Genomic DNA, 144,179 nt, shown 5'->3' on the forward strand with positions numbered 1-144,179 from the left:
CAGGGTCCTAGGATTGAGCCCCGCATCGGGCTCTCTGCTCAGCAGGGAGCCTGCTTCCTCCTCTCTCTCTGCCTGCCTCTCTGCCTACTTGTGATCTCTGTCTGTCAAATAAATAAATAAAATCTTTAAAAAAAAAAAAGAAGGGCAGAATTGAACCTAGGTCTGTCTGACTTCAGGGCTCATGTTCTTACAGAATCAGTTTAAGATTTACAAGGAAGATTCTCTCTTCTCATAAGGAAGTCGCCCAAAGAAACTAAAGATAAATCCAGAAGATCTATATTTAGATCACAGACAAGTTCAAGAACCTCCATCAGTCTCTCTGGATGTGTCTACTAAAGCCAATGCTGGCAAAACTCACCCAAAGCTTCTTCCGGTCTCTGTTTTCAATCATCAGAACTCTCTTTCAGGTTATTCTGTTTGATTCTTCATGCTATCACTTTGGTTGTTGACATCCCACCTGGCTGTAAGGGTTACTACCAGAAAGCAGAATGGAGCTAGGAGCCGTCATATTTTTGCTGGTCATCACTGAGTGCCACCTCCTCCAGCTAATTTTAGGAACCTTCCTATCCCAGTGAATTACATCTTCCTTGGAACCCCCAGTCTGTATGTTCCTTAGACTTGACATTCTGCCATGGGGCCACTGGATTGCAAGCTTTTTGAGGTCAAGGATGATGTCTTAGACCTTCCTGTCCTTCCTGTCAGTGTAGTACTGAGCATGTCTTGTGAAGACAATGAACATTAAAAAAATTGTTTTTAGGATGTATTTATTTATTTATCTGAGAGAGACAGAGAGAGAGAGAGAGAGAGAGAGAGAAAGAGCAGGAGTGTAAGCAGGGAGAGGGAGATAATCTTAAACAGATTCCTTGATGAACACGGAGACCAACTCAGGGCTCGATCCCATGACCCAGAGATTATGACCTGAGTCGAAATCAGGAGTAGGATGCTTACGTGACTGTACCACCCAGGATCCCCAAGGCAAAGAACATTTGTTAAGAAGGATTACATGGAAAAGAATTTTATTCTAGAAGCTTAGTATGTGACCTGTTTTCTGAGAGCCCACTATATACTCAAGCCAAATGAACATACTGAATGAATGCAAAAGCTCTCTGTGCTTATTTCAGCAGAAAAGGGGTTGGTTTGAGCTGAGAGGTAACACGTAGGCACAGCATTTTTGGAGGAGAGCCTTGTGTTTACTGAGAGGAAAGCCTCTCTGTGTCATTTGGGAAGGTCTTCTTTCCATGCTTCATCCCAGGACGCACTGGCCCTTCCTGCTAGAATGATAGAAGCACTACTCCTCACTCAGTCCGTTCCAACTTTCCAATCCCGGTCTTGATACCCGTGCACCCACTAGGAAGCTCCAAGGAAACAGGGCCTTGTGGAGAAGAGTTATGTGCTCTGTGGACAGTAGGTTTGGGTTTGCAGCTACCATTCTTTTTTTTTTTTTTTTTTTAAAGATTTTATTTATTTATCAGAGAGGGGGGGGGAGAGAGCGAGCACAGGCAGACAGAATGGCAGGCAGAGGCAGAGGGAGAAGCAGGCTCCCTGCTGAGCAAGGAGCCCGATGTGGGACTCGATCCCAGGACGCTGGGATCATGACCTGAGCCGAAGGCAGCTGCTTAACCAACTGAGCCACCCAGGTATCCCTGCAGCTGCCATTCTGTCAGAAAAAAATGGGGTGCCCTCAGACATTTACTTGCCTCTGGACCTTGGTTTCCTCATTTATAGAACAAAAGTAATACTAGCATTTACTTCAGAGAGTTGTCTTGGGAAAACCACCTCATTCACTTCTATGGCAGCAGTCATACTTATGATGCTCAGGTAACATGAGTGCTCCCCAAATGGATTGCTGTTTGGTAAGAGGAAGTGCTCGGCAGCTCAGGAGTTGGGATTTTGATTTTCTCCTCAGGTGTTTGGTGAAGACATTTGAGAGGGAAGAGATACAGGAGAAAATGCGAGAAGTCCTATTTCCTCTCCTAGCTCTCCCCTCTTCCCTGCCCCCACTTCTGCCCCTACCTTGTGAGCAGTGACATAGTATCTTCTATTTGTTTCATCGGCAAAGACTTTGCCATATTGAAGAGAGCCATTTTGGGGATCCATCTGTGGCAATCTGTGCCAGTTCTGAGTGGATGGACAACATGTTCATGAGCCTTCCAAGCTGCCGTGGGGGGGGGGGGGCTCGGGGTTCTGTCACAATTCGGGGAGCAGATCTCCACCGACGTTTGGGGTGGGCTGGGAGTCTGAGCTGGGGATGCCTTTTCTCCCCAGTTGGACTCTAGGCATAGAATAATCATGCAAATAGTTTGGAAGATTTGCTATGTCCCAAACATCGTTCCAAGAACTTTTTAGATATTATCTCTTTTAACACTCACCACCATGCCCATTGTAGAGATAAGAAAATGAATTAAACAGTTGGCAGTGCCAAGAATTAAGCCCAAGCCATCTGATTCCATAAGCCAAGCCAAGCCAAATCCAAGTGCCTTGGTGTTTTTTAGCTACTGACAGACTGACAGTTTGTTCCAAGATCTCTGGAAAAAAAAAAAAAGAAAAAAATTTAGCCTTCAATTTTTTTTTTTTTTTTTTTTTCCTTGACTCAGGTGCTGTAGTTCAAATCCCTGGCTTTGTTTTCTTAGGGGAAAAATCCCAGCTGAGAAAAGATCATACTTGGGAGTCATTTAAAAATGAATTTGATAGCCGTAACGGCGCTTTAGAAACAAAGCCCTTTCTCACTCTGTGCTTCTAGAGACTTTACCTCTGAGTGTGGGATGGTGGAGGAGGTGGAGAGCTGGAGGTGGGAAATTGGATGAGCTATGAAAATAAGTGGATTTTCTCTGATGTCTAATCCACTAATTATGCAGAGTAAAATTGGATCACGTTTGTAATTTAGTCTTTACTGTTTGCATTAAGAAATGCTGTTGGCAGAGTTGTGAGCCGGAGAAGGGAGAAGGACACTGCAAATCATTACTTAATGTGAGCAGAGTGTACGGTGGTTTTATTTGGGGGGTGGGCAAGGTGTTGCATTTGGGCTGCTCAATTTAGCTAATGTAGCTGCGGCGCTAATGACTACAGTGACAGCAGAGAACATTAAGGAAAGTAGTGTGGTCAGGGATTTGAATATAAGTCATTATGACCGCCCTGTGTTTGCACACAGCATGAGGAGTGAAAGGCAGTGCGTGAGTTCTTTTTCATTGCGTTTAAGGGAACTTTAACACTCAAATTGACTCTAATGGTAGAAATTTCAGGAAAGGTGATAAACTGTCAGCTGGAAAACAGGGCTAGCCAGCACTGGGACCTTCCTTTATGCCTTCCTATCCATCCTTCTTTCTCTTCTTCCTTCCTTCCATAATGAAATAACATTTTTTTTTTTTTCTTTAAGTTTGCTTGGAGCACCAGGCTACCACCTCTTCCTCCATGTGTGACAGTGCTCCACTTTATCAGGGAGTCACTTTTATGTTCCCCAACATCTTGAAGCCACTTGGGAACATTTTGCCCTCCAGTCCCGGGGGCAGGGCAAATCCCAGCAAATGCTAACCCTCTGAGGGAGACACAAGAGGGTGAATTTCTTCTGACTTGGAAAGAGAAAGACCAAAAAAAAAAAAAAAAAAAAAAAAAAAAGAAGAGAGAAAGACTGGGAATGGAATAAACACAATGCTGGGGGGAATGTGTGTGGGAGAAGTAAAGTTGTCCGAAAAGCTTTCATGGTGTAGGGCTGGGATTGTCTCTGTTCACCACTTTTGCTCACATTTTGTCTCTCCTTGTCTCTCTTCCTCTTTCTAGAATTTCTCACTAGCTTTATAAAATTGTCTTTCAGAAAAAGACTTTGCTTAAAGCCTGTGGTTCAGTAGTTCAGGGTGGGGCCCAGAGGACACTCTTCTCCATTTGGGACAGTGTATTTCTGTCTGTCATCTACCCACTAAGCAGGGAGCCAAACAGACCTCTAACCTGACCCAGCCATGAGAGACTGTGAAGTCATGAAGTTCTTTTATCCAGCCCAAGCCCTGAGCTCACCTCCACCTTTTCAACTGGGCAATTTTCTTTCAGTCCCAGATGGAGTTGAAGCCACGCATCATTTCAACAACTTAAAGAGTACAGTTTGCTGTATACTCACAGACTCGCCCAACCATCACCAGAATCTATTTAGAACATTCTCATCTTTTCCCCCAAATCCCATGCTCCTGGCAGTCGGTCCTCATTTCCCCCCTCCCTCAGTCCTGGCTACCACTAATATATTTTCTATTTTATTCAATTAATTAGCATATAGTATATTATTAGTTTCATAGGTAGAGTTTAGTGATTCATCAGTTTTATTTAACACCCAGTGCTCATTATATTCCATGGCCCCCTTAATGCCCAGATTTAAGAAAATATAATGGAAAGGAGATATAAATAGTGAAATATCTGTTAATTTAGTTTATTTGAATCTGGCAATTTATTTGAAATGTGAAAATGGCTAATATTCTGTTTTGGAAGGAGAGACTTTGGTATATCTCCAAGAATACCAGGACAGGTGGGGCATACTTTATGAATGATGATACCTAATAATATATCTGAAGAATTTTTTTGGGGGGGGGTTAATTTATACATCCATTAGTCACTGAGAATTCTGTTTCTTCTGTCTTGTTGTTGGTGTAGAGAAATGCAACTGATTTCTGTGCATTGATTTTATATCCTGACACTTTACTGAATTCCTGTATAAGTTCTAGCAGTTTTGGAGTGGAGTCTTTTGGGTTTTCCACATATAGTATCATATCATCTGCGAAGAGTGATAATTTGACTTCTTCTTTGCCGATTTGGATGCCTTTAATTTCCTTTTGTTGTCTGATTGCTGAGGCTAGGACCTCTAGTACTATGTTGAATAGCAGTGGTGATAATGGACATCCCTGCCATGTTCCTGACCTTAGCGGAAAAGCTTTCAGTTTTTCTCCATTGAGAATGATATTTGCGGTGGGTTTTTCATAGATGGCTTTGATGATATTGAGGTATGTGTCCTCTATCCCTACACTTTGAAGAGTTTTGATCAGGAAGGGATGCTGTACTTTGTCAAATGCTTTTTCAGCATCTATTGAGAGTATCCTATGGTTCTTGTTCTTTCTTTTATTGATGTGTTGTATCACATTGACTGATTTGCGGATGTTGAACCAACCTTGCAGCCCTGGAATAAATCCCACTTGGTAGTCACTGAGAATTCTGAAAAGTCAATGCCCACATTTGTTTTGGCTTCCCCCGACACCCCATGTCTAAGGCCAAGGGCAATTTCCCAGCATGGCTGTGATAGTTTCTGGCTGAGAACTGGGCTGTGGATTTGTTTCTCCACCGCAACCTAAGGCTGGCTCCACTGAGGAGAAAACAGAAGACCATCTGGAGGTGAGTGCTGGCAACATCTCACCCTGACCATATTTGCAACTTCGTGTAAATGCCATGTTCTAGGTAGTACTAGCATTTCTAGAGAGTCAAGGGAAAATGGCTGTCAGGGGCTAGTAGTGGATGCCGAGACTGCCGACAGCTCTTCGTGACCTGGAGAACCAGGAGTTGGGGTCTTGCCATCACAGTTGAAAGAAAGCACATCAGGACTTTGGGACTGTAAGGGCCTACTTAGCCAGAGGGAGCCATTTTGTTGTTTATGCAGTAAACTTAGATTGACCCTGCCCCTCCCAAAGGAACTTACTTAAAAGCAAGTCTGGGAAACTAGTCCCAGGTAGCAAAGCCCAGATACAAGAGTGGGTCAGGCCAGGTGTTGCAACCTCATTGGCAACCTGTGTGTGGTCAGGCTCAACCATATGGCCTTTGCTCAAAAAAGTTAGTCTGTGAGGCTGGGAGAGGTTGCCTCTTTGTAAGAGATGGCTCCGACCAGTTGGTTTGATTCTTGATGCCTGGCATGAAATAAAGCTTTGTTTGACCTTTGCTTTGTATCAGTCTTGCTCCTTTGATCAGGGACCCATTATTGGGGGACCTATCAGGGACACTTCCCACAGCTAGATTCTAAAGCCTATCAAGTCTGAGCACTGGACAAGTGCAGAACGATGTGGGAGAAACACTCCCTTCCCTCAGGGTGATGCCAGAGTGGGAATGGAGAGTTCATTAGGAATTATTAGGATTCTCTCAGGTTGATGGGAAAATCATCACATGTGTGCATGTATGAATATACAGGCATGCACACTCATACACACACACACACACACACACGCTAGCACCTTTATGCAATGTTCCCTTTCCTTTTCTGAACCTCATTCCCTTTATTCTTCCAAGCCTTCCAGGCTCCCTGCTGGACCCTGGCCTGTAGTGGATATAGTTGATGCCCACCCACCTTTGTTTGGGGGTGTGCAATCCCTGCTTGGAGTAGGGGCTGACAACCACCCACTGCCAGTGGGATCCTCCTCAGTCAGATGGTGGTTCTGCACTATCCCTTCCCCTGTTCCTTCTTGTCTTATGGTGGAACTGATCCTGAATAAGACCAAAATTCATATCTCCTGAGATCACCTCCTTGCTTAGCTGGTTTTCCTGGCCTATCCTGCTTCCCTTGCTCTCTTCTGAGAGCACAATTTCAGAAACCACTTGAATAAGAATCCTGGACTCAGATCCTACTTCCAAGGAAGCCAAGATAGTGCCTGTGTGCAAGCCATCTTTTTGTTTTCCCTTCAATTATGAGCTGGCCCTCCTTCAAACTCGCAATTGCTAGTAGGTAGAGATGGGTCATATTAATAATTAATCATAAATAAATCCCTCTAGTATATTTGTAGGCTAATGTGTTACTCTTTCCTGATAACATAATACCTCTACAAGTTTATTTTTAAGGCTTGCCTAAGTAGCAATCCCAGGGGGAAAACGGCATTGAAATTTTATGAGTATGGTTAATGGTGCCTGCAGGAAGGAGAAGGAGGGGTACTCTTGGTTAGGTGGGCCTTTTAGCATCCATTCTGGAAAGACTTTCTGAATCACTCTCACCATCTCCAATGGACTGTTTTCGTGTCTCCACAATTCATACGTTGAAATCCTAGCCTCCAATGGGGTGGTATTTGGAGGTGGAGCTTTAGGGAGATGATTAGGTCACAAGTGTGGAGCCTTTCTGAAAGGGATTAGTAACCTTATAAAAGGGGCTACAGAGAGTTTTGTCTGTTCTTCACCAGAGGAGGATACGAGGAGAACCTGGAGGAGGGTCTCCACCAAGACTTACCCGTGATAACACTCTGATCTTGGACTTGCAGACTTCTGAACTGTGAGAAATAAATTTCTGTTGTTTATAAGCCACCCAGTCTATGTGGTACTTTGTTACAGCAGCCAAACTGACTGGGACACTTTGCCCACTCACCAGTGAATTAAACTCTCCCTCCTTGGTCTGATGAGTACCTATTCATTGCACTTACATATTGCATTGCAATTATTTGTTTTTTTGGTTTTCTCCCCCACTAGATTGGGAATGCCTAGAGACCAGAGGCCTTGTTCTATTCATCTCTGTCTTTCCAGAGCATCCCAGGGTGCCTGGGACCCAGCTGGAACTCCAAGGGTCATGTGTATGATAAAAGGAATTAGTAACATTGTTTCTTCCACTTTCATTTATATTGGGATCTGGACACAAATGACATTTATGGTGAGATCAAATGTTTAGAATAGTGATCAACTTTTTCCCTCCCTGGTAGTTTCCAAATTTTGAGGCTGGAAAATGATATCCTAGATGGAGGAAAGAGAATAAGGAAGCAGGTGATGAGAAATGGGAAGACAGTGGGTCTCTAAAATAGATTTGGGAAGTGATGGTCAGGGCAGAACCCAAGATAGAGTCTCCAAGAGGAGAGAAGACCTGTGTTGCCTCTCTCGCATGGATTCTCTATAAGAAGGTAAGACCCAGGGGCGCCTGGGTGGCTTGGTTGTTAAGTGTCTGCCTTTGGCTCGGGTCATGATTCTAGGGTCCTGGGATCAAGCCCCGCATCGGGCTCCCTGCTCAGCAGAAGGCCTGCTTCTCCCTCTGCCTGCTGCTCCCCCTACTTGTGTGTGTGCTCTCTCTCTCTTTCTCACTATCAAACAAATAAATAAAATATTAAAAAAAAAAAGAAGGTAAGACCCAGAGAAGAGGCAGATGTGTTGTATTTGAGCAGAAGGGTCTTACATGGAAATTCAGGGTTTCCTGGGAACCAACCCAGCCAGCAGGCAACAGTTTCCCATATACCTGAGAGCCCAGTAGGTGGGATAAGATTGACCCTATAGACTGAGGGCTAACCAGATGGAATTACCCCCTCTAAGAGGTTACTCTTAGCTCATGGAAATTGTTTTGTTACTCCATTTTAGGAATAGCAAGTTTAGGAATAAAGTTGGACTATGGAAAAAATTTTAAAGGTTTCATTTAGTGCACTGCTCAACTTTGGACTAAGACTTTTATTTACTTTAGGTTACAGAGTAAGAGGGAAAACTTGGGGCAAATGAGTGAACATTGTTGAGTCGACAATGGACATGGGGATCAGAGAGATGGAGGCTAAAGGGAGCCTGGGGTCTGGGATCTGAGGCCTGGCTCACAGGCTCTCAAGGACCAATGAAATCAGAGGTAGGCCCCTGGGATAGATACTGGCTGTCAAGAGGATACAAAGAAAGGAAATTGAGAGTCTTGTCTCTTGGCCCCCCACGCCCCCGGTTTCAAACACACCATCCATGAGCATCTTATAATCCTAACAGGGGAGGCCCGCACAATTAAAAAGGCCAATGAGGAGAACTCTGACAAACATGTATCCCCAGGCTCTGTCATGGGAGGGGTGTTGAGACTGCTCTGCTGTGAAAACTGAAAACCAGGCCCCAGTACTCACTCCCCTCGAGTCAGGAAGGCAGCCTGGGAAACTTCGCTTGACAAATCTTATCATTGTTTTCTTCCCCTGAATACTTGCGGGCAGATTCAAGACTGCTTGGAGAAATGGAGATTAACACAGAGAGATAAATATCCATCTGCCAACATGAATGCGAGTGGATAAACACTTGTGTAGACATAAACATACAGACACTCTCATTTACTGAATACTTACTATTTTAGAAGTTCTAGATATGATTTCACACGTTATCTCATTTTTTTCTCCCTTCAATGGTAAAAGGGAGGTGATATTATTCTGTTTTTACTCAAGAGATAATTGAGGCAGAGAGGTTAAACAAGTTGCCCAGGCAGTAGGAAGGAAGAGGTCTCCTGACCCTTCTCCAGGTAATTATGATGGATGGATGCTTTTGGATGACTCCTGGCCATAGCTCCTCAACCCTCATTATTTAGCTCATGTAAATTCCTTTATTAATGTTAGTGGCAAGAGCTCTATGGGGATAATCCTAATTGTATGAAACAGAGCCGCTCCAGAGAAAAGTTGTGTATACACACACACATGCACACACACACACACATACAGGCATGCATGCATATGTTTCACACGTGGAAATAGAAGCTCAGAGAAGAGAATGACTTGCCCAAAGGTCCATGAACCAAGTTGAAAAAGAGCCTCATGTGCTTCTGCCTGAGAGATGGAGCTGACAGTCTCCAGCTCATTTCTGCACAGGGGAGGCTGCCCAGTGGGAGGGCTGGGAGCTGCCCGCTTGCAAACTCTTCCTTAAACCAGCACTCCATTTCAGAATTTGACTGCAGTGTGACTTCTCAGAACATCAGATATCTCTGCCTTACCATGAATGCATGGATATATTTTCTTAAGCTAAATTGAAATGGATTTTGGATTATCTTCCATTATTCAGAAAGATCTTCTCTGCATTGGTTGCTTTGAAGTTTCCTGGCCTCCCAGAATCCTGAGTCTCTTTTGGGAGTTGTGTTTGAGAATGTTCTAAAAGCCTTATTTCCATCTCTGGCAAGGTCGGTCCACAGGGCCCCTGTCCGGCAAGTGCTGATCTCTTTCTCCAGGTACAGACGCAACCCACTCACCACCCTCGGAAGCTCAACCTGGCCTTTGTTTCTCTCAAAAGAGTAAAACATGGAGGTATTAATATAAATTTTTGTTACATAAAAATTTCAAAATTAAAGAAATAGTAGAAATAGAAATATAACACTGATGTACCTTCTCCCCAGATTTATTTATCCTTTAAGAAATAAAACATTATAAATATAATTAAAGTTTCTTCTGTAGCCCTCCCAGATCCAGTCTGCTCCCAGAGGTGAGTGCGACAGCAATGTTTATAACTATTCTACGTGTACTTCACATTCTTATTATATATTCATATGCACATAAAATGTTATAAACTTAAAAGACATAACTTCATACTGAATGTGAATTAAATTTTATACTTAATATAAATACAATCTATACATACTACCCACAATTGTATAAAATTATACACTGCATAAACTTCAAGCTTAAATATATTAATCCAGTGAAAAATGCGATTATATGTTTATAGAAACATAAACATATTTTAGATGGAATGTAAATGCTGTATATACATTACATTTTGTACTGTATGTATTGTATGGAAATTAAAACATACACAATTGGCATTAAACTCTTCACATGGTGTAATTCCATTTTTCATTTAATACTGTATTTTCTATCTATTTTGATGCATATCACTTCCCTTTCTTCCTCTGAACTGCTATGGAATCTTCCACTATAGGAATATGCCATGATGAATTGATGACTGCCCCGTGATTTGCAACGTACCGTTGTTGGAAGTGTCAGACGATTACAAACCCCCTGCCACATACATTCTTGTGGATGTCTCCTCCTGCAGCCGTGTGAGTGATTCGAGGACCCGTTACTGTGTGTGGGATTGCTGGGTGGAAGGCTGTGGATGCTTTAACCATAGTAGGAATCGTCAAATTGTTTTCCAAAGAGGCTGTGTTTTTTCTGCCGTGCACCCACGCCCTGCCCCATCAGGATATGAGGTTCCCATCTCCTTGCGTTCTTGCAGGCACCAGGGCTTGTGAGTCTTGAACTCTCTTGCTCATTGGATGGGTGTGAACGGTTTATCATTGGTGTTTGATTTCCCTTTTCCCAACTACTCATAAAGCGGGCAGTCTTTGCATATGCTTATTGACCCACTGGATCTCCTCTTCCAAAAACACATTTTCTTTGGCTTTGTCTGTTTTTCCCTTGGGTTATTAATTTCTAGTAATTTTTTTAAATTTCAAATTTAAGTTTTTAATCCTTTGTTGGTTTTCAGCACTACTGAGGCTTCTTCTGGTCTGTAACTTATCTCTGAATTTTGTTTCTGATGCTTATTGTTATGGACAAGTGTTATATTGTCAAATATATCGATATAGTCGAATTTATTGGCTGGTATTTTCCTGATGTGTATTTTGTGTGTCCTGTTTAAGAAATCTATCACCCGACATTGCTTTATTAGCAAAGGGACATCTGTGAGTATACATGGGAGAGGGGAGGCAGCTTTTCTTTCGCTTTTTCATATTTACAATGACAATCCAATGATTAGGCAAGTTCAGGTCTGCTGTAATGGTTCCAGATGATTTCCCACTACAGGCTGTGTTGTGGTGCTTAAAGGTGTGAGTTCTGGGGCGTGACTGCCTGGGTTTCGATCATTTACTTTGGGCCCAATACTGAAACTCACTTTGGGGATGAGACTGTAATCTCTACCTTGTAGTGTCGCTATGGAGATTTACTTAGTTTATATACACAGAGCATTTAGAACATGTTCTGGTATATGGTAAGAGTCAATTGTTATTATCTACTATTTCTGTTGTTGTTAGCTTTATGTTCTCATTATACTACTCAGTTCACCTCTGGACTGGATTTCTAGGGGCTGTCATTCTCCATATGCTTCCCTGTGTCTAGACTGAATTCAGCCACCTTGATCTGCTTGGTCATATGCCATCTTGGAAGACTTATCCACTGGAAGTTCAAAGTCCGAGAATCTTAATGGTCTAATCATTACATCTCCTGCCCCACTTTGCTGGTACCTGATGTTTCATCTCAAAGAGTGCTCAGAAAAAGTAGAGAATTAAAGGCTGCGAGGGGTCAAGTCAAGTCCTGTCTAAGTTCAGACAGTCATCTTCTTTTTAAACTTCCAAGGTGAGAAATGCTTTTACAGAGGTAACTTGAAAGGACTTCATAATGTTTATCTATTGCGGTTGTTTGCTCAGTGTCCCTTTCCCTTCCTCTGGCTTAGTTTCCTCTCATTCTTATGCTACTCAAGCAAGCTGCCAATCAAGGAAATCATCAGCTGTCTCCCACACACAGGGGTTGCCATGTTAGTCACAGTTTGATTATTCCTCTGGCAGTACTCATTTTTCTTAGGGGTAGACATGTGACTCATTCTTGGCCAATCAGAGACCATCCCTGGTTTTTTTTTTTTTTTGGACACAAGTAACTGGCAAATTGGCAGGATGAGTCTGTGAGACGCTGACTAATTTAATGTGTTATGAACCCTATATTTGCGTGGCTAGTACCAGATTTTTCATTTCATATATCCAGTCTCATGGAGAAGCCCACCGGAGGGGAGAAAGCTGGTGTTAGAGAGAAGTGAAGAAAAGAGACAGACATAGTCCTGGGGGTATCTGAGTCCTCTTCAGTTTCCTTAGACATTGAATCGAGAGTAGAACTGGAGGGGGATTAGATGTCGGGGTTGTGCTTTCCAAACCCGGTTGTTTCTCAAAATCAAAGCTCTTGTTTTGATTTCGAGAGCTTTTGTAGTACTTTTTAAGAACCTCCTGGGTTATAGGTTGTCAGCTTTATGAGTTGCAGGTTCCCACCACGTGCAACGGAAGGAGTTCTATTATAGATATATAAATAAGAGGTATAATGGAAAGAAAGACTGACTTTTTTTTAGACTTTCTTAAAAAAATTTTATTTGTCAGAGTGAGAGAGAGCACACAAGCAGGGAGATGGGGGTGGTGCAGAGAGAGAAGCAGGCTCCCTGCTGAGAAGGGAGCTGGATGTGGAACTCAATCCCAGGACCCTGGGATCATGACCTGAGCTGAAGCAGACACTTAACCAACTGAACCACCCAGACATCCCTAGATTTTTGTTGTTGTTGTTGGATTAATGGCTTTTGAATCAAACCTGGGTACACATCCTGCTTTTGCCCCTTATGGGTTATGTGGCTTTTACTTATAGTTCAATTTCCTTATCTATAAACAACGAAAAATCTTTTGTAGGTTATGGGAACTTAGTGAGGTAATAAATGTAAATTGTCTGGCATAGGACTTTGCACACAGTAGGCACTTGCATTTTAGCTTTTGCCATTGTTTTTACAACCACTTACTACTACTAATAGTATTATTACTAATTACTAAGTATTTGACTCTTCAAGTTTTGCATGCCAAGGATCTCTATAAGCCTCCCAAACTTTTCCCTGGATTGCTGTGTCTGAAAAGAAACATAGCTAAAATATATAAAAGTGATATTGCTTACTTTGCCCATGTAGAGGTTATAATGAAGTGGCAAGGAAGAGTCTCAGTTGGATTCCTGATAGGAAACAGAGAGCACAGGCCCGAGGTTTAATTAAAGATAGCTCCATGACAAGACTTTATGGGTGAGTGGGCAAAATTAAGGGGAGTGACAGAAAATGGTGACAGACTGAAGGACAAGTGATAGTGGGAGGCTATTCCTGCCATCACCCCAGACCTGAAAAGGGAGGTGCAGGTGACAGTTACAGAGTTACATGAGCACTGTAGCCTAGGGGAGAGGTCACCCATAGCACCAAAGGCTTTAGAGGAACAGCCATTGTCAAGACTGTGGCCAAGTGGAAAGGCAGGAAATACCTACTCAAACCTTCCTTTTTTTCTTCCTATTCTCCCATCTTTTTCTGGGGCCCTCTGTTGGCTAGATCTAATCAGAAGCTGTAGGGCAAGGAACCTGGGTGTTGCAGTCTGGAGGGCCGGCCTGCTAGGCAGAGATCAGGTGTAGTGTGGCAGGGAATGTTTGCTGGAGGGGAATCCACAGAAGGACTAGCACAGAGACTCATGGAAGTCACATGGTGAGGTAAGACAGAACAAAGGTGTGTGTATATGTGTGTGTGTGTGTGTGTGTGTATGTGTTTATGGTTATGGGTGTATACACAACCATATCACATTAACATCATCTCAGCTAACATGTTCTCATATGTCCACCTCTTGATTTTTAATACTCAAACTCATATAACCTACATATTTCTAAGTATGATGATTTTGGCCAATGTTTATATAAGAAAATTTTATAATCGTATCCCCTAAAACTCAATACAATACAATTTTTAGACAAACTTATGCATTAAGTCTCAAGTTGTAGTGTATTCCAGACCAGGTGGTAGAATCCCAGGGGGATGTCTTGCTGAGCAGACCAGATATCAATAGAAGGGTGAGGGGTAACCGCACACACATCCAGTGACTTCCAGTTGGCTCCACGACAATCGCCGAGTCATCAAGGATGTCATGAGCATTTAACCACAAAATCTCATAGTTTTTAATATATCTTAGTAAATTGATGGGAGGCTTGGATTGATATCCTCTGAATATTTTAAAGCCAGATGTTTCATTTTCAGGGGTTCTGACGGGAGATGGGAGCTGCCTGGTATACTCCTAATATAATCAGACTTAACCAGTTTAGACCAATGTGAGAAGGCAAGCCTGAGTCGCTGATTCTGTTTGGAAAGATGGATTTTTATTATTTGAAAGCTCATATGGAATTGAACTTCAGGTTGACAACCTAGTGCCTGGAGGAGATCCCTGCGGGGTCCACAGTAGTAAGTACAGAAGAACTGTTTATGGGGAGCATATGCAGAGCCAGAAGTAGTGAACTGAGCAGTGTTTTCTTGAGGGAGTTAGCCACTCCCTCTTCCCTGTCCCTGCACAGCCAGACACTTGTTTAGCAAATTCTTTCTTCCGGATGCCATAATGCTGCATATTCTGTAACCTGCAGCTCTGCACTTGCCCTTTCACACTTTTCAGTTTTTTAGTTATCAGCCTCCCCTGTTAGAATCTGAGTCCTTGGGGTCAGGGATGATGTCTACCTTGCTTACTGCTTTCTCTCTTGCATCAGAGAACCTGGGGCCTGAGCACATGATAAAAGGAACATAACAAATAGCATGGAGGACATGGGGAGTTAGAGAGGAGAAGGGAGTTGGGGGAAATTGGAAGGGGAGGTGAATCATGAGAGACTATGGACTCTGAAAAACAATCTGAGGGGTTTGAAGTGGCCGGAGGGTGGGAGGTTGGGGTACCAGGTGGTGGGTATTATAGAGGGCATGGATTGCATGGAGCACTGGGTGTGGTGAAAAAATTATGAGTACTGTTATGCTGAATATAAATAAATTTAACTAAAAAAAAGTAGCTGAATGAAACAAGATGGGTTGGGTGGGGGGAGACAAACCATAAGAGACTCTTAATCTCACAATACAAACTGAGGGTTGCCGGGGTAGGAGGGTAGGGAGAGGGTGGTGGGGTTATGGACACTGAGGAGAGTATAGGCTATGGTGAGTGCTGTGAAGTGTGTGAGCCTGACGATTCACAGACCTGTACCCCTGGGGCAAATAATACATTATATGTTAATAAAAATAATTAATAAAACACATATGACACTGTATGTTAACTCTACTGAAACTTAAAATAAAAGTACATAAAAAAAAAAGTAGTTGAATAGCACAGTGCTTTACTTTCAGAAAGCCACCAAGCCACGTTCCATTTAACTATGCTTGTTGAAACCTAGTCTGTACTTCCCTGGGTCATCTGGTTTTTGTTGTTGTTGTTTGTTTGTTTGTTTATAAAATCCATCAAAGTACGGGCTAGGGAGAAACGGGTGGGAGAAGAGAGTAACTGAATAGGAACCTGGTAATATCAGGAGTGAGAAGGGCATTTAGGGGTACAGTTAGCCCAGGCAAGCTCTGGGCACTCAACTTCTTTCCAGATGTTTTGACTCTACATGAACCACTGGCTCTCTCTGAGCATTTGTTTTCATTTAGACAGTGGGAGAATGTCAGCATCAGGGCCTACGAGAGGAACAAAATGAATTTAGTTACATGTGCTTGTGCTTTTGAAAAAAAAAAATAGTTTCTACAGGAATATTTGTCATGAATTTAATTTTTTAATTTTTATTTTTTGAAGATTTTATTTATTTATTTATTTATTTATTTATTTAAGAGAGACGGAGAGAGCATGAGCAGAGAGAGGGAGAAACAGACTCCCTGCTGAGCACAGAGCCGGACTTGGGGCTCAATCCTAGGACCCTGAGATCATGACCTGAGCCAAAGGCAGACGCTTAAGGGACAGGGCTACCTAGGCGACCCGTTGTCATGACTTCCATACTACCATACATTTACTTCATCTATTCCAGGGTTCGCATCCTTGGCACTATTGACATTTCGCATCATACAGTTACTCGTGGGGGGCTGTCTTGTGCACTGGGGAATATGGAGCCCAGCCCCAGCTTTACCCACTAGATGACAATCACATTTTCCCACCTCAGTTGTCAAAAGCCAAGATGACTCCATTGTCAAATGTCCTCTGGGGGGCAAATTGCCCCCTCTTCAAACCAAAGTTCTGTTCTATCTTTAATCCATATGGTATTTGTGCAATTGTCCTCACTGAAAAGACAGGGAGGGAGAAATCTCACATTTGGGAAGCATCTGTTCTATTCCTGGCACTGTGTTGATGCTGCCTTACCGGTCCACTTTGAGGCTACCCGCTACGGTACCAGAACGGATGCTAGAGGCAGGCAGAGCTAGATACAAACCCCGACAGCCCCCAGGCCCGGCCTTGGGTGAGTTACTTAATCACTGCGAATTTGTGTTTTTTCCCCTGTTTCCCCTGTAAACAGGAGCGGAACTTTCAGGGTGGCTGCAAGGAATAACAGAGGTGATTTATGGCACACATTATCAGTGATTATTGTGCAGAATTTGCCTGTGGGTGGGGATGTGCCCTTTCTTTTCCTTCCAGCACACCTGTTCCAATCTTGTCATCTACGACTTCCATGATGTCACGTCCAATCTTTCCTTCCTGTCTTCCTTGTGAAGAGACAGTAGACCAGAAGGAAAGGACCATGCCTTTAAGGGCAAAGGAGAAAATGAGGAATGCAAAAAATCTGGCACTTCTAAGTAGCTGGGTTTTCCTTCTCCTTGACAGGGCTGCTGACAGGCCCTTTAGCAATACAGACGCTAATTACTTGCCAGGAGTAAAAGAAAATGTGTCATTTGGTTGTTCTGGCTTTTCCCAGTGCAATAAATCACCACCATGGGATCCCAGCTTCATTTGATTTAATAAAGATTTTAAAGAAAAAAGAAGTTTCTTTGCTTTTATTAAGAACTACTGGTCATTGGTGTCTGTTTCATTTGGGCTCTTAACTGGATGTGACCTCTCCACGTGGCGCCACTTTTGGCCCTTCAGACTTCAGCTGTCTGCATTCATATGTCTGTGACACCGTCCGTCTTGTCTGTTGGGCTCATAGCCCCTTGCCGTCATCCTCCTGGGCCCCCAGGTCCTCCACTCAGTTCACCAGCTTCTGATATCCCCAAGGTTGTTCTCCTTGCTTTGACAATTCATTGGGCCTTTTGGCCCTGTTTGGTCTGTAACCTTCACATTGTCCCCTGAAATAACCTTGCAACAGTCTGCTGGGCCTCACCCAACTGTGGGTGGCAGGTGCTTCTGCCTCCATATCTCATTGTCCCTTCCTCGTGTCAGGTCTACACTGCCTGCGTCATTGGACATTCCCACCACGGAAGGGGCGTCAGAGTTTGAGTGTAGCAGCGAAACGATGGGGGTAAAATCAAAATTAAAAACATCAGAGGTAGATCTTTGCTTCTTTTGAGAGTCCAAGAGCTCTTGGTTAAGAGCATCTGTGCAACGGACCTAATTTCTCCTCTCTCCCTGGTTGATACTTATTTGTCTTGTCTATGGAAGGCCTGGCTCCTTTTTCTTTTTTTTCTTTTTGTCTTACTTTTAATCACTGCTTCACAGTGATTGGAAGTCACATAGCTGACATGAGACCCCTGACAACCCAAGACCAAAGGGAGGTGACTTCTCATCACAGCGATGTTTCAGGAACTAGGGACGAGGTTGGAAGGACGAGGTTGAGGGATTGGTTTGACAGGCCCATGAGATGTAACCAAACAGGCCCATGAGAGAGAGGGTGGTGTGCCAAGGGGTGAATGGGCAGACTCGGGAGCATAATCACCTTCCTGAGAATAGCAGAATGCCAGAACCCGGAAATGCCTTTGAGACTGGCCTCCTCTTCTTCTTCCTTCAAGACCAGTGAGGTCCAGAGAAATTGAATGACTTGCCCAAAGGCCTCCAGTGACTGATTTAAGTCAGGGAGGCTGGAAGCCAAAGGTCAACTCTGTTTTTTTTCAAGCTCACATAGATCTGAAGCTGAGGTGTTATTCCCTGTAAGGCAATGTTTTCTTTGTTTTGAAACAGATGTGAGTCTCTGTCCACCTGGGTCTCCTCTCCACCTGTGTAATGGAGTTTCTATATAACTGTGTTGACTTTTTTTTTTTTTTAAATTTTAAAGATTTTATTCATTTATTTGACAGAAAGAGAGCAAGAGAACACAAGCATGGGGAGTGGCAGAGGGAGAGGGAGAAGCAGGTTCCCTGTGCAGGGAACCTGACACAGGGGTCTGTTCCAGGACCTTGAGATCATGACCTGAGTGGAAGAAGTCAGACTCTTAACCTACTCAGCCACCCAGGGGCCCCAATGGTGTTGCCTTTTGATTCTAGCCCTCTGTCTGGTTGAAAATGGGTGGGCAGATGAATTTCTCCTTCATCCTGGGAGACAGCACTTTCTGGCCTATGGCTGAGCTAACCGCAAGTGTGAACTTGGACAGGACTATCTTCCTGTGACTCCCTCCGACCTTACCCTGACACCCAGCACCTCGCAGTTCTCCCCAGTTCCCCCATCTTCTCACTCCTGGTCTTCTATGGATGGTGCCTTCATACTCAGAAGTCCCCTGCCTGCTCCAGCTAATGAGCCAGCTTTGAAATTATTTCAAAAATTAATTCATTCTAGGGATGTTGATGACTGGTAATTGTTTTATTATTTTTTTTTTTCTCTCAAAATTTTTGCCTTTTAGCAGGGGAATTTCTGGGACTACAAAGCTTTGACAGAGTAGCTCTCAACTCTGGTCGCATGCTAGAATTAGCTGGAGAGTTTTAACAAACTCCCGAAGCCTGGGGTCCTCATCCTCACATATTCTAATTAAATTGGTCCTGAAGGGGCTCTGGGAAATAATAATTTTTTAAAAGCTCTCTAGGTGGTTCTAAAGTACAGCTACGGTTGAAAACCTTTGCCTAAGTATGAAGGATGACATCTCCAAAGGTTTCTAGCTTCCTCTGGCTGCCAAGGGAATTTTCTGTAGTAAATGTCCCAGTTCCTTCCCAAGGCAGATGCTCTTTCCACTGTATCTCTGTGTGGGGTCCCAGGAAGTCTCTGAGGAAGTGGGGTGACCAGGACTTAACCAAGGTGCCAAGAAAACTGCCTGGAATGGAACCTTTTCGGTCAATACAGCCTAGTTTTGTCTTAGTTGGGATGTTCAGTTTGATCTAAATATACAGTGGGAAAAAAAAAGACAGTCTCTTCAATAAATGGTGCTGGGAAAACTGGACAGCTATATGTAGAAGAATGAAACTCGACCATTCTCTTATACCATACACAAAGATAAACTCAAAATGGATAAAAGACTTCAACGTGAGACAGGAATCCATCAGAATCCTAGAGAAGAACATAAGCAGTAATCTCTTCGATATCAGCCACAGCCAGAGATGGAATCAGAGGTTGGAAGCCAACAGTTCCTGAGACAGTTCTGGCCCACATGTGGAATTTTTTCACTTACATGTTTTTCAATTTTAAAAACTGAACTAAAAACCAAGCGACTATGTAAAATCCAGGCTTCTGCCTTTCTTCCCCTGCCCCTGGTTTTGAGAAATAGTCAGCATACATCACTATTTAAGTTTAAGTGTATGGAATGATGGTTTAATTTACATACATTGTGAAAGGACTACCACAATGGGCTTAGTTAACCTATCATCTCACATAGATGCAATACAAAGAAGAGAAAAACAATTTCTCCTTGTGATGAGAACTCTTAGGATCTATTTTCTTAACAACCTCCCTGTACATCCTGTACAGCTGTGTTGGTTATGGTCACCATATTGAACATACATCCCTAGGACTTATTTATCTTATTATTAGACGTTTGTACCTTTTGACCACTTTGTTCCAATACCCCTTCCTTCCACCCACGTCTCTGATGACAAATCTGATCTCTTTCCCTATGAGTTTGGTGGGATTTATTTCCTGTCATTTGACTCTTTTTCTTAGATTGCATGTAGAGGTGAGATTGCATAGTACTTGTTCTTCTCTGCCTGTCTTATTTCACGTAACATACATAATGCCTTCCAGGTCCATACGTGTTGCTGCAAGTGTAGGATGTCCTTTTTAAAAAATGGGTGAGTAATATTGCATTACATGCATACACACACACAATGGAATATCTATTTCACAACTTTTTTATCCATTCATCCATCAATGGACACTTAGGTCCCATGTCATGGTTACTGTGAATAATCTTGCTATAAACATAGAGGTGCAGAGATCTTTTTGATTTCTTTTTGTTTTCATTTCCTTTGGATATATTCCAAGAAGTGAAGAGCAGTGGAGTTTCTAGATAGTACGGTAGTTCTATTTTTAATATTCTGAGAAATCTCCATATAGTTTCCCATAGAGGCTGCACCAGTTTACAATCTCACCACCAAGGCACAAGTGTTCCCTTTCCACCATACCCATGCCAGCATTTATTATCTCTTGTCTTTTTGATGATAGCCTTTCTAATAAGTGTGAGGTGCATTCCCTAGTGATGTTGAGCATCTTTCCATATACCTGTTGGCCTTTTGTGTATCTTCTTTGGAAAAATGTCCATTCAAGTCCTTCACCTAGTTTTTAACTAGATGATGATGATGATGATGGTTTTGTTTTTTGTTTTTTTACTGTTGAGTTGTATGAATTCTTTAGATATTTTGAATATTTATTCCTTATCAGATATATGGTTTGCAAATTTTTTTCCCTTTCTGTTTACACTTCATGCAGAAGCCTTTATTTACTTTTTTATTATTTTTAAAAACATTTTATTCATTTTGTAAATTTCAGTGTTTCAGAATTCATTGTTTATGCACCACACCCTATGGAGGGCATGTATTGCATGGAGCACTGGGTATGGTGCAAAAGCCTTTTAGTTTGATGTAGTTCCACTTGTTTATTTTTGTTTTTGTTGCTTCTGCTTTTGGCATTATATCCCTTGTCAAACATGATTTGACCATATACTCGAGGGTTTATTTTGGGGGTTTCAATTGTTTTCCATTGTTCTATGTGTCTCTTTTCACGTCAGTACCACGTGGTTTTAATTACTATAGCTTTATAATTTAGCTTGAAATCAGGAAGTGTGATGCTGCCTGCTTTGTTCTTCATCAGGATTGCTTTGGCTATTTGGGGTCTTCAAAAATCTTAAGATTTTTTTTCTATTTCTGTATAAAATATCATTAGAATTTTAATATAGATTACATTGAATCTATAGACGGCATGGGTAGTATGAGTATTTTTAATAATATTCTGATCCATGACGTGGAATATTACCCATTTTTCGGTACCTCCTTCACTTTCTTTATTCATTGTCTCACTTTTTTTGGGATACGGATGTTTCATTTTCTTGGTTAAATTTATTCCTTAGTATTTTATTATTTTTAATGCTATTGTGAACAGGATTATTTTGTTTATTTCTTTTTAAGATAGTTTATTTTAGTATATAGAAATGCAACTGATTTTTCATGTTAATTTTTTACCCTGAAACTTTTTAGGAGTCATTTATTAGATCTAACAAGTTGTTTTTTGTTTTTGTTTTTCTTTTTTTGTGTGTGATTTCTTTAGGATTTTCTATGTATATGATCATGTCATTAGCAAACAGAAACTATTTTACTTCTTTTCCAATTTGGATGCCTTTTATTTCTTTTTCTTTTTTCCTTTTCTTCTTTCTTTCTTTCTTTTTTCTCTTATTTTCTGTAAACTCCTTTAATGTTATCTCCACTGATATCACCTTATATGCTTTCCCCCCCGCATGCCCCAATATTCAAAAAAGCTTTCATATTAGATCACGTTTTCCTGATTGAAAGTTGCTGTTGATCCTGTACCCCAAGTTTCCTAGAATTCTGGGATATTTTCCTTGTCCAAAGTGGTTTTTTTAAAAAAATTTATTTTGGTTTTTCAGTGTTCCAGAGTTATTTTTTATACATCACACCCAGTGCTCCATGCAATATGTGCCCTCCTTAGTACCCACCACTGGGCTCACACAATCTCCTATCCCCCTCCCTTCCAAAATCCTCAGTTTGTTTCTCAGAGTCCACAGTCTCTCATGGTTTGTCTCCCACTCTGATTTTCCCCAATTCACTTTTCCTTTCCTTCTTCTAATGTCCTCCATGTTATTCCTTATGTTCCACAAGTAAGTGAAATCATATGATAATTGACTTTCTCTGCTTGACTTATTTCACTCAGCATAATCTCCTCCCATCCTGTCCATGTTGACACAAAAGTTGGGTATTCATCCTTTCTGATGGAGGCGTAATATTCCATTGTATATATGGACCACATCTTCTTTATCCATTCGTTTGTTGAAGGTCATCTTGGCTCTTTCCACAGTCTGGCAATTGTGGCAATTGTTACTATAACAATGGAGGTACATATGGCCTTTCTTTTCACTATATCTGTATCTTTGGGGTAAATACCCCATAGTGCAATTGCAGGGTCATAGGGTAGCTCTATTGTTAATTTCTTAAGGAATCTCCACAGTCTTTTCCAAGCTGGCTGCACCAACTTGCATTCCCACCACAGTGTAAGAGGGTTCCCCTCTCTCCACATCCTCTCCAGCACTTGTTGTTTACTGTCTTATTGATTTTGGCCATTCTAACTGGTGGTATCTCAATGTGGTTTTGATTTGAATTTCCCTGATGGCTAATGATGATGAACATTTTTCATGTGTCTCTTAACATTTGCATGTCTTCTTTGGAAAAGTGTCAGTTCATGTCTTCTGCCCATTTTTTGATGTGATTATCTGTTATTTTGGGTGTTTGGTTTGAGGAGTTCTTTATAGATCTTGGATATTAGCCCTTTGTCTGTAGTGTCATTTGTGCTTTGCTTTCTCCTCCTCTGGAATTCTGCTGCTCTCCTTGGTATTGAACCTGCACTCCTTGGTAGGTGAACTTGGTCTTGGCTGGGTTTCTTGTTGATGTTCTGGGGAAGGGGCTTATTGTAGTGATTCTCAAGTGTCTTTGCCCCAAGCGGAATTGCACAGCCCTTTCCAAGGGCCCGGTTGAGTAATCCACTCGGGTTTGCTTTCGGGAGCTTTTGTTCCCTGAGCACTTTCTGTAAAGTTCCGGAGGACGGGAATGAAGATGGCGGCCTCCCAATCTCCAGCTCAGAGGAGCCGAGAGCTTGGGGCCCCACTACTCAGTGTGCCCTCAGAGAGTAGCACCCAATCACTCCCTTCTCCCTGGCCTCTGGCCATGCTCCAAGCTCACCCAGCCTGCAACCGTTTCAAGGTAACCCTGAGCTGAGAGCTCACTCCTCAGCTCTGTCTCTGTATCTGGCTTCCCTGTTCTTTTTTTTTTTTTTTTTAAAGATTTTATTTATTTATTTGACAGACAGAGATCATAAGCAGGCAGAGAGGCAGGCAGAGAGAGAGGAAGGGAAGCAGGCTCCCTGCTGAGCAGAAGGCCCGATGCGGGGCTCGATCCCAGGACCCCGGGACCATGACCTGAGCTGAAGGCAGAGGCCTTAACCCAGTGAGCCACCCAGGCGCCCCTGGCTTCCCTGTTCTAATACCTGCAAGCTCTGTGACACTCAGACACTCCCAATCCTTCTGTGACCCTGCGGGACCTGGGACCATGCTGACCCCACATGGGCTTCACCCTGGTTTAGCCTCTGGAGCGATGTACCCCAGCAGAACAGACTTTTAAAAGTCCTGATTTTGTGCTCCGTTGCTCTGCCGCTTGCCTGGAGCCGACTCCTCCCCCCGCAGTCTGTCTTCCTGTTGCTTTGGATTCACTTCTCCGCCAGTCCTACCTTTCAGAAAGTGGTTGTTTTTCTGTTTCTAGAATTGCTGTTCTTCTTCTCTTTGATCTCCCATTGGATTTGTAGGTGTTTGCAATCTTTAGATAAGCTATCTAGCTGATCTCCTGCTACCTGATGTAGTCTCAGCCTACTACTTCTCTGCCATCTTGACTCCTCCCAAAAAGTAGTTTCTAATATAGTCCATCTATGGCAAGAGTGGCAAGAATTTACTATGGGGAAAAGACAATCTCTTTAACAAACGATGTCGGGAAAACTGAACAGCTACGTGAAAAAGAATGAAACTGGATCACTGTCTTACACCACACAGAAAATAAACTCAAAATGGATTAAAGACCTAAATGTGAGACATGAAACCATAAAACTCCTGTAAGAAAACCTTCAATATATTTTAAAATTTATCTTTTGTTCCATTGATTGTTCAAGAGTGTGTTGTTAATTTTCACATATTTATGAATTTTCCAGTTTTCATCCTGTTATTGATTGATTTCTAGTTTTATGCTTTTTTAGCCAGAAAAGATACTTGGAATAATTTCAATATTTTAAAATTTGCTGAGACTTGTTTTGTCACCTAACATGTGATCTATCCTGGAAAATGTTCCATGCGTGCTTGAGAAGAATGTGCATTCTGTTGCTGTTGATGGAATGTTCTGCATATGTCACTTAGGTCCATTTGGTCTAAAGTATAGTTCAAGTTCAGTATTTCCTTATTGATTTTCTGTCTGGATGATCTATCCATTGTTGAAAGTGGGACATTAAGTTTCCCTACTTGTGTTGTATTGATGTCTATTTCTCACTTCAGATCTGTTTGTATTTGCTTTTTATATTTAGCTCCTCTGATGTTGGGTGCATATATATTGAACATTGTTATAACCTCTTGATGAATTGACCCCTTTATCATTATATAATGACCTTCTTTTTCTCTTGTTACAGTTTTGCACTTAAAGTATTTTTTTGTCTGATAGAACTATAGCTATTCCTGTTCTTTTTTGGGTTTCACTTGTGCAGAATATATTTTCCCATCCTTTCCCTCTGAGCCTGTGTGTGTCCTTGAAGCTGAACCAAATCTTGCAGGCGGCATATATCACATTTAAAGAAGTCTATTCAGCCACTTTATGTCTTTTGATTGGAACACTTAATCTACTTACATTTCAAGTAATAATTTCTACATGAAGACTTGCTGTCTTGTTAATTGTTGTCTGGCTATTTTGTAGTTCTTTTGTTTCCTTCTTCCTCTTTTGCTTTCTCCCTTTGTGAATTGAGGGGTCTCCAGAGTGGTATACTTTGATTTATCTTTCATGTATAAACTTCTTCATCTTTCATGTATATACTATAAGTTTTTGTTTTGTGGTTACTCTGAGGCTTACTTGAAACACTTTATAGGCATTACAGTCCATTTTAAGCTAATAACTTTGATCCCATACAAAAAAGCTGCCCTTTACTTCCCCTCACCCACGTTTTATATTTTTGTAGTCACACTTTGCATTTTTTTTATATTGTGTATCCATTAACAAATTGTTGTAGCTATAGCTCTTCTTAATACTATTGTCTTTTATCATTATACTAGAATTAAATGATTAACATAACTTCATATGACGGTATTAGAGTCTTCTGAATGTGATGACACACAGATAGACTTTGTTTAATTACTCTTAGCTTTATTGTGCTTCACAGATACTGTATTTTTTGGCAATTGGAAGATTTGTGGTAAACTTGCTTCAGGCAAATTTATCAGTGCCATTTTTCCATAGCATTTGCTCACTCCGTGTCTTTGTGTCACATTTTGGTAATTCTCACAATATTTAAAATTTTTCATTATTCTTATATCTCTTATGATGATTGTGATCAGTGAGTACAACTTGCTGAAAGCTGAGATGATGGTTAGCATTTTTAGCAGTATTTTTAGATTAAGATATATATATATATATATATATATATCTTAATATATATCTTATATATATATAGTATTTTTAGACATGAAGCTATTGCACTTAATGGACCACAGTATAGTGGGGGCATAGCTTATATGCACTGGGAAACCAAATCATTCATTTGACTTGTTTTATTGCAGTAGTCTGGAACTAAGCCTGCACTAACTCTAAGTTTTGCCTATGCTTGCCTTTACTAATGTGTTATTTACTCCTGTGTGCTTAGGTTACTAGTTAGTGTCCATTCATTTCAGCTTAAAGAACACCCTTCAGCATTTCTCGTGAGGCAGGTCTAGTATTCATAAAGTCCATGTGTGGTTTGGGGAATTCTCTATCCTGTCTTCATTTCTGAAGGACAACTTTGCTGGGTAAAACACTTTTGGTTGACAGTTTCTTTCTTTCAGTATTTTTTTTTTTTTAAGGAGTTTTTATTTTTAAGTCATCTCTACACTCAATGTGGGGTTCAAACTCACAGCTGTGAGATCAAGAGTCACATGCTCCACCAAATGAGTCAGCCAGGTGCTCCATGTTTTAGCACTTGGAATGTATCCTGCCACTCCCTCCTGGCTGGCAAGGTCTGTGCTGAGAAATCTGATAATAGTCTTATGGAATTCCCTTATATGAAAAAGAAAACTTTTTTCTCATGTTGCTTTTAAAATTTTCTGTTTGACTCTGATTTTAAACAATGTTATTCTAATGTGTCTTTCAGAATATTGTTTTGGATTGAGATTCTGGGGATGATTTATTAGCTTCGATGATCTTAGATGTCCCAATCTCTCCCCACATTTGGGAAGTTCTCAGCCATTATTGCTTTAAATATGTTTTCTATCCCTTCTTCCTTCTCTTCTCATTCAGAGACTCCAGTGATGTGCTTATTGTTTCTTTTAGTCATGGCCCCTAAGACCTGTAGGCTTTCTTCATTGCTTCTCATTCTTTTTTCTTTTTGCTCCTCTGACTGCATAATTTGAAAAGATGTGTCTTTGAGCTCATGGATTCTTTCTTCTGCTTAGTCCAGTTTGCACTGAAGCTCTCTATTTAATTCTTCCATTCAATTAGTGTATTCTTCAGATGCAAAATTTCTGTTTGATTCTTTTTTAGGTTTCCTATCTCCTCATTGAACTTATTTTGTTCTTGTATTGTTTTCCTGCTCTTGTTACATTGTTTATCTGTGTTCTCCAGCAGCTCTCTGAGCATCCTTTTTATAATGATTTTGAATTCTCTGTTGGGCAATTCCTGTACTTCCCTATCTTTGGGCCAGTTACTGTATTCTTTTGATGGGTTTACGTTTCCCTAACTTTTTGTAATCTTTGTAGGCTTTTGTAGCTGTCTATACATTTGAAGAAGGAGTCACCTCTTCTCGACTTTATGGGTTGACTTCAGGAAGGGCTGACTTTCAGCTGTGGGTAGGGGCGTGGCAGAGCATGCCGTGACCCTAAGTCTAGTGGTTCAAGGTGTCCATTACAGATGTGTGTGGCAACACCAGATCTGGAGGAGATTGGCTGCTCATTTACTCCAGCTACTGGGGTCTCTAGCATCAACAAACCACATGGTTCTTGGCGAGCTCTGCCGAGGGTTCTCACAGGCAAAAAATGTTGAGTTTCTCAATAGCACCTCCAGGTCCACTGAGGATGGCTACTGGGGTACTTCCCAGGCTATGGTAGGGAAAAAGTGGGGGAGAAAACAGAGGGATTCACATAGTTGGCATTTGTGATCTGAATACCTGGGGAGCAAAAGCCAGTGAAATCTACTGGGGATCTGTTGCAGTTCTTCTGCTGTTGGTCTCCTCAGGTTTGAAAGCTGGTGGGCCAGTATACTAAGCAGGTTCCTGGGAACTGTGATTTCTCTTGTCATGTGGCTCCTACTGGGAGCTGCTGCTTTTCTTCCTTATTCCTAGCTGCTTCTATGCATCTCAGCTTGGTCAGTCTCTGGGTGGGGGAAACCTAGCTTCCCAGGGATATCATTATCAGCCTCACAACTATTTTTGTGGAACTGGTCTGGAGCAGCCCCGTGTTCCACGGAGAAGTTAAAGCTATCATGCTGGTATAGAGCCATTGTGTCTCCATTTTGAACAAAGAGAAATTTTTGTTCCCTGACTATAGACTACATTTCCAGAAGCATCACAACCAGCTGAATTACCTCCTTTAATTAAACACCTCCTAGGTATCAAGTACTACAAAGACATTTAAATGTGTGGTTTTATTTAATCCATGCAACAATTTATTTAACCCACATATTTTATAGATAAAAGTCTCCAAGAGGTTGAGAAAATCATAAAAAGCCATATAGTTTACTAGACAATATGCTGCCACACTGATATCCTAGTAGTGATCAGTCAATACCTTAACATTATTATTCAATAAGACCAAATATTTTAAATTTATTACTATTTAAAAATTTCTGAAAGTAGCATGTTTATGGTTGGGCTTTTTGTCAACTCAACAAAATCAAAGAAGACAAGAAAAGAACTTTACCTCCCAGAGACACTGTATCATTTTGGTGTACTTTTCTATACCATTTTGTTATCTTAGGGGGGGTGTGTGTGTGATTGTGTGTGTGTAACATATAAAGCGTACTTGCTTCAAATGTATTTGATAATCAAAAAATTCTTGAATGTTGGCAGTGCTGTGTTAAACTTCTTAAAAAGACACTTTAGGGTGCCTAGGTGGCTCAGTGGGTTTAGCCCCTGCCTTCGGCTCAGGTCATGATCTCAGGGTCCTGGGATTGAGTCCCCCATCGGGCTCTCTGCTTGGAAGGGAGCCTGATTCCTCTTCTCTCTCTCTCTCTCTCTCTGCCTGCCTCTCTGCATACTTGTGATCTCTTTCTGTCAAATAAATAAATAAAATCTTTTTAAAAAAAGGACACTTTAGTGAACTGGAGATTAATTCCCCAGCTATTTATTGAATATTTACTGTGTGTTAAACATTGAAGTTTCAGGGATGAAAAAACCGTTGGGGAACACATAAAGTGCAATGCGTGTATGCATGTATGCATGTGTGTGTGTGTGTGTGTGTGTGTGTGTGTGAAATAGACTAGTAAATGCAAAATTATAATGTAGTGTGACAAATGCTTTGGTAGTGATAAGTCTCCAGGAAGGGAGCTTATAGAAGAAACTACAGTTCTCATCAAGGGAGAGTGTGCTGGTGATGCCTTCACTATTTGGAATAGGAGGCTTATGAATAAAGTATTGTAAAAAGAGTTGAAGATACCTCGATGAACAGGTAAGGTGTGTATGTGTGTTGGGGGGGAAGGACAGCATGTGCAAAGTCTCTGATGTTGAAGGCTGTTTATGAATTCAGTTCTCTCACCTCCATCTCGTCCAGGAGGAATAGTGCACTGCATACATTTTCTTTTACACTGGTAGAAACCACAAGTTATGGACCCATCAGCATAAGGGCTTTTTCTTCTGCCTGTCCCACTGAGTCACTTAGAATTCTAGGCTCACAGTTCTGGGATAGACTTACAGGGAAATGCTGTATCCTGTGGGAAATATATTTTTTACCCATGGCAGAAAATCTGTTTAATCATTTGCACATAATAGACCATATGCTGGCACAGGGGCTGAGAGGTGACGCGATAAAGGCAGAGAAAATCACTTGCCACGGGTACGGGTGATTAATGTATCAGGCAGGGCTTCGCCCCAGGAAAGAACATAGATTCAAGTGTGCTCAGGTAGGGTGAAATCCTCCCCTTGCGAGTGCCTTGGCGGTTATTACAGAGGTTGTGTAGGGCAGGCACACATCTTGCTTAATGAAACATTTAAAAGGGCAAAGTCCCTGCTCTCGTTTCTTCTAAAATAGAATACGGAAAGAACCAGTTATCTTTATCTGACCAGATCACTTAAAAAAATCATGAAGCCATAAAAAAATCTCTTTGGTACGTGGAAATTTCCTGTATTCACAGACAGTAATACCCTTTCCCACTCTAGCTGCCGTGCTGCACTTGGAAAGCCTGCTCTGAGAAATGCATGTGAAGAAGAGTAATTAATGATCGCCTCAGCGAACCCTGCACTGCAATGTACTGGGGGCTTTTGCACACGTGTCTTTGATTTTCATCTCAGTCATCCCAAGGGGCAGTTATACAGCCGAGCTGGCTTGGAAAGGCTAAGCACTCATCTGAGGACACAGCCAGTTAATGGCGATCTGAGGACACAGCCAGTTAATGGCAGAGCAGGGATTCAAACCCAAGTCTTTGCCTGCCAAGCTGTGTGGATTTGGTGTGTGATTGTTGGCACAGTGGATGTTCTGGAAAGGGAGAGAGGAGTATGTACTGGAGTGTTCCACCTGTGTATCAGATGTATAGAAGAATTTAGCAATGGAGGCAGAGGGAGAGGGAGATCTACCTCTTTGCCAAGCATGGACGTCTTATCCTTTGCTCCTGTATCATTCTGACTATCATCCAAAACATGGGAATCTTAAAATTAACCTTCTCTGATCCCATAGTCTTTCTCCACCTCATGCCCCCTTTATTGCCTTCCTTAATGGCTAAAACCAAGAGTTGTCTGTGCCCACATTCTCTGCTCTTATTGTTTCTTTTTCTTTCCCTTCCTCCCCCCCCCTTCTTTCTTTCTCTTTTTCAGGATTTATTTATTTATTTTTATTTTAGAGAGAGAGAGGGAGAGCAAGCACAAGCAGGGAAAGGAGCAGAAAAAGAGGACGAGAGAGAGAAACCATTCCCATCCTGAGCACAGAGCCTGATGCGGGGGTCAATTCTAGGACCCCAAGATCAGGACCTGAGCCAAAATTAAGAGTGGGCCACTCAAGCAACTGAGCCACCCAGGCGACACTATTTTTATTTTCTCTTGAGTCTTCTCTAGTGAGAATTTTACTATCACCTCTCAGCAAGCTCATTCTTGCCAAGCTCACCGATAGCCTTTGTGTCACCAAAGCTAATGGTGAGATCTTTGTCCTCTGCTTACTCAGACCACTAGCAGGATTTGACCCATTTTCCCTTGTGAAAACACGTTTTCCCCTACTAAGTCTGTAGGGCCCCACTCTTTCTCTATTCTTCTACCCTTTGTCAATGTACTTCACTGGCCTATCCTCATATCAGTTAGGGGTTATGTTTGGCTGCTAAAAAGAGAGTTCATAAACACAGTGGCTTAAATGACGTAAGTGTTTCTCTGTCATGTAACATAAATCCCCCAGGAAGACAATCCAGGGCTGGTGAGTGGCTTCATGTATTCGCAACATCCTAGCCTCTTTCTGTCAGCTCTACCTTCCCGGACACAACTTCTATTCCCTGTACTTCCCGATAGATTTAAAATGGCTCTTGCAGCTCAGTTCATCTCTGCTTCTAGATAGGGAGGAAGGGAAAGGGGAAGCACAAAATGGTTTCCAATAGTTTCCAGCTGAGTCAACTTTGCCAAGGTGACTTTCATTCATAAGTCATACCTCCTACCTTTCTATGAGGGGATCTGGGACATGTATTCTGTTTTTGTTTTTGTTTTAATCTTGAAGCGTTGCTGCTTCCCCATAGTTTCAAGTTTCTTTTTATTTAAATTCAGTTTGGTTAACTGAATTTCTTTTATTTAAATTCAGTTTGGTTAACATATAGTGTATTATTAGTTTCAGGGATAGAATTTAGTGATTCTTCAGTTGCATTATAATGCCCAGTGCTCATTACATCACGTGCCCTCCTTAATGCCCATCACCAAGTTACCCCATCCCCCCACCTCTCCTCTCTCCCCTCCCTCCGACAACCCTCAGTTTGCTTCTTAGAGTTTGGTGTCTCTTATGGTTTGTCTACCTTTCTGTTTTCATCTTACTTTATTTTTCCTTCCCTTCCCTTATATTCATTTGTTTTGTTTCTTAAACTCCACATATGAGTGAGATCATATGGTATTTGATTTTTTTTTCTTCCTCTGACTCACTTACTTTGCTTAGCTTAATACTCTCTAGTTTCATCCATATTGTTGCAAAGCACAAGATTTCATTCTTTTTGATGGCCAAGTAATATCCATTGTATATACATACTACATCTTCTTTTTCCATCCACCTGTCGATGAACATCTGGGCTCTTTCTATATTTTGGCTATTGTGGACGTTGCTGCTATAAACATTGGGGAGAAAGGTTCTTTTATTAGGAAGAAGGATAAAGTGATATGGGAAGGTGACTACAAGTCTGCCACATTCATCATTACTATGACCACTGAAACTGAGTCTTCAAATTGCTTCTCTTCTCTATCTTATCAGCTCCCTGCCTGTTCTCATCCACTAGAGGTGCTTTCCTGACTCATTAAACCATCTGTCCAGTCCTAATCTTTTCTCTGAACTCCAAATTGAGTATTTGGTTATCTACTTCTTGTCTCCACTTGGAGGTCTGCTAATTGTCTCAAATATAACATATCTAAAACTGAACATGTGGTCTCACCTTTAAGCTGTTTTCCCTCACCAACTTCCCCATCTCAGGAAATGACAACTATGCCCACTGGAATATACAGTTAGCTTTAATTTGGAAATACGTCCTGGAAACAATCACTGTTCACCACCCCCAACTCCTATCTCTGCTGTTTTATTTGTTGTTACTCCCCACCTGATTGTTGTAATAATCTGTTTCCACCCTTGTCCACCTAGTTTAATCTCCACTCAATAGTCAGAGTGATCCTTCTAGAAAATAAGGAGTGCATGTTTCCTCTCTGTTCACCTCCCCATCCCCAGTCGATGTCTTCTACTGGGAATCTAAGCCCTTTCCCTGAGCCTTCACTGTCTTTTACTATCTGGCTACATTCTCACTACACTTCCCTTTCCCTTTCTTCACTCAGCTCCAAGTGCCAGACTGGCCATCTTCCTCTTCCTTGAACATACTGGACCAGTTTCAGGTTTAGGGTCTTAGAACCATGTCTTTCTTTTCCCAATGCATTGTTATTTCAAATATCTTCATGCAGTTATTGCCTCAATGTCATCTTTTAAAGACAACCATCTCTGACCACCTTATATGAAACTGCACCTTTCTCTCTCCATAGGTTCTTATTTTTCTTCTCTGCATAATTTTCTTCATAGGATTTACTGGCACCTGACACACTCTTTATGTATTCATTTATTAACTCTCCCTCCCTTCTTCCAATAGTGTAAGCTTCCTGAGAACAGAGATTATGTCTATTTTGCTTCCTGCTCTGTCTCTAGCTCCTACAACAGTACATGGCCCAGGGCAGATACTCAGTCAATATTTATTCAACTAATAATCGAATAACTGTTTTGCCAATGGCATTGTGGAATGGGGGCAGGGTTCATCTCCTCTACAGAGAAGGGGACTGTCCATCTGTTCTACCTTCAACGGAATGCTTCCCCATTCTTGGAGCTGTCGCTGATAGTGCAACAGGGTACCAGAGCCAGTCAGTTTCAACAGAGCTGTTGAGTTGAGATATTGCTCTCTATTTACTTTGACTGATGGTTTGGTTCAAGTTATGCTTTGCGGGAAACTTATTCCCTCCCAGAGTTTCTTCTACTAACAGAGGGAAGACAATCATTTCTTCTTGGCATGATTTCCAGCTCAATCTTCTCTGTCTTCAAGAGCTCAATTGCAACCACACAACCGTTCCAAATCTCCTCGTGGTTAAATCAAACGCTGCACTTATAATTTAACCATCCTTCCCCTACTGCCTCTTGTTCTTCTTAATTTCTTAGTGCCATTATGGAAGATTGATTTGCTTTGCTTTCCAGTTAGATCCTTAAGTCCATGGCTTTAGAGTTCCAGTTAGGAGACATTTTATTTCCTCATGGGCTGTGTGTTCATGTGTGTCTTAAATTCACATACATGGAATAGCTAGAACAGGGATTTTTGTAGTTAGATATAAAATACTTGCAGTAAAAAATCAGATGTAGTTCAACATGTATGATTTACATTTTCATCCTGGTTCTGGATCTAATGGGTTAACTGACTATAATCTAAAAAAACTTGCTTTCAATGAGCCTTATAAAAATGACCCATAAGAAACCTTCCAGTAATTAGATCACTTAATACTTTTAAAAAGCACCACTTATAGGCAACATAAAATTGATCATTCTTACTTTGTAGAAAATTGTACAGTGTTAGTAGAGTAAACCTTTTTTTTTTTTTTAAGGATTTATTTATTTGAGAGAGAGAGAATGTGTGTGTGTGTGTGTGTGTGTGTGTGTGTGTGTGCAGGGGGTGGGGTGAAGGGAGGGAGAGGATAAACAGACTTCCCCCTGAGTGCAGAGCCTGACAAGAGGCTCGGTCTCAAGATCCTGAGACCTTAACCTGAGCCGAAAACAAGAGGCAGACACTTAAGCGAGTGTACCACACAAGTGCCCCACAGAAACAACTTTTGAGTAACTGGAAGTAACCATAGAAGTTTATTTCTTTTTACCACTTTCAAGAGAAAAATCAAATGACTTCTCCAGTCCAACAAAAATAATTCTTGCTTATTTATTCGTTTACCTCATTACCAAACACAGCCATTTCCTGTTCATGACAAAACTTCCACCAAAAATGTGCAATTTTTGGATCTGAAGTTGGAAGTGACTGGAAGTATTTAGGTTTAGATTCGGATGTGATGAAGAACCAAACACGAGCTTAAACAAGCAGAGATTTATTCACCTCTCACATCTTGTTCCCAAGAGAAGCAGCATGGACAGCTTTGGCATTCTGTCCTCTTGGAGACCGAGGTCCCTCCTCTTTTATTGCCACACCAATGCTAGGAGATTGTGCTGGTCTGGGTAGCCTAGCACTTTTTGCCTTCATCTCTGCCTTCTAGTTCTCGAGAAGAAGTGAAGGGATCAAGAACGTGACTGGAAGTTGTGTCCATCACTTCTGCTCCATCCCATTGGTAATTATGTAGTTTTGGGTCTTTGTCACATGGCCGCAGCTAGCTGCAAGGGACCAGGGGAAATACCACATTTATGCCACGTACCTAGCTAAAAATAGGAGTTCTAACACAATGAAAAAAAGTGAGGGGCAATGAATAGTTTCCGCTACAGATAGCAACACTCTAATTTTATAGATTCATGAACAAAGGCCACTAGAGCTAAAATATGTGGTCCCAGGCCTGATAGCCCCAGTGATGTTGGAACTAGGTGTACAGCCCAGGTCACAGCAGTATGACAGAAAGGGCATGAGTTTCGAGTTGGGCAGACCTGAGTCAGAAGCTCAGTTTTGTCAATTACTGGCTGTGTGATTTTGGAGAACATTTATTAACCTTTCTGAACTATGGTTTTCTTATTTGTAAATATTTCTCTCAAAGATTTCCTGGAATGGTAAATGAGTTAAAGTATGAAGGAGCTTTTCAAGGGACCCAGCAAGCACATAATAAATACCCAGTAAATGGTAGGTTCTCCCTTACCCTGACCTTCCATATATAATTTCATAGTACATGGTGTGGTTATATTTAAACATAGACAGGTATCACTCTACAGAAGAAAATCTTGCTCATCCCAGACCTTCTATACTTCCTTTATTTCTGTACAGTCTGAGTTAATATTTACTTACAATTTCAAGGTACTTTAAGAGATGGGCATAAGCTGAAGAAAGAGATTTTTAGGGAATGTCCCGATTATCTAAATAATCGAAAATTGAAGCTAACTAGAACCTCTCATGTCCTGAGCATTCCAGTTAACTAACTGAATATTTATCATTATTTCAATAACATCATACTCCACTCATAGGCTTGGTACTAACGGTTTTTGTCACTTTCACTTTTAATTTGTTTTCTGTGTTTACATCCCCAAATTCCAATTTTAACATCTAAGTTTTATCTCTCTTTTAATGATTCTGAGGTTTGAGTGAATTGAAGTCCAAAGTTTGGAAACCATTAGGTTGGTTATTTAAAAAACATCTGAGAAAGCAGAAAAACGTTCAGATCTAGTTCAAATTTTTTTTCTTGGGTTACTTTAAGAAGTTCTTCCTAAACTTCTTTTTTTTTAAGTGAAAATATCTAAAAGAACACACATAGATTCACTTGAGAGAAATCCCTCTAGTCTGGGGAGAAATCATTCAAATCCAAACCATATGTGATATGTAAAGTAGCATTTTGAATATTCATATTGTGATGTGGAAATCAGATTCTCGGAACGGTAAGTCTCACAGAATGAATTGAAATGAAGACGACAGTATGAATGTCACTTCCCTAATGCACAACACTGCAGTTCTCTCCAGCATCTTTTTTTCCTAGATCGGATCACTGGAGAACAATCATGCTTACAGACACGGCAAACATGCCCTCATTCTAACTGTAAAGGCACTTTGGAAGGAAAACAAATTTTTGCTCAGTATCTTGCTGAATGGATTCTAATTCTGGTAACATGACATGATTACTCTGGCCCATTCCTCTTGCTTAGCTGGCTTTTGCAACATCAGCGTTTCATGTCGTTCCCACAAATTTTTGAGTCCGGGTTGGAATTGCCTCGAAATGGACAGGATGTTTGTTTGTTTGCAAACAAACGAATTCACACTTCCTTTTTAAGCTCCCGCTGTGAGACCAAATACTTTTTTCTCTACTTTCAGTTCATCCTGTTAGAATCCCTGTCAACAGATTTATCTCAGAATGATCCAAATTACCTTCACTGTCTTTTATTGGAGGACAGAAAAAGTTGGACAGCTTTACAGGAAGTACTTTTCCTCACTTTCAGAATGTATTTCAATCCCTGTTTTGGCACACCTGCTCAGTCCATGTTGGCAATATTCATCTCCATTTGTGCTGTTAATGGATTTTCAATTGCAAATTAGCTACAGAACATCAGAATACTTTTTACAGCTGTATGAATTGATTCACACACCCGTGGTATTCAATCAGCCTTTGGCTTGTATCAACAAGTTGTCTAATGTAAGGACTCTTTTCCCCTCTGGAAGCAGTTAGCTAATAGGGAGCCCCAACAGACTCGTGTTTAATTGTGATTCCAGAATGTTCTCTGTATAGATACAGCTAGAGCATTCTTTCATCACCTTTAAGGGTTATACTTGAGTGAGAGAATTAGAAGCTGGAGAACGTAGGGATTTTAAGAGGTTGGTCTTAAGAGGAAAGCTTCATAAATATTTTAGGGTTCATAAAATGAAAGAATGGATCCAGCAGATAAAATTAAGAGAATGTCAATGATCTTGTTATTATTATGTGGTTAAAGACTAAATGTCAGTTCCAAAGAGAAACTAAGAGCGTGTTCCTTTTCTTTGAACTAGTGCTACTAAAAATGTGTCAGTGGACTATTGTGTGAACTCTTTGTTCACATGAGAAGAGAAATTCTCCATTGAGGTGGAGAAAAAAAGAAGATAGGGAGCCCCTAGTCCGGGGTAGGGCAAGGGTTATAGATCTCACAGATCCAGACCGCGGATGGCAAATCCTGATGGTAGAGGGGGATCGGTCAGCATTGTTTCGGCTTCCATGAACCCCTGAGTTGCTTTGGGTCTGTCAGCTCCATTTGGTTAGAAAAGAACATAAGAGACACTGAACTCTAGGAAATAAAATGAGAGTTGCTAGAGGGGAGGAGGTGGGGGAATGAGGTAACTGGGTCATGGGCATTAGAGAGGGCACGTGATGTAATGAGCACTGGGTCTTGTATGCAACTGATGAATCACTAAATTATACCCCTGAAACTAATAATTCACTATATGTTAATTAAATTAAATTTAAATAGAGAAAAAATACAAAAAAAGAGAGAAAAGAACAGCAGGTCTGGCTTCAGATTCTAGCAGGTGTGACCACCACTGCGTGGGTCAAAGCATCCATCCTGTCATTTCAAGCTGCCCTGAAAAGCACCATGGAGAAAACTTCCGGAAGCATCCTGGTGGGGGAGTGGTGGGTAGCTTTACTTTCGTGGCAACCCAAATGTGGCCATGGATCTCACCAAGAACAGCAGGCCAGCATTGATGTTAGCTCATTCATCTTTTCCAGTGTGTATTGCTAAAAACCAATGGCTCTTCTTACAATTAAAACATATTTGCAGGGGCGCCTGGGTGGCTCAGTGGGTTAAAGCCTCTGCCTTCGGCTCAGGTCATGATCCCAGGGTCCTGGAATCGAGCCCCGCATTGGGGGGGGGTCTCTGCTCAGAGGGGAGCCTGCTTCCTCCTCTCTCTCTGCCTGCCTCTCTGCCTACTTATGATCTCTGTCTGTCAAATAAATAAATAAATAGAATCTTTAAAAAAAATATTTGCAGCTAAATTCTAACTGCAATACAATAGTACATTTACCTTCTGAGGCTTAAAGTTAGTACTCACAGGCTTCAATTAAGTTAGGATTGAGTCTAATCATGACAGAAGGTTGTGTATGAGTGATATTAGTTGGTAATGTGCAGTTAGTTCCATTTACTTCTCCTTTCTCTCTAAAAACTTTCCAGGAGCCTCCTTTTTGGAAATTTCTTCAAGAAGCTACTTAATTTTTATTCCAGGGTTAATGTGTATATCCATAAATTTAGTAATTTTTTTTCCTTATGTACCGTCTTTTCTACAAATTCCATACTCTGAGATCCTACTTTTTCCCCAGAGATAATTCAGTAACTTGAATGTTTGCAATAGAAAATGTCTTATAACTGTTATTTAAACACCTTTGCCGACCGTGGGTGAATAGGTGTTTCTCAAAAATTTATCCTAATGTTTTTACTGTACTTATGAGAACTGTGACTGATACTGATAAGCAGCTCTTTCCAACACATTATCTCCCCCATTCTCCCTTGGAACTTCTCAATATGGAGCCTGCACGTGGAAATACTCATTTACCTTGGGGCTTCTTTGCAGCTGTGGATGGCCATGGGGCCCAGTTATGGCCACAGACTTGCCTAGAATTCTGCCTTGGGCACTTCTGGGCAATCATTTGCTTTTCTGAAGGAATGGGTTGGCTAGTACAACCCTTTGCTCTTCTTCTGCTGTGAGAAAGGACATGATGGCAGGGTTTACAGGGGTCACTTGACATCCATGTGCAGAGAGAACAAGAAACCCCAATGTGTTAACATCATTGTGGCACAATTGCTGTTACTTGTTTGTGATTGGCCTCCTAAAATCTTATCCTCAGAATAGAAGGTTTCCGTAGAGCTTTTCTCCAAATGCATACCAGAATGCATTTGAATATGGTAGATCATGTGGACCTGGTCCTATTAGATCCTAATGTGTCTTTTATTCCAGTCAATCTAAAAAGTACCATAGTGAAACTCAGTGGTTCTAGAATCTTCGGATTCTTCCAAGGCTATTATATAAAAATTTCTGTATTAGTCCTGCTATTCATTTTACTTTGCTCAGGGTTCTCTTCTAGGGTCCTCACTCCCCATTTCTCGTTTTTCCCATTTGAAAATCCGAGATTTGAGTTGAATTCAGTCAGAATTCTCATCATTGTAGAAATGTTACACAGAAGTCATTTATACTAGAATTTTATGTAAAAGGCATTTGTGTATGGCAAAGATGGTTATCCTTTTTAGAAGTTCTTAGTCCCCTATTAAGGAATAAGTTATGAGAGAAGGCATTTGAAGTAAAGCATAACACTGTTCTTGAGGTGACTCAAAGCAACAGAGTGGAAAATACGACAGAAGGTGACAAAGCCATGGCCCGTGAATTTGGTCGTTTCAGTCAACGCCTTCGAGCTGGTTCAGTGGCGTCTACTCTAGCAGTCTGCAGCAAATAGGCTTCTCTTCCCCCACCCCGCTCCAAGGTGCTCTGAGTGTTTTCCCACTCTAGAATGTGCCGCACCATACTGTGATTCATTTGCTCACATGTAGTCTTTCCTACCTGGCTGTGAGGCCCATATGGGACAGAAGCACCATCTTGGTACCCTTAGAGCCAGTAGCAAGTCTGGAATCTCAAAAAAGATTTACTGATGTGGAAAGAAAGAAGGAAGACGTAAGAACAGTAAAAATGAAGAAATGTTCATCTGGAGTAAGCCTGGTTCCAGCAAGTTAGGACATAGGTCATAGAAGTACATCTGTCTGCAAGAAACAAGTACCTTCTTTTCTTTGACTACCCTCCTTTTTTGGCTACAAATGAAGATATGTAATATGTAATAAAAAGACTTAAAGCTTGTTACATATCTTGCCACACTGGACAGCTTTTTATCCCCTATTCTCTCTCTCTCTCTCCCTCCACTTTCTTTCATTCTTCCGCTGCTTCTCCTTTCTGAGAACCTTGAGCTCTTACCCCATTCTCTGGCCACGGGGTTGCCCAGGCTGGAGTATCTTTTTTTTTTTTTTTTTTTAATTTATTTATTTGACAGAGAGAGAGATCACAAGTAGGCAGAGAGGCAGGCAGAGAGAGAGGAAGCAAAGCAGGCTCCCCGCCCAGCAGAAAGCCTGACGTGGGACTCGATCCCAGCACCCTGAGATCATGACCTGAGCCGAAGGCAGCAGCTTAACCCACTGAGCCACCCAGGCACCCCCAGGCTGGAGTACCTTAAAGGCGGCCTTGCAGGATCCATAATGTGTCTCATCTCTCTCCTTACTCAAATTTGCCAGATCTATCTCCTATCTCTTAGTTCTTCACTCTTTTCTGGATTTAATCCCTCACACCACTGCGATCTGGGGTGTTATGGTTATTAATCTGCAAGTCTCTCTCTCTGTTGCACTTGAAAAAATATCCTGAATGTCTTAAAGCAAAGGATGGTGTCGTGGAAGGATAGTGCGCCATGTATATCCCCCTTCTGCGCTGAGGAGCTCATTCCTCCCTGGGGAATTCCTCTGCTCTGGCCACTCATCCCCTCTGGGGGCTGCATTCCTCTCCAAAAGCCACAGAAGCTACCCTGCCCAAGTTTGTGCCTTAGGCACATTCAATGAGATGACCCAGAAATACAAAGACCAGTCTGCCTTGCCACGTGGAGGGGCAAGTGTGAAGGGCTCTCCTCCTGGTCAAGCTTGAGCTCCATCTGGGCTCGGCTGACATTTGCATTACCAAGGCAGGGCAATTCAACTGCTCTCTGCTCTCCTGACTTCCCTCTTTCATTTCTACAGGGGGTTTGTTGCTGAGCACACCCTTCCATTAAGACAGCCGCATGCAAATCTTTCACCTGAGCCAGGTGATAGCTGACAAGGTCCTAGGAAGCAGTCTCTTAAGTGCTACTTTGGAACTAGACCACTCATTGGCTGGCTAGCAAGGAGGAGCCCAGGGCACGCAATAGTTAAAAGGATTAAAACTGGGATGAGATGTCATGAGCTAGGAATGCACTAGCTGCTGCCCTAGCTCCGCTGTTTGGAAGGTACCGGAGAAGCAGTGAATGCAAGGAAGAGAGAATCAGGTGGATGTTGGTTAAGTGCTGTCAGTGCACTGAGGGACAACAAAAGGCTGAAGGTGACTCATCACCAATTTGGGGCCACATAGGACAGCAAGAAGGCCTCACTGGTAGCTTAAGAGACACTGAGTCTCTGGTAGCTGGAGAACAGACAAAGTGGAGGTGCAGGCCTGGCCTGGGACTTCAGAGAAGGTGAAATTCAAAAGTTGGCAAGTCTTTAATGCCAAAGTCAGGACCCTGGTTTGGCTAGAGTGAGACTTTGAGACTTGAGACAGTGGTATCTGGGTTAGTGCATTCGAGAAACTTGAAACTGTCCTTCCCCCAGCACCCTCCGACTTGCAGAGGTGACACACTTCTTCCTTTGAAAGGCAAGCGGGGAATGTGGGTGGCTCAGTTGGTTAAGTGTGATTTGGGCTCAGGTCATGATCTCAGGGCCATGAGATTGAGCCCCACATTGGCTTTTTGTGCTTCTCATGGGGAGTCTGCTTGAGATTCTCTCTCTTCCTCTGTCCTCCACCCTGCTCATGTGCCTGGTCTTTTTTCTCTAAAAAACCCAAAAAAACAGGGGCGCCCGGGTGGCTCAGTGGGTTAAAGCCTCTGCCTTTGGCTCAGGTTATGATCTTAGGGTCCTGGGATCAAGCCCCACATCGGGCTCTCTGCTCAGCAGGGAGCCTGCTTCCCCCTCTCTCTCTGCCTTTCTCACTACCTACTTGTGATCTCTGTCAAAGAATAAATAAAATCTTAAAAAAAAAACCCAAAAAACAAAAAACAAAGAAAAGTGCTCTTTTGCTCTAAGACAATGCAGTGACTGCCAGACACCATGTGAGACCCTCATGATAAAACTCCATCCCTTACTTGGCTACCAGACCCATAGCTATTGTCAAATTACTACATAACTTGGCCAATGAGATGCTTGGTCTGCTGAGGGGGAAAAAAAGGCACTGCAGGTCCTGGCTATTTACATACCTGGGGAGCCCGGATAGCATGCATGGAATTGGATCCTGAGGGTGTTCAATCAGGGGGTGATAAAACATGAAGTTGGATAAGGGAGAATTGATCAAAATGAGAGCATTCGCCTGTGATCCAGGATTTATGTCTCCCATGATACAGAAGAGGACCCTGGGAGACTGTGCTAACAAGCCGCCGTGATGACTCTTGGATGCTTGGACTAGGCAATGGGAAGCAGAAACGTTGGAGCTGCGGTGGCAGACAATAAAAGAAAGGATCACAAGGTGCGGAGAAAAGGGACATGTTAGCATGGATATGTTATGAAAAGAAGGAAGGCTGCGTGCGTGTATTAAGAGGGACTGCAGGGACACTCCATTTAGCAAAGCAATTAGGACCACCCTGTTGAGAGGAGACCAGCAGCACCAAGATCAGTCCAGGGCAGATGGTAGGGGCTGCTGTTATAGAACCAGCCTCCCTGACTGCAATGGGGTTGATTGGATCCTAAATAATAGAGGCTGGGTGGAGACAATCAGAAGCAAAGTGAGCAAAATTGTAATGAGTGGCAAGGTCAGCAGGGCACAGCCCAAAGAGAGTTCTAGAGATGGTTAATGAACATGGTGTTCCTAGAGGCAAGAGGTACAAGTTGAAAATGAACTTAATGCTACCCTTCAGCCCCATTTGAGGCATTCCCTGAAAAACAGAGCAATGGGGAAACTTTTTAGGAACAAAGATTTGGGTGCTGCACCAGATCAACTGCCTTGTTTAGAAATAGAATTGACCTAGGTAAGAGCATACATAAACTCTTAGGTGAATATCTTGGTTTCTTGGTCAGGGATCTGGAATGAGAAAGATGGCAAGGTGAGGAGGGTGAAGGCATGTGGATGGACCTATGGGAGTGGGCACAAAGTGTGATCTTAAAAGCCTTATTAAAGTCATCAGTGAGTATCCACCATGGAAAAGCCACCAAAGAGCCAAAGAAAGAGGTAGTCTTGGCTAGTTCATGTCAGCCAGCCTCTGTCATTAGCCACTCTAATGCCGGCACAATGGACTCACTAGTGCGTGGCATGATGGGAGGGAAAGGTTGTGTGTAAGGCCAGCATCCCATAATCTTTCTTGTACCAAAGCTGATTGAACTATGCTGCTGCCAAGTGTTCAGCCTTCCTGCAACAGAGATGGGTCCTGAGCGCCTGCTGTAACAACATTTCTTAAGGACAGTGACCAGCCACTTGGTGCTGACTGATTATGTTGGAACCCCTTCACCCTAGAAGGACAGTGATTTTTCTTGGCAGAGGTGGGGGGGGGCTGTCATCGTATATTCTGGATATGGTTTTTCTTTCTCTGTACCCTGTGCTTCAGCCAAAACTAGAACTCAAGGAATTAGAATGTGTTATCCATTGACAGGGGATCTACATAAGATTACCCAAGGTAATCTTGGTACATCTCCTTACAGCAAAGGAGATGAAGCAGTAGGCACACAGTCCTGGGATCCTCCAGGCATGTCACATAGCACACTATCCAGAAGTTGCCAGTTTGGTAGAAGGATGAAATGGACTTTGAAGGGAGCAGCTGAGCATTAGAGAATATACTCTAAAACAAAACAAAACAAAACAAAACGAAAAAAAAAATACCCCACTCTTGAAAAGATTGCATGGGCTGAGAAATAAGGGTAGAGGTAGAAGGGTGACCCTGTTGGGGAGTTTGTGTTTCTTGTCTTTTTCCTTTAGGTCATAAGTCTATTGTCCATGGTTGCAGAGAGATAATGCCTATAGCAGGGGAAATGCTGTTAAGAGTCCATTAAGCTTTAGTCTAAGGTTGCTACTTATCTACTTAGGACTCTTCATGCCAAGAGGTCAGCAGGTAAATAAAGAATCATGACCAGGCAGGGATCATTGACCCTGATGGTCAGGAGGAGGCAGGGCTGCTGTTCCACAGTGCGGACAGGGGAGAGAGTTTGTCACACAGGTGATCCACTGGGGCATCTCTTGGCAATCTCTTGCCCAACTTGACATAAATGTATGTACACAGAACTTGAGAAAGGTATAGTGACTAGGGGCTCAGATCTCTCAGGGATGAGGGTCTATCAGTCCGCTATATAAGCCACCCAGACCAGTAGGGTGCTAACCAATGATGACAGAAATCTAGAATGAGTAATAGAAAACTGAGACAATGAATTTCACGTGTGGCATGGAGAGCAGGTATAACAGTAGGACATATGGCTCATCCCACAAGCCTCCTTCCCAAAGTATCCCCAGGAAACAGAACCTGCTTGAATCCTGGAGGAACTATTCTCAACTAGGGTGAACTTGTAAGAAGAAGCAAGTAGGTCCACATGTAATGACGGAATGAAAGCTACACTACCCAGTCCCTCTCTCATGATGGACATGCTCACTACTCAGATGCTGAGAATCTCAGCTGTTGATAGCTTTAAACCGTGTCCTTTTGGCCCTGTATTTACCCTTTTGGAGTTGCCTTAACCAAATTCATGCCCCTTGAAGGGCGCTGTTTGATTTTCATACTGGTTGAGGCTGGGGTATAAATGTTTAGCCTTCTTACCTCAACCGGGAACAACTTGGAAGGGCTATGCTATATAGCTCTAGAGCTCCCTGGAGAATCTGCTGAGGTCTTTCTTGAAACTGTATCATGGTTAACTCTTCCCTCTGGTCAACTAATCCCTCATTGCCTTACAGGTGCTGTTCCCAAACATACTCCCCCTAGTCCTCCAACATACAAACTATCACCTCAGAATCTGTTTCTAAAGACCTGAGCTAAGACAGAGTGGTTAGGGATATTCTGAGAACAAGTAGAAGTTTCTTTAAAATCTTACCACGTATGTGGGGGGTGGTTCCTTTTTGCCTCACATGTGGTTGAAAATCTTACTTTAATGAAAGATTTTCCTTAACAAAAAAATGAAGTTCAAGGGGAAGAAGATACCTCAGTAGATATGACTGATTTAATTCCTCAGCAAATGGGCAGAGTCTTGATGAATTGTATGTTTACTTTGTGGCATCTAATAAAGTTGAGAAGTTCTAAGAACTAATGTTTATTTTAACAAAACCAATGGTGCATGCTTGAGTCTACTAATATTAATTCTAATTCATAGACTATATAAAAACTGGTGAAAAATAGTAGTAAAATGAATAGAACTTGACTCTGGAATTAGAGAAGTCAGGATTTAAATTTCAGCTGTCCATTTACAAGATGTGTGTTGTACGAAAGATCTTTTCTGAGCCTTGGCTTTGTTAGTCTTTAAAAAGAAAATAGTACTTACTTCTGTGTGTTTGTGTTTGTAAGAATTAAAGAAGATCATCCTTAGGTCTGTAGACTTCAGGCATGATACAAAGATTCATCCTTTTGTTCAGCAAACATCCAGCATAGACCTTCATTAAGCAACAAATATTTATTATGTGCCAGGTCTTGTTTTAGGCCCTTGGAGTAGAGAGATGGGTCATCACAATCCCTGTTTTGAAGAAATAGATACTTCAGGTCAAGAGACATATGTATAAAGAAGAGGGAGCTGTATTAAAGATGGTCATAGTCCACTTGAGATGCTATAACAAGAGTACTAGAGCCTGGGTGGTTTACAAACAACAACAATAGAAATTTGCTTCCCACAGTTTTAGAGGTTAGGAAGCCCAAAGTCAAGGTGCTGGCAGATTTGGTGTCTGGTGAGAGTCTACTTCCTGTTCAGAGACAACTGTTTTCTTACTGTCCTTACATGCGAAGGGGGAGGGAAGCTCTCTGGGGTCTCTCTCTCTTTCTCTCTCCCTCTTTTTTTTTTTTTTTTTTAAAGAGATAGGGAGAGAGGGAGAGATAGAGTTGGGGGCAGAGGGATAAGGAGAGAGAGAATCCAAAGCAGATTCCATGCCCAGTGCAGAACCCAACGCAGGGCTGGATCTCACGACCCCGAGATCACTACTCAAGCTGAAATCAAGAGTCTGGCACTTAACCCATTTAGCCATCCAGTCACCCCTCTGGGGTCTGTCTTATAAAGACATGAATTCCATTCATGAGGACTCCACACTCATGACCTAATCATCTCCCAAGGGCTTCACCTCCAAATACCATCACAGTGGAGCTTAGGTTTCAACAAGTGAATTTTGGAGGAACCCAAACATTCAGTCTGTAACAGTTTGTTCAGCTTGATGGATGGTAAGGCAAAGGATCTTCCAAATATTTTTTTGAAGTAGGCAGTCTGGATTAAGGATATGGTATTTGGATGGGTTTCCAGGGAGCCAATTTGTAAAGGTATTACAACATCTCTGGGTGAGATGGAAAATATTGTATTTTCCAGTCCTCCTTCTAGGAAGAGTGGGTTACACATGCTTCGGACCAGAGCTGAATTGCTGGAGATCATGGTGAGAGTGAGCCCCGCTGCCCCCACTCCCCATATTGGGGCTTCTGCTTGGTGGTGGTCTCTAGCCACTCATCCAACCACACCTCAGAAGAACATTTAAAAAACACTGTTTTGAAGGAGTAGCTATTTATAAGCCTACCGTGGGTGCCTGCATGTCACAAACCAGGCCACTCGGTCATCAGTTCCAGAAAATAAACTGAGGTTTAAAGTCAAGGGCTCAGCTGGTGTGCAGGAGGTAGAACCATGCCAGGGCCTCAAGTCCTCTCAGATCCCAGCTCAGTCCCTCCACAGATAAGCATGTGACTCTGAAACACTGGCACCAAAAGAGGAGGCGTATGACAGTGGCGTAAGCTCTTAGCATTGGTTTTACTTAAACAGTCTTCGTACTGGTCATTTTGTTGTCAGTTGTCCCAGTCAGTGAGATGGATATAGGTGTTGGGCTGCAGCTGTTGGTCTGCTCATTTAACCTCCGGAAGCAGATTTTATTCAAGTGTTCCTGTTGCTGAAAATGAATTACAAAGCTTTCCTTTTTCTGTAGGAAATCAGAGTGCCCAGATGAGATTACATGGCTTCCTATGATATCTAAATAAGATTAGTTTGCTGAAGATCACATTAAAATCCCATTAAGGAGACGGTTCCGCTCCAGCCCCCCTTCTCCTCAGGCAAGATCTGAGCAAGTTGACGAAAATTGTTCAGGGATGACACACAGACATTGAGCACCCTGTGGGAGACAGGGGAGTGGGGGCAGAAACAGGCCCCCAACTCTGTTCACTGAAAGAATAGGATCTGTGTACATGGCCCATTACTTACAGATGACAGTTCTGGCTCTAAGGAGGGAAGACTTCAGGGAGGAAATATAATAAGATAAAAGGATCAGGGGACGGAGGCATTGAGGTCATCCCCAGAGACAGTCCAGGAAATCATTAATTCATTTTGTTTCTGTGACAAGGATAATAATATTAATGCTTAAGTATGTATAGCCTTCCTTCCAGCCCGCTTCTGAGGGGGAGGGATCCCTTGCTCTCAGGAGGCTACTAAGCCTGCATTTTTTGTTGTGTTCACCTAAGTGTCAGTTAAGTTTGATTGGTGCTGAGCAAAGTTAAGGAGATTTTCAGGATTTTGGTAACTCCTGCGAGGTCCAGATGGGGCCAGCCGGTGGAGGCTGGAGTTTTGAGAGAGCAAAGGAGAGAACTGGGAGAGGAAAAGAAGGGGAACAGAGAGAAGATATTGTGATCGTGGGGCCTCTCAGGGAGTCAGGCAAATGAGATCTGCAATGCAATTACCCTCTTCATCTCTTCAAGGGGCTTCTTTGAAGATCCGCAGTGCTTTCCAGTGATTTTTTTTTTGAGTGCGGAACCGAGATTTATTGAATGGTCATCTGGTGACCGTGAAATGGCCAAATTTCATTTGTTCACTAATTTAACCACCAGCTTTGCTTCAGTGGTAGGTGTTTATTAGCGATGCAAAGAAGATGGATATGGACCCTGCTGCTTTAGGGGTTCATAGACAAGTTCTGGGATAGGTAAACAAATAGATACAATTTGGTTCACTAGGCGCCTCCATGGAAGCAAGCGCAGGGAGCAGAGGGAATATTGGAAAGCGGTACCTTTACGGGACATGCGAAGACGGCTTCACAGAGTTGTCCTGGGTCATGACAAACCCTGAGGCATCAATCTGCCTAAGGTTTTACTAGAGCTTAACTTTGGGGGTTTCCAACTGGCTTCAAAAGCACTTCATGCTGTTCTGATTCCTTCTCGCATCCTGTGGGGGCCTGATGCTCAAACTTTCTATGATCTTCTCTAATGGGGGGAGATGGTGACTTTTATCAAAAAGTAAAAGTAATAAAGAACAATCTTGAACATTTACAGTCCCTAATGACCTTTGTTCTGAAGGTCTTCATGAGCGGGGCACTGATAGAGCCACTTCTTAGGTCTTATGAGACGCACATTTCGCTTCTCAGCATACTGCTTTATTAACAGCACGTAGATTTGTTTTGTTGTTGCTAAGTGGGAAATGGATCCCGATTCAGACATTGGGAATCCTTTGCCTTTTTACTTCTTTTTATTTTGAAATGTCTATAATCAGCATGTTAGGGATTTCATTGAAACACTTCAGGCCGCTTCTTTTTTATAGCTGCATGAAGATAATTTAGTGAAACATAACAATAGACAGGATGGGTTAATCAATAAATGACCTCTTTAAAAATATATACAATTCTTGGGGTTACTGGTTGGCTCATTTGGTTAAGCATTTGCCTTTGGCTTGGATCATGATCCCAGGCTCCTGGGATTGAGCCCCACATCGGGCTCCCTGCTCAAGTGTGGAGTCTGCTTCTCCCTCTCTCTCTCTATGTGCTCTCTCTCTCTTTCTCAAAATAAACGAATAAATAAATCTTTAAAAAATATATGATTCTTACTGAAAGAAAACAGACTTCACAAAAATAAAAAATATATTACTAAAAATGGCAATTTGCTAATGGCATTTTTTTTTTTTATTTTTGATGGGGGCAGTGCTATAAGTTGGAGTGGGGATGAATTTTCTTCTTTCTTTTTTCTTTTTTTGAAAGTTTCCAAATTTACTAAAAATAAACATCTTACTACTTTGGTACTCAGAAAAAAAAATTAAGTCTTACTTAATATGGATTGCGTACAGAGGTCAACCGGAGAAGTTGATGTATGTGCTCTTAGAACAATTCTAGCTCGTCACCCCCAATTCTGTTATTGTTAATTTTTTTGTAGATTACTTTTGAAAGATGAAATTGGCCCTAGATCTTTGACATTTGTGTTCAATTAAATAACAGTGACCCCAGTTTTGGAAGCAGACTGACACCATGCTTTCTCTAACAGCAGTCGCGATAGTGTATTTGATGGACAGGATGACAATGAAGATCATGACTTCAAAAGGCTGTGGATCCTTGCAGAGTTACATGAGGTCAGCTCTGAGCTCTTACAGGTAAGGAAATAAAAATTTAGAGCTTTATTCAAAGACACTCATTTTCTCCAAGGTCATCCACCACAGATGGAAATGAACCAGAACCCAAGTCTTCAGATTTCTAGTTAATTTCTCTCTCCACTACCCCATGCTATCATTGTTATATTACTGTTAATGTTTCTTTGCCTGCCAGGAACTACATTGATTAGTTTTCAGTGTGTTTGTTCCAGCCTTTTTAGACTTTAATGTTTTTGCATGCTCATGCATGAACTTAGGTGGTTAATCCTGGGAAACGAATTCCATTTTTTTTCCCCCACCTGGGGTGGCACCTGATAGTAGCACTTTAGTTTTTCTTTTTTAGCTTTGATTTTTATCACTTTCAATGTAGACTGGATTTTGAATTTTTTTAAAGGTCTTATTAGGATACATGTTTCACTGCTCTGCATACTTCTTTATTAGTAACATGTAGTTTTTTTTTTTTTTTTTGCTGTTGTTGTTACTAAGATGGAAATTCAATTCAGTAGAAACTACTGTTTGAAATTGTATTTTCAGCTAATTGTACAGTCATACAGACACTGTGTATGGGCATAACGCTGGTCCTGTTTGCACTGTGGGGTTGGGTATGTCACGGGTATGATGTGGGAAGTGAATGCCATTTACTTAGTCACAAAAGAGCTCTGAACAGAAAGGATAAACATAATCAGATTTATTCAGAGAACTTAAGATTCCCGGATTTTGTTTTTGGACCACCTGAGAAGAGGGCTAATATAAAATTAATCAGTTTTCTATGTTGTGATTCAGTTGAATAGGTCCTTATGATTTGAGTAACAAAGTGTAAGCAGTTGAGCGTGCAATCTTCACCTTGCTTATCCTCATTAAAATGATTCTAGTTTTGGAGAGGCTGTACGTCAGGCATCTTCTATTTTCCCTAACACCTTGCAATTGTCACTAGATTGATGAATTGGTTTCATCCTCAATTTTCTTTATTGTGTTTATCTTAAGGTGGATTAGCTTTGGTCAGACAGTCTATCCTTCCTACATTCAAGTGGACAAACAGTGAATCATCTCCTGCTATTTGTTTTATTTATGAAAATGAGTTTGACCCAAATGTAAATGCATGATGTGCCTTTGACTTTCTGGAATATTTTAAAGTTAATTTCAGAAAAAAAAAAATCCAAACTTCAGCTAGATTAAATAAGGGCAAATTGATAATCAGTACATGACTTAAACAGTGAAAGTACAATAGGAATGCTTTCTTTGGAATTGAAAAAAGAGCTTAGTTGGGTTCTCTACCAGTGAGATGACAAACACATTTCTTAATTCATCTATAGGTGTCACTGTTGAGATATATTATTGAAATAAGTTCTGCACAGATTTGAATCTGAGAAAGGGCTTCCGGGATACATTTTATATAGTGCTTTTGACTAACTTTTGTAAGATATATATATTTCTGATATGAGCATAGTACTTGAGTCTGATTTCCTGGCACAATTAAAGCAACTAATTGAACAAATGGAATGTTCTATTCTTTTGGAGCAAAGAAATCACTTTGGGCAAGGGCAAATAGGTACAGAGTGGAATAGAGTATAGAAATTATTCCTTAAATTTTGCCTCAATGTTCCTCGGTTAATAGTTTGCAAAAATTAATGTTTTCACACTTCCTTTATTCTTCTTCTCACTGTCAACACACACCAGTAGGAAGCTGTGCTCAAGTCAGACCTTCTGCGTGCGAGGTTCACTTCCAGATGGTATGTTTTCTTCATTGGGAATCAAAACAGTGTTTAGCTGATATCCCTGATTTTCTGAAGGAGTTCCCAGTTCCCAGAACTGGGATAAATTTCAACGTTTCAGGATTCTAGCTTCCAACTTTATAGTACTTCTCCTCTTACTGTTTTGGTTCATCAAGTGATTTGAGAATCTGGGGAGAACTCCTGGTAGGACTAGACCTCAGGGAATTGTTAAGGGGTGAACTAGCGTTGTGCATACATGTGTGATTCTTAAGTTCTCAATTTTTCAAGCTTCCTCTCCCAACCAATACTTGACTTAATTAAATCATTGAGTGTTCTTGCTCTCCTTTTCTGTATGTTTCATTCTTCTAGAGGTTAGTGATATAAAGGAGCACCAGGAACAATCCTTGCCTTTCAGAATCTTAGCGTTCAATAGCAAGGAGAGACAAGTGGAGTGAATAGTAAGGAAGCTGAGGGTAAATTAGTTCATGTGGAATCTAAAGAGGAGAACTGCCAGATTTGCTTGGGAGTCTGGAAATATTTCAAAGACAATTTTGTTGAGTCAAGCTGAATAGAGTTTATTGTGGGTACAGGATGGCGGGGAGTGATAGGACTGTTTGAGGCAGATGGAGCTTTGCTTATGGGGGCCACAGACACGAAACACCAGATACATTGGGAGACAGTGAGTAATTTGGGTGTGGATGAGAGTGAGGTGGCGTAGACAGTGCTTTCTTGGTATCCCTTCTATGAGACACTCTGTGTTTCACTGAAAGAGCTGACCTCAGAGGTTAGTACCATAGATATGCATTTTTTTTTTAAGATTTTATTTATTTATTTGAGAGAGGGAACATGATCCAGGGAGGGACAGAGGGAGAGGGAGAAGCAGACTCCCCACTGACTGGGGCTCCCAACACAGGACTCCATCCCAGGACCCTGAAACATGACCTGAGCCAAAGGCAGACACTTAACCAATTGAGTCACCCAGGTGTCTGTCAGAGATATTCTTTTGACTCTCTTTTTCCCCCAACAGACATTCAACTTGCTTGCATTCAACTCCTTCAAAGAGAATAAGGCAGGTTTCTGAATGAACAGTTTCTATGTCAGAGTTGACACTTGTCATTAAGTTATTTTAGATAGTCATTGTCTTGACTACTTATTGGTCTTGGCAGATGGGGAGGTCAAATGGAAGGACTGTGTTGCTGGATGTTTTGTGACTGATGTGGTTTAACTAAATGATTTCTGTTACAGATGGGTATCAGAAGTCTTGCTTTGTATTAAACTTTAGCCAGCCTTTTGTGGCTTGTAGAAAAGTGTTTATTACTTATATAGACCTTACTTTGTGCCAGGCACTGTTCTTAATGCTTTAAGCATAGTACCTAACTACCCTGTGATGTACGTAATAGTATCATCCTAATTTTATACACACAGAAATGAAGCACAGAGGATTAGAGGACTTGTTCAAGGTCATCCAAGTAATGATGAAAAGAGTTGGGATTTGAACTTGGGTAGTTTGGTTATGGGGACCCATTATCTCATAACAGGATATTGCGTATTAGCAGAGTTGTACTGTATAGAAAGATAAGCTACTTTTAGTAATGTTTATTTTATGGGAAATAGGGATAAGTCTAAATCTTTCATTTGGATGAGTTTCTGGGAAAGCAGCTGAGAGAGATTCCTGTCCAGAGAAAGTAGAGATGGACAACTGATAGCACCTGTGATCAATTCAGCAAGGCTCCCTGGATGAATGATTTCTTTATTCCTGGGGGATGACTGAAACAACAAACTCTGGAAAAAAAAAAAAAAAAGAACTTTCTGTGATCTTCTTAGAAATTATTTTCTAAGTAGCTGCTAGGAAGAGTCCCAACTGGATGCATCCGACTCAGGAGGTTTTAAGAAATGTACATGGCAAACTATGAATATTACTATTTTATTTCATGTTTATAGAGCAAGAACGGTGTCCTTGGGGCTGTACAGATTCAAAAAGACATCATTCCTGCCTTCAGGGTTTACAATTCAAACAGTCAGATTTGAAATATTTTACCAGATCCAAATGTTTGAATGTTGCACATCACTTGCCCCTCTCTGCTTCCCTCCGCTTAAAATTAACGCGTACTCCCTGGGAAGTCGACACTCCGATACAGCCACACTGATTTTACTCAGTGCTTTAGTCAGGGGAAAAGTCGAATGTGCTTAAAATATTCTTTTTTTTTTTTTTTGCTTTAGAGCAGTTCTACATTAGAAATGATATTCACCAACTTTTATGTATGTGGCAATCAGCAATTCCATTAGCTTTCCCTATGAAGCTGAAATGTCAGATCAAGAAGTGAAAAGATGAGAAAGAAGTGCTAGGAAAATCCATTTACCAATAAATACTCCACTCGCAGTACTGGCTATATGTGTGAGCACAGTAGGTGATTTAAACATCTCTGGCAATTTTCTGAGAGCCTGTCATAGATGTTTCGGTGTGGAGGAAGGAGCTGAAGATTGGTGAATGTCTGAATGCGGGTCAAGACACAAGCTCATCTCCCTGCACATTTTATGTCACTTAATCCTCTCAGCTAATATGGAAGGCAGGCACTCTTTTACATTTATAGTCAAGGAATCTTAGGCTTGGAGAGATTACATGACTGGCTCAAGGTCACACAGCCAGGAGAGATGGGACTGTGACTAGAAATCTTGTGGCTCCAAGGTCCTATGTTGTCTAATGTGGACGGTGCATGCCATTCAGAGTCAAATACTATACTCCTCTTACAACATTCCATTGGTTACTCTTTTTTTTTTTTTTTAAGATTTTATTTATTTATTTGTCAGAGATCACAAGTAGACAGAGAGGCAGGCAGAGAGAGAGAAGAAAGCAGGCTCCCCCCTGAGCAGAGAGCCCGATGCAGGGCTCGACCCCAAGACCCTGGGATCATGACCTGAGCCAAAGGCAGAGGCTTTAATCCACTGAGCCACCCAGGCGCCCCCACTGGTTACTCTTACTACTTGTCCTGTTATATCTACCTTCTTTTTTAGAGGCAAGATGTCAAGATTATTCTTCCAGCTTTCCCTTACTTATGAATATTACCCATGGCAACTGCAACATTATCATTGAGATTTTCACTTAAATCTGATGTGATTTGATTCTCTATTTCTGTCCTTTTTCAAGAGCAATTGAGAAGATGGCAACACAAGTTGTTCCCAATTTCAGTCCCCCTCATAAGGAGACTGACTGACTAGCAACCATACATAGATAAGACACCAGGGTGAAAACTCTAGAAGCTGAGCTGGAGCCAAAGCACCCACCTGGAATCACAGAGACTGAGAAAGACTGCATTAGAAGAGTAAGAGGAGAGATTTCACACTGACCGCATTGCTCCTTCCCCAGGCCATCACTACCACAGAGAGGGCCGCCATGGGCCTATGGTTTCTCCAGTGGGAAAAAGAGAGCCCAAGGTGGAATCCAGGTGCCTCAATGTTATGGATGCTTCCTAGAAGGCCCCCCACCACCGGTCGTGCCTCTTGGGGATCATTGAGGGAACATGCATGGCTTGACACCTGGGGATCAGATGGGGACAGAAAAGGGAGGCAGAGATTACAGCAAACAGTGCTCAGATCTAGGCAGACTGCATTCCTGCTTGTAGTGGCATCTGAAGAGAGATCCTAGCTGGCTGCTCTGCCAAGCGGGCAGCTCTATCTATCCAGGGAGCTTGGTCATCAGTTCTGCCAGATTTGAGTCCCTGGACAATGGAGACAGGCTGTGGAGTCTGTTTGACAGCACTTCCTGGGAAAGGAAGCAAATTTACAGTCCTGCATAACAACTGAGCATAGCCACCAGTCCTGTCTGACTAGGAAACTGGGCCATGGAGCCTGGACAGCCAGGGAGCCCAACTGACAGACCCATTCATGCAGGAAGTCGAACTTGCAACCCTGCTCAACTGTTGCATGAAGCATGTGGTCCCACACAACAAGGGAACACGAGCATTGACCCTGGGAAGCTCTGGAGCCCAGCCTATGGCCCTGCTTGATTGCTGAACACAGTCTGTAACCTCACCCAGGCAGTGAGACCACCCAGTGAACATGCCCAATTGCAGAGCAGAGCTGTGGCTTCACCTGGCCAGGGATCCTGGAGAGAGTGACCCTGCTCAACCACAGAGCATAGTCTTCAGACACATCTAACCTTAGGAGATAGCTTGAGGTCCTGCCCAATCAGAGACACTGGGTCTAACCTTGCCCAACAGTGGAGTTCAGCCAGTGGTCTATTTGATTGCAAAGTCCATCTTATGATTATACCCTTCCATATGACGCTATGTGCAGGCCTACTGAATACAGAATCCACCCAGAGACACCGTCTGGTGAGGAAGCAAAGCCTGAGACTCTACCCAATAAGGAGTGCTTGCGTGACACAGCCCAAAGTTCTGCCCAATGGTGGTGTTGAACCATAGGCATGGCTCTGCCAACAAACATAACCTGTGACCTACCCTGACCAGAGGTGTTTGCAGAGCCCAGATAGTGGCCCCACCTGACTGCAGAGGCCAACCAGCAGGCTCACCCGACATGGAACCCAGCCAGCAGCATATGTAAATGTAACAATAATCTTAAGTGTGAGGCGTGTGTGTGTGTGTGTGTGAGGTATAAAAGTATAAAGTTGTTATATGCTATCATGTTAAGTTCTTACCATTTTAAAATAAAACATTATAACTATAAGGTATGTCATGTAAGGCTTATGGTGACCACAAAGAAAAAAACCTATAGATGTTACATAAAACATGGTCAATGAGATCAAAGTGTACCTCCACAAATAGTCATCAAATCACAAAGGAAGGTAACAAGAAGTAAGGAACAAAGGATCTACAAAACAGTCAGAAAATGGTCGGAAGAAATCAAAAGAGATATAAAAAAATAACTTGATAGGGTGCCTGGGTGGCTCAGTCAGTGAAGTGCCTGCCTTCTGCTCAGGTCATTGTCCCAGCATCCGGGGACTGAGCCCTGCATCAGGCTCCCTGCCTCAGTGGGGAGTCTGCTTCTCCCTCCGCCCCTCCTGTCCTCCTGCACTCTCTTTCCCTCAAATAAATAAATAAAATCTTAAAAAAAAATACCTTGAGACAATTGGAAATGGAAGCACAACATACCAAATTTATGAAATATAGCAAAAGCAGTTCTAAGAAGGAAGTCTATAACTATAAACACATACACCAAGAAAAAAGAAAGGTCTCAAAAAAACAACACAACATTACAGTTTGAGGAGCTAGGAAAAGAAGAATAAACTAAACCCAAAGGTAAGAGGAAGAAGGAAATAATAAAGATTAGAACAGGAATAAATAAAATAGAGAATATAAAAACAATAGAAAAGATTAACAAAACTAAAAGTTGTTTTTTGAAAAGATAAAATCAACAAAGCTTTAGCTAGACTAATAAAAAAAAAGACAACTCAAGTAAATTAAATTCTAAGTAAAAGAGGAGGCATTAAAACCAATGTCACAGAAATTCAAATAGAGTACTATGAACAATTTTGCACCAATAAATTCGACAACCTATTAGTAATAGACAAATTCCTAGAAACATACAACCTGTTAGGACTGAATCATTGGAGCACCTGGATGGCTCAGTTGGTTAAGTGACTGACTCTTGGTTTCAGCTCAGGTTATGATTTCAGGGTTGTGAGATTGAGCCCTAGGTTGGGCTCAGTGCTTACTTAGTGTGGAGTATGCTTGGGACTCTCTCCCTTTCCTTCTGCTCCTTTCCCCTGCTCTCTCTTTAAAAAAAAAAAAAAAAAAATCCTAAAAGAAAAAGACTGAATCATGAAGAAATAGAAGACCTGAATAGATTGATAAAGAATAAAAAGATTGAATTAATAATAAAAAACCTTCTGACAAAGAAAACCCCAGAACCAAATAGTTTCACTGATGAATTCTAACAAACAGTTAAAGAAGGATGAACGTCAATTTCTTTTTTTTTCTCATCTTTCATTATTGAAGTATAGTTGACATATATTATTTTCAGATGTACAATGTAATGATTTGACAATTCTATACATTATCAATGCTCATCACAGAAAGTGGTGGTTACCTTCTGTTACGATCCAATGTTATTACAATATATTTTTTATTATTACAAATCTTAGTTTATTTAGGTAATCTAAATGCAAATGTAATTTTATTTTTTTATTTATTTTGATGTATTTCTCTTTTTAAAAAATTTTTTAAATTTTTAAAATTTATTTTCAGCATAACAGTATTCATTGTTTTTGTACCACACCCAGTGCTCCATGCAATCCGTGCCCTCTATAATACCCACCACCTGGTTTCCCCAACCTCCCACCCCCCCACCAGTTAAAATCCCTCAGATTGTTTTTCAGAGTCCATAGTCTCTCATGGTTCACCTCCCCTTCCAATTTCCCCCAACTCCCTTCTCCTAATTCCCCATGTCCACCATGCTATTTGTTATACTCCACAAATAAGTGAAACCATATGATAATTGACTCTCTCTGCTTGACTTATTTCACTCAGCATAATCTTTTCCAGTCCCATCCATGTTGCTACAAAAGTTGGGTATTCATCCTTTCTGATGGAGGCATAATACTCCATAGTGTATATGGACCACATCTTCCTTATCCATTCGTCCGTTGAAGGGCATCTTGGTTCTTTCCACAGTTTGGCGACCGTGGCCATTGCTGCTATACAGATGGCCCTTCTTTTCACTACATCTGTATCGTTGGGGTAAATACCCAGTAGTGCAATTGTAGGGTCCTACAGTGGAAAAAAGACCGTCTCTTCAATAAATGGTGCTGGGAAAACTGGGCAGCTATATGTAGAAGAATGAAATTCGACTATTCTCTTATACCGTACACAAAGATAAACTCAAAATGGATAAAAGACCTCAACGTGAGACAGGAATCTATCAGAATCCTATAGGAGAACATAGGCAGTAATCTCTTCGATATCAGCCACGGCAACTTCTTTCAAGATATGTCTCCAAAGGCAAAAGAAACAAAAGCCAAAATAAACTTCTGGGACTTTATCAAAACCAAAAGCTTCTGCACAGCAAAGGAAACAGTCAAGAAAACAAAGAGGCAACTCACAGAATGGGAGAAGATACTTGCAAATGACAGTACAGACAAAAGGTAGATATCCAGGATCTATAAAGAACGCCTCAAACTCAACACACACAAAACAGATGATCATATCAAAAAATAGGCAGAAGATATGAACAGACACTTCTCCAATGAAGACATACAAATGGCTATCAGACATATGAAAAAATGTTCATCGTCACTAGCCATCAGGCAGATTCAAATTAAAACCACATTGAGATATCACCTTACACCAATTAGAATGACCAAAATTAGCAAGATAGGAAACAACATGTGTTGGAGGGGATGTGGAGAAAGGGGAACGCTCTTCCACTGTTGGTGGGAATGCAAGTTGGTGCAGCCTCTTTGGACAACAGTGTGGAGATTCCTCAAGAAATTAAAAATAGAACTTCCCTATGACCCTGCAGTTGAACATCAATTTCATTCAAATTTCTTCAAAGGAAGAAGTAAGTATGCCTCTGTTTGCTGGTGATAGTATCTCTTACATATAGAAAATCCCCCCAAACTCCACCAAATTCTGCTAGAACTAATAAGCAAATTTGCTAAAGTTGCAGGCTAAAGAATCAATATATAAAAAATATTCTTAATAGCCAAAGAAATCCTGACAAAATAGAAGAAATGTGGAGGCGTCACACTTCTTGATGTCTCACTATATTATAAAATATTCTAATCAAAACATACAGTACTGCATAAAAAGAGACAAAAAGATCAATGGAAGAGAATGGAGAACACAGAAACCCAGTGCATATATTGTTAACTAATATTCATCAAGGAAACCAAGAATATTCAATGGAGAAAAGATAGTGTTTTCAGTAAATGGTGTTGGAAAAGCTAGATATTTATATGCAAAAGAATAAAACTGGATTATCTTACAATGTCCATAAACATGAACTCAAATGGATTAAAGATGTAAATATAAGACTTGAAACAATTAAACTCCTAGAAGAACGCATAAAGAAATAGCTCCTTGACAAGAGTCTTGGCAGTGATTGTTTTGGATATGTTACCAAAAGCACAAGGAACAAATGCAAAAATAAATAAGTGGAATTATAACAAACTAAAAAACTTCTACCTAGCAAAAGAAGAGATCAACACAATGAAAAAGCAACCTCCAGAAGGGGAGAAAATATTGCAAATCACATATCTTACAAGAGGTATATATCCAAAACACAGAAGGAACTCATATAAATCTGTACGGAAAAATAATAATCTGAGTAAATGGGCAAAGGGCAGGAATAGACTATTTTTTCCCCAAATAAGTCATTCAAATGGCTAATAGATACATGAGAAGATGCTCAGCATTGCTAAATATCAGAAAAAGGCAAATCAAATCCACAATGAGACAATACCTCATGCCTGATAGAAAGGCTATTTATCAAAAAAAATCACTATCGGTGTAATTGTAAATTGGTTGTTAGTATGGAAAACACTATGGAAGTTCTTCAAAAAATTAAAAATAAAACTACCATATGATCCAGCAATTTCACCTCTGAGTCTATAACCAAAAGGAATGAATTCATCATGTCTAAGAGCTATCTGACTGCATATTTATTGCAGCATTTTTTTCAATAGCCAAGACATGGAGATGATGTGTTTATCAACAGACGAAAGAATAAAGAAAATGTGATGTATGTAATGAAAAATTATTCACTCCTACAAAAAGAAATTCTGCCACTTACAACAACATGGATGGACCTTGAGGGAGTTAAGTTAATTGAAGTTAATTAGAGAAGAGAAATACTGTATGATCTCACTTATATGTAGAATCTAAAAAAACTGAACTCATAGAAAGTGTAAATTGATGGTTGCCAGGAGTGTGTAGGGAGAGTGGGGCAAAGTTGGTTGAAGAGAGCAAACTTCTAGTTATAAGATGAATAAGTTCTGGAGACGTAATGAAGCACATAATGGCTACAGTTAACAATACTGTATTGTACACTTGGAAATTGCAAAGAGGGTAGATCTTAAGTATTTTCATCTCACATACAAAAATGATAACCATGTGAGATGATGGACATGTTTATTAACCTTATTATGGTAATCATTTTGCAACATATCAAATCATCACATTGTACACCTTGAACTTACATAATGTTATTTGTCAGTTATATCTCAATAAAGCCGGAGTAAGAAAAAAAAAATCACACGAGAGCCTCTCTTTTGCCCTGGACATCGCCCCATGCTCTGTGCAAGGGATGAAGTTGACGTTCTTCCAAATCCCTGAGAAATGAAGGGCTGCCTGCATCAGGGAAGGCTGACAGAGTTCATGGCTTGATAATCAATTACAACAGTAGCAGAGACTGGTGGGTCACCTTCTGAGGTTAAGAATGGCTCAGGACTTGTTAGCAGGACAGAGATCAGAAGGTGACCAGCTGACTTCCCCATCTGGCTGGTCTCTTCTGTGATGAGCAGGAGTCCCTTGGGTGCCTTGTGAAGCTTGCATGTCACAGACCTCTTACCCTTGGTCTTTGCGATATTCTGGTTTAATTATCTTGGGGTTAAATTGATTGTTTTCTGATGATAAAATAGCAGTTAACCCTTATTGCTAAGGCCGAGCACCAATCCTCGGACCTAAGTAATTTGAAATGATATACTCATGCATTCACAAGACATTGTTCAAATTTCAGGCTACAAACAAATGTGAAAAGAACCCACCCTTAGGTAAGTTGATTTCACAGCTGGAACTTCAGAATCAGTCTTGAGAAAGAATTGGCTTAGCTTCAGAAATTCTAACTTGTAGTACAAATGCTTCACTGATTTATTCGATAGATTTCAACAAATATCCATCGTGGGCAGGGCACTGTGCTGGTCACTGCAGTCTGAAGTCAGGGCTCATTTGACCCCATTGTAAAGAAATGCTATGTGGATCCAGTGGATTCTGTGTTTTTATTTTTTAATTTTTTAAATTTATATACTTCTTCCTTTGGCATGGTCAGTGGGGGTGGGGGTGAGGGTTAAAATCTCTGTAGGTAGACATTCAGGGCACAATTCCAAACTTCTCATTATGTTAGTACTTGGCAGATGACCAAAGATTTCAAGGGAAATTCAGATCACTAAGGGGAAAAACACACACACACACACAGCAGCAATCCACAAAACCCCCAAACAACAACCACCATGAAACTGTAAGGGAGAACTTAGTGGAGGTACAGAAACAGGAGCAAATATCTTCTAGTGAGCTGATCCTCAGTAGCATAACTTCATGGGGATTTGGGAGTGATTTTGCCAATAACTAGTTCTGCCATTAACAAGAGATTTCATTAGGAAATCTCTTCATGTCTGGGGACTTTGATTTCCTTATCAGAAGAGACTCCTGGTAAGTAAGTCCCCTGACCCACATTTGCTGCCCGTTGTGCTGGTCTCCTGTCTTCTGCTGCCTCGAGTGCAGGTGAAACTGGCCTCTGTCCCCGGTCTCCAGCTCCATCCATTCACCCCTACCCAAGGGCATTGCTTCAGCGCTAATCCCCTCTAACACTTTTTTTTCTCCTTCTCCTGGATCATAGCCATGGGCCTGCAACCTGCTATCCTATCTCCCATCTTAAATAACTCCCATATCTTTCCTCTCTTCTGGCTCTCACCCTTTTCACCTTACAGCACCACTTCTCAAAGTATGCTTAACACTTCTTCAGCCCCTCCTTTCTCATAAGTTACAACAGGCTTTCACCTCTGATGCAGCAAGGAACTTCTCTCTCTACTCAAGGGCACAACGCTCAAACTTTCCCAAGTACTTTGATTTTCTTTCCTCACCTTATTTAACCAATTTCTCAGCACTGTGTGAAATAGTCCTATCTTAAAGCATATTTTTCTCATGGCTTGTAGGTCACCCCCTTCCCTAGATCCCTGGCCATCCCATTGCCTCTCTTCTTCCTCTGCTGTAGAGGACGTGGATCCTCTTTCTGAACTTTAAAGAAGGTGGCTTAGTCCACGATCTTTGTCTCTTTCTGTTCCCTAGGTGAGTACTCTGTTCCATGAATTGAAGACTCACCCTGAAGGGTCCTCCAAACCTTGAGGTCCTGACTGACTATCCCTTTCTCATTCATCCACAGCTGAATGCATCAGCAAGTCTTGATGGCTCCTACTCTTTGACATGTATAGAAACTGACTTCTTATTCCCATTACTTTGACCATCGAGTGCACCTCATGTTCATACCTCATCTGGACTGCTTGCAAAGTCTTCCATCTGATCTCTGTGTTTCCACTTTTCATTCTCTCATTGTCTTTTCTCTCCATGGCTGCCTGAGAGATCTTTCAAAAGGTGAATTTGATCACGTCACTCTCTTGTCTAGAACCTTCTAGTGACTTCCTAGCACACTTAGAAGGAAATCCTATGCCTTACTATGTTCTATAACGCTCTGTATTATCTGCCTTCTGGCTACATCCCTCATTTGATCTCCTTTACTTGAACCTGACAGGGTTGCAAGAAACTGCACTGAATGTCTTTCGCACAGAGGGTTTTCTCCCCTTGGAACACATATCCCACATCATGGATGCAACTCACTTTCTAACTTCATTTAAGTCTGTGCTCTAATGTCACCTAATCAGGCCTTCTGTGGTCCTCTATCTGCTAATCATGCTTTATTTGTCTTCCCACATGAATCACTCACATGTCCTATATTTGTTTATTGTTTCCCCCAGTAAGATGTAAGCTCCATGGAATCAGGAACTTTGTCTCCCTTAATTCAACCCTGTATCTTCATTACTTAGAACTTTTCCTGGCATATAAGCCATGCTCAATAAATCTTGACTGACTGAATGAATGATATAATTAATCAATGAAGGGATTAACGAGCAATTGACTTCAAGAGACTTGGTTGCTGGAGAACGAAGTAATATATTTGTTGTACCCTTTTGGATCGTAATTTCTGGGACTGGGTAAGTAGGCTGATACAGAGAATCTCAGAAGCAGCTTTTCATATTAGCACTGATTCATTGATAATAGTTACAATAGTTAACAATTCTCTGTTGCTTACTGCTGGCTGGATGTTCCAAACATTTAAATATATTACTCTTCACAGCAAAGTGATAAAAATAGTTTTATTATTATTCTATTTTCCATTTAATAGATGAAGAAACTGGGGCATAGGGAGGTAAGTGACTGTTCAAGCTTGCATAGCTTCTAGGGTAGATATTTGAATTCATGTGCCCTGATTTCAGAGGTCACTCTCTTAACCACTGTACTGTGTGGCATTCTGGGACTAATAGAAAGTGGCCACACAATGAAGAATCTTCATTAAGGTCAGATACTACTGACATGAAGAACCAAGTGGTGGCTTCAAACCTGTGCTTTCTAGCCCACAGTGGAATCTTCATTGGATTTTTTTTTTTTTTTTTTTTTACAGAACTATCAGGATCATCTTGGCTGAATCAAAGGTAGGGTTGGGCTTCCCTTTGTACCCCCTGGTGGGCCCTGGAACGTCTTTTTGGTTAATTGGACTCTGGAGAATCATGGTGGCAGGGGGTGGAAAGAGCATGGATTTGGAGTCACATAGACCTAATCGTGAACTTGCCATTCCTTGGCTCTGTGACCTTGGCAGGAATCTTCCTTCTGAATCTCAGTGTCCTCTTCTGTAAAATGGACTTAATAATATTGACTTTGCCCAGCAGTTGTGAGGTTTAGAACTCATGGATGAAATGTATATGCCTGGGGCATGGTAGGTACTCAAACAATCACAGATCTATTATTACTTACAATAATAATCCTTGAAAAAAACTGTCATTATGACCAAAAGTTATTTCCTTTTGCTTCAAGCCTGTTCCTCTGGTAGGGCCTCACTGCTTTGAAGGTTTCCCCTGGTGGTCTGGAATCTACCACTCTTCCAGATCCAGTGGGCTTTTCCTGGATGGGGATCTGTTACTGACCTTGTCCCCTTTTCATGAGAAGCTCCACCTAAGTGTCCTCTGAACTTTGTAACTATTACCCAACCATCCTGTAGTTCTCCCTAATGGAGTCTTATATCATAATTCTTTGTACTAATGTCGTATCTTTTCTGTTCCTTTTAAAAAATTTAAATTAAACTTGCCAACATAGAGTACATCATTAGTTTTGATATAATGTTCAGTGATTCATGAGTTGTGAATAACACCCCATGCTCATCACATCATGTGCCCTCTTTAATGCCCATCACCTGTTTACCCCAACCTCCCTTTCCCTTTCCACAGCCCTGTTTGTTTCCCTAGGTCAAGAGTATCTCATGGTTTGTCTCCCTCTTTGATTTCTTCCCATTCAGTTTTCCCTCTCTTTTCCTATTGTCCTCTGCACTATTACTTATATTCCACAAATGAGTGAAACAATGTGATAATTATCTTTCTCTGACTGACTTATTTCACTTAGTATAATACCCTCCAGTTCTATTCATGTAGATATAAATGATAGGTATTTATCCTTTTTGATTGCTTAGTAATATTCCATTGTATATATGAACCATATTTTTTAAATCCGTTCATCTGTTGAAAGACATCTCAGTTTCTTCCACAGTTTGGCTATTGTGGACACTGCTGCTGTGAACATTGGGGTGCATGTGCCTCTTCTTTTCACTACATCTGTGTCTTTGCTGTAAATATCCAGCCGTGCAATTGCTCGGTCAATAGGGTAGCTCTATTCTTAACATCTTGAGGAATATCCATACTGTTTTCCAGAGTGGCTGTACCAGCCTGCATTCCCACCAACAGTGTAAGAGAAAAAGACTTTATTTTTATTTATTTATTTGAGAGAGCAAGAGAGAGCACAAGTGAGGGAAGGAGCAGAAAGAGAGGGACAAGTAGACTCCATGCTGAGCCTGGAGCCCCATGGGGGCTAATTCTTGGGGATCTTGAGATCATGACCTGAGCTGAAAACAAGAGTCAGACACTAACTGACTGAGCCACCCAGGCACCCCTTGTCTTTTCAACTAAAATACATATTTAGCACTCGACATAGAGAAGGCAGTTACTGAATACTGTTAGGTAATGAAGATACAACCATGAACAGTGGGCTTATCCCAGAACTTGCTTCCATTTATTGACATGCAATAAATAAATGCACATGGTAGATCAGATCCCATTATTTCAAATTTTCACAATGAGGATTGTACATTTTATCTTCTTTATAAGATGGAAAAACTGAGGTTAAGGTATCAAGTAGTCTTGGAGTGCCTGGGTAGCTCAGTGGGTTAAAGCCTCTGCCTTCAGCTCAGGTCATGATCCCAGAGTCCTGGGATTGAGCCTTACATTGTGCTCTCTGCTCTGTTGGGAGCCTGCTTCCTCTTCTCTCCCTGCGTGCCTCTCTGCCTACTTGTGATTTCTGTCTGTCAAATAAATAAATTAAATCTTAAAAAAAAAAAGAAACCAAATTTTCTTCTAAAATTATCCATGTGGTAAGTGGTGAGAGGTTGAGTGATTGTCCAACTCTTAAGTCAGTTGCACGGCCCTCCATCTCATCAGGATTAAAAGCACCCATGGGATTTGGGAAGCCTTACCCTGTAGGTCATGGTCATATGCCCCACAGTATTGTGTCCTCAGGGCCCAGTGCTCTATGAGCAGTGCTTGTGGTCAGAGGGATGTGTACCATGTGTACCATGGGGGAAGGATTTAATGGAAATACAGATGTGCACGGGAGGTGTGCAGGCCTGAAGAAAACCATCTGAGAACATAGTCTGATTTGGGCTGGAGGCAAGTCTCTCCCAAGTGGTAGAGGCCAGGAAGGAAAAGGCCAACACACTTTGATTCTTTCATATCTCTGCAAGCTGGGAATATTGTCATTAAGGACAGTAAGAAGTGCACGGGCGGGGTGGTGGGGAGAGGCTCTGAGTGGTCTGCAGGAAGGTGACAGGGACACACAGCAGTGTTCAGCACATTAAGGTCTGACAAAGTAGACTCTAGCAGACTTTCCCTCTTTACTCCCACTGCTTTGAAAGAGAACCCTCCACTGCAAGTCTTATCTGAAATACAGCGTGGGGAGCTCTCTTGTTTAGATTGGTGTTTCTCAGAGTGTGGGTCCCTAACCAGCAGCAAAGGAATCCGCTGGCAATTGGTCAGGAATGCAGCTTCTTGGGTCCCACCCCAGGCTTGCTGAATCAGAACCTGGGGGTGGGACTCAGCTGTCTGGGCCTTCACAAGCTGTCTGGGTGATTCTCATGCTCAAATTTGAGAACCCTAAGAATCTGCCAGTCTCCTGAGATTGTAATTCTCTCCTTCCTGTGCTCTAAGTTATTATCTGTTCTCCTATATCTTTCCCCACATGTTAAAATTGTCTCTATTCCTCAAAGCCCAATTTAAGTCCCTTCACCTTCCTGCTGCTTTCTCTGGACCCCAGCTCCCAGATCAAAGTATTGCCTCCATCAGTGACCATGCATTCTGGATGATTTTTCCTTCCTGTGCGATTGTCGTCTGTGTCTGGGCTCCACTGGAAGTTTCTTGCTGTTTGTTACATGTATTTGTAGTCCCTACAATTCCTTGCACATAAGAAGTACACAGTAAATGCCTTGCGGTGACTGATGGAACACTGAGCCTAAATATTTTATTTCTGACTATCCATCATTTTACGTGCCTGTGTGTAACATAAAAGTGGAAGAATTCTTCTGGTAACAAAGGAGAAATCTGTTTTTACTTTGTTATATTGCTTCTTGGTCCAGAAAGGATTTAAGGAGGCTTAAAATGCAGCAAAATAACATATATTAGAAATAAGAAATGGGGGGAGGGAAGGCAAAGCAAGGTTAGGGACATAAAATGGATCCAGGAGCGAGACTAATTCAAAAAAGCTGCTACTTAGTATACTACCCTGACTATAGACGAACCAAAAATAGCTCTTAGCTTCCTTATCAGGGATTTGGAAAGTAATGGCTTTTAAGCTGCAAACAGAAGTCAGAATAGATTTGCCTTTCATGAAGTCATATAAACCCCAAAGTTATTTCCTAGCTCCTTTGCCTGCCTTTGGATTGGCCAAACAAATTCAAGTTGCCAAGAAGCCATTCTACATCTTTTTGAAAGAAGATTCCAGAACATGATGGTCCTCATCACTGCAGATGGCAAGTGGTCATCATTGTGAAGAAAGACAACAGAACATTTCGCCTTCTCTGCCTCTCGGGGCCAGGTGGGAGACAACCCGAGGGAAGAAATCCTGTGGAAGAAGGGGCCCCCCTCTGTGGTGCTGCTGCCAAGCAAGGACACCTGGCCTCTGTCTTGGATACTGTCTCCATTGTCAGCAAAAGCACTTATTAAAATGACTGGGTACCTGTGTTTTTTTAGAGCTGTTTTTGGATGACGGTAGCAGAAACTCACTTGAACTAGTTGGGACAGTAAGAAGTGCACGGGACACAAAATGCGAATTGATTAGAAGGATGATGGAGTGTTTCCAGAAATGCACAAAGGTTCAGGACTGGACCAATTGGGTTTGTCAGCTCCTTAGTCTACAAGGCAGGGGACAGTAGCCACGTTAGTCACCATATCATGAATTCCAGTCACTTGAAGAAACGGTTAATTGGTCTTCCCGCCATGTCTGCTTTCCTCTGGAAGGGACTCTGGATCAAGGGTCCACTCTTGGTCCACTAGGTAGAAATAGATAGAAATGCTCTGCCCAGGAATCTGTTTGAAAGTTGAGAGTCTAACTTCTGGAGAAATTCTGGGCCCTACATTTAAAACAATAGCATCTCCTATTTATATACGAAGTGTCTAGTTCTTTTCCCACATATCAGCTCATGTCATTCTTGCCATGCTTCCTTAGGACTGAGGAGACTGGAGTCTTCTGTCCTTTTGACATACAGAGAAATGAAGGTCCTGAGAATCGAAGTGACTTTTCCACTCTCACACAGCTGGTCACCTGCAAGGCAGATTGAGAGGCCAAGAAATGATTCTAGGTCTGTCTCTGCTGGTCACTGATTTGTCATTTTATTAAACCTCACCTGTCCTCACTTTCCTCATCTATGAAATGGATTCATGATCTCATATGAAGCCAGCACACAGAGTGATTGCAAGAATCAAATGAGGGGGCCTTGAACTTGATTGAACATTAGAGATATAGAGGGATTTTTTTTTAAAGATTTTATTTATTTATTTGACAGATAGAGATCATGTCGCAGATCTGTCGTAGGCAGAGAGGCAGGTAGAGAGAGGAGGAAGCAGGTTACCTGCTGAGCAGAGAGCCTGATGTGGGGCTCAATCCCAGGATGCTGGGATCATGACCTGAGCCAAAGGTAGAGGCTAAACCACTGAGCCACCCAGGTGTCCCTAGAGGGATCTTTAAAAAAAATATCAATCCCTGGACCCCAGCTCTGTGTATTCTGGTCCAGTAGCTCCATGATAGGACCCAAGTATGAGTCCTCATGAAAGTGCCCAGGAACTTGTGGGGATCCAGCTGGATTTGTTAGCCCTTCAACAACTTCAGAAAGTATTCCATAATTTGCATAGTCTGGTGCAGAAGACATTATGACCAAAGAGATAGAGGGAGCATAGCCTCCTCTGAAGTACATTCTCTCCTAAGTGCAAATAGCTTTCTCCTTCAAGATTACTTAGAGAGATTACTAAAGAACTGTAGGGTAAAATAGGCCCCCATCCTAGGAGAGGTCCATGTGTTTGAGTGTGTGTGTGTTGTGTCTATGTGTGTATGTGTAAGAATGTGTATGTGTATATGTGGATCTGAGTGTGTTCATGTGTGTGCATGGGTACAGGTATGAGTGTGCATGTGTGACTGTGTGTATTCATGTGCATATGTGTGTGAGTGTGTGCGTGTATATGAATGTGTGTGTGTGGAGTGGGCAACGGTCATGTGTAGAATGTGCTCTTTTGCAGGACATGCTTTTGCCCTAGGTCAAAGAGACTTGAATACATTCTAAGTTCAAAGGGACAACATATCTCAATTATTTACGCTGCCCTTCCTGCAACTAGGGCATTTAAGACACATTACACTGAACTTCTCAAATAAGTACATGGTTTACTTACAATCTATATCTTATAGAATGAGAAGCTGAAATGGTTTTTCTTTTGTCTGAAGTTGGATAGACAGGAGGCAGCAGATGTGGGATTCAAGTTTATCCCATGGTTGGTTTGATTTGGAGAATTCTTCTGGTGACACAGCTTAGGAAGGAGACCTAAGTAAGTAGAGGGTATTGACAGAAAAGACTTGACATCACCATGAGGATCCCAAAATAAACTTTTGAGGGCCACTCTTTTCTGTTGCTACCATATTTGCCTTTGCCTTGGTCTGATGTTGACTGTCCTGGATACAAAATAATAATGGGGTATTGTCCAATTAGACTGACATTGTAGCCAGAGTAGTGATATATGACTAGTAGTTGTAAATGTGTTGGGAGTGGTATCTGCCATTTGTTGCCAAATGTTATGAATCAGGCATTGGAAGAATATAGCTATTACAGACTCTAGAAGGTAGATACCACACTCTCATTTCACAGATGAAACAGGCACAAAAAAAGCTGAGTCAACAGCCTAAGACCACGATTTTGCCAAGTGCCAGAGCGAAGATTTATTAAAACTCAGGTGTGTTTGGCTCTTGGTGCCCCATGGAGCTGCCTCTGTGTTCTGCAGCTTCCACGGCTCCCTGGGGGATGGGCCTTCCTTTAATGGATTCTGTCTGCTTTTCCTCACCTCAGCAAGACCCGTTCTTCCCTGGCTGGTATTTTTGTTCCTCAATTCAGAAAGTGAAAGGGACATCAGCTGTACTTGTGTGAGCCCTCTATAAGCAGAGAATTTCAGAATTTAATAAGTGTCTTTTGGAGTTAGTCAAGGAAGTAATTAACACCAGGGCACCGAGGGCATCCTCGGCCTCCAATGTCTGGCATCAAGATAGTCGACTCTTCATCATTAGCACATGATTAAGTAGTTTGTCATGGGAAGGCGCTGGCTTGTGGAGTGAACACACTTATTTGTATTTATTTGATTTCGGTTGCTTTTTTCTCACAAGGCCTGGAGAGGCTGGGGAAGGGGCTGTCTCCAAGGGCAGGCATGGGTAGTATCAGTGATAAAGAACAATGACATGAGGAGGCAGTTGCATCCTCATTTTTGCCCTGGTGAGAGGTAAAGATCAGAAACATAAAACGATTTGCCCAAGATTGGGTAACTAGCAAGAAAGAGACAGGGTTTTGCTTCTGTCTGACCCCAAGTTCAAGCTGTTATGCCTAAAAGCTACTGGCAGGTAACTGAGGCAAAGATCAAGACTTGGGAATAACTAGGCTGCCATCAAAATGGAAATGGAACCAGAAGAGAGGTCAACATGTCGACCAAAGAAGAAAGGATGGTGTGGCTGTTTGTATTTTCTGGAGATGGCCATACTCTATCTATTCCATCCCACTTTCTCTAGCAAGAAAGAGACAGGGTTTTGCTTCTGTCTGACCCCAAGTTCAAGCTGTTATGCCTAAAAGCTACTGGCAGGTAACTGAGGCAAAGATCAAGACTTGGGAATAACTAGGCTGCCATCAAAATGGAAATGGAACCAGAAGAGAGGTCAACATGTCGACCAAAGAAGAAAGGATGGTGTGGCTGTTTGTATTTTCTGGAGATGGCCATACTCTATCTATTCCATCCCACTTTCTCTTCTTACAATGTATTATTGAAAAGTTTACCATCAAGAAGTTAGGGTCTATTTCTGTTCCCTTGAACTGTGGTGTATTCATTCTCGGAATGTGTATCTTGGGAGTCCTGAGTCAACAGGTATGAAATCTGACTACCCTAAAGCTTCCTTGCTCCATGAGGAGAGAGCATGTAGAGAGAGAAATTCTTGAAAAGCTTCAGCTCTTCCAGGCCCTGGCTATTTGACCCTTCCCAGCCTAGATCCCAGACAAGGTAGTAAGTGAGCTTTCGAAAGATGATTCTAGCTCCTGCCTGGGAACTGTCCCATCTGTTACAGAGTAGAATGGGACAAATTATCCCTGCAGAGTCTGACCCTATTTGCAGATTTGTGAGCAAAATAAATGTTGTCATTGTTTAAGCCACTAAATTTTGGTGTAATTTATTACACAGTCATTGTAATTGCTAAAGTAATTGGTGAAGCAGATATTTCAGACTCTAAGTGTATGCGATCTGAATAGCAATCTGGGTGTCCCTTCTATGCAGACTCAGGCACAAAGTCTTAAATGAGCCAAGAATGCCATGTGGCTTTTTGATCCTCTTCTGAGGAGCATTCAGACATGGCTGCCTTCATGTGACCCTCGGGAGTATCCTAGCTCTGTGTGGTTTTACACTTGTACACATGAAAGTATCCCTGACAACACCGGACAATGAAGTCCAAAGACAAACTTAGAGGAACCTCCATGGCTGTGGGCTGGGCATGTGGGGAAGCCTGCCAGAGCAGGCTGCCAGAGCAGTTAAGATTTGGGTTAAGTTCAAAGGATTTTGTTTGGCATGGGATCAACAGGGCATCCCGGTCAAGAGACTGATCTGTGCAGGGGCATAGAGTGGGCAAGCTTGTGGTCTGAAAGACCAACCTGGCCAGAGTAAAGGGTCCACATTTGGGGAGAGACCTGGGATTGTTGTGGAAGGTTAAATTAACTGAGAGAAGTCCGGAGAAGGACCTCAAGAGCTGGGTCTATGGGAGAAGGCAAGATCAAGGTCTCCTGAAGAAGGAACATGAATTCCAATTCATTCATTCACTCATTTGTTCATTCAACAAACATTCCCTAGAATCACAAGGTTCCCAGGGCCTGCTCTGGAATCATGGGGGATACCATTTTACTTCCAATCTTAGCAGAGCAGGCAAAGGAAGGTCTGAGGGCCACTGTAACTTCTACCCTTAATCCCTAGAGGGTGCTTCTTCAAGTGTCTTCCAGACTCTTGCTCTCAAAATTTTATCTTTCTCCTCTGGCCCATTTAATCTCTCCTCCACTGCCTTTAAACTCAGAGAGCATAACCACAGCTAGTATCTTACTTTTTTTTTTTTTAATTGGCATTCTTGTTGAACAAATGCATCTACTGATTTAATTTACTCTTAAAGTAGTTTTCCTTAGCTGTCTTTAGTCCAGCACCGACCACCGAGCATTTCCACTACCAATTATTTCCTATGGCCATGTGATCGTCAGTGGTGTTCCTTCTCTCTATTGAGTTTGAGGGTGCCAGCCCCCTTCTATGAAGAAGCCTCATTCCAAGCCAGCTTTCTACTATCGCTGCCAACTGCAGCCTGTTGTCTTGTGCTTGCCTATGTCTTTGTGTTTCTTTCTTCTCTTCCCAAATGCAAGAATTTTCCAAGGTTGTTGAAAGACCCCTGTTCTCCTTTTTACCTTCTCCCTAATGCATTATCCATCACTTGTCATCCCCTAACCCATTCACACTTACTGGTTTCAACTATCACTTCCACGTGAACATCTCGATAACTGTGACCACAGCCACCTCCATGGTCCATACATATGGTGCCTTAGCATGTGCTGGCTCCAAAGCTGAATACTTCATACCCAGTTAGTAAGTTCCTGTAGGATTGCTGTTATAACAACCACTAACACTGGGCAAACTGAGGCTCAAAGAAGTCAAATAACTGTGATCGGTCAGTGCCCTTAATCCTTGGACTGAGCTGACTTTTTCTTCACTCTCCTGAGCACCCTCCTATCAACTGTCATGGGATATTTTCACTTGGACGGCTTTCTGTCATGTTTAGCTTATTTGTTCAAAACCAAATATCCCCTCTCAGAACTGCCTCTAGCCTTCTTAAACTACCTTTGTCAACCCTTCTGCTATGTTACCAACAAAATGGCTTCCTGTACCATCAGGATGAGGACAGACAGGTCAATGTGGAAAACAGTGATCACCATAGGGAGGAGCAGCATCCTGCCCCCTCAGGAAGGTGGCTACCACATGAGTCTGTGAATCAGAGCACAGGTTGTAAACACCACAGGACAATTTTGCCCATGTAACCATGAGAATGCATATTCACTGGCTGAATCAGTGTAGAGGATTGGAGTATGAAATCTGCATCCATCGTTAATGGGTTTCTCAGATCAATGCCCTCAAAAGTCCCAAGCATCCTCTTCTTCCTGTTTTTATAATAGACCAGAAAAGAGGAGCCCATCTGTTCTGGATCATTGATGGTGCAATGATGGTACAATGTTGGACCTTGGGTACAACCTTAGTTAATTTAGGCCAATCTCTTCCTTTTACAGATGGGAAAACAAGAACTCAGGAGGCTAGGCATCCCCACCTCCATGAGCTCCACTGGGACCATTCTATTAAAAATAGCTACAAGTTTCCCTCCCCACCCACACTCCAGACTCTCCTCACTCAGGCCTTCTTCTTCTTTGCTTATGGCTAGTGTGACCATTCCTCCCCATTTGTCCAGGATAGTTCCAATTTGCCACTATTATTTTAGTATAATATTTAATAGTGTTTTCTTTTACTCTCAAGCACTGTGGTTTGGAGGACAAATCACCTGGTGAGCCCATCCATAACCCTTAACACCTTCTAACATGCCATAGCATTTACTTGTTTTCACTCAATGTCTATCTATTGTTAATTGTCTTGCCCTCCCTCCCCTTGAATTGAGGGTCCCATGGGCAGGGATCTTTGTTTTGTTGATTGCTGTATGCCTCATAGTCAGAGTAGTGAAACCACATAGTTGATAAAATTGAGAGATGGACATCTCACCTCTCCCTTCCCTCCCTCCATCTCTTCCCAAAGATTTGGGGCTGGTGTGGGGTGGCTGGGAGTCAAAGTAAGTAAGTGGGATTCAGTCATACAAAAGAGGCTGTACCTGCAAAATTCTCAAGGGTGAAGGGTGGGGATGGGTGCGTGGTTGCCAGGACTGCGAAATCCATTTATTTTCCAGCTCTGTGTGGGATGTTGAGGGAGTCAGGGATGTGAGGCACTGAAAGAGCAACCTCCTAAGAAAACCATACTTCATCTTGTTCATTTTATTCTCCCATCCTCTGACTTCTCACACAGTTTCCTTGTCCACACTTGACCTTGTACTTGCCCTCTGATTTCTTAGTTATACTTAATTTCTTGAATTTGGTGTGATGTAGGGTCTTTAGTTAATCACAAAAAAAGTATTAAAAAATATTTTTTAAGAAGATGCTTTAAAATCATTTTAAGCCCAAAGAAGACTGTAATTTATTAAAGTAGGCTTTTTGAGTTTTTGTTTTTATTTTGCTTTAGGAAAAATGAGCAAGGGTGACTCTGTGTTTCCCCTCTGTCCCCATCTCTTCCGGCACTATCTCCAGAAGACTACTGTCTCTCCTGGACAGGAGGAACGGTAGGTTATTTTTACCAGGAACTTATTTTTGTCTTTACTCTTCTATCTCTGTGGATCAAATGCTGAAGCCCCGGCAGATTACCAGTGTGTCTCAGGTTTGTAGCCTCCCAACACGAGATCATACTTTTTCATTTACAGTCAAATCATGGAGAGAATCAGGAAGGATTATATTGTCAGAGGTAGAGGAAGGAAGTAAACAGATGTCTTATTAAACAGCCTCTGTGGAGCCTCCAGGTGTGGGATGATTTCCCTATTGGAGGAGGGATATAAAATCCCTGGCATTTTCCACAGGGCCCTGGAGACCCAGGCTGTTCAGTTGTCTGTTTGCGCTTTTGCCCTGCCTGGGCCTGGTGTCAGCATTATTGACAGGTATATGATTCATGTGCAGCCCAGGCCTTCCGACAATTCCAGAGGTCCACAGTAGGTGGATGGAGATGAGGGGGCTGCCAGCCGGCCACCTGAGGCCCTGAGGAAAGAGTCGCTAGGCACAGCTTCCAGTTCCGGGGACTTACTGGATCCCAGGCATCACAGTGGCCATGGAACAGTTTCTGTGAGGAATGAGGCAGGGGATGGTGGGGTTGGAGAGGAGAGTTTCTTTATCCGACTTAGAGTGTTACTAATTATCACCCAATGCCCTGTGTGTTCTCAACCCCATGCTGCTTCTAGAAAGTCATTTTCTGTCCTTAGCTTGTCTGATTCATTCCTTCATGGTGCAGTTGAAAGCCACCTCATCTCAGGACACAGAGGTCTCTCCTTTATTGTTCTGCTCATTCAGCTTAGTTGTTGGTGATGGGGTGGGGTGTTGGACTCTGAACCTAGAAGGGGTCGTAGAGACCATTTTGGGTCACCTCTTCTTTTACAGAGATGAGATTCAAGAACCAGATGGATAAAATAGTGTGTTAAGAACTGAAAAGTGGATTGTGGCAGAATAAGAAATAACTCATAGTTTCTGTCTTCCCTGAAGTCTTCCTTCATTAGGCCACTCTGAGCAATACTGAAAGTGCTACGGTTTTTCAGAGATGCAGGCTCATAATACACAGGAAGTACTCTGTGTGCCTTGCTCTGTGTGACTCTTACTGACCTTAAATTTTTTTACCCTTAATGTGCATTGTGGTGCTTTATGTTTGTGTCTGTGTTTTTCTTTTGTTCTGGCATTTTCAACTGTTCTGCAGCCAATGGAGGTAGAGGGGTGATGGAGCAGGAGATCTTTGGCAAATGAGGTCAAGACGTTGAGACATTCTGGAGATATGTCATCTATATGAATGGAAAAGTCATATAGGGTCATGTCAGGACTCCTCTGGTGAGTGACCCTCAGCTGGCAGACTAGTGAAGTTAGACCACAATGGATGATATGTGGATTGAAGTTGGCTACAAGGATGTTTTGGATCTGACTAAGGTTGTTTTTCCATTGGTTTCTCCAGAACCAAGAAAGGATATATGTGAATTTGAAGGTGCCCATGAGGGGCTGGGGATTGTTTAAATCTTCCTCATTTCCCATGGAGTTTTGGTAGAAGCATGGTTGTCTGCACAGCCTGAACAGAGTGAGGATCAGCAAAACTCAGATTTCTCTGCCTTTTATCTTAGTGCCTTAGCACCATTCAACTAAACCGTGCTGCCATAGTTATATTCTTCTACTTTCTGTTTCTCCTCAGGTGCCAGCAAGGCTGCAGAGATGACAGTGGTAAAGAGGGAAATTGGATTGTTTAAACAAATGCCATACATTTCAAAGGAGGAGAAGTGACTAGAAAGAGAAGAGAGAACAGTTAGAGCTGGAACAGGAAAGAAACAATCACTTTTCAGGCAAGAAAGGTGCTACCTTCAGTTAAAAGCCATGTTACAATGAAAGATTAAATAAGTGGAGGGATTTCTCTGGGAAGATGTTGAGGAACTGGAGAATCTGCTGTACACGGAGGCCAGAGCAAGTGGGGTTAAAATGTCCAGGGGTTCTGGAATAAGATAGCTTGATTCAAATTTCTATTCTGTCATTTGGTATTTGTGTGCCCTTGGGCACTTCATTTAATATCTTTGGGGACAGTTCCTGAGGGCATAGGGAGAGGGTAAGGGAAGTGAGGGAGGAGGGGGAGCTGGGTAAAGTCAAGGAGGACCACTGGGGATGATGGTACCCTGGGAAGATGGCCAGGTGGCGCTTGGGCCTCAGCCATGAACTGGTAAGAAGAGTTGAGAAGTGGCTCTGTGCCCATGGTCTTAATAGTCTCTTTAAGAAGGGGAGGTGTCGCTGGGACTGTTGCCTAGGGGACTCAGTGCACAAATCCACAGATTGACTCCATTCCCGCAGCTGTGGCCTAAAAAGAATCAAGAGGAGATGTCTGGGTCAAGGGGGACAGACATAATGATAAAAAAAAAAAATCATGCTGATAGAGAAGAAGGAAGTCAGGGATTGGTTTCATGCATTCGTTGCACAAAGGCCATGCTCAAGACAGCTCTGAAAACAAAGATAAGGCCCATTTACAACCACCTAGACAAAAAGGTTGCTTTTGTTAGAATTGTTCACAAAGTATTATATATCTAACTCAAAATTTAAAACTACAGTTAATCTCAAACTCTTCGATATTTCTCATTACCAGTGGGGAAAAAAATCTCAGTTTGCTGCTTTGCAATATGAAGAGTGTGATATTTAATTTCACAGCGAATGGGTTTTCTATTTTCAGATACTGTTCTAGTTCTTTTTTTGAGATTTTCCTACTAAAGACTTTATAAAGCCATGTTGCAGCATTTTCCCCTGCATTACTCATGAAATATGTTTCTTAAACTTTGTCCATGGTTGTGATGGAATTATGAGGGATGGAGTCCCTCTGGTTCACACAGTGGATGTTGAATGGTCTCTCAGAATGCACAGCATTTCTGGTTCAGCAACTTTACTATTATACTATATGTTGGTCTAAATGATGGCATTCATGGAGGGAAATATCTGTGCCCACTAAAATATGGTTCATTGGAATACTAATTACCAGAATTGTTAGCATCTTTGTACATCTACAGATTACCTGTAGTAACTTTTAACAGTATTAACTGACATTTACAATGACCTTTGGATTTTCAAAATGGTAACATGTATTATGTTTTATTTGATCCTCAGAAAACCTTGTGACATGGGTGGGTTTACCTTGCCAGTTTTACAGTGTTCTGAGTCATCTACTTCAATTGGCCTGTCCTGTCACATTGCTAGTTAGTAGGGGGTGGGATCCCATTTCTAAGTTTCAAATTTCATTATCTAGTTTCTTTACAAATAGTATGGGGATGAATGGGGTATAATTTTAGTATTATGTGTACTATCTTAGGAATTGTTTTGATATGACAATATGAACAGTAATTATTAAACCAAAATATTCAATCATCCATTCTCTACCAGGTAACATTTGCTATGTTATTACATATTTGTTCAAGTCACTTTTGTGACGGAAGGAAAAAAATGTCAGGCTGTTGTGGGCAAGCAATTGACCTTTGGCTATTTCCTCTTGACCAAGAGCTAGGGAAACCAAAGCAAACCAAACCAAAACCAAAACCAAGACGATTTAGCTCCTTGTGGAAATTATTTAAACAGGGCATTTATCCAGTATAGTAAGTGAATCAATGCTCTCATTATATTTGGGGGAAAGTTTCAACAAGCTTATTCACCCAACAAAGACTTTTATTTCCTTCATATTGGGAGGAATAAAACCACTAACATAGGCTGCCTTCAGCAAAATTCCTAATAAAACATAATTTGGTTATTTAAAATGATAGACTAAGGGAAGAAACAAAATATTATAGTATCCAAACACACACACACAACTGTACACACACAGACATGCACTCTAACACCTTCCCATACAAACTCTCGTATGTTACCCTATACAGCGCACACAATCCCACCCAACAAATGCAGGGTGTCTCCAAGATGCTATTCTATCAGGTCTCACATATAAAAAGATGTACCTAGGGGCACCTGGGTGCCTCAGCTGGTTAAGCGGCTGCCTTCGGTTCAGGTCAAGATCCCAGCATCTTGGGATCGAGTCTTGAATTGGGCTTCTTGCTCAGCAGGGAGCCTGCTTCTCCCTCTGCCTCTGCCTGCCACTCTGTCTGCCTGTGCTCACTCTGAGAAATAGATAAATAAAATCTTAAAAAAAAAAAGGTGTACCTAGACACAGACACACAGATGTACACACCTCCACTACACACCCATATTTTAAAACATTCATTAATATACATACCCCTGATGCTCACTCATTTCCACCTGCTAATGCTGGATTGCAATCCTTGGGGTATGCACTACTGCAGTTCCCACACACGTATCACAACCACCTTCACACACAGCATATTCAACGACTAATACAAACAGATGAAATGAGACTCCCGTCACCTTCCCCCATACCCAGATACGACAGGGTTTTTAATTCCTGTGTCTGTGAAATCGTCCTCTGCCTAGAAGCTGCTGGTGCTTGATAATGCATTTCATGTAGGTAATTTTCTATTTTGCAAGCACAAATCTCACTTGATCCCTGCTAATCTAGAGGATGCTGTTATCAGGTAAGAAGAAAAAAAGTATAACTAAATGAATCTCTTCTATTTTCCATTCATGAGGTTAGCCCATGTTCCTGGGTAAATAGATAAAGCGAAGGAGTTCAGAAGAGTCTTCAAGGAGAATGGGGACACCAGAGGGTTCGTTCTCTGTGTTGTGCACGAGAAACCAAAATACGTCCTCAGTGATGCTTTTTTTTTTCTTAAATTAGTTTTTGATGACTTCCAAAGAAGGTATGTGACACACACACACACACACACACACACACACACACACATATATATATGCATAAGCAATAACTCTCCATTCAACCTAAGTTCTAGAACATAACCAGCACTAATGCTTGCTTTTCTTGATCCATGTGGTTTTCAAATTACTTTGGTACAAGAACTTGAGAACATTTTACTTCTGATCACATACCCACTCTTAGCTGATTTTTTGTCCAGTACTTTAGTTCTGTTTCTTTAAGCCCACAAATTCAATATTATTATTTTTAATATTTTATAAGATAATGTTTGATTAGATTTATATATATGTTAACCATTTGATTTGGTCATGATTTTTGTTCTCTTATCTCTCTGATCATTTTCTTTATTTAGAAGCTTTTTCTTGGTAGTCTGGTGATGCAATTCTAAGTTTGGTGATTTTTTTTTTTTTTTCAGTCCTTGCAAGATGTCACTCCTCTGCCTTCTGTTGTTGCTTCCAGCTTTGTATTATCTACCCCCCAACCCCCACCCCTGACTCCTTTGCTTTCTCTTTGGTCATGGTATAGTGTTTTCACTAGATACTGTGTATCTAGAGAAAGATTTATTTATTTATCTCGCTTGGGATACATTATGATTCATGTTTATCAACACTCTTATTTTCTCTTTTGAGGAATCTCATTAGATGGCTGTAAGACCATCTCATTCTATTTCCCGTGTTTTAACTCCTAGCTCCTGCTCCCCATCTCTATGTCAGTGTCATATTCTTGGCCCCTTCTTTTACTGTGCTGTTTTAATTTACTCTTCCCTATGTGTAAGCTGATATTTAACTTAAACTCTGGTTTTTTAAATGACTTTTTTCCCCATTTCTGGAAGCAATTACAAATTATGTGTTATGCTCATAATTGTATTATGGTCTATCTTTGCTCATTTCAGAATTCAAAGTCCTTAGAGAGCTAACCCTGTTGTTTGTTGCTTCTGTTGAGTGTCACTCATGATGATTTGTTTCCGTGTCTGTTCTGTGAAATTTATATTGAATTTGTTTGACTTTAATTTCTGGGAATCCTCTAAGTCTAAATTGCAGAGGACCTCCTTCAGAGATTTGTGTTGGCTTCTTTTGGGGGATTCTCACAATTTAGGGTTATATTGGCTTCCTTTGATGGTCTCTGGCTTTATTGTGAGCATTTCATTCCTGGCACCCAGTTGCTGCTGTCCCAAACAGGGTCTTTGGATTTCAGTGTCACTGTTCTCAGGTCAACCCCACCTTTAAATTTGCTCATGACTTCTGGATCCACTTTCAGCTCTGGTAGAAGGGTAAGGGCCTTGGAGATTTCTGTTCTTGGAGACCTAGCAATGTATTAAAAAGAATATTCTATGAGATGTAGATGTCTTAACATAATAGTCCTTTGGATTATGTAGTCTGTGACTCCACCAAAAATGGATTTTCAAACTTCGATTTTCATTGGTAATCTGCTCACTCTACTGATATTGAAAATCTCTCAGTAGGTTCTCTGCTTCTAAAAAAGACTTTGATAAATATTTCAGGAGATATGACCATGGGAGCTTAGAGACTAATGTCTCTAAGGATATAGGCCAGGCATATTTAAAATATGTAGCCAACAAAGATAGAGCCGGCACTGCTGAAGACTGAAGCTGGCTTTTGTCTGCAGCTAGGAGGGAGAGATGCCCAATTTGTGATAGAGGTTGTTTTACACTTTTGTTATCAAGGTATTATTATAATCTCTTTAACGAAGACTTCTCTGACTTCTCCCAAGAACTAATCTCCTGCCAGCCTGGACTCGGCCCAATTGCATTTTGTCTCTTTCTATGAATGTATTAGGGGTTCCTAGGATACTCAGTAAACTCTCTCAGTCCAGTGGGGGGCTCCAAACATTTGTCACATCCTCCAAGTATTTGGTATAGTGGCTGGCAAATTGTGGGAGGTCAAAGCATATTTACTGCATGTGTTAGTTCCATTTATATTGTGGGTCCCTGGACTGGGTCTTACTTCTCTTTGTATTCTTGCAATACTTGGCACAGAGTCTTGAATAAGATAGCCATTGGAGATTATAAGTAACTGAACTGAGAAAATGTTAAATAAATATGGCTTTGAGTGTTGAATAACTATTTTGAGTCCCAATGCTTTTATTAAAGGTATTAGAGCTTTTAAGTAAGTGAGAACAAAGTTTGCATTTCTGTAAGTATATGTGATCATCTCATCCCACATTTTCTGGCGAAGACTCATATCGGGCCATTCTCTCCTGTGTTGACCCTTGTATTTTGTACCAAAATTGCTTATTTTCCAAAATATAAGAGTGAATAGAATTTAGAAATATAGGTTTCCTGTTTTTCTTGCATTTAATCATTATAGGTAATGTAAAATGTCACAATAATTTATTCCTCATTTTTTATCAATGTCTGAGTGATTGGAGAGTCAATAGAAGGGAACAACAGGTATGTGGGATACCTCTTGAGAAATCTCTACTTTCAGCAAGTTTTAAAGAAAGCTAAAAATGTGGTTTATTTGAGGGGGGCATGTTAGGTTAGAAAGGAATACAAAACTGAGGGTAAAATCGCTCATTTAGACATTAAGAAAAATTATAGACTTCCTTCTGGTGCTAAGCATACGGGCCCAGTTTTGGTGAAAGAAACTACAGATGAAATTCTGAGAACATTGGAGATCCATTGGTCCCACTTGAGGAGCTGCAGTCACCTGCCTGGGTATGTTTAGCACACTTATTAATCTCCTTAACTACTTTGGGTTGAGGAGGGTGCATGGAGAGGAAACCATCCCACAATATATTTTTATTATTTTCCTGTGTTTTTAAGCCCTTGTTTGGGATGACGTGGTTAATTAAGAATTGCAACCAACCTGTAAAGTGTTTCTCTGTGTCACCTTGTTTCATGGTCATCCTTGTTTTTGTGAATGGATGAGGATTGACCTTAGACAGCTGGATAAATTTCACATGGGGCTATCTCTTGAAACAATAAATTGTTTTCTTCTCTGAACCAAAGTATAATGCTTTCCCTGACAAATGAAGCCCACCAACTCCCACCTATCTGAAATTGAAAAAGAAAGAGCATCAGATTACTCCTGAGCTCCTTTTGAGAAGGATCTTAGAGATGGACCTTCAGCATGTATGAAACTTAATAACTATACCTAATAGCCAGTACAGTCCATCAAATGGTTTGCAGAGAAAAGCTGTTATGTTGTCATTGATCTTTCCTAGGTATAGTTACAAAGGAACAGAGTTGGACCATGAAATAATCATGTGTCCTATATTATTACTTTCTTTCAGATTGCAGAAAAGCAAGGCTGCTGGCTTTTTTTGAGATTTAAATAAGGCAAAAGATTTTATTTCCATCTAGGATGAAAAGAACAATAGTTGTCCTGCATTTAGTTGTCTTGGATCCAAATTTGAAGCAGAGACCCTTGGAACTCACTTGATACTGACATTTGCTTCTGGGACTGATTCAACACCTATTTCAGAAAGATTTAGAGAGCCCTCTCTGGTTCTGAGATTACAGGAGGCACTGTGAGAAAGGTAGTGCAGTTGTCCAACATTGTCTCTGCCCCCTGCAGCTCTTCTCTGTGGTTCTAGGCAGAAGAAACAGATACAACTAAGTGCTAATGTTATCTGGTTCTGGAAATTTTGGAGTGCTTTCTGTGGTATAGATGATAGTGTTGGGCTATAAGGTGGACCTCTTTGGGGGGAAAAAACTGACCTTGACAATACTCTTTCAAATGCTGTCTGATTGTAAAGAGGACATAGCGTGGTTGAACCAGAACATGATCTCAGAAGCGAACAAAGGCTTTTATTGAAGTCATCGTCTGTTTCTGATGGTTGGCTTTGCTTTTGATGGAGCCCTGTGAACACCTTGGAGCAACATGCCGGGGCTACAAATAAGAATTCTTATTGCTTTTTATCACCACAAAGGGAGACTTTTTTTTTGGGGGGGGGGGTAGAAAACTGATGAAATACAGAAAAGGAGAAAATTAATAAAAATCCCATGAAATTCCACTCTCCAGGGACAAAAATTCACTTTTCAGTTATTTGCATTTTTATTCTAAACATGAATAGTTGTGACTAAAATGTATCTTTCGTTGTTTATTTTGTTCTATTGTCTTTTCAGGGAACACTAATTACCTGCATTTTGTATCTCTCTCTCTCTCTCTTTTTAACGTATCTTTGATCCTGTCCTTGCCAGTTTCTTTAGCATTGTGTGTGGTATACTGTTGCTTCTAATTCAGTTTAAATCTCTGCAATTATATTATTTTTCTCCTCAGTTTTTCTCCTCAGCTCCTCACACTCCATTTCCTTTACTTACGGTCTCTCATGTTTTATCCTTTTTAAAATGAAGTTTCAATGTTCTTCATTTTTTTTGAAAGTTCAATGCAGTTGTTTGCCTAAGACTGTCTTCATCTTCTAGAGATTTTTTGTTTGCCTTTTCTTATTGTGTTTTCCCTCGATTTGTCTCATGATTTTTGTGACATGCAGTTAATATTTTTTTTAAATGTGTTTTCCTTTGCCTATAGACAATTTTTTTTTTTAAGATTTTATTTATTTATTTGACAGACAGAGATCACAGGTAGGCAGAGAGGCAGGCAGAGAGAAAGGAGGAAGCAGGCTCCCTGTGGAGCAGAGAGCCCGATGTGGGACTCGATTCCAGGACCCTGGGATCACGACCTGAGCCGAAGGCAGAGGCTTTAACCCACTGAGCCACCCAGACGCCCGACAATTTTTTTTTTTTCCCCCAGTGGAAATTTGTTTGCTGGTGTTTTATCCTATTCAAGACAATTGTTTCTAGATTATGCCTGATCCTTCTTCTGCTCACAGTGGCGAATTTGGTTGGGTTTTCTTTCCGGACTACAGAGTGCTCTTTATACTCAGTTGGAGAAAAAATATTCAGGTGCATTCTGCATCTATGTCTCCTTGTCCACCCTGCCCCCCCATCCCCCGCCGCCCCTGCCACATCTCCATGTTATAGAGAAAGTAACTGAGGCACAGAGAAGTCTTTGTTTATAGTCAGTGACAGGATAAGGACTTGGGTGTTTTCCCAATAGACTCTATTTCCAGAGTTTATGCTACAAAATCAACTGTGTCAAACACTTACAGGGACTTTGACCTTCTTGTTAAGCTAATCAGCCATCCAGGTTGGAAGGCAGTTTTGCGCAGGTATCTCATTCTAGACCCGATGCTATTTATATGAGCTCTGTCTCTGATTGGGTTTATTTATAAATGCAATGGTTTGGTCAAAGGCTATGAGGTTCTCAATGGTGGCACCACAAGTAACAGGGATCACCATTTTTTTGGCTTTGGCTTCTTAGAGCAGATCTCTTGTCATCTTTCTAGGCTTGTCTAACACTTTCTCATGAATTTTTTCAGCCTTCTAAAGCAGTTTCCTCAGTATTTTCTGGTTTTCTGTCTTAGTTTAAAGGGCTGTAACAAAGTGCTGTGGCTGGATGCTTTATAAACAATAGAACTCTCTCACAGTTCTGGAAGCCAGAAGTCCAAGGTCAAGATTTTTGTCCAGCGAGGACTTGCTTCCTGGTTCACAGATGGTGGTCTTCTCCGTGTAGCTTCATGAGGTGGAAGGAGAGAGTGAGGTTCTCTCTGGGTTCTTTTATTTAAGGGCACCGATTCTTTTGACCAGATCTCCACCCTCAAGTCCTGATTACCTCAAAGGGCCCAACTACTAATATTACCACTTTGAGGGCAGGATTTCAACGTATCAGTTTCGGAAGGACACACGCATTCAGTCCATAATATCTTTTATAGCAATTTCCTTGCTGCCTGCTGTCTTGTTCCCCAAATTAATTCCATGTACTTTAGGCTATTGTTCTACCAGAGCTCACTTTCAGCTTCAGTGTTTGTATCAGCTGCATATAGCATTGCATGACAAACAAGGCATCAGATGGTGGATGATCTGTGGTAGAAAATTTAGCCCTAGCTGGTTACTTCAAGGGTCAACATATACTGAGCATCTCCTAATCTTGAGTATTGTTTTAGATCCTGATCTTGTCCTTTGAAGAAAATTGATGACAACAGCTGTCCTGGAGGGGTAAAAGGGGCAATGCAGTGGGAGGTGGAAAAAACGTAGACAATCGCAACTTGCCAAAGAAAACATGGTCATAAAACTCAGATGATTGTTCCTCAGGGACACTGCACAGTACTGTAGACCTTGTTAACCTTTCTTTACAGAGAGTAACATGATAAATGTTCACATGGGAGACTTTCCCATGCATGCCTTGGTCTTGTTATGACTACTTCTTGGCATACTGCGTGTAATGTCCTTTCTTTTGCTGCAACTCAAGAAAACATATCACAAAGTGAGTAACTAAGAGTTATGGAGATCATGATGGGATTAACTTTGAATTTATAATTTATAAAAGTAATCGGGTGAAAACTTTCATTATTTAAACTTTTATTAGTCGTCTCTCACTTATGAACTCTCTCTCTTTCCTTGTTGTCAAATACCAGTTTGTTTCCTGTCTGTCCAGCACAATGACGGGAAAATGTCTAATGAGACAGAGTCCAGATGCACGTTCATTTAGTGATGTAAGGCCCTCCGCCATGTCTTCTCTGCTTTAAACCCCCACCAGCCAATCTAACTGGTTTACCCTTGTTATAGGAGCAACATGGTACACAATATCCTGTTTCTAGTTTATGTCCAGGTTTTCATGCTCAGCTGTGTGTCTGGAATGACCTATTCTTCCTTCCTCCTACCTCCTCCTTGAACTGGTTAATTTTATCTTTTTTTTTTTTAAGATTTTATTTATTTATTTGACACAGAGAGAGAGATCACAAGTAGGCAGAGAGGCAGGCAGAGAGAGAGGGAGAGAAGGAAGCAGGCTCCCTGCTGAGCAGAGAGCTCGATGCGGGGCAGAGGCTTAACCCACTGAGCCACCCAGGTGCCCCTGGTTAATTTTTATCTTTAAATGACTGATTGAACCACCACTTCCAGGAGGTCTGATCTTGTCTCTCTTTGTATGATTTCCCCAAATCTTCTGAGCTCTCACAGGATATTATGCATACCTCTATCCTTCCCACATGGCATACTTTATATGTTGGACTAAGGATAGAATCAGTCATCCTTCTCATGCTTGAACTCTCAGGAAGACAGAAGACACTTCTCTCTAGAAGTCTCGATTCTTTTCCTTTCCAGTCAAGGGTGCTGCTGATTTGATTGTCTTCCAATCCTTCTGCCACCCTTTTTCTTTTTCACATAATTAAAAATGCTAAGCACATAACTATTAAATTGTTAATAAGCAGGAATAAGTATGTCATTAATTTTGAAATACTTTATTCAGAGGATGGACTTGCTGTGAGATTTGGTGGTGGTTACACAATAATTAATGAATTTAATTTCCAGTGCTAAATACATCATCATTCGAGGCTGAGTTTATGAGTTAATTGCAATTAGGCCCGGAAGGCAGGATATTTTCTTGCACTGCCATCGTCTATTTATTTATATTTGTTCTTCTTTTTGAAAAGCATGTCTCCTAAGATGGGAACTTCTAGAAGGTAGAGTTGGCTAGAAAGCTGCACACTGGGCCTCAGAATGCCCGGGGTTTGTGTCTGCCAAGAATTCAACAGTTGGCTCTGATGTGATCATGCAGGTTGGCCTGAGTCTTGAGGGCCACCTTTGGCTCTTGCTCCCCATGTAACTTTGAACCAGATTTCCCCCTTTGAACCAGATTTGGCTCTTGCTCCCCATGTAACAACCAGATTCCCCCCCCCCCTCCTTTCCTCATCCAATAGAATACTGAAGTCACAACTAAATGATGTATGTTTAAAGAACTGGCACACAAGAGGTGTTCGGTATGCTTGGTGCTAATATTATAATCTTGACTACAACGGAGTTGAGGATCTCTGTACCAGTGGCAGGTGGAGTGCTGAACACATTGAGATTCAGGCCCTCCTCTCCAACTCCCTCCTGACCCACAGCCTGGCTCGGATGCTTCAACTTTGAACTGTTATTCTTATAGCAACTTGTCACTCTCTACCCTTTCGATCCATCACCTGCTGCTCCCTGGGTGTGCAATGAGAGGAGCTGTCATCTGCAAAGGCTGATCACCAAAGGAGGGGACCCTTCTGGCCCCGAGGCTCTGGCCTTCACTCCTGTGACCTCCCTGGGGCTCTCAGATACCCTGGCTTCCCATTAGGAGAGCCTATTTTCAAAACTCCAGAATAAAGGCAGACATTGTGTATTGCTTTCGTTTTTTTTTTTTTTTTTTTTTTAATGTATTTTTCTTCTGCTGCCTGGAATTGCATTCGATGCTGGAAAATGAAGAAGAAAGGGGACATGGTCGGGGGTGGGAGCTCTGTGATGTTTGAGTCCCAGAGCTGTGCACTGCAAACCAATTGCTCAGCAATGTGTCTGCTAATTACACACCACATCCACCAGAGGAACCTCAGTGCATCCAAAACCAGACCTAGCAAGCAGCCTCCACCTTCCCAACTAATTGAAAGGCCGTTGAGGGGATAGGCTGTTCATGCTACCAGCCATAAAAGGCTCCTGGGGTTTGTGTTTGCAGTTCGCCCTGAGGAAGCCATTGTCTCAGTTCAGGACGCTGCAAGCTTGGGTTTAATTAATTCAATGTTTCTTATCAAGTTGAAGCCAGGAGGGTTTTCAGGTCAGCTTCCATGGGAGGCCATTTTTGGTTTGTTGGGTAATGAGTTTTGTAAATAAGAAAAAGATGGCGACCCTGTTAGCTATGGATCACAGGAAAGGCCCAAACTAAGGAAAACACCATTTAACTGGATACCTCAGTTGACTAAGTTGTTTTGTTTTCAGTTTCAGTGGGAAAGGTCAGACAGGACTGTTGCAGTTTAATACTGTGGTTTTCCTCCAAAGAGGAACTTCCCGGCTATGAACTAGACTTAGTATACAGTCTCCATTTCCCTTTAATAATCTCTAATGAGTGATCATTTTAAGACTCTGATTAATTAAAGGAAGATTGAGTTATTTTCCATAGGTGGAGTTGGGACCAGCTTTAGCAGTAGACAGAGTAGTCTTTGGTGATTGGTGACTTCAGTGGTGCTAGTAATATACTTCCCTTTCATTTCCTCTGTGTTTATTGTCTCTAACTTTTACTCCTCATCTGAGGTAAAGCTTAGAACAAGGTTTTCTAACAAAAGAAGTAACCCTAGACTCACACTCTGCTGTCAATGACCTTCTATGGGTTTTTCCTGAGGGCAGAAAGGAGGTCTGTAGAAGGCACTGGTCGCCCGAGGTGGACACAGCGCCACCTAGAGGGGGGACCTGCGAGGTTGCAGAAGGGAGATAGGCTCAATCCAGGTTCATTCTCTAAACTGCCCTCAGCTTTTCCATAAATACCCACGTGTCTTTGGTTTTTCTTCCTCTTGCCACAATCAATCAGATGGTAGCATAAGTAGATAAAACTTCAGAATTGGTACTTTCAGAAATAGCTGTTGTTTTTGTTTGTTCTTTCGTTTTGTGAGGGAAATAAACAAGGTGACTGGCTCATGTTACAAATGGTTTGGGAACAAAATCAGATACCTTGAATACCTTTAGGAAGGTCATCAGACTAATCGTACATGAGTCATGTATGATTAAATCCCATAGCTGAGATTTAGAAAGGTTAAATAAGTTTTCCCAGGATCACATAGCTACAGAGCAGAAACTGTGGGGTTATTTACTTTGCTAACTGCCTCTAGAGTCAGTTACAGTACATGATTCTCAAGTCCAGTTTACTCAGGGATATCACAGAACACTATCCTTGAGTTTCTTATGTTTCAGGGGATTCTGGGTTCCCCTTAAGGCTATTGGTATATAGGACTTAGTCTTGCTCTGCACAGTTAGCTAAATGAAATCTGTTCCTGTTTTATTTCTGGTCACTCTGCATTTTCCCAACCTGATGCTCTCACTCTTGCCTCAAAGAATGTAATTATTTGTGTGACATAGCTTGATATTTAACACTCCTACTGTTCTTTGTTTCTCCAAAGCCATCATCTTGACATGGCCATTTTGAGATTTCTATCATTCTAGATCCTGGTTTGGACAGTGGGAATGGTTTACCCACTCTCTGCTGACTTTCCTATACGTTTCTGCTATTTTCCTTTCATTTCTCTTATTGTCTCTTGCTGTATCTCCTTCTTTACACTTATACCAGCCCTGTCCTGGTGTTAGAAGACGCCTTGGTATCAAAGTACTTCACTACAAGAAATACAGATTTCGAAGAACATTGGATGAAGTAAAATTTTCAATTAATTTATAATCTATTTTATCAAAAGTTGCTTTCCATTCTCTATGTACTCCAATCAATTGGAGCTTTGCTCTAAATGCGAAAAATATTGGATCAAAGAAAGGAACAAAATGTAGCCTTCTTGAGATGATTAAGCAGTGTTTTTGATCCTGGAAATCTGGGTATTCACTGAAAGGAGTAGGAGAGTTGGGCTAAGTTCTGATATTATGAAATATCACAAACCAGTGTTAGCTTTTTGGAGGAGATGAGGAATATCTCACTAATGGTACCAGACACTTGAAGCTCTGTTGAGCAGGGCATGAAATATTTACCATCTCTTTTTAGGTGAGAAAGAAGTACCCTCATTAAAATTTCATATTTACATTTCCATCCATCAACCAACTTTCCAGTTTGTGCCATGTTCTCAAATTGTTCAAAGAACTCATGCCTTCAGGGGACGAATTGTGTAGGAGCATCTACTATCCGTATGCTGAATTTTCCTTCGACTGGGATGGCTGGGAAAAGCTTGAATTTTTTTTTTTTTGGACAGGGCAGGCAGATTCAGTTCGGCTTTTATAAGGAGGCTGCCTCTTGGGAGGATCACATACTAGTGGCCACTCAAGTTACTGCTTACAAGGGTAGCTCCTTCCTCCACAACTCAGAAGAGTTGAAGCACCAAGGATAAACGGTAGTGAATGCTGACTTCATCTGTCTTAATCTCTGAGCGCACGGCAACGTGCTGACTATTTTTCTGCATATGCTGACATATTTTTAGGTGGCAACTGCACTTTGTATACAAGAAGATTATCTAAGTTAGTCCCCTGCACTCAGACAAGGGCTTCCCTGATTACACAAAGTTCCCTGGAATGTGCAATCTGCAGTGCTTTCATGTGCAGTTTACACCTTTTATCATCATTTTCACAGGTTAGTCACTAATTATTCTATTTGTTCCGGGGATGCTTGACTCATATTTTTGCTAGAATTTGAATTTTATGCAATTATTAAGCACTTACATATTTATTTATATTTTAAAAACTTTTTACAAAGATTTTATTTATTTATTTGAGAGAGAGAGTGAAAGAGAGAGCGCGCATGAATGGGGGCTGTGGGGCAAAGGGAGAGGGAGAAGCAGACTCTCTGCTGAGCAGGGAGCCAGATGTGGGGCTCTATCTCCAGGACCCTGAGATCATGAACTAAGCTGAAGGCAGATGCTTAACTTACTGAGCCACCCAGATGTCCCCTATAAGGCATTTATTAAACATTCATTTGACAAATATAGGTTAAGTACTTCCTAGGTATCAGGCATGATGCCGAGTGTTGGGGATAGAAAAATAGTAGCATAGGTCTTGTCTTTAAGGTTCTCTTTAAAATGTTGCATAAATAAATAGAAGGTCACAAATGTGTGTGTGTGTGTGTGTGTGTGTGTGTGTACACATACTTGTGTGCCTATGCCTGGAGTGCCGAAAAAGAGCCTCACCTGCATTGCACAAATGCACCTGTCCTCAGGGGAGAGACAAGAACAAAGGGAAGTCATTTTCAGTCATGGCCCCATGACGTGCCTTCTAGGAGACCTAGTAAAGATGCTGGAGGAAAGCCCGAGGAAAACTCTGAATGCCCATATACAGAGAAATAGAGGCAGAAAACAGGGGACAAAAGAGACAGTGATAGTAATTTAGACAGAGAAGGGAGAAGGGAAAGAGAGAGTGAGAAACCCAGATTCAGTCCCTATCACCAAGGCGCTCACAATCTAAGAGTGAAAAACCAACCAGCTGAGCCAGACAAAAGACGGGCAGCGTAGTAATGGGAGCACCATGGTAGGGAGAACTCCGGAAAGGAGGACAGAGGAAACCGAACTTCCAAGTGTCATCACTTCTAACTCTTCTTAAGGAGTCAGTGGCACGTGACCTGGTGAAGGAATCTGTCTTGGGGAAGCGGTGGGTGGGGCTGAGGCGGCTTCCGCTTCCCTATGCAGCTCTCTCCTTCACGCACCTCAGTGCCAAGGCTGTGGATCGGGCAGCATGGCCTCACCTGAGGGCCCTTTCTGTCCAGGAGGGCCCTAAATCAGGAAGCCTGCACTTTTATTACTTTTGCTCAGGCACTGGAAGGCCTACTTGAAAGACCTGAGCGTTCATTTTGTATACCTTTAGTTCATGTCATTTTTATTTTTGAAAATGATCTGTAATCTTCCCTCCAATTATGGTTTTAAAGGCTTATTTTGATGATTTAGGGACAGGCCTCATTCTGATTACCACATTCATTCAGAGAACGTTAACCTCACCTGGAAACCAGAAACTTGGGTTGATTCTTCCTTTTTTAAAATTTTTTTAAAAGATTTTGTTTATTTACTTGACAGACAGAGATCACAAGTAGGCACAGAGGCAGGCAGAGAGAGAGGAGGAAGAAGGCTCCCTGCTGAGCAGAGAGCCCGATGTGGGGCTCCATCCCAGGACTCTGGGATCATGACCTGAGCCGAAGGCAGAGGCTTAACCCACTGAGCCACCCGGGTGCCCCTGATTGTTCTTTCTTAGTGCCTGTTGAATCCATCTGTGTCTTTGAAACCTTATTGGCTGGCCTTGCTTAAGGACCCCTTTCTCCCTTCCTTCCCCCTCCTCCTTTCCCTCCTCTCCCCCTTCCCTTTTCCTCCCACCTCTCCTTTCCTCTCTTCTACTCTTACCATCCCCTGTGGCCTCCTCTTTTCCTGGATGAGAGCATCAGCATCCGTCTTTGTTGTCTTCTTGCCATTTCTTACCATTTCCTCATCTTCAGCCCACTTTCTATTCAGTGGCTTTTCTGACGTCCAAGACAAAACTAACTCAGAAAAAATTAATGTAGACTCACAGGCTCTTTTTTCAGAAACTTGTGAGGAGGGACCGATTTGATGTCGCTTTTGTTTCAGCAATCCTTGGCTGCAAGGGAACGAGCAAGCAGTTTGGGGACACTTTGAAAGTCCAAGTACTGTTCAATAGAATGCGTGGAGGGTTTTCTGGAGGCTGTTTCCTGGACCGAGGGGGAGTTGGTGGGGAGTTTTTCAGGGTCGTGGTCCATGTGGAAAGCCGACTGCCATGGTGGGCAGTTTCTCACTGGTCTTGTCATTCATGGGCTTTTTCTTCTTCAATGGCTTCCTTTCACCTTCAGTAAAATGCAAATTACCTCGGCCTGATAGACAGGGACGTCTTTAATTCTTGAGTTTTATAAAGTAACTTATTTGCTGTTGTCCAAATACATGTCCTTGGGACTTTCCTCTTCCTTTTTCTTTCCTTCTTTCTTTTGAAAGATTTTATTTATTTGAGAGAGAGGAACAGAGAGGAAGAGAGAGTGAGCACACAAGGCGGGGGGGGGGGAGCTGTAGAAAGAGAGGGAGAAGTAGACTTCCCACTGAGCAGAGAGTCTGACTTCGGGCTTAATCCCAGCACCCTGGGATCATGACCTCAGTGGAAGGCAGATGCTTAAGGGACTGAGCCACCAAGGTGCTTCTGCCTAGTCCCCCTATTTCTACACCAGCATACATGTGTGTGCACATACGTATACACACTACCTTCACCTAGCTAATTCTGACTTCTTCTTTAGGAATCAGCTCAAATGTCTTTTCCTGTGGGAACCTCCTTGTCTAGGCTGCAAACTTCTGCTGCCCCAACAGCACCCTGTGGATTCTTGACATTATCACATTATATCCTCATCCTCATCATTATTCTTAGTTGTGTACTGTGGGTCTCACTTTACTGTATATTCTCTCTCTCTTTCTCTTTTTTTAAAAAATATTTTATTTATTTATTTGACAGAGAGAGACACAGTGAGACAGGGAACACAAGCAGGGGGAGTGGGAGAGGGCATGGGAGAGGGAGAAGCAGGCTTCCTGCTGAGCAGGGAGCCTGATGCGGGGCTCAATCTCAGGACCCTGGGATCAGGACCTGAGCCGAAGGCAGACGCTTAATGACTAAGCCACCCAGGCGCCCCTTACTGTGATCTGTAAGAGTAGGGGCTTAGTGATTCTGTGTCATCAGCCTGTGTCAGGCTCCTTCAGAGCCCCACAGATCAGCCTTAGCAGGAGCTCACTAAATATGGATGAGTTGATGAAACCATTCATCAGTTCTTGCTTGGTGCTCTCCCTTCGCACTACAAACTTGCTCAAAGGAAATGAGGATTCAGGGCAGTGGGCCTGGATCCCTGCTTTCTGCTCAACACCACCCATAACTTCTACAGCAACCCACCCTGAAGCTTCTCACTAGGTACCTTCTAGAGCATAAACATCCCCTAAGCTCTGGTGTCCTGCACTCAGCAGTCACTAAATGTCCATGCAATTGGTTTTGTTTTCTCGTGATTGAGGACCCTCCTTTTATTTGCAAAGGTAGGCTCTTGCAGAAACAATGGGAGCTTCTCCTAGGGGAGGTGGCAATAGATGCAGGGCTGAAAGGGTTTCAAACAGACTTCTTTTCTGATTCTTTTGTACTTCCAACTTCACAATCCTGCAGCTCATAGATCATAGGGATGGAAGCTGTCTACTGGGTTTCTGCCAGGATTGTCTGCCATCATCACAGCATTAGTTCAAAGGTACTTCTTGTTTGGGATTCTTTATTTCTAACTTTTAGAGTAGTGAGTGAATGCTTAAAAACATTTATTTTTTCCCTAGCAGGTCCTAATGTGATTCTCTTCTCAACAATCTCTACTTAAATATTTAAGAGCAAGTTTTCCTCAGTCCACAGTAGCTGGCAGAAACTACCACATGCAAGAAAGCGAACACGGAAGAAAGGAAAGGACTTGTGTTCTCAGGCTTTTCTCTTGTGACTACCTACGAGTCAACTTCTAAATCAAACATACTCACACAAACTTTTTATTTACTTTTTGCCTTCATACATCAGAAAATGCTATTTTATAAACTTCTCAAGTCCAAAATGAAATATTAGCTTACCAAATTCAACATCATATTAAAAAATAAATCAGGTGGATTTTAGAAATGTAAGAGAGCTTTATTCTTAGAATAATCTATCAATAGAACTCATTACCTTAATGGACTTCATGGAAAAAAAAGGCGTGATTATCTCACAAGATGAGAAACAAAAGAGCATTTGATAAAGTTCAACACTTAATTGTGATAAAGCCACTTATAAAACAATGATCAGAAGGCAGTTTCCTTAACTTGACAAAGTCATACATAAACATCTCATATAATGGAGAAACAAAATATATTGCTCTAAAGACCAGGTTAAAAAATAAGAAAAGAACGCATGCTGTCTATATGGATATTTAACATAGCATTAAAAGTCCTAGGTAAATTAACAAGAGATTAAAAAATATAAGATAAAAGATTGAAGGAGAGGACACACAATCTATTCCTTAAAGGTGATATGTATTTATTTACATTAGTAACTCAATAGATTCTACAGATATTATTAGAACAGAACAGAATTCTGAAAGACTGCCAGATCCAAGATGTATTAATAATCAACGGCATCCCTCCACCCCAGCAAACGTCATCTTCAAAAAATAACAGTCACAAAATAATGTTTCCAATAGAGAATAAATGCAACAGTAACTATAGATTCATAATTTTTCTTTGCAGAAAAAAATCAAAGAGTACTTAATAAGCTGAATAAACAGGATTTCTATTGGATTGATGATGGCAAGACCTAACCTTGTAAAGATGTTGTCTCTCAGAATTAATTTATGAATCCAATGCAACTACAGTAAAAATTCCTGGAAGAATTTTTGTATAATAATAACTGTTCTAAACTTATATGCAAGCGTTAGTGTTCACCAAGAGCTAGGTCCATTTTGAAAGAGAAGATCAAAGTATGGGTCTTGTTATATCTGATATGAAGTCATATTATAAGTTACTATGATAAAAACAGTGGGATACTAGTGCAGAGGCAGAAACATGAATTAATGGGAAAATCGACATGATAAGAATAGACTCACATGTACACCCAAGCTTCAGATGATTAAGATGGCACTCAAAATCAGAGGTAGGTTGGTGTGATACTGTGATTTATATATTTCTCGAATATATTTGGTCTTCATCAATGGTTCCTGGCTCACAGCTCCCCAAACCTTTGGGATTTCCTAAGAGAAAGGTAAAGTTGTATTTTGTTATGTAAATCATGTGAATTTTTTTAAAAAAATTATTTGTTGGTCAGAGAGAGCGAGCGAGCAAGCAAAGGAGGGGGAGCAGCAGGGCAGAGGGAGAAGCAGGCTCCCCACTGAGCAGGGAACCTGATGCAGGACTCAATCCCAGGACCCTGGGATCATGACATGAGCAGAAGGCAGGTGCTTAAACAATGGAGCCACCCAGGTGTCCCTGATGTGACTTTTTTTTCAAATAAGTGGAGAGAGCCAGAGGGAGAGGGAGAGAGAGAGAAAATCGTAAGCAGGCTCCATGCCCAGTATAAAGCCCAACATGCCCTTGATCTCATGGCCCCGAGATCATGACCTGAGCTGAAATCATGAGGTGGATGCTTAAGTGACTGAGCCACCCAGTTGCCCCACTGATGAGACTTTTGAAAACATTTAAAAGTAGGGGCTGGTTGCCAGAGATCCAAGCACTAGGATTAGAGGGTTGGACTTTCAGTCTCCTCTGCCTGACTTCTGGGGAGAAGGGAGAGACTAGAGATTCAATCAGTCATCAATAGTCAATAATTTAATCAATCACACCTATGTAATGAAGCTCCAATAAAATCCCAAAAGGTTGGGTTCAGAGTTCAGGGTTGGTGAACAAATGAAAATTTGGGGAAAATGGTGGCCCTGGAGAGAGCATGGGGGATCTGCACAATTTTCCCACACCTTGCCCTATGCATCTCTTCTGTTTGGTGGTTCCTGAGTCATAATCTTTTATAATAAACTGTTAGTCCAGTAAATAAAATATTTCTCTGAGTTCTACTGAGCAGCTCTAGCAAATTAATTGAATCTGAGAAGGTCCTGGGAACCTCTGATTTACAGATAATTGGTCAGATGTACTGGTAATTACCTGGACTTGAGCTGGCATGTGAACACCAAGAAGGAGGTTGTGGGAATCTTCAATGTGCAGACAGTTGGTCAGAAACACAGGTAACAACTTGAGTCTTGCAAATGCCATCTAAAGTGGGGTGGGTGCAGTCTTGTAGAAGTGAACCCTTAACCTGTGGGGTCAGATACTATCTCTTTGTGGATTGTGTCAGAATTTAGTTGAAGTCTTAAATATTCTGCCAATGTCCTGAGACTATATGGGAACCCCTCCTCTACGCATTGAAATTGGTGATCAGAATACCCAAGGATTTGGGCTGGGAAAAATGGGCTCACACAATACAGGGAAACACTTGCTTTATATACCATGGTGAGCTACACAGAGATTAAAGCCCAAATGTGAAAGGCAAAACTACAGAATTAAGAAGGAAAAAAAAAAAAAAAAGAAAGATGTTTTCTCCATGATATTGGCAAGACCTTCGAAGTACATGGAAACCATACTGTGAAAAATCTGAGGATATGTCTATATCAATAGTAAGATTTCTGTTTAATGAAACGCACCTCAGACACTGTTAACAGAAGGACAGCAGGCTGGGAGAAGACATTTGCATGATCTGAAAACAAGACAGAATCCAACCTAGAAAATATAAAGAATGGCTGCAAATTAACAAGGAAAAGATGGGAAACTCACTAGGAAAAAATAAGCGGAGGATATGAGTCAGTGAGTTAATAAAGGAGAAATCTGGAATGATAACATGAAAATAACAACCATATTAGTAATCAATGGAATGCAAATCAAGATATGAAGCAAAATACCACTTTGCCTTCCTCAGATTGCTAAAAATTAGAAATGTGGAGAATTCCAAGTGATGTAAGAATGTGGGGAAGCAGCAGGATCTCTCACACACAGCTAGCAAGAGGGTATAATGATATAGTCCTTGTGGAGTACAAAATGACAGCAATTAGTGGGTGTAGGGAGGTAGTCTATGAGCCAGCAGTCCCACTTCAGAGTAACTCACACAGTTCCCTGGAGGCAGGCTTGGCGGTGTTCCTTACACAGCTCTTGGTGGAGGCAGAGAGTTGGAGGCAACCCAGCTGTCCATTACCAGGAAATGGATTGGTAAAATATGATGAATACAAGTGATAGATTATTTTGCAAGAGTATTTTGTGAACTACATGCACTTATAATAACATAAAAACACTCAGAAGCAGAACTGAACAAAAGTAAGAAACCAAATAAGATTCACATAAAACAGCATTTCACATTTCTCAAGGAGACAAATGCATCCAATGACCCATATGCCTATATACGTTGGGTTGGAACACAGAGGAGGTTTACAGGTGGTGATCCAAAATAAATGAAAAAGTTGCTTAAAAGTAGGACATAAAATTGTTTTGCGTGACCTAAAGGTGATGGTGTGCCATAACTTGACTAAAATAAAATCTGAATGGAATTTATACATGACTCTGAATATGTTTGTTGTTTATTTAGGGAAATCTTCCAGGGATCCCAAAAACACGTTTAAGGGAAATAACTTTGTTGGAGTCTTAGAAGGGATACAATGTTGGGATATTGAAAGACCTTAAGTGTAGTCTAATAAATACTCATGCAACACAGTCTCATACTTGGATCAGTTTTTAAGCTATATTTGTTTCTAATACTGTGTTAGTGGTATTTTTCTAAAGAATACTGTAAAATATATTTTTATTATTTTCAATTTTATAAATAGTTTTTCTTGCAGTGTTATTGAAACTTACACTTTCCGGCTAATAAAACTGAAATTGGCAACGTCTTCATTTGACTTTATTACAGATCATAATACAATTGAGAAAATTCTTTTTCTAAAGTACCAATTAGGGTGCCTGGGTGGCTCAGTGGGTTAAGCCACTGCCTTCGGCTCAGGTCATGATCTCGGGGTCCTGGGATCGAGTCCCGCATCGGGCTCTCTGCTCAGCAGGGAGCCTGCTTCCCTCTCTCTCTCTCTCTGCCTGCCTCTCCGACTACTTGTGATTTCTCTCTGTCAAATAAATAAATAAATAAATCTTAAAAAATAAAGTACCAATTAATCAGATCAGCATAAATGGGAAATAGTCTCAAATCTATGTTTAAGTTTTGAAACAGGTGAATATTTTGGCTCAACTATATTCATAGATACTGCTTTTTTTCCATTCAGACTTACTTCAACAAATATTTTTATAGATCTATCAATTAACTTATCACCATTTTTCTTTGATGTTGTATAATTTCATTCCCTTCAACTAAAAATAAGTGCTATAACAAAAGACCCTTCTTACACATGGAGATACTCCTAAGTTCAATGACATAATACAGGAGCTATTATCATGCCACCCCAAAATGTTCCAGTTGGGTATATTGATTATTAATTTTTTAATTTTTAAAAAGATTTATTTATTTTAGAGCATAAGCGGTGAGGGGAGGAGCAGAGGAGAAGGAGAGAGAATTTCAAGCAGACTCCTTGCTGAGTTTGGGGACATATATGGGGCTCAATATCAGCACCCTGAGATCATGACCTGAGCTGAAATCAAGAGTCAGCCACTTATGGTGAGTGCTGTGAAGTGTGTAAACCTGGCGATTCACAGACCTGTACCCCTGGGGATAAAAATACATTATATGTTTATAAAAAAAAAAAAAGTCAGCTACTTAACCAACTGAGCCACCCAGGCACCCCTGATTGTTTTAAATAAAAATTACTTAAAAATATAGCCTTGGGCATTCGTCCTTTCTGATGGAGGCATAATACTCCATAGTGTATATGGGCCACATCTTCCTTATCCATTCGTCTGTTGAAGGGCATCTTGGTTCTTTTCATAGTTTGGCGACCGTGGCCATTGCTGCTATAAACATTGGGGTACAGATGGCCCTTCTTTTCACTACATCTGTATCTTTGGGGTAAACACCCAGGAGTGCAATTGCAAGGTCATAGGGAAGTTCTATTTTTAATTTCTTGAGGAATCTCCACACTGTTCTCCAAAGAGGCTGCACCAACTTGCATTCCCACCAGCAGTGTAAAAGGGTTCCCCTTTCTCCACATCCTCTCCATCACATGTTGTTTCCTGTTTTGTTAATTTTGGCCATTCTAACTGGTGTAAGGTGATATCTCAATGTGGTTTTAATTTGAATCTCCCTGAGGGCTAGTGATGAACATTTTTTCAAGTGTCTGATAGCCTTTTGTATGTCTTGATTGGAGAAGTGTCTGTTCATATTTTCTTCCCATTTTTTGATATGTTTGCCTGTTTCGTGTGTGTTGAGATTATGCTGAGTGAAATAAGTCAAGCAGAGAGAGTCAATTATCATATGGTTTCACTTATTTGTGGAGCATAACAAATATCATGGAGGACAAGGGGTGTTAGAGAGGAGAAGGGATTGGTAAATTGGAAGGGGAGGTGAATCATGAGAGACTATGGGCTCTGAAAAACAATCTGAGGGGTTTGAAGTGGCGGGGGTGGGAGGTTGGGGTACCAGGTGGTGGGTATTATAGAGGGCACAGATTGCATGGAGCACTGGGTGTGGTGAAAAAATAATGAATACTGTTTTTCTGAAAATAAATTATTAATTAATTAATTAATTAATTAAAAAATATATATAGCCTTGGAAAGAACACTCTGACCCCTCTCCCCTTTGTCTCCAGAAAGCAAGAAAACATCTCCCTTATACTATTCAAACTATTACCTCCCTGTAGTAGGAAGTAAAGAGACATTTTCATCACCAGAGATAGGAAATTCAGGGCCTAGAAGGGTATATAAACAACATTTGTTACTTTTTACTAATTTGCTACTGCGGCCCAAATTGTATTTAGAATTCCTTACTAATTGAGAGTACTAAAGTTTTCTTTGTCCTGTCAATTCCTCGCAAACATATTGATTCTTTGTCCAAAAATAATAAAAATAACTGCCTGCTTTGGTCATTTCTTTGGGTCTCAATTTCATTATCAGGCCCCTGTGAGCAGGTAATAAAACTTTTTTTTCCCTTCTATTCATCTGTCTGATGTCAATTTAATTCTTAGTCCATCTCGAAAACTTTTGAGAGGTAGGAGGAAAATTTTTTCCACCCCTACAAATATTTCAAGATTAAATCATGTTCATCATCATAATTTCATCATTTAATTGGTTGAATCCCTTTCTTATATCCGTAAGGGTAAATTTTAATGTCTTCTTATTACAATTTTTTAAAAGAAATAATCTTAATCCACAAGAAGCTTTGAAAACTGAGGAATTTTGGTTTTCCGTTTGTTGAATAGTATGGTTAAAGATTTCCAAAAAAAGTAAATATTTTCAAATGATTCTTAATAAAAAAAAACAGCCCACATTTAGAGAATTTGTTAATAAAAAATCAATATATTCCAGGACACTTAGGCTCATTAACAAAGAAGCTCTTCAAACGTTCAAAGATTTCTAAAATCTGTTGTTGGGTGGGTAAAGAGAGACAGTGGTGTGCTGCATATTTTTAGATATTCAACTTAAACACCATTACACACATTTTACAGTTCAGTTACTCTAATAGAGTTTGGGTGAGATTATGAATAATTTGTGTACCACAACTATTTGCAATTCCTTTTTTTTTGTACCACGTGTGCTTTAGATTTTGTGTTCACAACAGGGTGTTCCACCAAAATTTGCATCTTTATTATTACACCACAAAACCAGTAATTTTATCCTCAAGTTTGACCATTTTAACTTACATTATAATAACATTTTTCAATGATGGCAGGTGTTACTCTTTCAGTGGAATGAACTTCAAAAAGTTTAGTTTGTTCTCAAAAATTAAATAAAAAATGGAACCACTACTGGAATTAGCTGCTTGTTAGTTGTAGTAGCTGATGACATGGATATAATATAGGCATCAGGAGCGCTGGGGTGGCTCAGTCATTAAGCGTCTGCCTTTGGTTCAGGTCATGATCCCAGGGTCCTGGGATTGAGCCCTGCATCAGGCTCCCTGCTTGATGGAAGTCTGCTTCTTCATCTCCCACTCCTCCTGCTTCTGTTACTTCTCTGGCTGTGTCTCTCTCTGTCAAATAAATAAATAAAATCTTATAAAAAATAATATAGACATCAGTAGGCAGTTTGATTGTTATTGATTGATGTTTTGCAAAACAAGTCATCTCTTCATATCTGCATAAGACGATTCAAAATTGAAAATAAAATTGAGAAGAGCAATTATTTGATCTGAATGAAAAGTCATGCTTCAGAGTGATGAGTGAATGCATGTCTGCTTCTACATCTGTTACATAGTTGTCTTCGGGTATAGTCTTCTTGAACCCTTAATTAGAAGCTTTTCAGATAATGTTTTTTTCACAAAAATGTTTTTGTGTTTCTGTGTGGGTGTGATATCACTGCATGCCCCTCCTCCTCCTGTAGATATATGTTAAAAAATGTTCTGTGCAAATCACATCTTCATCATCAATTTATAGAACAGACTGCAAATTTGGCCAAATTTCTGAATTTAGTTTAGGTATTAAAAATGCACATTTCAGTTCATGGCTGCCAATAGTGTTTATTGAAAAATAAAAAGAAAAAATTATAAAATAAGTAAACACTGTAGAAGGATGCCATGTAAAGAATGGCAAAGTCATCAAACAAACCAAAGAACCAAAAGTGTGCCAACTCTAAGTCCCAAATCTGTGTACTAAACAACAAGAGCGCTCAGTGGCCATTTCCTGTACATATGTTACGTATTATAACTCATAATTTTGCAACTTATAATGTACCATGTTTCTCAAGGACCCCACTGACTGGTGGCATTTTGAGACCATGTTCCACATCATGACCCAACCGTCTGGTCCACGAACAGCAGTTTTGTATACTTTTCTCTCACCAAGACTTTGGCTGTTCCAGTTGCTAGTGTCTGAGCACACTTCATTTTAATTACTGAGCGTCCTAAATAATGTCCTCAAAGGGAGGTGTTCAGGATATTATTTCTAGAAAGGTCCAGGAAAAGTCACATGTGTTATAACTAGTCATCTTAGATTTAACTATGCGTCCAGGTCAGAAAGTTCACATCCTACCAGATGAGATGATGGCAGAAGCTGGAATGCAGAATGGATGTCTTAGCAAACTGCCTTATTTTAACACAATCATTAATAATAATATTTCATAAATAAAGCGAAACTACAGATGCAGTAGGACAGTGAGGCAATAGGAGCAAACAAGGACTGTCCTGGGGAAGTTGGAAGGAATGGACATCGTCTGTATCAGTAATCTTTTGAGTAAAAAGAATTATTTTCTGAGAGGAAGTATGCATTAGCTTATATATTTAGACAACTGTCATACCTGAGCTAATTGAGATGGGTCTTGGGAAGGGTAAGACTAAATTGCCAGCAATATCCCAATCTTCACTGTCATGGTCACATGATCTAATCTTTAAAAGATTAGATGTCTAGGAGTTTATTCATAATGGATTCAATAAGCTTTTACTGAACATATATTTATGTAATGGTTGTCATCCGGTTCTGGGAGAGAGACCCAAACTCTCCTCAATTCTTCTTATAAGGACATGTGTTCCCTATCTGGCACCTGGGGATAAGCACAAGATATTTGGGGCAACAAGCACAGATGTGAATCACATAATAAAAATAACAGTGATCAAAAGGCAGCATTTGAAGAAACTTAAGTCATGGAATCTGATAGTAATGGAAACAAGAAGGGAAGAAACCCTTCCAACAGGCTTTGCAGTACAGAATTGGTATGGTTGGTCCAGACAAAACATGGAAGCCCTTGTGATCTCTAGATACCAGAAATATTTTATTTACACACACACACACACACACACACACACCCATGGGAATTCCAAAGAAGGATTCCAGCCCTTTTATGGGGATTCCAGGCATGTGTCACAAAGACAGTTAAATTGAAGGAGCAAGAGGGCCATGACAGATGAACAAAGGAAGAGATGTTCTGTACAGAGAGAGAAGTGTTTGCAAAAGCAAAGCAATATGAAAGCCCTTGTTCCCTAGAGATAAGTTAAAAAGGCAGAAGTGGACATTTTTTCAGTGCCTCAATTATAAACACTGAAGGATAGGACCAGACAAGAATATGCAAAAATGGAAATTGCTTGGTTTTAGGATTGTGGAATTTCTCTTTTTTGTTACTGCTAATAAAATATAATTGTGATAATAGTCTGAAGAAATTATTTTGGTTGAATTGAATTCTTAAAAAGAATAATTTTTCAATTGGATTTTTCTCTGTTTCAGTCCTTGTGCTCATAATAAATCAGCATGCTGACACAATTATAATATGATTATAATAATTGAGGTTAACACATTTTTTAGCCAACTATTGTTATTTGGAAGGCAAGTAGGACTTCTCTCGAAATATGGAAAGTATGAACTTTTATTAATTATCTGCTTTCTCATGATTTCATCACCTTCATTCCTACTGAGTGCCTTGAGAGCATTCATCAGTGTGAGGTTTAATTTTAGTCCGACCAAGCTGAGTGCCTGTATGTTTACCACTGATAAGTGCTATGCAAAAATAGATAGAAACCAGTAGGAGTTGTCACTATTATTTAAAAATGTCTGAGTTTATTTGTCTTTCACAGAAAAGGAAACTGTCCCTGGCTGTGACAGGTAGCATTGGATCCAAAATTATTGAATCTCTTGCTTTCCAGCCTGTTCTTTCTGGCTCTGCGTGGGCAAAGTTTGGACATCTTCCTCCATGAGAAGTACAAACCACAAGTCAGGGGTGGGGGCCAAGGGTACTCTTAGTAATTTAAAACATGTCTAACTGAATTGCCCTGGATAATTTTAATCACCTTTAATTCTTGTACAGCAAGAAGAATTTAATCATGCCATTTTCTTGTCCTTATCGGTGGCAATTAAGACAGTGATGTTCTTTCCAGGGTGCCTGGATGGCTCAGGTCTTTGAGGATCTGTTGATCTCAGGTCTTGATATCAGGGTCATTATTTCAAGCTCACCATTGGACATGGAGCTTACTTAAAAAACAAGCAAGCATGGGGAACCTGGGTAGATCAGTCAGTTAAGCATCTGCCTTTGGCTCCAGCCATGATCGCCCGGTCCTGGGATTGAGTCCAACATCGGACTCCCTGCTCAGCGGGAAGCCTGCTTCTCCCTCTCCATCTGCTGTTCCCCCTGCTTGTTCTCTCTCACTCTCTCAAATAAATAAATAAAATCTTTAAAAAATAAAATAAAACAAAAGAAAACAAAGAAAAACAAACAACAAAACAAAAACACTCTCAAAAATATTCAATGTCCTTTTCAATTTCAGAGCTGCGGTTTGGTTTGAAGAGGATCTGACAAATCTGGAGTTAATCTCAGATTATCTATCAATTTGACATACTATCTGCAATGAGCTGCAGAGGGCTCTCTTTTTGAAAACAAGATAGTACTCCCAGGGTTGTGCCAAGTTCAAATACAATGATGCTTAAGAACTACTTTCAAAAAGTATCAAGTACTAGACAAGTTTGGGTTAGCTTCTATATTTATCAAGAAGCTAATTCATACACAGAGATATAAAACTGATGCATTTAAACATGTTGTTAGTTTTGAGCAGTGGTTTCTTCCATGATTAAATTAAATTTAATTAATTTTCTTCAAGGTAAAAACATAGTGTGAGAGCCGCTACCATTGTTATAGAAATGTAATTCATTTTTATTGTCTTTTTATTATCTGAATCAAGCTAGTGTCAGCATTTTATAACAAATATGTATATATTCATTTAAACGGCAAACACTTGGGATCCAGAATGATATGCCTAACGAGAGTAATAGGTATTATTTTTAGTACTCATTGTGCATCACTGTAATAAATGCTATATATGAATTTGCTTATTGAATATTCAGAGTAACTTCATGAGATAAATTTAACTTAGATCCACTTTATACATGAATAAACTAAGATTTAGAGAGGTTCAGTTGGTTATTATTCAACACTGGCTCACCTATCCTCCTTAGAGGTGCAGTGTTGCATTGGACCGTGGACCTGAGTTTGAATCTTGTCTTTACTGTCAATTAGCTAAGTGACTCTGAGTGAGTTACTTCGAATGTATAAGGTTCAATTTCCACTTTTGTAATGAAATAAGTAAATGTGAAAATAAATATACACTAATAGATTGTGGTGAAGAGATTTGTGGAGTATTTTTGTATGGGGTTTAGCATGCTCTAAATACCCAATGAAGGGTAATTGTCATTAGGTTTATTATGATTGTCATTCTTACTTTAATGATGCCTTTTTGTATTTGGTAGCATTATAAAAGTAAGACAGGTCTCTGGCTGCAAGGTGTTTAGAGCAAATTTTTCAGTGGGGTTTCCTTTAATCTACCATCATTATTGCTGAGCATACTCTAAAAAATGTCAATAGCCTTGACTGTAAATCCTTAGGCTTGTTTCGCCTTACCAGTGACCAGACTGTTTATGCTCATTTCCACACTCAACTTCTCTTCCGGCCCTGATGTAAGCTCTGATGCAAGCTCTTTGCATGACTGAGGCTTTGGCTCTCCCTTCGTGATTTTGGGTCTTCTTCAAGGTGAAGCCACATGGGGCTGCTCTGGCAGATACGTTCTTGCTCTTACTTGGGCAGATCTCCATCCTCCTTCCCCTGTGTTCCTCTTTGCTTTCCCAAGGAACCCTCTAATGTGATGTGGGATAGTTAGAGAAAAGCAGGATAGATCTCTCAAAGAGGTCTCTTTCAGTTTCAGAATTGGTGGGTTCACTGTGTACCAGGCTCAGTGGAGTAGGCCATGCCTTCCTTGTGATCCACTATCCAGAGAATGAAAGAGTCCTTGGAACATCACTGATGCTCATTAAATATTTGCTGAATGCATGGATTTTCCAATTTCATCTACACAACCACTCCACCCAAGAGGTAGGTGGTGTCATCCACACTGGACTGAAAAGGGCAAACTGAAGCTTTGAGGATTTGTCATGTCCCCAAGGCCACCTGGTGGCTGCTAAAGGTTTGAGGCAGGATTCTAATCTGAGCTGTCTGACTCTGGTGTCTGCCCTTTAATCACTATGCAGCGTGGTCTCTGATGCTTTGGGTCTCCAGGAAAAGTCTGTGCCTTCTGAGAGTGACAGAATTAAAAGTCACACTGCACGTTTTTTACTCCCTGTCTTATACTGGTTTCTCCTGGTGCTTTGGTTATAACATTACATTAATTAGAGATCATTTTGTTGACAGATCATCTCCATCCCTCAAGTATGAATAGGAAGTGAAGGTGGACATTCTTCACTTCGGATGGTCCTAGAACTCCATTTAAAAACCTGGATGTGGGGAGCCTGGGTGGCTCAGTGGGTTAAGCCGCTGCCTTCGGCTCAGGTCATGATCTCAGGGTCCTGGGATCGAGTCCCGCATCGGGCTCTCTGCTCAGTGGGGAACCTGCTTCCTCCTCTCTCTCTCTGCCTCTCTGCCTACTTGTGATCTCTCTCTGTCGAATAAATAAATAAAAATCTTAAAAAAAAACAACAACAGGGGGAGGAGTCAAGATGGCGGAGAAGTAGCAGGCCGAGACTACTTCAGCTAGCCGGAGATCAGCTAGATAGCTTATCTAAAGATTGCAAACACCTGCAAATCCATCAGCAGATCAAAGAGAAGAAGAACAGGAATTCTGGAAACAGAAAAACAACCACTTTCTGAAAGGTAGGACTGGCGGAGAAGTGAATCCAAAGCGACGGGAAGATAGACCCTGGGGGGAGGGGCCGGCTCCCGGCAAGCGGCTGAGCAACCGCGCACAAAATCAGGACTTTTAAAAGTCTGTTCTGCTGAGGGACATCGCTCCAGAGGCTACCCGGGGCAAAACCCACACGGGGTCAGCGTGGCCTCAGGTCCCGCAGGGTCACAGAAGGATCGGGGGTGTCTGAGTGTCGCAGAGCTTGCGGGTATTGGAACGGGAAAGCCGGCTAGAGACAGAGCCGACAGTAAGCTCGCAGCTCGGGGTGACCTTGAACCGGTCGCAGGCTCGGTGAGCTCGGAGCGCGGCCGGAGGTCAGGCAGACGGGAGTAACTGAGCGCGGTTCTCTAGGCGCGCACTGAGGAGTGCGGCCCTGGGCTCTCGGCTCCTCCGGGCCGGAGACCAGGAGGCCGCCATTTGTATTCCCGTCCTCCGGAACTCTACGGAAAGCGCTCAGGGAACAAAAGCTCCTGAAAGCAAACCCGAGCAGATTACTCACCCCGGCCCCGGGTAAAAGCGGTGCAATTCCGCCTGGGGCAAAGACACTTGAGAATCACTACAACAGGCCCCTCCCCCAGAAGATCAACAAGAAATCCAGCCGAGACCAAGTTCACCTACCGAAGAGTGCGGTTTCAATACCAAGGAGAGCAGCAGAATTCTAGAGGAGGAGAAAGCAAAGCACGGACTCATGGCTTTTTCCCTGTGATTTTTTTTAGTCTTGCGGTTAATTTAATTTAATTTTTTTCTTTTTCTTTTTCTTTCTTTTTTTTTTTTTTTTTTTTTTTTTTTGCCTTCAGGTAAAAATTTTTTTTTTAACTGTTACTTTTTTCTTTTTTAACGATTTTTTACTAGTTTATCTAATACATATATTTTTTTTCTTTTTTATATTTTTCTTAGGTGTTTTCTTTTTTTAAAAAATTCTTTTTTTTTCTCTTTTTTCTTTTTTTTTTATTGTTTCCTTTTTGAACCACTTTTTATCCCCATTTTACCCCCTCACGATTTTGGATCTCTTCTAATTTGGTTAAAGCATATTTTCCTGGGGTTGTTGCCACCCTTTTAGTATTTTACTTGCCCCTTCATATACTCTTATCTGGACAAAATGACAAGACGGAAAAATTCAACACAAAAAAAAGAACAAGAGGCAGTACCGAAGGCTAGGGACCTAATCAATACAGACATTGGTAATATGTCAGACCTAGAGTTCAGAATGACAATTCTCAAGGTTCTAGCCGGGATCGAAAAAGGCATGGAAGATATTAGAGAAACCCTCTCGAGAGATATAAAAGCCCTTTCTGGAGAAATAAAAGAACTAAAATCTAACCAAGTTGAAATCAAAAAAGCTATTAATGAGGTGCAATCAAAAATGGAGGCTCTCACTGCTAGGATAAATGAGGCAGAAGAAAGAATTAGTGATATAGAAGACCAAATGACAGAGAATAAAGAAGCTGAGCAAAAGAGGGACAAACAGCTACTGGACCACGAGGGGAGAATTCGAGAGATAAGTGACACCATAAGACGAAACAACATTAGAATAATTGGGATTCCAGAAGAAGAAGAAAGAGAGAGGGGAGCAGAAGGTATACTAGAGAGAATTATTGGGGAGAATTTCCCCAATATGGCAAAGGGAACAAGCATCAAAATTCAGGAGGTTCAGAGAACGCCCCTCAAAATCAATAAGAATAGGCCCACACCCCGTCACCTAATAGTAAAATTTACAAGTCTCAGTGACAAAGAGAAAATCCTGAAAGCAGCCCGGGAAAAGAAGTCTGTAACATACAATGGTAAAAATATTAGATTGGCAGCTGACTTATCCACAGAGACCTGGCAGGCCAGAAAGAGCTGGCATGATATTTTCAGAGCACTAAATGAGAAAAACATGCAGCCCAGAATACTATATCCAGCTAGGCTATCATTGAAAATAGAAGGAGAGATTAAAAGCTTCCAGGACAAACAACAACTGAAAGAATTTGCAAACACCAAACCAGCTCTACAGGAAATCTTGAAAGGGGTCCTCTAAACAAAGAGAGATCCTACAAGTGGTAGATCAGAAAGGAACAGAGACCATATACAGTAACAGCCACCTTACAGGCAATACAATGGCCCTAAATTCATATCTCTCAATAGTTACCCTGAATGTTAATGGGCTAAATGCCCCTGTCAAAAGACACAGGGTATCAGAATGGATAAAAAAACAAAACCCATCTATATGTTGCCTCCAAGAAACACATTTTAAGCCCGAAGACACCTCCAGATTTAAAGTGAGGGGGTGGAAAAGAATTTACCATGCTAATGGACATCAGAAGAAAGCAGGAGTGGCAATCCTTATATCAGATCAATTAGATTTTAAGCCAAAGACTATAATAAGAGATGAGGAAGGACACTATATCATACTCAAAGGGTCTGTCCAACAAGAAGATTTAACAATTTTAAATATCTATGCCCCCAACGTGGGAGCAGCCAACTATATAAACCAATTAATAACAAAATCAAAGAAACACATCAACAATAATACAATAATAGTAGGGGACTTTAACACTCCCCTCACTGAAATGGACAGATCATCCAAGCAAAAGATCAGCAAGGAAATAAAGGCCTTAAACGACACACTGGACCAGATGGACATCACAGATATATTCAGAACATTTCATCCCAAAGCAACAGAATACACATTCTTCTCTAGTGCACATGGAACATTCTCCAGAATAGATCACATCCTCGGTCCTAAATCAGGACTCAACTGGTATCAAAAGATTGGGATCATTCCCTGCATATTTTCAGACCACAATGCTCTAAAGCTAGAACTCAACCACAAAAGGAAGTTTGAAAAGAACCAAAATACATGGAGACTAAACAGCATCCTTCTAAAGAATGAATGGGTCAACCGGGAAATTAAAGAAGAATTGAAAAAAATCATGGAAACAAATGATAATGAAAATACAACGGTTCAAAATCTGTGGGACACAACAAAGGCAGTCCTGAGAGGAAAATATATAGCGGTACAAGCCTTTCTCAAGAAACAAGAAGGGTCTCAGATACACAATCTAACCCTACACCTAAAGGAGCTGGAAAAAGAACAAGAAAGAAACCCTAAGCCTAGCAGGAGAAGAGAAATCATAAAGATCAGAGCAGAAATCAATGAAATAGAAACCAAAAAAACAATAGAACAAATCAACGAAAGTAGGAGCTGGTTCTTTGAAAGAATTAATAAAATTGATAAACCCCTGGCCCGACTTATCAAAAAGAAAAGAGAAAGGACCCAAATAAATAAAATCATGAATGAAAGAGGAGAGATCACAACTAACACCAAAGAAATACAAACAATTATCAGAACATACTATGAGCAACTCTACGGCAATAAATTTGACAATCTGGAAGAAATGGATGCATTTCTAGAAACATATAAACTACCACAACTGAACCAGGAAGAAATAGAAAGCCTGAACAGACCCATAACCAGTAAGGAGATTGAAACAGTCATTAAAAATCTCCAAACAAAAAAAAGCCCAGGGCCAGACGGCTTCCCGGGGGAATTCTACCAAACATTTAAAGAAGAACTAATTCCTATTCTCCTGAAACTGTTCCAAAAAATAGAAATGGAAGGAAAACTTCCAAACTCATTTTATGAGGCCAGCATCACCTTGATCCCAAAACCAGGCAAGGATCCCACCAAAAAAGAGAGCTATAGACCGATATCCTTGATGAACACAGATGCGAAAATACTCAACAAAATACTAGCCAATAGGATTCAACAGTACATTAAAAAGATTATTCACCACGACCAAGTGGGATTTATTCCAGGGCTGCAAGGTTGGTTCAACATCCGCAAATCAGTCAATGTGATACAACACATCAATAAAAGTAAGAACAAGAACCATATGATACTCTCAATAGATGCTGAAAAAGCATTTGACAAAGTACAGCATCCCTTCCTGATCAAAACTCTTCAAAGTGTAGGGATAGAGGGCACATACCTCAATATCATCAAAGCCATCTATGAAAAACCCACTGCAAATATCATTCTCAATGGAGAAAAACTGAAAGCTTTTCCGCTAAGGTCAGGAACACGGCAGGGATGTCCATTATCACCACTGCTATTCAACATAGTACTAGAGGTCCTAGCCTCAGCAATCAGACAACAAAAGGAAATTAAAGGCATCCAAATCGGCAAAGAAGAAGTCAAATTATCACTCTTCGCAGATGATATGATACTATATGTGGAAAACCCAAAAGACTCCACTCCAAAACTGCTAGAACTTATACAGGAATTCAGTAAAGTGTCAGGATATAAAATCAATGCACAGAAATCAGTTGCATTTCTCTACACCAACAGCAAGACAGAAGAAAGGGAAATTAAGGAGTCAATCCCATTTACAATTGCACCCAAAACCATAAGATACCTAGGAATAAACCTAACCAAAGAGACACAGAATCTATACTCAGAAAACTATAAAGTACTCATGAAAGAAATTGAGGAAGACACAAAGAAATGGAAAAATGTTCCATGCTCCTGGATTGGAAGAATAAATATTGTGAAAATGTCTATGTTACCTAAAGCAATCTACACATTTAATGCAATTCCTATCAAAGTACCATCCATCTTTTTCAAAGAAATGGAACAAATAATTCTAAAATTTATATGGAACCAGAAAAGACCTCGAATAGCTAAAGGGATATTGAAAAAGAAAGCCAACGTTGGTGGCATCACAATCCCGGACTTCAAGCTCTATTACAAAGCTGTCATCATCAAGACAGCATGGTACTGGCACAAAAACAGACCCATAGATCAATGGAACAGAATAGAGAGCCCAGAAATAGACCCTCAAATCTATGGTCAACTCATCTTCGACAAAGCAGGAAAAAATGTCCAATGGAAAAAAGACAGCCTCTTCAATAAATGGTGCTGGGAAAATTGGACAGCCACATGCAGAAAAATGAAATTGGACCATTTCCTTACACCACACACAAAAATAGACTCAAAATGGATGAAGGACCTCAATGTGCGAAAGGAATCCATCAAAATCCTTGAGGAGAACACAGGCAGCAACCTCTTCGACCTCAGCCGCAGCAACATCTTCCTAGGAACAACGCAAAAGGCAAGGGAAGCAAGGGCAAAAATGAACTATTGGGATTTCATCAAGATCAAAAGCTTTTGCACAGCAAAGGAAACAGTTAACAAAATCAAAAGACAACTGACAGAATGGGAGAAGATATTTGCAAACGACATATCAGATAAAGGACTAGTGTCCAGAATCTATAAAGAACTTAGCAAACTCAACACCCAAAGAACAAATAATCCAATCAAGAAATGGGCAGAGGACATGAACAGACATTTCTGCAAAGAAGACATCCAGATGGCCAACAGACACATGAAAAAGTGCTCCATATCACTCGGCATCAGGGAAATACAAATCAAAACCACAATGAGATATCACCTCACACCAGTCAGAATGGCTAAAATCAACAAGTCAGGAAATGACAGATGCTGGCGAGGATGCGGAGAAAGGGGAACCCTCCTACACTGTTGGTGGGAATGCAAGCTGGTGCAACCTCTCTGGAAAACAGCATGGAGGTTCCTCAAAATGTTGAAAATAGAACTGCCCTATGACCCAGCAATTGCACTATTGGGTATTTACCCTAAAGATACAAACGTAGTGATCCAAAGGGGCACGTGTACTCGAATGTTTATAGCAGCAATGTCCACAATAGCCAAACTATGGAAAGAACCTAGATGTCCATCAACAGATGAATGGATCAAGAAGATGTGGTATATATACACAATGGAATACTATGCAGCCATCAAAAGAAATGAAATCTTGCCATTTGCGACAACATGGATGGAACTAGAGCGTATCATGCTTAGCGAAATAAGTCAAGCAGAGAAAGACAACTATCATATGATCTCCCTGATATGAGGAAGTGGTGATGCAACATGGGGGCTTAAGTGGGTAGAAGAATCAATGAAACAAGATGGGATTGGGAGGGAGACAAACCATAAGTGACTCTTAATCTCACAAAACAAACTGAGGGTTGCTGGGGGGAGGGGGTTTGGGAGAAGGGGGTGGGATTATGGACATTGGGGAGGGTATGTGTTTTGGTGAGTGCTGTGAAGTGTGTAAACCTGGTGATTCACAGACCTGTACCCCTGGGGATAAAAATATATGTTTATAAAAAATAAAAAATTATATTAAAAAAAAAAAAAAAAAAAAAAAAACAACAACAACTTGAATGTGGGGCCTTAGGCCACATGGACTATTTAAATGTCTTGCCCTGTTTCTTGTTTCTCCGCTGGGCCAGCCTATTACAATGTGACTGAAAGTCAATGAAAACAACCATAAGCTTCAAGACCTTATTTCACATGTGGCCTTGAGCCTTTTAGCTCTTTTCTGGCTAACTCTCTTTCCAAACTCTATAACATTTTGGATCTATTTCCTGCTTTTGATGATAAATGTGGCTTGTCTGTTTTTTTAAGCTCAGCATTCCTTAGGCTATGGCTGCAAGGGCCTGCCCCTCCCAGAGGTACTAACTTGCAAACCCCGGATATAGGGGCGGGTCAGGCCGGATGGAGACATCCAATCAGTGGGGCGCACATATATTTACTGTGGTGAGTTGAAATCTCATTGGCCACCTGTGTGTGGGCCAGGCTCAACCACCTCTATAAAGGTTAGTCTGTGAGGCTGGGGTGGGGGGAGTAGTGGGAGGAGTTAGAATAGCCGTTAGAATAGCTGTTGGGATAGCCCTTAGGGTAGTCCTCCCGAGCGTCGTGGTCCTCCTGGTGGTCGTAGTCATTGGCAGTGGCGTGGTGGCAAACAGCCTGGCCGCCAGCAGCCTTGCCACCCCAGCGGCCTCTCCACTACGGAGCCGTGTACCCGCTGCCTCAGGCCCCGGCCCCGCTGTGAGCAGCCTCGCTGCGCTGCCCTGGGCCGCGGCCCCCTCGGCATGCGGCCTCGTCTGGAGAGGCCTCGGGTGGCCCTGTCCATGAGTGGCCTCGCTGGAGCCGCCTCGCCAGAGCGGCGTCATTCCGGGGCGCCGCCTCGTCAGCAAGCGGCCTTGTCCAGAGTGGCCTCTTCTTGGGAGCGGCCCCGTCCTGGGAGTGGCCTCGCTGGAGCAGCCTCATTCCGGGCAGCGCCCTGTCCGGGGAGCCGCCTCGTCTGTGGAGCAGCCTCCTCCAGAGCAGCCTCGTCCAGAGCAGCCTCGTCCGGAGCGGCCTTCTTGGGAGCGGCCTTGTCGGGGTCATCGTTGTCGTCGGGGTCATCGTTGTCCTCGTCTCTTCGTAAGCGATGGCCCCTACCAGTCAGTTTGATTTTCGATGCTTGGTGGAAATAAAGGTTTGATTTTCGCTCTGTGTCAGTCTCATTCCTTTGATCACGGACCCTAACAATGGCTTCTCTTAATTCTTGGCTTCTCCTATTTTTTTTCATTCACTCACTCCTTCATTCACATGTGTAGACTCTAGAAAATCCAATCTTCTCAGACTTGAATCTTCATCCTGCCACTTGTCTGACTATGGGAAGTTCCTTAGTCTCTCTGGACTTAGCTTTATTTTTCACATGGCAGTAATGGTAATATCTGTCATATAGGGTTATCATGAGGATGAAATGAATTAATGTGCAAAAAAATTCTTGGAACACTACCAGTCATCTAGTGAGAGCTATATAGGTTTGCTATTCTTTTTCTTATTATAATTCATTTCTTCATTATTTATTGGGTATACTGTATGCCAGACACTATGCTATGCTATATACTGGATATAGAACACATACTTTCTGGGACCTCATAGTTTATGGGAGAAACAGACATATAATTAAGAATTGATAGTAAAAAATGTTATAGGACAAGGAGTTACAGGAAATATGAAAGCACAAATCAGAGGTATCCACTAAAAGCAAAATTAGGGGATCAAGAAAGGCTCTGCAAAGAAAAGATATTGAAGCAGAGACCTCAAAGTTCAGCAGAAGATAAGCAAATAGAACACATAGGTCTCCCTTCACATTTGCAGGGTCTTGAAAAAGTGCATAAATACATATCACAGGCTTCTTTGAAATTTTAAATTAAACTAACAAACTATTAATCAACTAAGTTTTATCTTTCTTACACTGAAAAACATACTTTCACAACAGCTGGAAGACAAGATTCAAAAGACACTCTGAATTCCATGTCACAATGCAGCAGCATAGGGACAGCTGTCCCTGGCCCCTCCCTGGTCACAGGCAAGCTCTTTTTGCTCTATGACCTCAGATCTGCCAGCCCATGTAGGGCCTTGTGTGCACAAGTGTGGGTGACCAGCCTTATCCACATGATCCCTCCCTAACCAGCTCCCTCTTGACCAACTCTCAGACTTATGAATGTGCACACTTGTGGCAGGGCCAACCCTCAGGACAGACCCAGAAAGACAGACCCTGGAAGCATGCTTGAGGGCACATAGATAGAAAATTCTGGTTAGAGGTACTAAGAGTGAGGTCTAGAAGGAGAAAATATGGCATCCAGGACTCCCATTCTGTGAAGAGGGCCATTGTTAAATGGGGACCAGACCAGTCCCCTGAAAGAAGTGGTTCTCAAACTTTAAGATGAAATAGAATCATCTAGAGGGTTTAAAGCAGAAACCTGGGTTCCACCTTGTTGAGTTTCTGATTCAGTAGGTTGGGGTGGTGGTTCAAGAATTTGTGTTTCTATAAAGTCCCTAGGTAACGTTGATGCTGCTAGTTTGGGAACTATTTGAGAACCACTGTTGTCAGCGTAAGGCCAGAAAACAGCCCCTCTTATTGAAGTCCAGAGGAGGGTGTATTGAATCTAGTACTCTTTCTGGCAGAAGGTATAGCATATAAGTGACTCAGAGACAAGTGAAGCCAATGGCACATACATGTACATGGAACTGATCCCCATATCTTCTCAAGCTCCAGCATTGGGAAATTACCCTGGTACAGGCCATTGTGTTCCGTGGGCTTGCCTCCATGTGTCCATATGGGGAGATTGCCACATAAAATGATATCTGGCCCGAACACCAGGGTCAAATGCCAGAACTCTGGGGTGAGGAATCTTTTCTTCTTGCTATCTTTATGTAGCGGCAGGGAGCATGAATCAGAAATCTTCCAGAACCTAGATGGTGTCTCATGTACAACTTTTTTCCTCCCTTCGAGTTTCTTAAACTGTCATTGCTATTTGGTCCCTATTCGGAGCTCAGCTCCAGGAGGCCATGGTAAGCCTCCAAGCTGGTACCTTTTGTAATGAAACACCCAATGGACCAGGTTGCCTCGTAATCTATAAGGAACTCATCTGATGAGTAAAAAATAACATGTTTAGTTCCTTCCAGGAACTATCTGTTTACTCTGCTTTGATGGTAAGAATTACATTAAGGCTGAAACTTAGCTGTGGAGATCAATACCAAATGGATTTATTTTGCACGTGCAGGAGAAAATGGCAGAAGTGTCTGTTAACCTGATGACATTTTGTGCTGTTATCGATAGTTCATTATTTAACTGATGTTGCTGCACGGGAAGGCAGAACTTTGAGTTATTATTAGATACACTGACTGAAGCAAAGACTGTAACACACGAGTCTGAACATCTCACCGCCCCAAGTCTAGCATGTCCCCAGATAGTGATGCTATGTTTTATTTAGCACTGGGGCTACACAGATTTTTTTTTTCCTTTGCCTCTCTTAATTTCTCAGAATGACTATCTTTTTTATGGAATTCAGGGCCAACAGGCAGTGTTTGCCAAGTTACAAAGACTGGATTCGTGTGGAGTCCAGGACAGGGTGAGAGCAGGATAGGCAGAATTTATAGAAGCAGGTGTAGTCTGATCAAATAGGTAGCAGGATCATGCAACAGATCTAAGAGAGGAGAGGTAAATGACAGGGTATGACATAGGAAGAACAGAACGAAGAAGAACTGCCATGTCATAGACCAACTGATATGTCCAGGTATAGCCATGGGGCTGGTCAGTTAGTTGGACTGGTTTCACTAGTTACATATACTAGTGCTATACACATCAGTCATTTTTAATATTCTAATAAACTTACTTTGGTCTTTTTCTTTTTTTTTTTTTTTAAAGATTTTCTTTATTTATATGACAGAGAGAGATCACAAGTAGGCAGAGAGGCAGGCAGAGAAGCAGGGGAAGCAGGCTCCCTGCTGAGCAGAGAGCCTGATGTGGGGCTCGATCCCAGGACCTGAGATCATGACCTGAGCCAAAGGCAGAGGCTTAACCCACTGAGCCATCCAGGTGCCCCTACTTTGGTCTTTTCAACACTTGAATGGATTAACTGGCTCCAGTTAAGGTATTTGGAAATAACTGAAATTCTTTGTAGTCACATGATTTTCCTTGAATCAAATGAAAACAAGACAAACCCCACAAACCTCCAAAAACTTTAAAGGCATTCACCCAGATTATAGTATTTGTGGTGAAGGTTCTAAGGGCCTTCAAGAAGAAAGTATATTCTGCTGTTCTAGGATGGATTCTTCTCTAAGTATCTATATTAGACCGGGTTGCTTGATGGTGCTGTTTAGTTCTTCTGTATCCTTAGATCTTCTGTGTGCTTATTCTATGTATTACTGAGAGAAATACTGAAATATCCTAGTGTAATTTGGATTTGTCTATTTTTTTTCACTTCTTTAAATTTTTGCTTGGTGCATTTTGTGCTCAGTATACATTTAGGATTGTAGTGTATTTTAGCTAATAAACACTTTTATCATTATGTAATGGCTTTCTTTTTATCCCCGGTAATTTTTTTTTTGTTTTGAAGTTAGCTCTGTGTGTTATAAATAATCACTCCAGTATTTTTAAAATTAGTGTTTGCATTATATATCTTTGTAAATTCTATTATTTTTTAAACTATATCATTATGTTTCAAGTGGGTTTTCTGTAGAGAGCATATAGTTGGATTTTTTTGTTGTTGTTTTATTCAATCCAAGTCTTTTTAAAAAAATTTTAAATTTTTTATTTTTTATAAACATATAATATATTTTTATCCCCAGGGGTACAGGTCTGTGAATCGCCCAATTTACACACTTCACAGCACTCACCAAAGCACATACCCTCCCCAATGTCCATAATCCCACCCCCCTTCTCCCAATCCCCCTCGCAACCCTCAGTTTGTTTTGTGAGATTAAGAGTCACTTATGGTTTGTCTCCCTCCCAATCCCATCTTGTTTCATTTATTCTTCTCCTACCCCCTTGAGCCCCCATGTTGCATCACCACTTCCTCATATCAGGGAGGTCATATGATAGTTGTCTTTCTCTGCTTGACTTATTTCGCTAGGCATGATATGCTCTAGTTCCATCCACGTTGTCGCAAATGGCAAGATTTCGTTTCTTTTGATGGCTGCATAGTATTCCATTGTGTATATATACTACATCTTCTTGATCCATTCATCTGTTGATGGACATCTAGGTTCTTTCCATAGTTTGGCTATTGTGGACATTGCTGCTATAAACATTCGGGTGCACGTGCCCCTTTGGATCACTATGTTTGTATCTTTAGGGTAAATACCCAGTAATGCTATTGCTGGGTCATAGGGTAGTTCTATTTTCAACATTTTGAGAAACCTCTATGTTGTTTTCCAGAGAGGTTGCACCAGCTTGCATTTCCACCAACAGTGTAGGAGGATTCCCCTTTCTCCGCATCCTCGCCAGCATCTGTTATTTCCTGACTTGTTAATTTTAGCCATTCTGACTGGTGTGAGGTGATATCTCATTGTGGTAACTGTCTGTCTTTTGATTGGTGTATTTTAACTACTCACATATAATATAGTTATTGTATGATTGGATTTAAGGCAGTCATTTGTCCCTTCTATTTTTCAGTTTGATTTTTTTTTTATAAATTTTTAATTTTTTATAAACATATATTTTTATCCCCAGGGGTACAGGTCTGTGAATCACCAGGTTTACACACTTCACAGCACTCACCCAAGCACATACCCTCCCCAATGTCCATAATCCCACCCCCTTCTCCCAACCACCCTCCCCCCAGCAACCCTCAGTTTGTTTATTCAGTTTGATTTTTCCTCTTTTGTTGAATTAGTTGAATATTTTCAAATTTCCAATTTCAGATTTTGACTTTGGATATATATTTATATGTCCTTTTTTTTTTTTTTACTGGCTAAACTGAGCATTATAATAAGACACCAAGCTTTATACATCCTACTTATAAATAATATTTTATCATTTCAAGGAACATACAGAAATTTTATGACCATATAGGTCTTTACCAGCCTCCCTTTATGAAGAGGCTGTCATATGTATTACATCTACATATGTTGAAAACTCCATCAGACAGTGGGATACATAATTTTAATAAATTTAAGAGATGATTCATAGTGTCTCCTCTTTACACACATGCTTACCATTTCTATTGCTCTAATTTCATTCTGTGATTTCTGTGGCTATCATTTACATTTCACTTGAAGAGCTACCTTTCTGCATCTCTTTCAAGGTCAGGATGTTTACATCCATCTGAGAATGTCTGCATTTTTCTTTTATTCCTATGAGAAAATCTCAGTTTTTATTTGATTCTGGGTGGACAGGTCTTGTCTTTGAGCACTTCAAAAATATGATCCCATTTTCTTTTGGACTCCCTGGTCTCTGATGACAACTTGCAGTCATTTGAATCTTTGTCCTCTGATATGTGGTGTGTCATTTTCCTTTGCCTGCTTTCGAGATTTTTCATAAAACTTTATTTTTCAGAAGAAATTTGATTATAATGTGTGGGCATAGTTTTCTTTAAGTTTACCTGGTTTGGAGTTTTCAGTGCCTCTCGGATCTGTCAATTTATATCTTTCACCAAATATAGGCAGTCTTCTGGGGTGTCTGGGTGGTTCAGTGGGCTAAGACTCTGCCTTCAGCTCAGGTCATGATTCCAGGGTCCTGGTTTTGAGCCCCATATCAGGCTCTCTGCTCAGTGGGGAGCCTGCTTTCCCCACCCCACCGCCTGCCTCTCTGACTACTTGTGATCTCTGTCTGTTAAATAAATAAATATAATCTTAAAAAAAATAGAAGCACTCTTCAGGCATGCAGAGAAAATATCTTTCTTCTGCTTCAGTCTCTTTCTTCTCTCATTCTGTGACTCCTGTGGTAATAGACCTTTGATGGTTGGTCCCACATGTCCTTGATTCTTTTTAACTTTTTATTATATACTTTGTTCCCCCCACCTTTGTTGCCCAGATTCGATAATTCCTATCACTCTCTTTATGTTATGGGCTCTCTTGTTTTCTCAGTTCTACTATTGGGTCTCTCCAGTGAAATTTGTATATCTGATATTAAATTTTTGTCTTAAAATTTCCATTTAGTCCTTGGTCCTATTTTATTTTATTTTATTATTATTTATTTATTTATTTTTAAAGATTTTATTTATTTAATTTAGAGGGAGAGAGCAAACATGAGCTGGGGGAAGTGGTAGAGAAAGAAAGGGAGAGAGAATCTGAGGAAGGCTCCATCTGAGCATGGAGTCTGACACAGTGTTCTAACCCACAAGATGGGGGTTAGAGTCAAAACCTAGATTTGGATGCTTAACCAACGGAGCCACCCAGGTGTCCCTGTTTTTTTTTTTTTTTTAAAGTACCTTATAATTTCTTTTAAAAAAGATTTTGCTTATTTATTTAAGAGAAAGGGAGAGACAGAGAGTGAGTGAGGGAGAGGGGAGAAGCAGGGTGAGATGGACAAGCAGACTGGGTTGAGTGCAGACCCTGAGGTGAGGCTTGACCCCATTACCCTGTGATCATGACTTGAACTGAAATCAAGAGTCATTTGTCTAACCAGTTGAGCCACCCAGGCACTCCAGTTCTTTCTTTCTTTCTTTTTTAATTTTTAAGACTTTATTTATTTATTTGATGTATAGAGAGAGATCACAAGTAGGCAGAGAGGCAGGCAGAGAGAGAGGGGGAAGCAGGCTTCCTGCTGAGCAGAGAACCTGATGTGGGGCTTGATCCCAGGACCCTGAGATCATGACGTGAACCAAAGGCAGAGTCTTAACCCACTGGGCCACCCAGGTGTCCCAGCACTCCAGTTCTCAATCCTCTTTCAAAGTTTCTGTTATTTTTTCATGAGAACTTTTATTTTTCCATTTGTTAGAATAGTAAATTTAAAGTTGTTGCATGATCATTCTAGCATTTGTCTAATCTCAGGGAATGCATCTTTTGATTGCTTTTCCCCTTGAGAGTTGTTTAGGTTTTTCTGGTTCATTGTGCATTAAGAAAATATGGGAATACTGCCTGTTTTAGATATTATGGTACAACACTCTGTTTTCTGTTTAAATCATCTATGCAATGTTGATTATTTTTTGTTATAACCTTTATACTTTATATGACTTTACTTTCAAAATCCTTTTCTGGTCCACTGATTTTATTAACCTCTCAGAATCTCCTGATAGTTGAATTATGTGTGTTTAAGCTAATGTGTTTTTTTTGTTTGTTTGTTTGTTTGTTTTGTTTTTGGTTTTGTTTTATTTATTTATTTGACACACAGAGAGAGAGATTGAGATCACAAGTAGGCATAGAGGCAAGCAGAGAGAGAGAGGGAAGCAGGACTCGATCTCAGGACTCTGAGATCATGACCCGAGCTAAAGGCAGAGACTTAACCCACTGAGCCACCCAGGTGCCCTGCTAAGGTTTTTAATTGCAGCTAGTGGAAAAGATAGAATTAAACATGCTTCATTCTGTTTAGAACCAGACATTCCAAACCTCTAGCAAGGGTAGACTCTAGTAGCTGAGTTCATTTTTTGTCCACTCACTGTTCAAACCACTCCAAGCAATATTCAGTCTCATTACCCCACCAACCTCTCCGCAAGATGTCTAGAATTTCCATACTGCTAAAGTCAGGCAGATTCAGTCTGTCAGTAGAATTGTCATTCTTGTTCTTGACACAATCTCTCTTTGATTTTCATGATACAATAATCTCTTAGTTTTTATTCTACTTATGTGGTTGCTCTTCCTCTAGCTTCCTGGAGGATCACAATCCTTTGCCTAGCAACTAACCATTTTCATTCTTCGAGACTCACTATTAGACATTCTTTTATTTTTTTTCTCCTCTTGTTCCCTATGCAATTTCATCTGTGCCTGAAGACTGTTAATTAGTCTATATGTAGATGGCTTATCAACTTATATCATCTACTCATATTTCTCTTCTGAACTCCAGATATTAATGTCCATCAGCCTCTTAGATGTCTCAATTTTAAACTCTCCATGTCTGGAATGGTTTTATGATCTTGCATGCAAAGTCTGGTGACTTCCAGTGTCCCTTACCTATCCTGTTCTGTGGTCATATCTGACACCTTCCTTCCCCTCATTTATTAATACCCAATGTTTTATAATTAATTTCACCTCTTAAATATCTCCAAGTATGCTCATATATCTTTATCTTCCTGGTCATGATCCAAGTTTAAGCCTGTATCATCTGTCACCAGGATTATCACAATCTTCTTTCGGCATATTGCCTTACATTTCATATTTTCTCTTCCAGTCAGGATGAGCTCTTTAATAAACTGATCTAATTATGTCAGCCTGTCTGCTTAAAATCAATTTTCTTTTAGGATAATTTTTTATCTTAGAGCACAAGTCCCCTTCTGATTTAGTCCCTGCCTAAATCTCCAGCTTGATCAATTAATTCATTCCTGCATTTATCCAGTAGGTATTTATTCAGTGTATACCATGTATCAGCACATGTTCTTATTGCTGGGTATATAGCAGTAAACAAAAAGAAGTCCTTGTTTCCACTACTATATTCTAGTGGGAGGGATAAGTACACAACATACACATATGGATGTTATGGCATTTACCGATGAGTGAGAACAGGCAAACTTGTTGATGTAAGGGTGGTGGTAGTGAATGTATTATTTTAATATGGTTGACAGGGACATTCTCTCCAAGAAGGTAATGGGATGACTGAACAAGCTATGCCAATACCTGAGGGAAGAACATTTCAGGTTTAGGAAAAGTCTTCCTCCACATCATCTCCACCCTTCACCATTTCCATGCACTGATTCGTGGCCTGCTCTTGCTCCCAACAGTCAGCACCTGTGTATCCATCAGAGGGCTGCCCAGGCTGCCAGAGCCTGCTTTCCCGAAATGCTTGGTCATTTATATCTCTCCAGAGACATCCTTCAACTGGGGACTGATGGATGTGGTGGGTGCGTGAACGTAGATATTTAAGCTTCCCAGTCCCTAGTCAGGAGAACCCTGGGTGTGACCTACCCTCAACCCAGAAATTCCCTGCACATTAAGTCAGTTATCCTCTGCAAGAACTTTTCTTGGCCTCAGGCTCTCACTTGGGTTCTCTCCTTTGCTCATCTCATTTGTCCATTTCCCTACATTTTTTTTTTCTTTTTTTCCGAGAACATTTCTTAGTAAATTGCATTCATTAGGCTCCTTGTCTTAGGGATTGTCTCTGGAAAACCCAAATGAAGGCTGATGCTGTGTGACATATAATAAAAATTTTGCATTATTTTGAAAAAAGAATTGCAAAAATAGAATCGAATCATCATATAAAATACAGTAGTAATGAATGAGGAGCTAAAAGGGCTAATGACACGTATCTTGTCATTCAACGCCATGTCTGTGTGTGAATTAAAGATTTGTATGGATTAGGTCATGGTGCATATCAGGTCATAATGGATCATTAGCAGCAAGAATATAGTAGTAAATATATGAGAAATTTTTATGTCCGTAAGTTCAGCAATAACTGCATTAAGTAACTGTTTAATCCCAATTTCAGTAATGTCACAATTCTCTTGGAATGCACAGGAAACTTGCTTCACAAGGATACTAGAAAACATCTTATTAAAACTACCATTAGTAGTACTCACTGGCAGACTTTTGATTAAGTATAAGATTAGGAACAGAGCCTGGAAGTTATTAATATCATTTTGTAGAACATACTTATGCATACAGGCATTCCTTACATAATTATTACAAAAAGAGATTAAAAATAAAATTGGTTTTGTGGTTATATGTCTTTTTCTCTTAAATGTAACAGTGGTCCTTTAATTCCAGCAGAACTACATAATATGTCAAGTTAAAGTTAATCTTAATTTGAATTTTATTAATTTTATACTTTGTATTTAGTTTAAATATGGTTTATATTTTATTGTTGTATATGAGCTATCAGCATAAGGAGTTTATACCTAATCTGTATATTTTTAAGTAATATTCTAAGAAGAATAGAGGAGAGGTATTGGTAGACTCAATAATGTATAACATTAAAAGGGGTCCATATATTACTGATGTTTGAGAAACACTTCTTTAATCCATTTAATTGTAATCCATTTAATTCATTTAATTTAAAATGTGGTCTCTGAGCCAGTTACAAAATCTTGGGCCCCAGCCAGACTTGCTGAATCAGAAACTGCAGTGAGAACTCCAGCCCTCTGGGTGGTTCTGATCAGCCTTGAAGTTCCTGAACAACTGCCCTAAACCCTTTCCCTCTTCCTCTCTTTGGGCTCTCACCCTCTCCTGGGTTTCTCTGACTACAGTCCCACACAGCTGGGAAGGGAATCTTTCTACAGCATATTTATCACTCCTTTCTCCTTGAAGGACCTTAGTGGGTTAACCTCTCGAGGACAGCTATTTGTAAAATGGGAAAATAATGCCCTCTATCAAGTTGTTGAGAGTAACCATACAGTAAGCATCAATTAAGTACGAGGGGCACTTTTCATTCTTCTCTCCCCTTGCTTTTGCCATCCGCTGTAGCACTCCCATTGCCCAAGGAATTAATTATATGTGTTTTGCAAGTTTGGTAACTTAGAGCCATATGAGTCTTCATAAAAAATGATCACCAACTTTCCATCCTCCTTTGTACTGATGCTGGCTTTCGCATGAGCCTGCCGCTGGCTCGGAGCTGGGAGTTGAAGGACTTGAAGCAGCAGAGAAGGACCTGTGTTGAGCTGGGCATGTGGCAGTGGCAATGGTTTCTGGGAGCAGCAATGACAGAGTTTTAAATGGTGTCCAGTGTCCAGCACTCGAAGTGTCTGTAGGAGAAGTGATGGGGACAATGGTGTCATCCTAGGACTAATTTGGGGGATGATTTTGGCAGTAGCTCTGGCTACTTAGCTTCCTTTTTCTTGTCTGTCTTCTGTACCTGATTTTGCAGGGTTTGAGGAGATTCTGTGAGCTGTTCCTCATCTGTTTAAACCTTTACTTCCTTTCTGGGCATCAATTACCCAGTCACAGGATCTCTTGCTTCTTTATTTGTGCCTATGATGTTCCCTCTGCCTGGGAAATTCTTCCTCCTCTTTTGCCTGGAAAAATCCTATATATTCTTTAAGATCCATTAATTCTTGCTAGTATTAGTTTCTCACTATTGATGATTGTGTATCTAATAGGTGGTCTACTTATATTCTGAAAAAGAAAACTGAAATAAAATACTGAGATGTTTAGAAAAGCAATTAATAAAAATAACAAAACGTCCTTTAGCTGGTAGACCAGTAAGACCCTCCATCTATCATTTCTGTAATTGGCACTGTCTGCTTTCCTCCTGGGGATTTATGTAATTGCGGCAATAATGGAAGACAATACATTTTAGCATTATGACATACCTAGCCTACTATATAATCATGAACCTGGAATATGATGAAGATTACTGATAAAGGGAAACAATGTATAAATAAAGTCAAGAGGTCAAACTATCTCATAATGTACTCAGGCCCAGTTCTGGACACTGTGCTTGACTTTCAAAATCTTTTCCACCCTCTCTCATTTGTATGAGCTGTGGGGTTTAGGGTACTGGCCCTGGCTCCTAAGGCAGACCCTGTTTAGTCTGAGGCAGCCTGATCATCCATGGGTTAGGAACCTAATCTTAGGCCAGTCACACCTGATATTATACTTATCTAAATGAATAAGTTGACCCAATCAGACTAAAGGACTTGATTATTTGTTCCCTCCCCACTTTGACCCTCTGTCTGTCTGTCTATCTATCTATCTATCTATCTACCATTTATCTGTGTGCCAACCATCTATCTTCCTGGACAGGAAGCATAAGGCTTCAATGACCATGATGGACCAAACTGCAACCCCACGTTTGAAGCCAACACTGTAGATAGGAGAAAGGAAAGACAGAAAAATACCTACTAATACTACTAATCCACCAGCCTTGAATCCTACCCAAAGCAGGTCCCCGACATAGAGCCATGTAACAATTTTATTTGTTTTATAAAACATAAACATAACAGAAACATAAACATGCAGTTTATTTTTAGTTTATGCACTTTAATTTACATAGAACAAAATGTGGCTAGTGAACTTGAGGGCCTTAGTTTGAACTTACTGATATTAAAAACAATATATCACTTTTAATGCTTAAGGCAGTTAGACAGTTTGAACTTTGTTTCATACATATATATACATATATGTATATATATATATATTTTTTTTTTTTTGAGAGAGCAGGGGTGGAGGGGATACACACACACACACACACACACATATATATATATATTTGAGAGAGAGAGAGGGCAGTGGGTGGAGGAGTAGAGAGAGAGAATCTTAAGCAGACCCCATTGAATGTAGAGCCCAACATAGGGCTCAATCCCACAACCCATGAGATCATGACCTGAGCCAAAACTAGTAAGAGTCAGATAATTAACCAATTGAGCCACCTAGGTGCCCCATAGGTAGTTTGGACTTTGAATTTCAAAGCTATTACTCAAACAAAAATAGTCTGATTACCTATATAACATACGTACCTTATTTTGTCACTGGAAATTACTTATGGTCCCCTGTATTGAACTGACACCGGCTTGACAGTAGATTATATATGTTATTTTTGTATAGCTTAGATATGACCTGATACAAAAGAAGGATTCATTAATTTGATCAAATTCTTACATTTATGTTATAGTTTTCTGACTGCATTTAACAGTATTTGGGAAAAAGACAATGTATGATAACTCTTTTATATCTCTGGAAGAACCTATTATAAGGAATAAACTTGACATAATTACTTGTTTGATATTACTAATTGATAGTAAAGTCATCCTTTATTAAGTACCTGCTATATGTCACTTGTGACTCCCAAAACTTCATATATATTAATTCACTTAATTTTCACTGGCAACTTTCTAAGAAAGAAATGATACCTTCAATTTGCAGTTGAGGAAACAGAGTCTTAAGAAAGTTACAGACTCGTCCATGTTCACATAGTTACCATAAATATAAGACCATTATTTAAATCAAGTTCCTCTGGCTCATTGATAAAGATTATAGTGATAATAATGTAATAAAAGTTTTCCCTCTTATGATGTTATATAATTATATAACTTAATTCCAAAAAACCCACAAATCTAGGCTTCAGGGAATTTATGCTCAGAATTGAAAACGATCCCAATGATTTCATTCTTGCCTCAGGGGACCACACTCCTACTCAGAAAGTCAGCAAGTGGATCAAACCGCCTACTCTCTGGGATGGTCTAAAAACCCAGTCAGCAGGGGTAGACACCAGAGGGGCAAGAATCAGTGAGAGCCAATGTTCTGAGGAATATGCTTATGTGTGCTGGGAAGCCATTTACTGGGAACTTCCGTTCTGCTCCCATATCTCAATAAAAATGAAGCATGAGGCAATCACACCAAGATACCAACGTCAGATCATCAGTAGCTCAGTCATGCAACAATCCTTACCAGCTTTATATGTCCAACAGTGGGCCAGGCCCAGCAGGAGGCTGAGGAGAAGTAAATGGGCTTGCAATGCAACTGGGGAGATAAATAAAATATTCAATGAAAAGATGACTAAAAAAAATGCTAAATGCTAAATGAATAACATGGGGACAAAATATGAACTAAGGTGGCTGTGGACGGAGGTGATTAGAAAAAGCTTAAAAAAATGGTGGAGCTTGACCTGGGCCTTGTCCAGCAAGGAAGATACAGAGAGGCAGAGAGAAGACATACCAAAGCACATGACAGAGATCACTACATGGCCAAAGTGTTGTTTGGGGAATGGAATGAGAAGATCATTGAGTTAGATGGGGGCAAAATTAATGACGTGGAATTCCAAGATAAGGTGTTTGGAGTTTATCCTCTTAAGAGTGAGGTTTCCAACAGGCTCTGGGCAAAGAGATGACAAAAAGAAAGAGGCAAGACTAACTTGCTAATGGCCTTCACAGACTTTTGTGTTCTTGTGTGACTAAAGCTTTATCAGTATTTGAATAAATATGGGGTCCCATTAGACTAATACCCCAAATCTGCTGGTATCCCTCCCAGAACCTCGTTCCTCCATGATCTTTCTGAGTCTTCTGGATTCAAGGTTATTTGTTTTGCTTTTCTCCCTGATGAGCAGAGGCTATAAAAGGGTAGCATCTCATGACTTCCATTGCTAATAGGGCCAGGACAACAACACAGATGCCTCTGACATAGGGCTTGTCCCAGTGTTGTGTTGAGCTCTGCTGACACTGTTGTTTTTGCCATGTGAAAGCCACTCATAAAAGTGGGCGTGTGACCACCTCCTCCACCCACCGAATCTTGTCCTCTGAATTCCTTCTCTTCACTGAGTGCCTTATGACAACAGGATGGGTAGCTTCTGTCCCTGGGCTCGGATATAGGACTAGACAAGCCTTGGATCTAGTATCTCATGTAAACATAATCTGGCCTTCCAATTGTAGTCCTTTCCCAGACCATCTGGGCAAAAAACCGAAAGTGAAAAGCACGAAAATCTTGTGCAGTTTTCACTAGTCCATCAAATGTGCTTAGACACAAGTATTTGCAGATTGTGCCCTCAGGATTAGGCATGTTCAATAGTGCTGGACTGGAGACACAGCACTTATATTTGGTCACCCTTCTTACTAGGCTCCACCTAGCCTGAACATGATCTCACTCTCTCTGCTGTGGCACCCCACATTTTGCAAGCATGAAGCCTTCCCCTTCCCGGTTATGCAATATCATGGTAGTGCCTACATCTAGTGGCTCTATGGATGATTGCCCTCAAACGCCCTCCTTAGCCAGCCTCACCCATAGAGGATCTGCCGATCTAAGAGGCAGCCAATCACTGACAACATCGTCTCATCATTTCTCAAAACTCATTTTTCATCAAACTCCAGACGAATAGATTATGCTTAGCTTATAGGGAGAGGATACTCTATGGAGATGAGGCTCTAGGAAATGATACTCTAGGAAATGAGGCTACTTAGAAGGAATGTGGAGAAGAAAAAAAAACCCACATAAAGATAAACATTGGGAGTGCCTGGGTGGCTCAGTTGGTGAAGCACCTGCCTTCAGCTCAGGTCATGGTCCTGGGGTCCTGGGATTGAGCCCCATTGCGGGCTCCCTGCTCAGTGGGGAGTCTGTTTCTCTCTCTTCCTCTGCCCCTCCACCCACTTGTGCTCTCTCTTTCTCTTAAATAAATAAGCAAATTAATTAATTAATTAATATTTTTAAAAAAGAGATGCACATTGATCTCTGATATCTGTTTCTTATCAAAACTAACTGTTAACTTTGACTTTACAATAAAGATTTCCCCAGTGTCTGGAGTTAACCTCATACGTGATCCATAGAGGTTCACACCTGCTCTATGTTATCTGCAAACACTTCCTTCAGGCCCTAGAACACAATTGCCCTTGGCCTTTCAAATGCAGGATCATAAATGCAAAATGACTGGAGTTCTATTATCTGCTTATATCAAGGGTGCCATTAGGTTTTATAGACCTCTCACTGGCTTCAACTAAACATCTAGCACCAGTATGATGAGGTTGTTTATATTCAACAGGACACTGGAGTTAAAACTCTCTTAGTATTGATTTTACCAGGAAAATGCTCTGATTTATTTCTGAAGTTGGTTCTCAATGGCTTAGGGTTCTTTTGGGGGAGAGGATAGGAACGATCATAGTTGCAGTAAGCAAAGGTCTTCAGGTATCCCAATACTTCTTAAGTATACATGCTCTTCGATGCCGTTGCTCAGAGGCCTGACAATGCAGATATGACTGTGTGAGGTCAGCCTCTGCATTTCAGGATGGCTCTACCAGATATCCGTCGTGCTGTAGCAGAAGACATGCCACCGTGCTGTGGAATGCGATCGGTCTGCTGCTAACATTGGCAATTTCAGTTTCCACAGACTCTGAACCTGGGTCTAGCCAATCAGAAATTTTTATCAATGGACAGGTTAGCCATCTGGAATTCAAGTAACTACAAAGAGGGAAGCAGGGCTTCAGAATCAGGATGGGAGGTCTGTCTATCCTCCACTCCAAAGGTTCCTGGAGGAGGAGGCGGCAGATAAGTCCCGAGTGTAGACATGTCAGGAGGGCAGCTAGACTGTTAAAGTCCTTGTGTTATGCTTTTGTTAATTTGGAGCGCTTTTTTAAGCCAAAGAATCAAAGGTCCTATGTCGCTCTCGCCAGCAAGAACGACCAGGAGACCTCAGCGAAGCAAGCTTTATTTCTGCGTAGCTGTTGGGATCTCTCCCTCCCCCGCCCGTGCATGTCTATATATACCAAGGTTGCACAACCAATCACTCGCAGCCACATAGATACAAAACCCTAAGTTCCGCCTACTGGCTCACATCCAGCTGCCATCTTAATGGAGTGTTTACTTTCGGGCACCGAAAAAGTCGTGCGGCGGCGCCCCCCCCCCCCCCCCCAGCCGGAGCCAACGAGTGGGCACGGTGGAGCCCAGAAGCATCACCGCGCATGCGCTACAAGCCGCTCTGGCACCAACAGTCCTAAATTTCACACCTTTCTTAACTGGGTTTGGTACAGCCTGAATATTTGGGTAGCCAAAACTCATCAATTTTTGAAGTGCTGAGGCTATAGACTTCTGCATATGTTTCTATGCTTATACACATTATATAGATATGTGTGTGAGTGTATGTGTGTGTGTGTAACTATAAATAATATATATATATATATAAAAGAGGGATATGTACCCATCCCTCTTGTAACCCTGTTGGCTGATGAAGAGCAGAAGGTAAGAGCTGTTTCATTTGCAGAGAAAAAGAAAACTAGCAATTCAGTGATCCTGCCAGCATCCTAGAATCAGGATTGGAGTCCTTTTTCTGTGCTACATATTCCAATCCCATCTTTGATTATTCATCTGTTCAGGAGACATGCCCAAGTGTATATTACATTCAGGTTACTCTTCTAGATATTACAGGTCCAATTCTGAACAAAATCTAGTCCTTACTTGCCAAGAACATAGTGTCTCCTGGAGGAACATTCAGGTGGACAGGAGCAGGACTGGTACAAAGTGGAGCCTGGAATGGGGTAGGAGACAGTGCCATCATCAGTTAAGCAGCTGATCCCGTTATTGTAGAGTCAGGGAGTCTGCCAGTAGTAGAAGTTTGAATACACCTTTCTCTTCCTGCTCCCCATTCTTTTTCTTTTTCTTCTAAAGGTTTTATTTACTAATTTGATGGGGAGAGAGAGAGAGCACACAAGCAGGGGGAGTGGCCGACAGGAGGAGAGGGGAAAAGCTGGCCCCCCACTAAGCAGGGAGCTGGACATGGGACTCCATCCCAGGAACCCAGGATCATGACCTGAGCCGAAGGCAGACACTTAACCAAATGAGTCACCCAGGTGCCCCCCGCTCCCCATTTTGACCACCAGTTTCGGGAGGATGGTTATGTACCCTTCAGAAATTACATGCTTTAAATAGGCCAAAAAGGGAGACAGAACAGTGTTATAGGAAAGCACGGGGGCTGTGGAGTCAGACCCCTTAGGTTTTTGTTTTGTTTTGCTTTGCTTTAAGATTTTATTTATTTATTTATTTATTTATTTGTCAGAGAGAGAGAGAGAGCGAGCGCAAGCACAAACAGGCAGAACAATAGGCAGAGGGAGAAGTAGGTTCCCCCTGAGAAAGGAGCCTGATGCAGACCTCGATCCTAGGACCCTGTGATCCTGACCAGAGCTGAAGGCAGATGCTTAACTGACTGAGCCACCCAGGTATCTCCAGACCCCTTACGTTTAAATCGAGCTCTGGCCACGTTCCATATGTCACACTGGGGAGTCACTCAACCTCTCTGTGATCTGCTTTCCTCACCTGAGAAATATTGATGATCATACCACATAACGATGTGCAGATTCACTGAAAAAAAAAAAAAGGTGGAAAAAAAAATAAGCAAGCGCAGAGTAAACCCTGAATAAGTGTCCATTTTCCATGCTGTTTTCCTTACCGTTAGTACTACCATTGCCCTGCCTAGGGCAGAAAAGACCTCTGTCATGGGAAAAATGGTCTATGAATCCAGGTCCTTCCTCTCCAGGGCGTTCCTTATTCATCTCAACCTGGTTGTCACCAACATTGGCATTGTCACCATCCTCCAATCCCCTAAATAATAATTAACAGACATTACAGCTCAAAAAAATTACTTCTTCAAGAACATTAAACTATTCCCAGTTATACAAAAATTGATTCTTATGCCTTTAGGGAGACAGAAATAAAATATAGCTGAAAGAACTTTGAGGAAAAAGTCTCTTGACCAAAGTGTGTGTTATTTTGATATTAACAACAGGACTGTCACACTTTAGATAGGCAGAATACATTCGAAGTACTTTTATTTCTTTCAAAGAGCAGCAGGACTGTAAGAGAGAAACTGAGGAGGAAAACAGCTTCACCCAACCTGATAGAAATTGGACACAGAGGAGCTGAGAGAGGGGATTTTTTCCTGACCCACAGGAGAGCAAAGAGCAAGAACACCTGAGGTTGCAGAGGCCACACTTTTATCAAATAAACTTCTAACAACATTCTGGATAATGGCTTTCCTGAGAATCACAGCTAAAGGAGCTTGGGACGTTAAAAATAACATCAGGACTCCAGCAGCACAAGCTTTGATCACTAACGAATCCGGCGTTCCTGCCATCCAAGGGACTAAGGTGGCCGTCCTTTGAGCCTTCATGTTTTCAAGAACAGACAGTTATGGAATGAACCCGCCACGGTCTGAGGGACATGTCCTTGAAATGCATTCATTCTATAGGAGAAAGGACCTGGCTGATACTACTAATGCATTAGCCTTCGCTGCTTTTGGCATTTCATAGGCCTGGCTATAGCTGATTTTCTAGGAATTCAACAATGGTTTCATTCCATTATCAATGATTTTAATTTTGTTGAAGAATAAACCCCTTTTTAATTGCAACTCTGTGGACTGCAGAACTGTGAATGAGGGAAACAGAAGGGTGAAAGTCGGGCATCCTTACCCTTTCTCTTCTTGGAGCCAGGAAGGAAAAGCCCCAAAGGAAATCTGTCCATTGCAAGCTGGTTGCTTTAGAAGGTCAGGTATTTAGTCCAATGATGGGGCCATCGCTCAAAACAGTAGTCTCCTGTCTTCGTGAACTGCCTTCTGAGTTGGTTTGCAGCACTCACAAGTAAACCAGTCTATGTCTGTACTAAACTCATTCCTTATTTATGATTCGAAGCCCTTTAAATCATCACCTGCCAACTCCAGCTCCAAACTGCCTTACGTTGACTGCAGGAGTCAAATGTTCCTTAAAAAAATATGATTCAGCATCATTTAAATATACTGAAAAGAAATTCTTTAAAGGTAAGTTCAGAAGAGTAGTTCACAAAATGTCCAGTCAATGTCAACGTCACTGGGATAAATATATAATATATATTCTACCAAGGTGGCTATTTTGAAGAGGGGAGCCCTCATTGTTGATGTATATGTTCTCATGTGTTTAGTTAAACAATATTATATCATATGGTCACACCTTGCATGTTAATTTGTCTTCGTCTACAATACAAGGTGATGTAAGTCTTTATATTCTGTTTGCCATGTGTATTTCTTGAATTTTGGGGAGTTATTGACTTGCAGTCTGATATTTTGTAAATCTTAGGAATGTACTTGTTTCAAAGCTATACTATCCCTTTGATGCTAAAAAGATGTTACCATCCAGCAGTAATGCAATTTGATTCACTATGTATTTGAGGGAAATTTTGGGATAAAAGGATAAATTAGGGTACATGATTAAGATGTTTTACTTATCTATATTCCAATTTATTTATTTATATTTATATTTCTCTGGAAACCAAATTAAAGTCTGCCACGATCACTTTATCTTAGAACATGGAAATCTGATCTCTAATAAAAGTGGCTTTCACACTTCAGGGTTGAAGTTTCAGAAAGATCCCAAATTATCTATTTTATCTATGAGGTTTGCAGAAAAAGAATTTGCCCCATTATTCCATCTTCTTTGAGAAAATATATTAGACATTTCAAACGTAACACATGGTTAATAAAGGGAAATGCAAATATAAATGCAAATATAACATGCTCTACCAAGAATTCAGAGTTTCAAAGTCGGTAGGAAAACCGCTAATGGAATTAATCATCAGCCAAAAATACTTACTGAATGCCTGCTCTCCTTATGCTATAGAGTCCATGCAACTGCACATGCCCAGCATCACACCCCAAACCCAATTCAATTACCCATAATGGCACCACTAATCTCAAGGATTCCATCTCAGAACACTTTCTATCTTTCTAGAATATTCTCCAACCGTCCTTCTGTCTATTGGCCTGACCATCTTTTCAGTGTCCATCACCATTATGCCATGTCTTCTTACCCAGTTTCTATTTCATGGCTCTTCACATTTCTTTCTCCTTTCCCTTCCTTGCCTTATACTTCCTGGTAAAAGCCCAGCTGTTGCAATCGGCTCTCCTACCACTGGATTCCTGATTGCAAGCAGCTACACATGGATACCAAAAATATACAATCATGCTAACTGGTCTAATGTTAAATAATCACCACTAATTTTGAGTTGGTCATTATTAGTCTCACTATATTTCCTTAGTTAATTGACTTTCCTATTCTCCAATCTAACTATTTTATACCATTTTATACCTCTCCTCATTTTAGATATTCAAAACCGGCTCTCCAGTACCTTATTCTTAGCTAATATGCTGGCCTTCCCCCCACCCCCCACCAAGAAAATAGATTATATATTCTATTGAGTTGGAGGTTGCTTGCCCTTTGGTTTGTTACTAGCCAGTACAGAAATCACGTGAAGGGTAGATGGGTCCAATACTGCAAATGAATAGATGTGACTGTCCAATTACCTCTGAGATCCTCCCAGAGATACTCAGAACAACCTGCACAGAGGGAGGCATCGATCAAGTCAAGGGATCCCAGAAATATAAAGGTTCACTGCCCTTCAGACTTTTAGCCAGGGGCAGCCTCAGATACACTCGAGTGTCTACTCTACCAAGATATAAGGAATTTCTCTTACATCTCATCAGACTCTACCTTAAAAACACTTTCAAATCTATCACCTCCCTGGCACCTGCCTTACTCCAAGCCACCATCACTAGTGAACTGGATTATTGCAGAAGCCCCTATATCTATCCATGTCTGGCAGCCAAAATACTCCTCGGAAAGCAGAAATCAGGGCATGGACCTCTATTGCTCATGACCTTGCAATAGTTTCCCATTACACTCGAAAGAACATCCTAAGATGTTATGATGGCCACACACACGATTCACCCTGGTTGTGTTTCCAATCTCATTCCTTACTCCTCTTCTCTCTCTGCTCCAGGCCCACTAGTGTTCTTGCTATCGCTCAAACACATCAGATATGTTTGCACCTCCATTCCTTGTATGTGTTTTTCCTTTCATTGTTAATTCTTGTGCCCCCGGGTCCTCACATGGCTCATCTCTGATGGAATTAAGATCTCTCTTCAGAAAAGTTATCATTGACCACTTGTCCAGAAGCATTTCTGTACACAAATACAATCACTCCCTATTTTATTCCCTTAGCATTGTCAATTGTTATATATTTATTAGTTAATTTATTGATGTCTTTCTCCTCCTCTAAGATATAAGATCACAGGGCAAGAATTTTGATTAACCATTGAATTTCTTGCATATATAGTAGTGACCTTAATATCTTAGGCCCTTAGTGAAATATTTGTTGAATAAGTGAACAAGTTATTAGCATTTTACTCATTCTGTCATGCTGTAACCAAAACACCTTAAAACAATTATCTTCCACTATTCTTCCCACCAATTTATGAGGTAAGTAGCACAGAGTATATTTTGATCATTCTTTAGATAAAGAGAAATATGTCTCAAGATTGAGTAGCCTGCCAGAATCATCCAGCTCGTAGTGGCAAATCTGGATGCCCATCTCCAGAGTCCTAGTTCAGTTACCATGTTTGCTACTCTGAGCAAGGCTTCACTCCATACTGTATTTTAATGAGCAGCTCCAGGTCACTTTGTAGGACAAATGTTCTAGAGTGCTACTTGAATTACAAACATACTTCTTCACTCCATATGGCTCTTAAATATTTATGGTTTTCTAGGGGCACCTGTGTGGCTCAGTCAATTAAGTATCTGCCTTCAGCTTAGGTCATGATCCCAGGGTCCTGGGATTGAGTCCCGCATCAGGTTCCTTGCTCAGCGGGAAGCCTGCTTCTCCCTCTGCCACTCCCCCTGCTTGTGTTCCCTCTCTGTCTGTGTCTCTCTCTGTCAAATAAAAAATCCTTTAAAAAAAAGTTTATGGTTTTCTAGACAAAATATGATTACAATTCCCACTGGATAAAAGGAAAGTGAAAGTAGTCTTACTGTTTTGTCTTTTAACTTATTAATTTGTTTTTTTAAACAATTTTATTTATTTTGAGAGAGAGCGAGTGAGAGAGAGAGAAAGCAGGAGCAGAGGGGAGGGGTACAGGAAGAGGGAGAAGCAGACTCCCTGCTGAGCAGGGAGTCAATGCTGGACTCCATCCCAGGACCCTGAGACCATGACCTGAACCTAAGGCAGATGTTTAACAACTGAGCCACAAAAAACCACTGCCTTTGTTTTTAAAAAAAAAAATAATATAAGTTTTATAGTATGAAAGAGCATTTTTAGCATGATAAAGGATCTCTTCTTCAAAAACAGGATCTTTGCTTTAGCCCCTCTTCTTTTCTGTCATGGAGATTTAGTTTGAGAATATTTATACTCCTCATTTTATTTGTCCATGGCCTTTACCATGTACCAAGTTCATAAACACTACTAATTGTTGTAAAGCACTGTCTACAATTTAATGCCACTTAACCACATATTGCTGCCAGTTTCCATAGCAAACTTTCGCTTAGAATTTCCTTTCAACTGCAGGATGCATGAACAATGAGCTGTTTTCCATCTTGCTGAATGCAGACATGGGAATGTGCTTCAAACAACAATTTCAGCTCAACAATTGTGGCGATAATTCTGAGACCACCAGCAGCCTTTGCCTGCCTACTTTGGTGTCCTAGAGATTTCCAAAGCATCATGGCAGTAGGTGGTAGGCCATGTGCCTTTCAGTACTCCCAATAAAACTTTGACAAAGACAAGGCAGGCTCTCATCGCTCATGGCCCAAGTCACAGATAATGACACTTGAGGGCTGGAATAGTTAAGAACCATAAAATCCTGTGACTTTGCTTCTCACACAACTTGCTGCTGTACTCATGTTCACGAACAAGCTGTCCTTCCCTTGTACTCGTTTTACTTATAGCTCCCAGTGGGGAGCAACAGAAATCACATTTCATATTTATACTTCCTGCAGCATCATGAATATTTACATCTTTTTTGCATTTCTCTACCATTAGCATTCACTGTCTAACTGGTTAATGGATAACAGTTAATGTCACAGAACAAATGCTGAGTGCATTCGCAATTCCAAATTTTATAATATTAAAAGATGCTCTTTTGTCCTGTAAGTGGACTTATCTAGGTAATCGCCTGTCATTTGAGTGCATCTATAATTAGTGTTTGATTTTACGTTTTATAACAAGGGAGGATGTTTAGTATTTAGAAATGGAAGCTATCAAGGTAAAAACAGATAGGTTTTTCCTATCACACACATATCTGGACATCTAGAGAGACTCATGCTGGTGTGAGTAGAATGTAGTCTTTGTCCCTGCTATATATGATTAGGGAATAAATATGATGGAAGGAGATTACTTTCTTTTACCAGGGAATAAGGCTATGAAAGTATTGGCAAATATTTTGTAATATCAAAACAATGAATATTCTTGCCTCTTTTTGCAATCCTGGATGCCTCTACATCTACTGATACCTTAAGAATGATGTACTTATCTTGAAAGACTGTTTTTACTCTCCTTCTTCCTCCTTCCTATCCTTCTTCCCCCTTCCTTTCTCTCTCCTTCTTTTGAAATGTATAGTACATGGAAAGATTCCCAGCTTCAGAAGAGACATAAGTAGAATTCCAACCTCCAATATTTCAGGAGCAGTCCAACAACTGGAAGCTATGGATCCTCAAGTAAATCTGTTCCCCTCTTTCTTTTCATAGGAGAGAACACTGGGTCCTGGACTTTGTTGAGGGCAATGTTGCAAGTGAGTAGATGCAGCTGCCCATTTGCTCCCTAGCTCCCCCAAGAGGTAGTAGTAAGTTTAGTTAAAAACAAAACAGAACAAAACAAAAACCCTGCATGGATGGAGGCATCTATAAGGTCAGAGGAGTCCAGAAGTCCAAAGGCTCACTGCCCTTCAGACTTCTAACCAGGGAGCAACCACAGCAAAAAATTGCTGAAATATTGTTCAAATTATTCCAGGGAATCGAAAGAGGTGGAAAATTTCTAATATTTTTTCTCTGAAATGATTCTTGTGCTGATAATATTGCCCCATAAAAGCTATAAACCAATCTCACTTATGAATATTTATATGAGATTTTGAAATGAAATATTACATTAGCAAATGGAATTCAGCAACATGTTAAAGAAGACTTTGCTACAATTAAGTGCAATTACATTAGGAATGCAAGGATGGTTCAACTTCAGTAAATCTATTAATAAAATTTGCTGTTAATAAGGATCAAAGGAGAAAAGTCATACGATCCTTTCACTATCTGTGAAAGGTATCCTAAAATAGTATTTGATAAAATTTAATAGGCATGTTGCATAAAAATGCTTAGTCAAATGTTCATAGAAATAAATTAATACTTCCTTTATTTCAAACCAGAAACCAGAATCTTGGTTAACAGTGAAATATTACTTTTGTAAGTACTAGGTGATGTAACTAGATATAAGGAGGAAGAAGAGGTATAAAAATGTAAGAGATAGAGACAGCATCATGATTATAGAAATTGGTATGAGCATGTATTTGAGAACACTATGAAATTAAATAAAATTATTAACAGAAATAAATTATTTATTATTTTACAAAGTTAATATTCAAAGGTAGTAAGACTCCAAATTAGAAAACATAACAGAAGGAACAAAAATCTCATTATAATGGTCATGATATTTACAAAATATTTATAAAATGCCTAGGAATAAAATTAATAAAAATACATAAAACTTATATAAAAGAAAAACTTTAAATGTCTACTGAAAAACATCAAGGGTTTTTTATAAGGTTAAACTTTTGTATTCCAGAAGAGGAGGATAGGAAAATTCAATAGTGTAAAGGTATTATCTTTAAATTGTGCTGTGAATGTAATTCAATACACATTTCTAAAATGGCAGTAGTGGTTTGGAAAAAAGATGTGATTTTTGTATTTTTGCCTAAAAATTAAGATAGGAGAACAGCTAAAGAATTTCTGAAAAACAGAGAATAATGATCTTGTCATGTATTTTTAAGTCATTAGTTGAACTTTGGTACAGATATGCATCATTCATCCATCTGTTGCCTATTTGGTTAAATTAAATGAAACTGCTAATTTTCATCCCTTTCTGACCTATGAAAATGGCAGTGTCATATGGCTCAAGATTATGTGTTGGTGGCTTTATGGGGCACCTGGCTAGAGGTAGAGCATGTGACTCTTGAACTTGGGGGTGTGAATTCAAGCCCCATGTTGGGTATAAAAGCTTGCTTAATTAAAAAAAAAATAGGTAGCCAGCATTTCAAATCAATGGGAAATAGATGACAATTCATAAAAAAGGCCCTGAATTTCATGGAAACCTACTCGGCCTTACTTAAAACTAATAAAAGTTGTGTTTAAAGATAGCCTCCTGAAATGAACAAAGTAAAGTACATTTAATATGCTCTATGTTGGCAAATGTATGGGGAAATAGACAATATTACACATTATTGGTATTTAGCTTGATACTGACCGTTAGAAACTACTGACAGTAGTTTCTGTCAAAAAATGCAGTTTTTTCCTTTATAATTTTCCATTTGAGGAATGTATCATGCAGATACATTTAAACACATGCAAACAATCTGTTTAAGAATATTAAGTGTTAAAGTATTATTTAAAATAGTAAAAAGTAGAAAACAATAGTAAAAATAGTAAAAAGTATAAAACAATCTAAATGTCAATCAATAGGGGATAGGATAAGTAAACTTTGGAGTGATGTATATTATGGAATGATACGTAGGCACTGTAAATAAGGTAAGCATATATGTACCTTTATATAAATATTTCTAAGAAATAGTTAAATGGAAAAAAGGAAGATGTAGAACAGCAAGAATAGTAGGTCATCAGTTGCATACAAAATGGAAAAGAATAAATATGTAATATATATTCCATATATACATACATGTATTATATACATATGCATATGCATGTATCTACATAGTATGCATTATATATACACATATACATATTATAGAAACATACACATATGTATATATTTACATATTATATATTATATATATAATACTTCATAATACTTCATAACTACTATGTGAAGACTTATTTCTAGAAAAAAATGTTGAACTCAGGGACAGTGGTTATTTCTGAGAGAGAGAATGAGGAAAAGAGATTTAAAGTGGGAAGGAGACAAAGTTTTCATGTGACACCCTTGTATAATTTGGGTTTTTATTTTATTAAATGAAAACACCAATATTTAAAACAAAAACAAAAACAGAACATATTTGTCATATAAAATTTTGGGAGAAATGTTCACTTTCTTTTGGCCATTAGAAAAGTTTGATGTATACATAGAGAGCTGTTTTTATTTCTATTACAGAATAAAAGGAGTTGACAAATGATCTCAGTATGGAAAGTTAATGTTGGTCAATAAATATAACCACTAAAAAGATATGTATCTTCTCTCATGATTACCCCTTCTTGAGTTGAGGGGACAAGGATAATGTCCTAATGTCCTCTATGAATGTCCTCTAATGAATCATGGGAAAATTATCTGGCCTATTTTCTTGGCAAAAACCTGCTGGCCACAGCATGCCCATTTTCTTGTACCCCACAAAACGCTTCTATGAATGGGGGTGTACTGTCCCAGGCACATTCCCAAACCCACATATACAGTTTGTATCTGGCCTTGAAAAGAGCATATCAGGAAGAAGTCTGAATGAGGAGAAATCCCTTTTTACATTTCCTTCTCACTCTGCACTAGTAGCACCAGCAGGACTGGAAAATAATGTTCGAGTCTGAAGGCACATACGGTAACTACAGAAACCTCCTTTGATACTTCTGAAGTCATTTTAAATGGGCCGTCCATTTGTCTGAGTCGTACAACTCATCCAGAACCTAGTACAGTCATCTATCATCGCCCGCTGATCACCTGTTCCTCCCATGATCTTTGTGTTTGATCTTGGCGACATTAAGCAGCATGGAGAGCAAAAGCATCATTGGGTACCCTGCCACCTGCCCTCGTCAATCGACTTGATGGAGAGAACCTTTTTATTTGCCATTTACCCACTGCCAGAGAGGGTATGCTGGGGTGAGTAGTGTATGTCTGAAGAGTTCAGCAGGGGGTTCAGCCTGCAAAAAGATAACCAAGTTAAAACACAGAAAATGGTAATGCTTTTAAGCAAGGAAGTGATGTCAAGCACCAGGTGATCCATTTAAAGAATGGAGTTCCACTAAGAGGCTTGTACAATTGCTTCATGGGACATCTTCCCTCTTTCCTTGAAGGGTCAGCTTGGTCTGGAAGCTCCTCTCAAAAGACTCAGCAGGTAGCACCAACAACTCCCTCGCTAATAAAGAGCTTTTTCTCTTTCTTTTTTTTTGTTTCCATCTGGACTCTGATACTTAAGTAACTGCCCGGTGAAAAGCAGTCTGTGCCAGGGCACTATTATCTGCCCATGCAGCCAAGGTCAACAGCAAAGGAACTGATGCCTAGAGGAGTCGATAGCCGGGGTTGGACACACTGCTCGATGATGGAAAGCTAGACTGTGTTCAGGCGACACGAGGAGTGGTCTACAGGGGAGAGCCACATTGGTGACAACTGGAGAGAACTGGGACATTCAAGCGTCTCCAGCTTTCTCACAGTGGAGCACTGTGGTCCAGAGCACGAGACTACTGGAGAAGGCAGGGGCAGGCTCTTAAGGACATGGCCCATGAGTTGTGATTAACATTCGCCAGCCCTGTTTTCTTCCACAGGTTCAAATGAGAACTAACGAACTTGTGCAGGAAATGGCATCTGTCTTCAAGGTCCTGACTCAAACTCAATAAATATAAATCCTGGCTCAAACTCAATAAATATAAATTTATTGGAAAAAATTTCCACTTGGAAAACAAGGTTGGATTCATCCCAGTGATACCAAATTAGTCTTTGTAGAATAATAAATATATATTTCTTATATCAAAATAGATACTATTTTTGGCCTATAATATTATACAGAAGATCTAAAATTTAAACAGTTTTATGTTTAGTTAATTAAAGGGAATGTGTGTTTCTTCTGTAGCAGTGAAACAAACTAACGAAGAAGACCAGATCATCCAGTTTGCAATATAATCCAAGCTACATGGAGATGGTGGTCCAGGTTTTGTCTCTCATCTCTGGATTCGTCTTTTATTAAAACCTCAGCTCGTACATCGTGAAGAGGGAGATGGGCATTGAACTCTGTAATTGGACCAATGAAGTGAATGTCCTATGCAATCATTCTAAAAAAGAAGGTAATGAGGGGAATTCTCCTTCATCCTTGGCTTAGATACATTATAAGTCTGTTAAGTGTGGGCATTTTCCCATCCTCTCATTTGGCTATCATCCTAATTGAGACTTCATCAATGCTTCATTAAGAGCATCCAATCTTATTGCTTTGATTTGGGGGAATAATATAAAATGTCTTGCACTTTAAATTAAAATATGCTACCCAGAAATTCCTTTATGGATTTTCTAATGAGAAACTCAGCAACGATTTTCACATACCATCATTTCTGTCCCAGAATGTCTGGTATGAAGAAATGGCTGTCTTGTTTTGTGAAGCTATAGATATAAATATACATATTTATTTTGTAAATACATATATATATATATATGATCTATTTTATGTATATGTGTATACACAAGCACACATATGTGAAGTAGTCACTGAAAAGAGCAGCCCCTGGTTCAAAATACAAACAAAATTTCTGTCTCCAGAATAGATGGTCCATAATCTTGACTCACCTCCCATTACGCTCCCCTTTTTACTCTGGCTCAAGCATAAACAGAGAATTTTTTTCCTTGGTTCTGCTAAGCAGAACTGTGACATCATAACATTTCTGATAGGAATTTTACCAACAACGAAAAAAGCCACAGTGAAAATTTAAGAGCATCTTCTTTCCTATGGGCGGTCTTCCACTCTCTGACTCAAAGCTGCTGGTCCAACCTTATGAGATTCTTTCCTAGAAGCTACCGTTTTTGGTTGTGCCTCTTTCCTCCTACCACAAGGGAGCAGCATTTAAATAGCAAGTTTCTGCTCCCAGCTACCTAACATCCATCTCCAGTCCCAACCTCACCTGTGAGAACATGTGATATCTTCATTTAGAGACCCATCATTCTTACAAGCTCCTATTCCTTTCTCCCCACACTCTGCAGTCTACCCACTAGTTAATGAGGACACTGCCTGGTTTCTCAGGACAGAAACCAGACCTCATCCCCCACCACCCCGTTTATTCATCGCTCACTTCAATGGTGAATACACTTGTTCACGCGTGCCCATAGACGCGCACACCTCATTTGTCATCAGGTCCTGGGGATTCTACTTCAAACGCAGGTTCTGAGCCTGCCTCTTGGCAAATTCTCTGCTCCTTTGTCTGTCACTGGGTTACTGAATTCATTTCCTAACTGTAGTCACTCTCCCCATTTGGCCTCTATGCCTTGTGCTCCACCAGAGACGGAAGCCTCCTCTTCCTAACTTAAAACAGTGGTTCATAGCATTCTTTTCCTTCTCATTTGGAAATAACTCTAGGCGTGCAAAAGAGTTGCAAAGATAGTATAGAGAGTTCCCCTAAAACCTCAGCCAGCCCTCACGAATGTTCACACCTTACATAACAGAAGCATGATTACTGAAATGAAGAAATCCGCATTGGCACAATGCTGTTAACAAAGCTGAAGACATTTTTTTGAATTTCTCCAGTTTTCTTACTAATGCCCTTATTCTGTTTCAGAGTCCCATCCTCAGTAGCACGCTTCTGCTTAAAAGCTTACAAGGATTCCCTACTGCATTTAGAATAAAATCCACCCCCCCTTTTTTAAGCATAAAACCCTGCATGCTGTCTGCTTGGCCTGTCTTTACAACCCCATTTTTTGAAATTTTGCCCTTTGTTACATTTGACCTTACTGGACATCTTCTGGTTTCTTGAATACCCTGAGCTGTTCCACACCTCAGTGCCTTTGCATGTCTGTTCCCTCAGCATGGGATGCTCTTATT

The 144,179-nt window shown here is 40.9% G+C and overlaps 1 long non-coding RNA gene across 3 annotated transcripts; it reads right to left on the reverse strand.

Annotated features, from left to right (window-relative positions):
- Positions 1 to 34,523: 34,523 nt before the first annotated feature.
- LOC309843476 lies at positions 34,524 to 114,913 on the reverse strand. 3 transcript variants are annotated; one of them, XR_014300150.1, is made up of 3 exons: positions 114,871 to 114,913; positions 95,102 to 95,245; positions 34,524 to 34,748 (listed from the first exon to the last, which is right to left on the reverse strand). It is a non-coding gene; the product is annotated as an uncharacterized lncRNA (long non-coding RNA). The 3 variants fall into 3 exon arrangements; XR_014300151.1 differs by lacking the exon at positions 114,871 to 114,913 and adding an exon at positions 113,289 to 113,979; XR_014300152.1 differs by lacking the exon at positions 34,524 to 34,748 and adding an exon at positions 46,703 to 46,872.
- Positions 114,914 to 144,179: the final 29,266 nt, after the last annotated feature.

Source organism: Mustela nivalis (assembly GCF_964662115.1).
Source record: "Mustela nivalis genome assembly, chromosome: 11".
NCBI classification, from domain to species: domain Eukaryota; kingdom Metazoa; phylum Chordata; class Mammalia; order Carnivora; family Mustelidae; genus Mustela; species Mustela nivalis.